Below are 121,038 nucleotides of genomic sequence, written 5' to 3'. Positions count from 1 at the left end.
TTCTCACTAGCACCGTTATTTACTAATCATTTATGATAATTATTGATGATAAATTAATGCAAAATACGTGCACCCGTTGGTTGTACCTGTTGAGTACCGTGGAGTTGGTCTTCGAGTAGGACATGGAGGTTATTTTGCATTTTTTTTATTTTTATTTTTTGTGTGTGCTGCACTCAAGGAGAAATGAAGTATCTCTTTGTTTGATTTTTTCCCTCTCTTGGGACTTACAGAGACAGAGTAGCTTACAGAGAAGCTCTCGGGACTCAGATACAATGAAGGCTCAAGAAGGCTCAAGAAAGCTCAAGAAGCCCAGAGTAAGCTCGAGAAGGCTCGAGAAGCGACGCCGTTGTCGGAAGAGAGAAGGTCTCTTACCGTCGCGTGAAGTTTCGGCGGTGCTGTTGGAATAGAGAAGGTTCGGAAGGCTTATTGTTGTCGCGTGAAGCTTTGACGGTGATGTCAGAATAGAGAAGGTTTGGGAGGCTTGTTGTCATCGCTCGGAGAAGGTTCAGGAGGCTTATTGTCGTCGCTTGAAGCTTCGACGGTGCTGTGAGAAACAGAAAAGGCTTTGGGCCTGAAATTGTCGCTGCGGGAAACAGAGAGAGACACTGTTGGACTCTCGTCACGCAGAGAAACAAAGCAATAGTAGTCGTGCCCACTTTGTATTGTGATTCCTCAAGTAATAAAATCCTCTACAGCTCCCGTGGATGTAGGCAATTTGCCGAACCACGTAAATATTTGTGTCATGTGTGATTACTTTATTATCATCGTTTTTCATAATAATTGGTATCAGAGTTAATGTTCGGGTCTGAGGGAAAATGATGGTTGGAGACGAAGTGAAGGTATCGGGGATCGAGAAGTTCGATGACACGGATTTTGGATACTGGAGGATGCAGATAGAGGACTACCTCTATGGAAAGAAACTCCATCTTAACTCCATCTTCCACTGTTGGGGAAGAAACAGGAAAAAATAGAGGAGGGTGATTAGAATCTGTTGGATCGACAGGTTCTGGGGATTATTTGGCTAACCCTGTCGAGATCTGTTACACACAAGGTATGTATGAAAAACCTTCAACGAATAACAAGGTATATTTGATGAAAATTTTATTCAATTTAAAGATGGCAGATGGTACGTTTGTTGCACAACATCTGAATGATTTCAATACTATCACAAATCAATTATCATCTGTTGAAATTTAATTTGATGATGAGATACATGCACTGATACTATTGGCCTCATTGCCAAATAGTTTGGAAACCATGAGAATGGCTGTCATTAATTCTGCTTGTAAATCAAAGTTGAAATATGATGATGTTCGTGATTTGATTCTAGTTGAGGAGGTACACAGGAGGGATTCAGACGTGACATCGGGTTCGAGTTCAGCATTGAATGTTGATTCTCAGGGGAGATCACATGACAGGAACTCAAACAGAGGCAGATAAAAATCAACGAACAAGGGCAAGAGCAAGTCAAAGCCTAAACAGCAGGCAACTTGCTAGAATTGTGGCAAAGCTGGCCACATAAAGAAGAACTGTAAAAACCCTAAGAAGACTGATAATAATAGTGCTAATGTGGTAACTAAAGAAGTACATGATACATTATTGCTTGCCGTTGTCGGAAGAGAGAAGGTCTCTTACCGTCGCGTGAAGTTTCGGCGGTGCTGTTGGAATAGAGAAGGTTCGAAAGGCTTATTGTTGTCGCGTGAAGCTTTGACGGTGATGTCGGAATAGAGAAGGTTTGGGAGGCTTGTTGTCATCGCTCGGAGAAGGTTCAGGAGGCTTATTGTCGTCGCTTGAAGCTTCGACGGTGCTGTGTGAAACAGAAAAGGCTTTGGGCCTGAAATTGTCGCTGCGGGAAACAGAGAGAGACACTGTTGGACTCTCGTCACGCAGAGAAACAAAGCAATAGTAGTCGTGCCCACTTTGTATTGTGATTCCTCAAGTAATAAAATCCTCTACAGCTCCCGTGGATGTAGGCAATTTGCCGAACCACGTAAATATTTGTGTCATGTGTGATTACTTTATTATCATCGTTTTTCATAATAATTGGTATCAGAGTTAATGTTCGGGTCTGAGGGAAAATGATGGTTGGAGACGAAGTGAAGGTATCGGGGATCGAGAAGTTCGATGACACAGATTTTGGATACTGGAGGATGCAGATAGAGGACTACCTCTATGGAAAGAAACTCCATCTTAACTCCATCTTCCACTGTTGGGGAAGAAACAGGAAAAAATAGAGGAGGGTGATTAGAATCTGTTGGATCGACAGGTTCTGGGGATTATTTGGCTAACCCTGTCGAGATCTGTTACACACAAGGTATGTATGAAAAACCTTCAACGAATAACAAGGTATATTTGATGAAAATTTTATTCAATTTAAAGATGGCAGATGGTACGTTTGTTGCACAACATCTGAATGATTTCAATACTATCACAAATCAATTATCGTCTGTTGAAATTTAATTTGATGATGAGATACATGCACTGATACTATTGGCCTCATTGCCAAATAGTTTGGAAACCATGAGAATGGCTGTCATTAATTCTGCTTGTAAATCAAAGTTGAAATATGATGATGTTCGTGATTTGATTCTAGTTGAGGAGGTACACAGGAGGGATTCAGACGTGACATCGGGTTCGAGTTCAGCATTGAATGTTGATTTTCAGGGGAGATCACATGACAGGAACACAAACAGAGGCAGATAAAAATCAACGAACAAGGGCAAGAGCAAGTCAAAGCCTGGACAGCAGGCAACTTGCTAGAATTGTGGCAAAGCTGGCCACATAAAGAAGAACTGTAAAAACCCTAAGAAGACTGATAATAATAGTGCTAATGTGGTAACTAAAGAAGTACATGATACATTATTGCTTGCAGTTCATAGTCCAATTGATAACTAGATACTGGATTCAGGGGCTTCCTTCCATACATCTTACCATCTGGAGATAATGCAAAACTATGTTGCAGGTGACTTTGGGAAAGTATATGATAGATGCCATATTCTGACATGAGAACTAGGTTAATTATAATAGAATAACCTTTATAATTGTGTTATAGGTGGTTATTTATCGGTTTTCAAATGAAACGTGTATTTATTGAATTTGGCATTAATCACTGTCTATATTGCATATTTTTCTCTCCTGAATTATATTTCATTGTTTTTAAGTTTTATTTCTTCCTGAAATACTTTTTATGGATTCAATTATGGAATTTCAGGAGAATTTTGGTGGAGAAGGAGATATTTACCAAAATGCCCTTAGTGAAATGGAGGTGATTTTTAGGGCAAATCGTTTTAAAACAAAGGAAAAATCGTATTAAAAGAAGAGAAAGAGGAGCGTCGAGGGGGAGAGGAGAGCGTCAAGAGAAAACAGAGAGGATCGACCAAAACAGAGCACGACCGTCGACCGGAAACAGGGGAAGACCCGAGAGGAGTTTCCCACAGTCGTTCGCCGCGCCCCCGTCGTCCACCGCCGTCCAACAACCGAGAACAAACCCGAGGAGAGCTTGAGAGAGTCTTCGTCTAGGTGAGTTCGACAGTGCTAGTTTCTGCTCGTCAGACCGGGAGGTGATCCGATAGGGCTTCTCCGGTGCCAATTCTGCATTCCAACCATCCTCCGGCGTCTATTACATATTTTGACCATTCCCAGAGTTATTCCGACTCCGACCGAGACTCGAGAGAGCCGGTTAGAGAACTTCAGCTCTGTTTTGTTCTTGGCCAGACGTTACCTCCGTCCGTCGGCTTCTAACCTTCGTCGTCGGCGTCTTCTCTACCTCCGGCCACTCACTCTTGCTACTCGAAGCCATTAATTTCAGGAAATTGCAGCACCTGTGAGAACGAGTTGCTGCCCGAGCGAGAGGAAGGAGAAGGGGAGTAATTCGTCATTTTGGAATTTTATTTTTTATATAGTTTGAACTTAGGTTTTGAATGTTTATTGAATCTGATTTGATAATTAATGTTTATTGAATATTTATTTTCCAGATATTTGATTAAATTAGCTAGTTAGGGTAGGAATATAATTTAGGTTGGATTTTGGTATTTTAATCTGATTTTTGTCTTTCACTCTATGCTCCCGAGAGGGTCTAGACGCAAGGATTGAGAAATCGGATCCGTGGTTACGTGGCGCTCGAGAGAGGCACGAATCACCGTAAAATCCAGAGTTGACGTTTTCTGTTGTGCAAGTAGTTAATTAGATGATTGCTTGATAATTTAGGATATAATTAGTGTTTAGTTCATATTAATTCATCATATTTGGTTAGGCTAGCTGACTAAAGAATATACAAAATTCAGTCCTTCCTGTGGATATGACCCTCGCTTCCCGCTAAATTACATGAACGATTTGTACGCTTGCGAGGTATAAAAACCGATGTAACTAAATTCTACATCAGTATACCTGGCTGATGGAGAGGTTTTGAATGTGGTGGGGATGGGAGATACACTCCCCAACAAGAACAAATGGACCTTGCAAAAGGTTAGGCACATTCCTGAGTAGAAGAAGAACCTCGTTTTTGTTGGGCAGCTTGATGATTGTGGCCATTCAGTGGTGTTCTCAAATAGCACCTGGAAGGTCACCAAAGGGGCATTGGTATTGGCTCGGGGTAAGAAAACCGGTACACTCTATTCAACTACTGGTTTGAATAATACTACTACTACTACCGTTGCAGAAAGCATAACAGATTTGTGGCATTGCAAGCTTGGCCATATGAGTCAAAAGGGCATGAAAGAACTTTTTTTCCAGAGGCAAGTTACTAGAATTGAAATCAGTTGATCTCAGTATGTGTGAGAGTTGCATTATGGGAAAACAAAAGAAGGTCAGTTTCTTGAAAAGTGGCAGAACACTAAAGATAGAAAAACTGGACCTTGTGTACACAGATGTGTGGGGACCTTCCCCAGTGGCATCCCTTGGAGGTTCTCGTGACTATGTCATGTTCATAGATGATCACAGCAGGAAGGTATGGGTTTATTTTTTGAATCATAAATCTGAAGTATTTAATGTGTTCAAAATTTGGAAGGCCATGGTTGAGATAGAGACATGCTTAAAACTAAAATGTTTGAGGTCTGATTATGGTGGTGAGTATACTGATGGCGGATTCAAGAAGTATTGTGCAACTCTGGGTATTAGAATGGAGAAGACCATTCCTGGGACACCACAACAAAATGGAGTTGTTAAACGTATGAACAGAACCATAAATGAGCGTACTAAAAGCATGCTGGATTACCACCTACTTTCTGGGCAGATGCAGTCAATACTGCAGTCTACTTGATAAACAGTGGGCTATTAGTTCCTTTGGATTGTGGATTACCTGTGGAAACCTGGAGCGGGAAAGAGGTCAAATTTTCTCACCTTAAAACTTTTGGTTGTCTTTCTTATGTTCTTGTTAATTCTGATGCTTGTAGTAAACAAGGCATTTGGCTATCGTTTTTGGGATAATTAGGGTCAGAAGATTATAAGTAGCAGGACTGTGATCTTCAATGAGAAGATTGTGTACAAGGACAAGTCCATTACAGTTGCTGAACCAGTTCCTCAGGAGTCCGAGTTCGTGAGATTGGATGACCTACCAGAGGGCACACAATGCAGTGCAGAGATGCGAGTGATGGGGAGAGTGGGTCCAGTGCACCCATTCCTATTATTCCACAGTCAGATCCAAAGTCGTCCACTCCTGTTGCTGCAGTTCGTAGGTCAGTTAGGACTATTCGGTCTCCACAATATTTTTCACCTACTTTGAATTATATTCTGTTGACAGATGGTGGAGAACCGTAGAGTTACGAAGAAACCTTGCAAGATGAAAATTCTAGCAAGTGGGAGGTGGCCATGAAGGATGAGATGGATTCCCTGTTAGGGAATCGGACATGGGAGTTGACAGAACTTCCACCACGGAAGAAAGCATTGCACAACAAGTGGGTGTACTGGGTGAAAACTGAGCATGATGACAGTAACAGGTACCAGGCTAGACTTGTTGTAAAAGGCTTTCAGTAGAAGCATGGTATTGATTACTCTGAGATTTTCTCTCCTATGGTGAAGATCACAACCATCCGGTTAGTACTGTCCATGGTTGCTACTGAAGATTTATTTCTTGAGCAGTTAGATGTGAAGACAACCTTTTTTCATGGAGACCTTGAAGAAGACATCTACATGCACCAACTTGAGGGGTTTGTAGTACAGGGAAAGGAAGGTTCAGTTTGCAAACTGAATAAGAGTTTGTATGGCCTGAAGCAAGCTCCTAGACAGTGGTACAAGAAATATGACAGCTTTATGTGCAGTGCAGGGTACATCAGATGTCAGGAAGATCATTGTTGTTATGTCAGGCATTTTGACAATTCTTACATTATTCTGTTATTGTATGTGGATGACATGCTTATTGCAGGGGTTAGTATTGATGAGATTAATAATCTGAAGAAACAGATGTTAGAGCACTTTGCAATGAAGGATTTGGGAGCTGCAAAACAAATCCTTGGTATGAGAATTGTTAGAGACAGAGTCAGAGGCACGTTGAGATTCTCGCAAACTGAGTATGTGAAAAGGGTACTCAGTAGATTCAATATGGACAAGGCCAAACTAGTTGGCACACCCTTGAGCAGTCACTTCAGACTTAGTAAAGATCAGTCAGCCAAGTAAGAGGAGGAACAAGAGTACATGAGTAAGGTTCCTTATGCCTCATCCATTGGTTCACTTATGTATGTTATGGTTTGCACTAGACCAGATATTGCCCATGCAGTGGGAGTTGTGAGTAGATAAATGAGTAACCCAGGAAAACAACATTGGGAAGCTGTGAAGTGGATTCTAAGGTACCTAAAAGGCTCCTCAGAAACGTGCTTGTGTTTCTCAGGAGAGCTCATAGGCGAGAGGCTATGTTGATGTTGATTTAGCTGAAGATATTGATAGCAGAAAAAGTACCACAGGGTTTGTTTATACTCTAGGTGGTATTGCAGTTTTGTGGGGTTCTAATCTACAAAAAACACTTTCTTTGTTTACTACAGAAGATGAGTACATTATAGTATCAGAAGTTGTAAAGGAGATGATCTGGCTACATCGTATTTTGGAGGAATTGGGCAAAAAGAATCAGAAGGGCACTCTCTACAGCGATAGTCAGAGTGCCATATTCTTTGTCAAGAACCCAACATTTCATTCCAGGACTAAGCACATTCAAATCATGTATCATTTTATACGATCATTGTTAGATGACGGACAATTGTTACTCGAGAAAATTTGTGGAAGTAAGAACGCTGCTGATATGTTGACAAAGGGTGTTACACTTGAGAAACTGAAGTTGTTCGCAACTTCAGGTCTTCTAGCATGAAGACAGGGGCAATGAGTTGCAGAGGTGGAAGATATCATATTTGAGGAAGAGGGCGACATAGTTGGTGTACCGGTCTCCAAGTGGGAGAATTGTTGAGTGCTGTGGAGTCTGGTCCACACCGTTCGAGCAGGACATGGAGGGCATTTTGAATTTCTTTTTTTTATTTTTGTGTGTGTTGCACTCAAGGAGAAATGAAGTATCTCTCTATTTTATTTTTTCCCTTTCTCGAGACTTACAAAGACATAGTAGCTTACAGAGAAGCTCTCGGGACTCAGACACAGTGAAGGCTCAAGAAGGCCAGAGTAAGCTCGAGAAGGCTCGAGAAGCGAAGTCGTTGCCGGAAGATAGAAGGCTCGAGAAACGACGTTGTTGCCTGAAGAGAGAAGGCTCAAGAAGCAACGTCGTTGCTGAAAGAGAGAAGGCTCTCTAACTGTCGGTGTTGTCGGAACAAAGAAGGTTCGGGAGGCTTATTTCTGTCACGTGAAGCTTCAACGGTGCTGTCAGAACAGATAAGGTTCGGGAGGCTTATTGCCGTTGCGTGAAGCTTCGATAGTGCTGTGAGAAACAGAGAAGGCTTCGGGTCTAAACTCAACGCTGCGGGAAATAGAGAGAGACACTGTTGGACTCTCGTCGCGCAGAGAAACAGAGCAATAATAGTCGTCTCCACTTTGTATTGTGATTCCTCAAGTAATAAAATTCTCTGCAGCTCCCGTGGATGTAGGCAATTTACCAAACCACGTAAATATTTGTGTCATGTGTGATTACTTTATTGTCATCGTTTTTCATAACAGTACCAGGTGCTAGCGACAGGCTGACATTATGGAAAGCTGATCTGGATGACGAAGGAAGCTTTGAGAAAGCCATCAATGGCAGCACTGGTGTTTTCCACGTTGCAGACACTATGGATTTCGAATCCACCAATCCTGAGGTGAGTTGTTCAACTTTAATCATCGATAATAAAAAAAAATCAGTAATATTGCTCGCCTTGCTCTGTAGGAATTCCTGCCAACTGGGAAGTGGAAATTATTTGTAAATTTTCTTTCTTTCTCTGATACTACATATACTAATTTGTTTCAAATGTTCATGTAGGTGGCCAAAGGAAGTGATCAAGCCCACGATGAATGGGGTTTTGAATGTAATGAGATCTTGCAAGAAAGCAGTCATGATGAGGTGGGTGATCCTCACCTCCTCTGCGGCAACCATCAATGTGGCGAAGCATCAGAAGCCCGTACTCAATGAAAGTTGTTGGAGTGAGTGGGGTGTGCAGAAGAGCACGATATTGACTTCATTAGCATCATTCGTCGCTTGTAGTCTGTCCTTTCATCATGAAGAGCATGCCACCATGATAACAACCCTCAATTTCCATAACAGTGATAATTGATTATGTTCCCTTCCGTTTAGGAGAGAAATGTCTGATGATTATATTTATCATTTCTAGTGTAAATTGTATATAAATACAACTTTTAATCAATGCAAAGTGTGGTTCAGTTCAACTTCTCATATGGTATTACAGCATATCGATTAATCCTCTGTATCTACCTTCTTCCAATTTTTTTTTTTTTTGAAATCTTCTCTTCCCGTCACTACCTCTTTGCAACGCTCTCTCTGGCAAAAACTCGCACCGGGCGAGTTTCCGTGCACCTCCAACAATTCAATCTAAGCCAACGGAAACGATTGATTGCATCCTCACCATCTCTTCCTTTCCCCTTTTTCCTATGCTCATGTGACACCTTTGATCCACGCTGCAATGACGATCTCGTCATACCCAAAATTGATCGCTTTGTCTTCCACGAGAACATGGGAAAGCGCAAGTAGATATACTCGCGTATCCGCCTCGCCACTCATTTGTTCGATTCCTCTCTTATCATCATCGCCTCCTTCCTGAGCTTGTATCTTCATCTTCCAATTATCCTCTTCCCATTGCTGACACCCAATTTATGTCGATGGTCGTTGTCCTTCAGACTACCCATCGACGATGCATCCCTCACAACCCTGCCAATCACTAGCACAACCTAAGTTGACTCCCTCCAGCCTCCATCATGCTGCAACCATCGATCAATCCCCACAAAAGCATCGTCGTTGTTGTAGAGGAAGTTCATAAGTGCCTTCACCGGAATCAAGCCTATGGGAGTCGCCGCATTGGTCTCCCCTTCTCCCTACTTCACATTTTATCTGTTTTGACCCTTGATTAATCAAAAAGTTTCTAATTAGTCGAAGAAAAAGAAGCCCACACACATGCGAACAATGCATGTGTAGCTTAAGTGGTTCACATGTGCGACAAAAGTTTTTTAAAATAAAATTCTTACTATCAACGACTTATTGCTCACTGCCTACTCAACCAGATCAATCACTATGTCCACTACAAAATGCTCCAATGTACTCAACGGTCCTCAACACCAACGAGTTTCACCTCATTACCATCAATATTTCTATACAAACTCCACTCAAACTCACCTCTACTAACTATCTCTCATGGAAGGTTTAGTTTGAAACTCTCTTCATTGATCTCCTTGGGTACATTGATGGTTTCAAACCCTGTCCACCAAAAACCCTCACTGTAAGCCTCTCCTTCTTGGCTCAAATTCGTCCTTACACCTCTCTCCCTTTTCCTCTTATTTCTCACATCTCTTTTAGAGCTAGACTTCCTTTTTCTCTCCTTCCCTTGAAATCTTGTGTTAATGTGTTGGTCCTAGAAATCAATAATTTTACAGTTTCAGTTGCTATGTGACAAGATAGGATAGACCTCTCCAACCGTGGCCTATCTTGAGGGGGCATGATAGGGATTATTTTCCCTTTGATTTAGGAGATAAGATCTCTAATTAGGGGTGGCTTCGAATCCAGCCGACTCGCGAGCGGTTCGATTCGGTATCTCTCAAGCTCGAGATCCGGAATCAGCTCGTTTAAATTAACGATCCGAGCTCGATCGAATCCATGTTCGGCTCGATGACTTGCAAGCCGACTTGTTAATGAGCTGAGTTGAGAGCGGGACCAGGAGCGGGGGGGGGAAGGGGATTTCTTCCTCCCCTCGTCACCGTCGAGCCCCTCCAGTCCGCTGTTGTGGTCGTCGATAGCTGCTCGTCGGTCGTTCAATTTCTTCTTCCCCTTGCCTCGCCTCTGTTTCAGTTACCGCCATTTCTGTCGTCGCAGCCATCATCCCCGACGACACCGACGCCGTAACCCCCTCCCCTCCACCGCGTGAAGATGATTTCACACGTGCGAGATCATAAAGTTAAAAAATAATAATTCCTTAAACTCTCCTTCCTCATGGCTCTTGAAGAAATTGAAAATACATTTTAGTAGAAATAAGATTCTAGGAACTAGTAGTGTCTCATGTTTTTTTTAAATATTTTTCTAATTGAAAATTCTTATTAAAAAATCATATCATTTTCTAAGTAAGATTTTCTGGCCAAGATGGGCTAGAAAACCGTATAGAAAATTTTTAAATAAGTATTTGACAATTGATATTGTAATACTTTTAGCATAAGGCTATTTTTATTGCAATTTTGTGTTTGACAATTTATTTGATTAAAAATTTATCTATAAGTATAATAATATATTAGATTGATTATTAATTTTTATTTATTTTCCTAGAAGAGGCAATAAGAGGTCCATTTAACTTTCCTAAGAAAATTTTAAAATATTTCTTGTAATTTTCTAATAAGTCACTAATAGTAATAGGATTTTATTTAAAGTTTTTTTTTGGAAATATGTATCATAGGAAAAATATTTCTAGTTTTTCCTAGAATATAAGTTTCAACCAGGGGCACTAAGGAGGCCATAGTAAATTTATGGCCAGATTCAAAAATTACAAAACAAGCTAGACAACATTTGGAGTAAAAAAGATTAATATTGGTGCATTTTAATCCATTATTGAAATTCAATCCTGAACCTCCCCTATCATTCTTTTTTTAAAATCTATGTAAAATTTTATATATAATTTATTTGACATATATTTTATATAGAGGATTAAATGTAGGTTAAACTCGAACTCGGGTAGAGCTCGAGCTCGAACTTAGTTAAAATTATTAGGCTCAAGTTTAATAACAATTTTAGGTTCGAGGCTAGGGTTGGCTCGAGCTCGAGTTCAAAATATTTAAATCAAACTCGACTTGAACAAAGTTCGGACTTAACTGGATTCAATGCCACCCTTAAGTCCAATTTTAAGTAGAGGTCATTCCTAATTTTATGTAAAATATATGCATAATTTTATATATAATTTATTTAATATATATTTTTTAAAAAGTTTTAAATATATGTTAAAGATTCGAACTCAATTAAAATTATTAGGTTCAAGCTCGATAACAATTTTAGGCTCGATAACAATTTTAGGAACTGAGTAACCTAACTAGGCATAGGCTATCTAATTTGGAGAAGAAACTAATCTCCTTCTCTGATCTCTTGAATCTTCTAGATTTCAAGGCATAGGGTAGAGTCTGGAAATGGTTCCGTTTTTTGTCCAAAGAAACTAACGGACATGGGATTCAAGTTTCCGTAGAATAGGACCCACATACTCTTGGGTCCAAAGAAATTAGTATACTTTTAATAATAAAAATAGTTAATAGGACCCACATATGTGATGGCCCCCTTCAATCCATGGCCGAAGACGACAAACATAACTGTAATTGCGTCGAAGATTGAGAGCTATTTCAGGGAAGTAGCTGAAGTTTGTATAAACCCTGAAATAATGGCCTGCTGAGCAGGCTACTCCATCCGGTTGCTATGGCAGCTCTCTCCTCCAACTGTTGTTCTCGCTCCGATGCCTCTGCCTCCTTCTCTGGCCACAAATTACCGCGGTTTACCTCTTTTTCTGTTCGATTTGAAAGCAGCCGTGCTTCTCTACATACGAAGTTCTCCATCCTTCATCGCCGGTTTTCGTGTCAGACCTCCCCGACCGCCACCTCCTTTTCATCTTCCGTCGAGGGGAAAGGTGGAAATCCGTATCTTTTTTTTTTCAATTTAAGCAAATGCTGTCCAATTTTTAAATGCATTCTGTTCTCTCATGTGTTTCTAAGTTGTCCTGTTCCTCTTTCCATAAAAAAGACTTGATTTAGTCGAATATCGAAGCCACATGCTGTCGTTCCTTCTGTATAACTTTCTGTTTGGTGCTATTTTACTTTTCAGCTCAGCATTGGCCATTGAGAACTGCTGCTCGGGTTGAGAGCAATTGCGGTTTGATCTATTTGAAACTCATGGTTCTCTGTATTATGAAACACTGTTTTAAATTTTAACAATAAATCATCTATCTTTCTACTCCATTTGGGTTCCTCTCTGTTTTTTTTTTCCTCAGAGATGTTGAAATTTGAAAGTATCATGTTTCAGTTGAATGGCGCTGATTGAACTGCTCAATCGGGCATTTGCACTTGAGATGCTTTTTGTTTTTGTCTGGGGGAGGCTTATTTCCTGTATTTTTACATTGTTCTTTCAAATGTCTTTGCTCAAGGCATGCTAGATTGAGATCATTGTTTAGACAGCTTTTGAAAAAAGAAAATGAATCTCCAGTTTTAGTCAAGTCATTTATTAGAATTTTTTTTTCTCAAGGTGCGTCCTTTTCACATTTTGTGCAATTAATTGACTATCTCGTATTGCGATCGGATGTTCACTTTATGTAAACTCTAAAATGCTGAAATTTGCTCTTTTGTGTGTGAGGCTCTGATGAGTCAAAAAAAATTCCAGACGATAGCCTGATAATTTCACTAGAAATAAATGTTGTAGAACAAATCTTATTCGGGTTGGGCATGTCATATTGAGCTTGTGTTTTGAAAAGTAAGACGTCTTCATAGAGTGCAGCTTATATTCTTTCATTTTCTTTGTAACAGTATGCATTTATTTCTTTGTCCATAAAAGTAAGTCGGATTTTTTTCTTTTTCCAGTTTGAAAGATGAACTTGATGTGCTGACCTTCTATTCTGAGCTGAAACTGATATTAGTGGATATGTTGTGGAAGTTTTAGTTTTAACATATTTCCTTCAGTTGAAATTTTATCTGCTTAATCGTTTTTTTTTTCTTTGTCCAGTTTGAAAGATGAGCTTGATGTGTTAACCCTCTATTTTGAGCTGAAACAGATATTAGTGGATATGTTGTGGAAGTTTTAGTTTTAACATATTTCCTTCAGTTGAAATTTTATCTGCTTTGTCGATTTTTTTTTCTGTCCAGTTTGAAAGATGAACTTGATGTGCTAACCATCTATTTTGTGCTGAACCAGAAATTAGTGGTATGTTGTTGAAGTTTTAGTTTTAACATATTTCCTTCAGTTGAAATTTTATCTGCTTTATCAATTTTTTTTTTCTTTGTCCAGTTTGAAAGATGAACTTGATGTGTTTATTTTGAGCTGAAACAGAAATTAGAGGATACGTCGTCAAAGTTTTAGTTTTAACATATTTCCTTCGTTTGAAATTTTATCTGCTTTAACTAACTTGTGGAAGGCCTGGGAGCATTTACTGATTCCAAAGTAAGCAGTGAAATAGTTTGGTGATGTGATGCTTCAGTAGCTCAAATTTGGAGGGCAGAGCTTACCTCTGTTGAAGTATTGTGTACCCCATAATGACTTTTTTGTTGCCTGTTTGCATCGTGAGGAGGGAGTTGGCTTTACATATTTGTAGGAAGATGAGTAACAGGATAGAATTTCATGGGCATTGCAATCGGTCTGTCTCTTAGAACCTGGTCAACAACCTGGTTGACATCTTCTGTTGTTTACAGCTGAACCAAAACAAAAAGATTTTCTGCACATCAGTGACTTTGACAAGGCAACTATAATGAAGATCTTGGATCGAGCTGCTGAAGTGAAGGCTTTGCTGAAGTCTGGGGATAGAACATTTGTCCCCTTTAAAGGAAAGACAATGGCAATGATATTTGCTAAGCCATCCATGAGAACTCGGGTTTCATTTGAGGCAGGGTTTTCTCTACTTGGTGGCCATGCCATCTATCTGGGCCCAGATGATATCCAGATGGGTAAGCGGGAAGAAACGTGTGATGTTGCTCGTGTGCTCTCTCGTTACAACGACATCATTATGGCTCGTGTATTTGGACACCAGGTAGGATGACATGCTTAAATGATTCTGGAGTCATTGTTGGTTTGAACCATTTTAATTGTCTGCAACCCGTATTGATATTTCTTCTTTCATCATTATGATTCTAGTCTCTCTACATGTTCCACAATGTCAAGGCTTAATAGTTCCTTGCTTTTGGTCATTGGCTACCCCACTGAGAGGGTCCTCTTCTTTGGATCATTATTTCCACTAAACACTACCAGTGGTGCAGGATATCCTTGATTTGGCAAAATATTCTTCAGTCCCAGTCATCAACGGTTTAACTGATTACAACCACCCCTGCCAAATCATGGCCGACGCACTTACAATAATTGAGCACATAGGTCAACTGGAAGGGACGAAGGTTAGTAGTACAAACTTGGTTCAGTCATTTGTCGTATGCGAACCATGAAGGTTTAAAAATCAGCAGTTGGTTTTACCCAATTTGGAACTATATGATTGTCTCAGTAAATCTTGATTTCTGACTTGAGTACAGGTGGTTTATGTGGGAGATGGAAATAATATAGTACATTCATGGCTGCTGCTGGCAGCTGTCGTCCCATTCCACTTTGTCTGTGTATGCCCTGAAGGCTTCGAACCGGATGGGAAGACTATTGAGAAAGCAAAAAGTGCTGGAATCAGCAAGATTGAAATTACAAATGACCCTAAGGAAGCTGTGAAGGGGGCAGATGTGGTCTATTCAGATGTCTGGGCAAGTATGGGCCAGAAGGAAGAGGCTGCCTATCGACGGCAAAGGTTTCAAGGATTTCAGGTAACAGCTCCCTGCCCCTTCTTCTCTGTTCAGCTTCAGCGCATTACTCAGGTCACTCACTTGGAAGGAAATTTTGTTAGGTGGATAAAGCTCTCATGGAACTAGCCGGTCCCAAAGCTTATTTCATGCATTGTCTTCCTGCGGAAAGGGGTACCGAAGTGACTGAAGAAGTTCTTGAAGCACCAAATTCCATCGTGTTTCCCCAAGCAGAGAACCGGATGCATGCCCAAAATGCCATTATGCTCCATCTTTTCGGTTTATAACGTGGTGTATCCCACTTCCTTAGGGTAATAATATTCCCTAGTTTTTTATATGCCTAAGACACGGGATCTCGCAGTACGAGGAATGGAGAGCAAACGAATACTGCAGTGTTTCTGTTTTCACTGAAACATTTAGATGATTTTCTACTAATTGAAGTACCCCTGTCTGATACACAGCTGATCTAAATCTACAAGTTCCTACAGATATGGACAACTTCACTCTTTTGTAGTCAAGAGCATTCCAGCAAATAAAAATAGTGAATACCTGCCAAAAAGGTGAACTACAGATACCACGAATTGCATGATCCAAGCTTCTATCATCGCTCTTCGGAGTTGAATCTGTTCCAGGCGTCCTGATTTTAAAAAAAGCACAGGAGCAGAATAAGTAGAAAATTCAATTTTCCACCATAAAAAGTCACCCTGAATTCCTACTGATATTTTATCTACGCCAATGGGACGACGATACGACAAAACCAGAAAACTTTTAGGCCTGAAAAAAATTACATTTGTCCGCAATAGTCCAGCAGATGAAAATACATGCATATATTTTTCATCTGGCCGATTACTTGCTTGGTTATGCAGAAGATTGTTTATAAAAGACACTAGAAAGTAATGAACAAGTAAGCTCTTGCACACCTTTAGCAGATCAAAAACTTTCTCACAAATATACTTCTGTTGAATGCTTGCACCTCTTTGCTGCACTTTATCAGGATGGACACAAAGTGTTGCTCTTCTGTAAGCTTTCTTAACAGCAACTGCTGTAATAACTTCAGTCAGTGGTATTGGCTGCCACCCACTCTCTGGTCCAAGGATCTGGCAAAAGGATATCCGACTACATCAAACTAATGCCAAAATGTACCCAAGCAGGAAAAGAAGATCAAAATCCCATGTTATCTTTCATTGTATTTGCTCTCCTATGAAAACAGAAATAGCTGCTGCAATTGCAAAAATGTGCAAATTCAGAAATAGAGGTATACAGGAAGAATCCCCATACATATTGCAGAGTTGAAAGCAATGCACGCAAGTTCCCTTCTTTTCCAATAGCCCACCTTCTGATATCAGCATTCAGATTTTGAGCTAACCGCTGCAAGCATAATCACACATTGAAGATCAGGAAGAAGGAAAGAGGGAAGAAAAAGAAATCACAGTATGTTCTCCAGATGGAAGCTTCAAAAGTTTGTGCAAAGTTGTTTTACATTTCTCTCTACTTGTTCTCTCTGAACAAGAACATCTTGCAACTTCTTCTCTGCTAGAGCTTTCGCCTGAAATCAATAAAGGGACACCAACTCATTCAGTTTTCTGTAACAAACTCATATCCCATATCAACAAAACCAACAGATAAAAGCACATCATGTGAAATATTAGATAAAATACTAGAAAAAAATGTATCTACCACAAGCAACATACCGCACGTTCAACTGTACGTTGATGCCTCTCTAACCTTGCTTTAGACCGTAGAGCTGACTCACCATGGGTTCCATGAAAATCTTGTAAATCCTACAAAGCTCGCTACAAAATTAGCAAGCTGAAGTAAACTAGCAGAAACTATTTCAAATCAGGAACTGGGGGGGGGGGGGGGGGGTAAATACTCACAGACACAGGGTTTTGCCTTGATGCATTGTCTGTCCTCTCTCTTTCAGCTGCACGTTCCCTAGCTTCAGCAGTTGCTCTTTCTACTGCAGCCCTCTCCGCCCTCAGTCTAGCAGCTTCACTAGATGCCTTCTCTGCTCTTTCACGAGCATCAGCAAGTGCTCTCTCCACAGCAGCTCTTTCTGCTCTTTCTAGTGCTTCAGTTGCCGCCCTTTCACGAGCTTCATGTGTGGCTCTTTCAACGGCAAGTCTGTCTTTTTCTCTTTCTCGCTCCCTCACTCTTTCTTCTTCTAATTTTCTCAATCGTTCTTTTTCCAACTCTCTTTCTCTCGACAACCTTTCCTCCTTTTCCCACTCTTCTCTATCATAGGTATTATCCATACTTTTTTTTTCTCTTTCTGTATTCTGAGGTAGTTGAGGTGTTCTAAATATTTTCTCTTCACCATTCATAGCACGATCAAATAGAATTGTTTCTTTCCTCCTATTCTCAGCCTCCTTGATGATCTCTCTGGCTGCTGTGAGTTGGTTACTGCCTTTTCTGTTGTCCAGGGGAGCCATACATTTATTGATACTATTTTCATCCTTCATGAACCCATTGCCCTCTTTTACCGCTTTCAGTTTGTCATCATTCTTCTCCTGCTTTATGGCTGCCTGACTTGTGTTTGGTTCTGCCTCATTATATGCTTGCCAATGGGCATCGTGAATCCCTTTTACTTTCCTTCCTTCACCTGGCCACAAGGGGATTGAATTGCCTTCGTCTAGATTCTCAACTTTTTCACAAGTCATTGTCTGTTTGTTCTCAGTCTCTTCCACCTCAAGGATCTTGTGAACTGCATTCAACATCGTTGCATTTCCATCACACCCACCACCCATTCTAGCTTCTTTTGATCTTCGTTCATTATCTTCATCCCCAAGTAGCCTAGAATCTACTTCCATCATCTTGCTCTTCTCATTATGATCAGTATCTTGAATTGCTCTCTGTTTCTCGTTACCTCTTCCTTTTTTATCATTTACCTCACAGCAACATTTGGTTTTAGCCATTTTGAGTAAATTCTTGTTTTCCTCTTGCTGTCTAACGGTTGCATGTTTCTTCTCATCCTCTTCACTCTCATGACCATTATGAAACAGTTTTAGCTTTGCTCCATTTTCTTCCCATTCATCAGGCTTTTCAATGACCTTCAAGTTTATTCTTTGTTTACGGGTACCTTTAGTTGCTTTTGAATTCTTATCATGGCCTTCAGTGTCACAGGCATCACAAACCCTCTTAGATTTGTTCTCTTCCTCTTCATGCTTATACTTTAGTCTCTCCTCACTTTGATTCTCTGTTTTTAATTTTTCACCATCCTCACGCTGAAGAGATGCTTTTACTGTCTCACTTTCCGGTCTCTTCTTTTCATCTTCAGTCTCACAAGCATATTTTTGTCTGTCTTCTTGACATTCATGGGTTTCTTTTGGTCCCTTCTCTTTCCGTACATGAACAAGTGCAGCATTGAATCTCTTCTCCTCTTTATGCACAAAAGCTGCTTCTAATCTCTTCTTCTCATCTTCAAGCTTGCAAGCGACCTTGAGTCTTCTGTCTTCCTCTTCAAGCTCATAGGCAGCTTTCAGCCTCTTCTCTTCTTCATCATGCTCACGAGCTACCTTTAGTCTCTTCTCTTCCTCTTCAAGCTCAGCTTTCAGCCTCGTCTCTTCTTCATCTTGCTCACGAACTACCTTTAGTCTCTTCTCTTCCTCTTCATGCTCACAAGCTGCCTTTAGCCTCTTCTCTTTCTCTTCTTGTTCACGAGCTCCTTTTAGTCTTCTCTTTTCTTCTTCATGCTCATGAGCTGTCTTAAGTTTCTTCTCTCTCTCTTCATGCGTATGAGCTGCCTCTAGTCCTTTCTCTTCCTCCTCATGCTCATTTGCTGCCTTTAGTCTTTTCACTTCTTGTTCATGCACACAAGTTGTCTTTAGTCTCTGCTTTTCTCCTTGACACATGTGAGCAACCTTTTGTCCATTTTCATTGTCCACACACTCATGAGTTGCTTCCCATCTCTTCTCCTCTTTTTCATGCTCAAACGCTAATTTCAGTCCTCTCCCAACCTCTTCATTCCCACAAGCTGCATTCAGACCAAATTCATTTTCATCATGTTCATACACCATGTTGTCTACTTTCAATCTCCAACCCTCCTGTTCAACAGTCTCTTGATCAGTTTGTAGGTTCTTGGCCTCCTTTAAGATCTCTCTGTCCAATATATATGGCCTTGCTTTCTTATCATTTTCCAATAGACAAGCCGTTTTACCAACTCTTGGTTTCTGGTCGCTGTCTCCTTGCAAATAAGACTCTTTAAGAGCCTTGAATGTCTTGTTCTTTTCGAGTATGCTTTCCTCTTTAACTGCTTTAGATGCTTTTAAATACTTCTCATAGTTTTCCTGATCGGCAGTAAGTCTGAAAGTCTTTTCATTGTTTAGTAGCTCATAATATTGTTTCTCAACTTTCCACTCACCAGCCTTCTCTTCATCAAGAGATCCTCTAAAGTTCTTTTCTTGCCATTCGGCCATGGAGGCAGTAGTTAGTTCTGTATCTCCCATCTTCCATTCATAATCTGAAGCCATATCCGCTGTACCCATCATCTTACATTTATCAAGCCTGGCAAAACCGTTAATCTGAGGGTTCTGTCTGTCGCAGGAATCCTGAGCTTCCTCATCCTTAAATGTGTGGCTTTCATGAGTACATCTACTCAACCTCTGTTCCTTGATATTTTTCTCTCCATTTAAGTTTAGCTCCATTCGGCCTTGATGACCATCCTTTTTTCTTTCCATCGATTCCTTTGCACTCTTCAACTTCGCTTGCGCTTTCTCCATGGCTTCGCTCATGGCTGCTGCAGATGCTGCAGCAGCCGAACTTGCATCAACCTCTACATCAAAGAAAGGTGGTGATGCATCATACTCTTGACGCGTACAGGTATCAAAAGCAGATCCAAAGTGGTAAGTTTCGGTGATTCTCATAGGCTTCCAACAATATAATTCATTCCGGTAAGCTTTCAGCTTCTTAGAGTTACCCAGTTTTGGTGGTAGCCTTGAAGGAGGTGGCAGCTGAGAGGGCTGAGTTCGAAGGTTGATGTCAGATATAGTTCGAAACACCACCTTTTCAGAAGGTCCATCCCCATCAGATGGAAGGCCAGCAATAGGATCGCATGAATTATGCAGGTCCTCTGCAGAAGCACCTTCAGGAGCAGTGGACTGCAGATGAATTTGTTTCAGGTTGGCCTTCTGGACTGATGGCATTTGATTACTGAAACAATGAATATCGGATTTACCACTTTCTAATACATCTTTCTTGCCAATCTGTTTACTGCACAGATATTTCTCATCTGTTATAATTTCATTTTCAGATGTATTTTCTACAAAATTAGAACCAAGGATGTGTGATGACATTTCTCTAAACTGGGTTTCTACCATTATTTCCCCATTGGAATCTCCTTTGAGGCTCAGATCCTTCTTTGGGACTACAGAATTATCATATTTGTTCTTGTTCGGAGGAGGCCCTGAATCATGCAGAACGGTAAATCCCGGAACATCATGGAGATGAGCTATGTGTGTTGTTCCACTTAGTGGCTCTCCTTTGCTTCCTTGATTAGACTTATTGTATGACACATTGAATTGCTTTGAGCCATCATAAATATGTTCAGATATTCCATTTGAGAAGCTTTGCTTCATGCTTGAACTCACAAACAAATCCTGATCATTGCTTTCCAAAGGAGCAGTAGAAACAACTTCTGGAGCTTGCTGTGTGGCCCTTTCACCCGGAGACCTACAGATGGAATAGCAAAAGGTAAACAAGGGAAACAAATCAAACTCCTAAATTTAATGGATTAAATTTGAATCTGACATGTTCTCATTCCAGAAATATACTCCTGGGCAGAAAGAGACTAAACCATGTAGAGCCACTACTAGTAGCTAAAGAGTTGCAAGAGGATTTCACAGTGTATTTGAGGACAGTACCATTCAGCTACCAAAGGAATAGTAACACTCAGAGTCATGCTACTCATGACCTAGAAATCATGTAAAGAAAGAGCACTATTCAAAATTAAATACTTTTATCTCCAAGAGTGTCGTGACTCACCCCTGTTTAAGAGCTTTCTTGTTCTTTTTGGTTTTCTTTGAATAAGCCCATATAATTTATATGCTGTAATGACAAGACATTACAGCGTTAGCTTGCTATTATAGAATTTCATCATGTAAACGTACTGCCAGCCCCAAAAAACATAGAATAAGATAGAGATTTTACAGTGACAACAACAAGTTCGAATTCACGAACAAATTTATATAACTATTTATTTTTTATTTTTAAAAATTATACAACTATGAGAAATAAAAGAAGCAAACATAAAGAAACTTGAAACCCAATCTCCCTATCATGAAACAAGCCGCATTTTATAGCCTCCCGGCTGAAACCAGAGAATGGCAGAAAACCATGCCATGGACAAAAAGTTTTTCTTTTTTCTCCCTCTGTAAAATGTTTAGGTGCATTTAAACGGAACAAAACAAACGAGAGATAAGGGGGCAGTGAGAAAAGAGAAAACATACCAAGAATTACTGGTAGGATTTTGGGGTCCTTGGCGCTCTAAAAACAGTTCCTCGTATGGAACAGCAAAATCTCCAGCATTGAAACCCCCAAAGATTTCCGTATAATCAAACTTGGTGATAGGAACATCCAAAGCGACTTGGTCTTCATCAAGGAGCGGAAAATCAAGAATAGGGATGGAGGAAGTCCTGGAAGCAAAGAAGTTGCCAAAAATCTCAGAGTAATCGTCCACACGAGAAGATAAAGTGGGAACAGAGTACTTGGGCGGACCACCGAAGACGTCGTCGTAGGCATTCCCGTAAGAAACCTTACGCTTTGTGAAGGGAGATTGCTGAAAGTCTGCCATGAAAGACTCACAGCAGAAGCTACACTATTTTCTTTCTCTTACTCTCTTTCTCGCTTCTACCTCTTCGGAGAGAAAGCGACTGAGAGAAAGAGAAGACAGCCAAAACCGGAACAGGGAAAATGCAGTGCCGGGGCAGTCCTTTTGTTATCTTTTTCCCTTTTTCTCCATTAACAGAAAACATAAAAATAATATTATAGTATATTTTAGCTTGGACTTGCCAATACTCCTCAGAATCGCCGACTTTTTGAAGAAAGTCGGCGACGAGAGCGAGAGCGACAGGCGCGAACCTTGAAATTGATTACATAGACCGAAATGACCCTTCATCTGGCCCCACCCATCTGCAACGGTCTTTATTCGGGTACAATCAGATGAATGAAATCAAATAGTGAATATAACAATCGAATCTCTAACTAATCATAACAAAAAATAATAATAATAATAATAATAAATAATAATAATAATAATAATAATTATTATTATTATTATTATTATTATTATTATAATAAGGGACGCTCTTCTTGTTCGGTAGCGATAGGGAAACTATGGTAGCTTACCTTCTTTTGCACAGAAAGAAAAAGCCAAACAGTCTGTCCATTTAGCTCAAAAGCGTCTACATCCATTTAAAACCTGAAAAACTACAGCATCCAAATGTCTACACTTGTTGATAATTGTACTACAACGTCGGGAGAAGTCTAATCAATTTAAAATACAGCATGAATAACGGCCACTAAATCCTACAGAAGCAGGACCACGCAGATGACTGCATGTTTTGCAAATCAGCAGCTGTAATCATATATCCATTGGGGCTGCTTCAGGACTTGTGTCCATCGTAGTGGTATCTGCTTCACCGGTATCTTCTTCCCCCGCATCTTCTTCTTTTATCTCAAGGGAATCAATCAACTGCTGGATGATTTGTTGATCAATTATGTGGAAGGGTTCGTTGATTCCAACTACAGCGACCGTGCAAATAGAGCTTGTAAGCTTCTCACCTTGTAGTGTTTCTTTGATGGCAAAAAGTGCGTCCTTAACAAGTTCCTCACTAGGACAGTCTGAATAAGTCTCAAACTTGCGCTCCAAGTAGGTTTTTGCAGCTTGGGAGCGAGATCCAATTGCAAAGGCCTGGTACTCGAAGTAGTTCCCACTAGGACAGTTGTAATAAAGGTGAGCTCCAGACTCGTCCAAACCGGCAACGAGAAGACCAACACCATAAGGTCTTTTCCAAGACCTCTGAGTGCAAACCTGCCAACAACCAAACATTTAAGTAAAGCATCACAAAAAAAAAAAAAAAAAAAAAATTAGATATAAGTATCAGTAGAAGCTGAAATTAAAACAAAGATTGTAGTGCATACGTAATACAACTACAGAATCGACCTGTAACCTTAAAATTTGAACACAAGGCATCACAATAGTCTTATTTGGGAAAAAGAAACTTCTTTGCTCAACTATATCAAAGTGACCCTTTTAGAATACTTTGGTTCACTTACTTTGACATACAGACATTTAGTCTATCTGATGTTAGGTAGAACTTATTAGACCCTGAAAGTTTAGTAATCTGGATGACACATGAAGTACCTTTGAGTGGCACCATGCTTTCAATGGGAAATACCAGTCTACAAGCAAATCTCTAGTTTATCCCCGTCTTAGTTGTTAATGTTGTGTATATGGTCCACACGATATCATTGGCATGGTCCACAGCTTCTATCACAAGGATCTCACTTATCGTGCTATAGGAGCCTCCTTCATTGCTCTCGAGCCTAAGAAGTCTGCTGTGTAATAACCGACAGACTATAGGCTTGTCAGCCTCCTCACAAGCCCCTACAAGATCATTGCATTACTTGTCGCTTCAAGGCTGCCCTTTCGATTATCAGCCATCAAGCACAAAGCGCCTTCATCAAGGGACACAATATCCTTAATTTTGCTATGGTGGCCCATGAGCTTATTGATTACTTTAAAAGATCAAGCAAAGCGAACATCATTCTCAAACTCGATCTTGAAAAAGCATTCGTCTAGGAAAATTCACACTTGCTGAAGAATATTTTCAGTCGTTCAGGTTTTGATAATCAATGACGTTTTAGGATTCATAGTTGCATTTCTTCGGAGCCCTATTCGGTCCTCATCAACGCCGCTGTTTGTGGCTATTTTCGGGGTTCTCACAGCATTAGGCAAGGGGATACTCTATCTACCCACCTATTCAATCTCGTTCCTAAATATCTCTCTTCCATGGTTTACTCGGCCAAAGACCTTGGATGGCTCTCTCTGGTGCCTACCAAAGCAGAATTGGATGTCCCTCTCCTGCAATATGCGGACAACTCCCTCTGGTTTTGTGAAGGTTCCTTTGAGCAGCTCAAACACATCGAAGTCCTCCTTGGCTCTTTGAAGTTACTTCTGCCCGCAAAATAAATTGGTCCAAGACCACCATCATGGGGTTCCATTTGGCTTTGGAAGCTCTTCATTTGATGGCTGAGTTCCTTGGTTACTCTATTGGCTCTCTCCTGCACATACTTGGGGGACTGCAGACCTCACAAGGGGCTTCGGGTGCCAATGATTTAGAGAAATGAGTGTCATCTGTCAACATGAAGAGGTTGCTTTCTCTCCAAAGCGGCAAGCCTCACCTTCCTGAATTCCAGTATCTCCAGGCTTCCAATCTATTACCTTTCCTTCCTCCCTTATCCTGCTGCCATTAGCTATCACATCAAGCGTCTGAAAACAAAGGTTTCTGAAGTGTGGTGCTGAGGATGGGTTCAAATATCATTTGGTTGGGTGGAAGGACGTCTGCAAACCGAAACATCTTGGTGGACTTGGTATTCGGCCTGTCAAAGACATGAATTTGACCCTCCTCCTTGAGTGGTTCTGGAGACATATGGTTGCTGCCAAGCTTCGCATCACCTCCAGGTGGACCTTGGATGAGCCTCGGAATCGACTCTCCCCTCTTTGGGGCTGCCTATTTCCTCTCTTCCCTACCTCCAATCTGTTGTCAGCCTCTTCATCGGCAACAGGCAGAATGTTGGTTTCTGGAATGACCGGTGGACAGGTTCGTGGAAAATCCGGGAGTCCTTCCCCTCCCTCTTTAGGCTCAATTGTTGTCCTTCTGCCTTGGTCACTGACTACCCCAACCCCCAGTGAGGTCTATCTGATTCGAAGTTTCTGGATGCGTCTTCTTGGTGATCTCAATGGTGTCAAGCTCCAAAGTCCTATTGTTGATCAGATGTTGTGCAGACCTGCCAACAATGGGACCTTCTCTGTCGACTGTGGGAATTGGTCTACTTTTCGGGAGATTAAAGACATTTCCTCCTTTTTTCCTGTTTTTGGGCTCATGTACCAACATCAGCCAATTCAGTGGCTGATTCTCTTGCTAAAAATGAGGTTTCCTTACAATCCCTTATTGTAACTGGATTGCTCCTTTGATTGTTTTTGTGCTTCTCAATAAAGCTCATTAGTTAAAAAAAAACATTGTTGCATATATGGTCTTGCTATTTGCAGCCGAGGCACAGCTCATTGGCTGCAAGGGAGTTACTTCTATGATTAAAATACTAATTGGTTATCCTCCTATTTGAAGAAGTCTGGTAGGAAAAGAAAAGAAAATCACCTCAAAAAGATTTAAGCTACAAGTCATAGATCTTTCAAATTTCCACATCTTGGTGGAACCTTTTTTTTTTTTTTTTTTGAAATGGACATCTTGGTGGAACCTTAAACCTACAATTTTGTAAACTGAAGGACTGTACTAGATTCTCACAACATATGATCTCACCAATTCCTATTTGTGAGATGGATAAGTCATCCAAGCCCAAGGAATAAATGGTAAGAAACCTGTAACTTTATAAAATATTTTAAATAATAATTAACTAATTTGACAACATTCTAGGCATTTGCCACACTAACAACAAATCCTACTCATACCAACGTTTTGAAAATGAAGCTTCATATTTTACTTGAAAACATGAAGATATAAAGAATTTGCAGTATCACATGTAGAATTGAGTGTGGTCAATTTCTCTGAAGTACTTGAATTATGATCTATTTTATATCCCAGTTTCTTATTTGTCAAAACTTATTTTTTATTTTGTAAAATATACATATCCTTGGGAAACTATTATAGAATAAACACTAAAGGGGTAGATTTCACAGAGAGAGGTCGTAGTGCACACAAGTTTTCCTTGGAAAGCCTACAATAAATTGACAGTAGCTAAACTAAACTACCTCTTCCAAAGGAAAAGTTTCTAAAGAGATTTCAAAAAGAGGTTTTCTATGAAAGATCTCTTTTAACATTGGAATCAAACACAGCCTAACATTATCTTTCAAAAGAAGCTCCAATGTGTGAGACAGTAAAAAATCTTACTCAGCAGATCAATTCATATCCAACTCTCCACCAACAGATTTAGATCCACAAAATCTCCAAAAGAGTTACTTGTAGTTCCTATTGATCTCAGGAATGTGGATAACTTGATAACTCTAATATATTTCCAAATTGAGCTTGCTAATAATATTGTGCCTGATATGAAGAATCATAGATGAAGACACCTAAAAGTCAAATTATGCAGCAAGGAGATCTGTTACATCTTATCCTTATCAATCCCAAAATTTCAATACATTTGAATGATAAGATAATTCTCTAAAAAAGTGTCCTTTCTCAAAATAATAATAATAATAATAATAAAGAAGAAGATAGGAACCCCCAATATAACTTTGAGCCAAAGGTCCAAATCTCTAAAGCTCGTAAAAAGAATTAGAATTCAATTTGCAACAAGAACAAGAGGTCATCTCAACCAAGAATGTCTGAGATGTCATATTTAAAGTCTAAATAGAACAGTTTTATGCAAAATCCTCAAATGTCCAGGCCAAATATTGAACCCATTGCTTCAAAAATTTAAAGCCAAAACCTGTTATGTATTATGGAACCCATTACTATAGCTTTTAGATTGAAATCAACCACAACACATCTGCCTTGGCTAACCAAAACAAGATGATAAATTAATAGATGAAAATTTCGATTTTCAATTTTTTTACATCCTGATAGCTAGAAATATCACCAACCATAAAAAATGTCTCTAACAGACGTGCCTATAGCTCAAGTGTAAATCCCCCTCTTTTTTTCTATGTCAATTTTCAATTTTTCACATCCTGATAGATAGAAATATCACAAACCATGATAATGTCTCTAACAGACTTGCCTATAGCTCCCACACAATGTAGCCTTAGATTCGCTACTTAAAAAATGTAAATCCTGCTCTTTTTTTCTATGTTCAGATGAAAAGGATTGCAATTCCTGACCCAAATATCTCTCCAGTGGCTGAAAACAAAACAAAATATGCCAGTTCTCCACAATGCAGGAGAGCTCAGCCACTCTAACTTGATCTTAGCTAAAACCACCAGTACAACAGTTTCCTACTATCTTTAGGGTAATTTTTCACAAATGAAAAATCCACAAAAAATTCTTCAGCTGTCAATATAAGGAGGGCAAGCAAAAACAGGAAAAAGAATCTGGCTTTTCAATGTCAAGAATTAGGGTCGGACTTGCATGCGTCAAGGGTTAATGAAGGTGAACTATGTCTGGACTTTAAAATCCCCTAAAACACAATGGAGGAGGTTTATTTATTTATTTATTTTGTGAGTTGGGGTGAGTTTTTTATTTTTTTATTTTTCAGGGTGGGGGTCAGTTACACAAAGAAGAGGATGGTGCACTTTGTCAATCAAAAGCGTATATGCAGTGCAGTGACAGGCCTCAAACTTTATCCTCTTTTTGTTATGGAAGAAAGAGAAGATTGGAAGGGGGAAGGGAGAGGCTTCTCCCCACCTGCTGCTTTCCCTTTCCGATCTCCTGCCCCTCCCCCACAAGTTTTTTTAAAAAAAAATTAAACTTTTTTAATTATTTTGCGAATTCCTATCTCATTCTCACCAACCATGGAATTTGAAATCCCGATTGCTGCAATATAACCTACAGAATGCATGGATTTACAAATCCAATCTCCATCAACCCCCAAATGTTTCTTGACATTAAAGATGGAAGCTTTCTTTGCTTTTCAGATACATATATCCAGGGAATCAACTTCAAAAAACTCGCTGTGTCAACAATGAGGACATAGAAGAACAGAACAGAAAATCTGCTATTAGCTCCGCATTTTTTAAGAATAAAAAGTTAGCTAATACCTCTTGTTCATTATCATGGCATGTGATTATCCCATGATAAAAAAGTGAATTTCAACAAAGAATATCTGAGAGCAATAGTAGCAAGTGGGATTAAACTCAGAATGGTAGGATCCTTACAAACATTTTTATGCTTTTAATACCTATTTAGCAATAATCTATCTTTTTATCCTCTAACAAAAAGCAGTAAATCTTTTTCAATGGCACTTAAGCAACACATTTTGAAGATCATCCAATATATGACAGAGTGTGATACAAAACTGACTCTCAACAAAGCCCAATGTTTTTTCTTGCCCAAAGCCCTTGAGCTCACTCTCACCAGCAACCCCTAGAACAATGACTCCATGGGATCCTCCTAGAACTTGTTTTTTTTAATGTTGATTACACTAGCACACCCACCCTCATCTCCTAGCGAGACTTGAACCCAAGTCCTATGAGAGACCTGAAGTTAAACATTGACAGCAGTTCTTTGGGCAATCCAGACACCGCATGCTTTGAGGGAATTATTTGGGAGCATGATGGCCAAATTCTTCTAACCTCCTCTGTTTCACTTGGGAGTGTATCACTGCACCAAAACAGAAGCTCAAACCTTATTGCAAGGAGTAAAGTTCTATTCTAAAAATCTCAGCTCCCTTGTAATAATTTAAGGAGATTCGACTAATGTAATTAACTGGATAAAAAAGAACTCCCCTCCTCCCTGGAGACATTGTGTTTGATGAAATAATTGATATATGTAACACTATGCCTGTCCAATGGCAGCACACCTTAAGAGCCACGAATAATATTTCCAATATATAAGCTAGAAGGGTGTAGGCACACTTTGATGGTTGGGGGCTCTTTGCTCGTTGTTGTAGAATGAGGATATTCATTTTCCTCTTTCTGTACTTCTGTTTTTCTTGCTATATTTAGCAAATAAAGATAAGCAATTCACCATTTAAAAAAAAGCACTTGGAATGAAATTTTCAATTTCAAAAGAACTGGGAGTAGAAACACATCATGTCTCAACAAAACAAAATCTGGTTTAGTGTTCAAGTGTTTTGAGTCAAGGATATAAGGAAGAAAGCACAGTATATATACAGATGGTGTAAGTTTCTGTATTTAATGCCAAAAAAGTAGATGAAGTGATCAAGAAATGGTTTTTGTATAAAATTCACAAAAACACCTCTTGCTAAAGAGGAGATCGCCCTCCAATCCCTTGTTGTAAGGGGGCCTTCCTCCTAGCCTTGTCTCTGCTGCTGTGTTAATAAATTGGCCTTCCCCCACACCGCCCACAAAAAAAAAAAAAAAAAAAATTCATAAAAAAAACAAAATAATCCAACTAGCAGCCCCTCTATTTCTTCCTTTCCTTCTCTAAAAACACCGAAATAAAACTTATTCCCATCACTTCTTGTGACCACACAGCTATTCCTCGCAGTCCAACAGAAATCCCTTAAACCTACTTTCATCCCTAAGAAAGCAGTAATAGAGTAGGTGAGAACATATTAACGATTCTAAACCCTAAAATTTATTCAGTAAACTCAGAACTACAAAGAATACTTATGATAATACTGAAAGCTAGGCATAACAACACCAACATTTTAAATCTCAAAACCTAGGCGTGATCATCTCAATCCACGTAATGGCGATTGATAAACTATGCAGAAAAAAAAAACAAGGATAAATATAACAGTAGAGCAAGGAAAATGAAGAAGTAACTTAAAAGGAATTGGCGAGGATCGAACCTGTGCCTTGTCAGCAAGCTGCACGACGAGTCTTCCCACAGGAAGCGGTGACTCATAGACAAAGCTATAGTTGATGCACTCAGAGCGGAGGTAGCGGGAAAGAACCCTACCGTCAGCTGTAAGACCGGCAATGGCGACACCGATGTGGTCATCGATCTTGAAGATCTTTTTCTGGTGCGAAGAGAGCTCGGAATTGGCCTTGTTGACGGTGGCGAGGACGACGTGGCTCTTGGATCGAAGGCCAATCGCCGCGGAACCTTGCTTCACGGCCTCCATAGCGTACTCTACCTGGAACAACCGCCCGGCAGGGCTCCATGTGGTCACATCTGTATCATACTGATTACGAAACATTTTCTTCTTGTCTTGTTAGTGAATTCTTCTAATTCCGGGTGCTTTTGTAGCTACTCTGTTTTCTGCTTCGCCTCAACGGAGTCCACGAGGCTACTTCGTCGTCAAGGCAAGGCAAAAAGGGCACGGCAAAAGGGCAAGGCAAGGCACTGTAATATACACCTTCTTTGTCATGGTTGTGTGAACCGAGTTGAATCGTTTGAGTCGGGTCACCCCTCTGTAGTTGGAGTTTCTTGGGGACTCGGGTCGAAGTTGTTTTAAAAACCCCGTAAACTCTCTTTACACCCATTTGGTGCAAATGTTTGTTTCACATTCGAACTGAATTAAATAGAGGAAACGCTCTGTATATTTAAGCGCTTGTTCACTACGGCGACTGCTATCTCATTCCCATTGTAATTTCTATTCTCATGTGTTCATTCCGATGAAGCCGTGTGAAACTTCTATCCAAAGGTAATAAAAACAGATAAAAAAGCCAGAATAATCGATTGATAGGTGGTATTTGCTGCGTAGTAGCTCTCAAAAACTGCAATCATAGTTACGTTGCTACCAACAAAGTTTCCCAAACCAAGCATGTATTGAACTGACAGAGCAAATACACCAACCAATTCAAATCAAGAGACCATGATAGCCATGATACTTTGACTTCCACTACCACTAAAAAACTAAGGATAAGCGTCGATGAGACAAAAAATTAAATTCTCTTCGGACATGTGATGACAGTCATCATCAATACTGAAAGAAACAGACATGAGATAGAAACAATGCGATGAACTACTTTCTGAATGGGCTCAGAATCTAAAAAAACTGAAACAGGGGTGAGGCAACACCACCTACGCTAAATGCAACCGTACTATCTCAACATTTCCGCCACCAGAGCCTATTTTACTGGGTTTATAGCTCCAATATGCAACGACTTATCTGCCCGAGTTTTCAATAATTCAGTTGCTTAAAGTCGGAAGTGGAAGACCCTTGGCCTGCATTTGCTTATACATCCATTGCCAGTTCTCTGGCATCACCTCTCCACCAAATGCCCGAATCACAGACCCACCACTGCATGCACCTACTTTACAACAATCTTCCAGAGAGAGCCCTTTTACCAATCCATACAGGAACCCACTTGCAAAGAGATCCCCAGCTCCAGTCGCATCTGTTGCTTGTGTTTCTCCTGTTGCTGGAACTTGAACAATCTGAAACACCAATGCTTTTGTCAAGTATCTATGGCAGATAATACAATAACCATAACATGAACTAACATATAGATCACATTAACCAGGAAGAAGAGCTTCTGAGTTACATCTCAAGGTTATTCAGCTCCGACATGAAATTCCAGTGTTTTATGGCACAACCTTCTGGCCCCATGATAACTTGCAAAGAGTGCTTCATGAATGTAGAATAAAGGTGAAAGCACGATTTTAAACTCAAGATATAAGGACAGACTTCAAAAACCACGGACTTAGTTTCCCAAAGACTTGATCAGGTAAGACAAATCTTCTCTGTATCATGAATATGCAGAAGTATCTTTACACTGAAATAACAAACAAAGCACTTCTACCAGTTTTAAATGGACTACAAAAACTTGGCAGCAAGATCCTAGTCCAAGATCTGTTTCAACCTTCAAGAGGTACAAAAAAATACTAGTAATCCAACCAAAACAGAAAAAATTTACAGTTTTTTAACAATGAAATTTATAAAATGGACGATGAATCGACATGTTTTCATTTACAACGCTTGAATATTTATTTAACCATCAGAAATCACACCAACCTCTTTACCATGCTTTGCAATGCATCCATTTGGACCAAGTGTCACAACAGCCCACTGGCAATGCTGGGATAAGAACCCTACAGCAGCCTCAGGATCGCTTTTCTGCTCACACCTAGAGAAGAAAATGTCAGGCAAGCAAACCAGAAAATCGATGCAATGTATATAGTGCAACCTGATCAATGCGTTCTGATTGGATAGTCTCACCATGACCAACAACAAGAAATTCTATAATTGACCAAGCATTGCCATTGTAACAAATGAAGCAGCTAGCATGAAAATCAGGGGTGGGCATAGGAGACCATGAAATATGATATGTATCGGCCAATACAATTCCTGTATTGGTTGTATGAGCATATCGACCAATACAATCCCTGTACTGGTTGTATGATATTGACCAATACAATCCTCATATCAGTCATATCCTCTAGGGCAAGCTGATACTTATCTGCCAATACGATCCCCATATCGGTTGTATCCACTAGGGAAAAATTGGCTACTTATCGGCCGATACGCGATATGAATCCAATATATGACCACTGAATACTCAAACAATCCCAACACAAAATATATTTGCTCCATAGATTAAAAGACAGAATTGAGCAATCACCCGAGCAGTTCTCTAGCTTCATCTTCATTGGCAAAACATAGATCAATATGCCCAGCCTCTAATAACTCTAAAAGGGGTGACCTGAAGTCACGAACCATCTGCCAAGGTTCACAAGAACGAAAAATGTTAAAAAAATTGAAGAAGATTCCCAGTTGTGTGTTTCCCTACACTGAAATTACAGAAAAAGAAAATATAACAAATGCTCCAACTCGTATACCTCAAAACTGGCTAAGTCCATGGACACCAACAGGCCCTCTTGTTTTGCAAGTCTTATTGCCATATGAATCAAATCTAGGTGGTAAAACCCAAACCTCATTGCCAGCCACTACATGGAAAAGATTTCTGGTGATGATTTGAAATACACATAGGAGCATTTTTTGATTGTCATTCCACAAATCTTGGATTGAGAGACAAATTACCTTTGAACCTTTAAAGTCATCTACAGATAGCTCATTATGCTGAAAAAGGAGAGAAAATACAACATAAATATAGAAAATGCATACAGAAACAGTAGTCTTAACTACTTACTTAAGCCGACCAACAAGCAGAAAGAATCACCTACTTGGAGCCTTACAGCACTTGATAGACAAGGTCTCATGGTACGGTTGCCAACAGCATCGACCAAACATGCACACTGTGATGGTTACATTAACAATAGTAAGAGATGTTCAAAGTAGTTTTCAGACGAGTCAGATAATTTCAGACAGGTATGTCAATTATCACTGGTGTTGTTCTTCACCTGAGCTGTGTGCCCCTTCTTCATCCTCAATCTTGAAAGGTTTACCCCATTAAGGCTCATGTTCTGGACAAACAAGCAGCCCTGCTCATCATCTCCACAAGCCCCAATCAGTCCACAAGGGACACCAAAACCTACAGACAAACCTCGAATGGTATTGGCAACACTACCCCCAGCTATTGTTCTTATAGGTGAGAAACCATCAAGCGACGGGAGAATGTGAATATTTACTTCACTAAGTATATGCTCCAGATCCTCTATTGCAACCTATTCGGTATTAATAAGTACCCCATGCATCAGGATATCAAACAACACAACTGTGATTTCACAATATTCTGAAAAATAAATCCACTAAAATGCAGGTAAAAATGTCACTGCTTAAAAAAGCAAGGGCTTGTTGGACATTCATCAAGATAACATGTAGAGTTGACAATAAATACTGCTTCACTAATATCAAGAGGTACGAACAGGAAATTCCAAAATTACATTTCACACTTTTCTTTTAAAGATAAAATGACAACCTCAAGTAAACCAATGTTCCTGAGACATGCAAGACAGATAATCTTTTTTGAATAATATGCGAGAAAGATAATTGATCTCATCATTTAATATTCACATTGATAATTTTGACTTACGTCAACTTAATCACTTAGAAAATTTGAATTCCCAAAGCAGATAAACATAAAGAAAATCACAAGTAGCCAGCACAAATCTAGTAACCAGAGACAAAAATCAAGCATATTGATGATTTTTAAATAACATTTCATTTCATAACTAGATATCCATCTATGTGTATAAACTTTACAAGCATCCAGGAGAGTCACTGAAATTCATAAAAATCCATCCGATAACCAAAAGAGCCCATCTTTATATGAAAGAACTGGGCAAAAAACAAAAAAGTTGATGGGTTTAGCATGTATGTGGTCAAGATGACAGAAACATATAGAAGATAACCCACAAAGATGTAAACCCTGAACCTTAAAAACATGAAGGCACAATGACACATATAATTTCAACAACCGAATTCATTTTTTTAAACAATTTTTTTACCAGAAAACAGATAAGAAAGAAGTGAATTTAACCATCAAAATTATATATATCAAAAGATAATAGAAATTTATGAGTTCCTTAGAAGTATATATACATTTAGATCAGTCAGTATCCAGATTTCCATGTAAGTACCCGTTCATGGACAATGAAATACACCAATTTAAAAAACACGACCATGCTAACATCGTCCAAACTCTTATTCGAGGATTATCCTAGCAAGTGGAAACTTGTTTATCTGAGCGGTAAAATGTAGACGGTTGATCAGCCACTTAAGACCCTTTCATTGGTTGTCTTACTTGCACTAGAAAGAGTTGCACTAAAACAAAAGCTCATGAAAACAAATAGGATAGCAACTGTACAGAAGAAGAGGAGGACAGGAAGGGGACCAAATCCTTTAAAAAAGAAAAAAATATCACACAACTGCTTGTCAACAGTACAAAACATATTGGACAAGAAAACGGTTGCAATAATTATAACGTTATAATGAAAAAGGATAATGAGCAAATTATAGTCAACACACACACAAAGAAAGGGGAACAGAAAAAAAATTCGGTTAGCAAAATACTGGAAAAGAGTAAAACACTCTACAGATGATATTGTACGAGTAACAAGGATTAATGGTTTTGTCATATTTTTGGGAACCCATCAGATCCTCAAAACTTATATAATGTAATATCAGGAAGTCCCGGCCAGTTAAGCAACAATGCCACTCAAAAAGTAACAAAAAAGAACCAAATAAAGTAAAAGAATAAAGGAAATGAAGATCAGATGGCACAAAAATCAAGTTGCAGTTAAATGCCGGTAACAAAAGCACGTGAAAGATAATAGTAACAGTGCGAGGCCGAGTATTTTAATGGGTAAAAAATCAGTAGCGGGAAATTATATAGAGATATATACCTGTTGAGAACCTCCTCTATCACCAGGAATTTGATCGAGCAAGGACCAATCTACTCGGGCAACATGATCGACAAGGGCGGAAGTTTGAAGTCCTAAGATGAGAGGCAGAGTGGGCGCAATCTTCTTGGATAAAAGTCCTTCGGCCCCCATATGCTCTGTCTTTCCCAGGTTGGGCTGGAATACAGTGAAGAGCAGGCCTCCCCTCTGCTCTGTCTTTCCCAGGTTGGGCTGGAATACAGTGAAGAGCAGGCCTCCCCTCTGCACCGCTGCCGGCTTTCAGATCTTTACTTACGGACGGTTAAATACCATCACTCAAGCTGCTGCAGGTTTGATTTTTTATACACAGACATCATGGATGGACTGAAATACCCCAATAGTTAATATAATCACAAGAATGCCACTGAAAGTCCTAATCGATTCAGTCTCTGATCATCCTCCACTTTTAAGTCTTTAAAAACTATTATAGTCGCTGTGCCACTATCAATGGCGAACGAGTGCAGCAGGCACGCCGACCCTGTTGTCTTATCTCTATTATGTCGCAGCTGATAGGATAAAAAAATCAATTATCTATCTCTTCTCCCTTGACAAACTAAATCATTTTAAGTTGCTCAGACGTGTGGAGTGGCATGATGGAAATGCGGCGAATGAATATTGATAAAGAAGAGAATCGTGAAAGTTGAAAACAGACCACCAGTTTTGGCCGCTCCGTAGGTTCAGTATTATTTCGCCTCATATCTGTGAAAAGCTTTCTGAAGGGTGACTATGGAAACCGTCAAAAACTGAAAAGAGTGACGTCGGAGGCTCACATGCTCACATTATACACTAATTTGAAAAATTGCCAGCATTTTGGTTCTGTCGCCCGTGAATGCGAAAAGAAGATCTCCCAGCCGGTGAGAAGTCAAATGTCCGTCAATTCTATATATGTTCGTGTCAAACATTAAACGTGAATCGGTGTCACTGGGAAATTTTTGCTTCCTGTATGGATCTGAGACTGATCTTTATCTTCTTCGGAGGATCGACGGAGGCGCTGAGTCGCCGGTGAGGGGCAGCATAAGTTTACAACGCTATCTACCCCTAGTATCCTGTGAAGATTCCGAGAGCAATTATTCTTCAATTAAAAACAATTACAGGAACGACGCCACCACTTGCCGGGTCCCACTAGCCGAAAGCAAAGGACGATTTTGTTATTTTCTTTCTGGTTTCTTCACTGATTGATGCTTATGAGCGAGGATAATTGAGGGTGGTACTAGGTGTTTCAATATTTGATTTAAACAAGTATTTTTAGCTGATCTATTTGATGCGAAACGCCTGAGAAAACCGTCAAACCATGATCAGAAACCATGATCAGATAGCTGAGATGGGTTGATCCAAAGACCAAATAATAACAGGAGGCCGAAAATGAAACTTAGCATAAAAACTACCATGCTGCATCATTTTTTTACGGGAAAGAAAGACATTTGATCCAGTCTTGGATAACAAAGCTGACAAGGAACAAACGCAGTTCATTAAGTATACAATTTGACCGATCCTAAAGCACGGTTCTCATGCCAAAAAATTATTTGGAAAGGGACCATTTGTAATTTCTGGCCTAAAAGCAGTACTCATGATATCCCCATGTAACCTCAACTCTCAATAAAGCTTATTTTAGGTAGCCTTCACTTGTTTTTCAGGTAGAACGTTATCCGGTAGGATGAGCTGCGGTGGCACTTCACGAACAATCCCGAGCATAGAATCGTAGTCTTCGTCTCTGCGAGCAAACTTCTTGCGAAGTACCTTTTCAAATTCAATCTCATCAAAGGTCTTAGCATTCTCTGCTGCATGAACCTGGGCTAAGTTGGAATAGTTTGCAGCTGACTGAGATATGAAAGCTATCTCTTCTTCAGTGAGCTTTCGCAGAAATTTTGCTGGGTTCCCTCCCCAGACCTGTTTTAAGAAACATTAAAAGCAGATCAGAATGCAACTTTTCCTTTTCTGAAGTAAAACCAAGAAGCAGGAATTTATCAGAAGATTACAGAAGAAATTACCTAAACCACTTTAGAAGGAATAATATACCCTTGTTTTTCATTCTCACTGACTAAATTCATCCAAACTTCAATGCCACAAGGACAAAGTTAGGACAACCAACAATATTTAGCGGTTATACTAGTTCTTTTTTTTTCTGAATGCAAGTAATACTGGTAATTGCAAGAAAAAGAACACAGACACTGCAATACCACAAAATTACAAGACTTGCAGACTATCGCACAAGTTGGATGGAAAAGTCGGTGGGGTCACTAAGGATAAGAGAATTAATGTAGGTTATTTTAAGATAAGCCGGATTTCATTAGTTGCTTTTGCTGGGAAAGTTCACAATATCTTTGTGAATAAGGAAACCAAAGTCTGTTTCAAAATATCCTTTCTAGCTTCTAGTCTAAGATAATAGGGTTCTTCCCACAGCTCAAAATTGTCAGTCCAGAACAATCTCTACGTTGTTTTTTAGCTTAATACCTGAAGCCAGTAATATCTGTTATGAAACAATTACAACACTGCAAAACTTGAACATAGGGTTTAAGAAAAGCCCAAAGTGAAAAAAATTTGGGCAAAAGTTTCACTTGTGGAACAATGGATGATTCTCATTAAAGTTTCATACATTTTGAGTATAGAGTATCAACTAGGAATGCATAAATACCAGTTCTTACAAGTTCAGAGGATCTAATCTTTGTTAACAACAATAATGGGCTAAGGAAACAACACTAAAAGTCAGAACATGGCAATCTTTCTCAGAGTTTGCCAAATGGGTCATACAACGGATATAGCATCCAAGTAGTATCAGATTTGGGAGTGGTCAATACTGGCCATATTGGACTAAATTGTGTGATTGTTTGCATTAACAATTGATAAGCAGAGCCATGGTCTCACCAGCTTTAAGAAGCCATGCGGGTAGCACTTGCCTTCAGATATTTAATAAATGCATAGTTAGCAAAATTCAAAACCTCTAACCCAAGCCAATCACAGAAGTTGAATCACATGGGCATCCATGATAACAGAGAAAGTACATTCATTTGATTAAGTGAGGTGATCTTTCATTCTAATTGGCAGATCATATTCAATTAACTTGTGCAACCAGTAGGTCTTCCAGTGGTTTTCATGGCATTAATAGAAGAAGGAAAGCTAAAGATCACCCAAACAAAAAATACATGCACATATACCAACCTCATTACTAATTGGAATTACTGCTAATTACAGCTTCAAGGATGACTTCATTAGTTTAGTAGTACCACACCACAGTCAGGGTCAGATACCGTCTACTCTACAGATCTCGCTCTAGAGTAGCAAGAATCCATGGTAAGAGAAAAAACACTACACACTGAAATATTGCAAACTTGCACTCACCTATATCAGTAAATACAATCACTCCACTGACTTTGAATTTTCATAACGCTCTGCACCTTTCCACTATTTTTTTTCTTTTTGTTCTTAAGAAAGCAAGAAGAGAGGAAAGATGCTCTTAAGCTTCTATTAAAACAAACATAAATGCGCTTGAGTTTTTATTTATTCCTGAATGGTGCTTATGCTTTAATTCAAAAAATTATTGTCTGAAAATATGGGGCCATCTTTTCCCTCTCCTCTCCAAATGATGGAAGAGAGGGAAGGAGGCAATGGGCCCTCTGTCCATTTACTTATTTCTTAATGGTCCTCAAGCTTTAATTCAAAAAATTGTTTTTAAAAACATTGGGGCCTATCTTTTCCCTCTTCTCTCCAAATGATGTAAGAGAGGGAAGGAGGCAATGGGCCTTCTGAGAGAAGGGGGTGGACTGGAGGGAGAGCCATGGATTTCCTCTCTTTTTGGTTACCTGGAAAGACAACAGAGTAGGCAAGTCTCCTTCTTATAAAAAAAAAAAAAAAAAAACTAGATAAAAAAATCGAAGTTTAAGACGTTTTTTGTCTTTTTTACAAATGAAAGAGAAATCATACAAGAGTAGTGAATTCAGTAATTAAGGATGGCCCAAGGGTTGAGTGTAAATTTGTAGTTATTGCACTACAAAGTAGATGAAACAAATAAACATAGTAAATGCACCAATATCAGGTCTAAAAGCTCATGGATATTTGATATACATCAAGGACCGATCAATATTGAATAGTACCATTTGAAGCAGTTCCCAGCAGAAGAGTATCTCCACAAGAATCTGTTCACCATATGTGTGGAACTGTGGATCTATTAAAAACATGTTATTGCTCTAGCTACAGCACACTGTCTTTCACTAACCCTTCATCATCTCAACCTTATCCCAACTTTGTTTCGGTGGTAAATGAATCAACACCCCTCCATTGTGCCCTACCAAAATCTGTTACTAAGCTACATTTTTCCAAGTACTTTCACCATCTCCCATCTATGTCATTTTCAGCCTACATGTATTTCAAGTTGGTCCATCAAATGATGACAATTCGCTCCTCACTAGTGCACTACTAAGTCTACTTCAAACATTCCTAAACCAAATCATATGTATATTAAGACACTCCTAATTTCCTTTAATATGTCAATTATTAATTTCTTTATTCCTAGTTTTTCCACACATACCTCTCAAGATCCACATCTCTACCACCTTTATTTTTTTGTTTTGCTTCTTCACTAGCCAATGTTGTAATTCATACATATCCAATTCCCTCTTGGGTGACCTACAGGAAAGAGTTCTAAGGACAGCCAAGAGTATCCTGATCCATTCAAATAGAAGAAACATGGTTGTCTTTAGGAACTTCTATTAAGGTAAGCTTTAACAGAACTTCTAGAGGCAACTCAGGTCTGATGCGCTGTGATACACGATGGATAGACATCCATATTTACTCCAGTTCCCTTCCCATAGTTGATTCTATGGAGGCAAAACAAAGCCACAGAGGGTTTTCAACAATAGACTCTATAGATCCTTGAGCTGAAGGGGACTTGATGACCATTAATAGATGATGCAAGAGAAATGTTGAATAGCATTGGAGATTATGGCATTTCTTTTAAGAAGTTCTTGACCTCCACAAGTTCTCCACAAATGTTGGAGTCACACCACCAGTCCACCAACTTTACTGCTGACAGCCTTGAAACAGAGGGTGGATAATCCACTCCTTGTTCATCCAATTCTTAGATGCTTGTATTCTTGTTTCTGCCAGCTTTAGTATAGCTGTTCTGTATCCCTATTGCAGTTCATTTCTTTTTTTGGTACAATCCCTATCATTCACAAAAAGAAACGAAAAGAAAATTCTGCAGCTTGGAAATGGGTATGCAGTAGTCATCTTTTTATATCTTGACCTAGCCATTTTTCTTGCTTGACAAATATACTTAATTTGTCACCGGATTTTTTCTTCGATTTTCTGGATTCTTTGTTCAGAATGGTTATACCATCAGCTAAGATAGTTTCCAAAACTTTGGATAGGCAAAGTTTCTCATTCTTTATGCTTTACCAGTTACACTGGAACTTGAGGAGCTTGTCATGATGCTATTTACATGCAGAAATGAATTAATAATGCAAATGGAAAGGAAAACAGACCTCTCCAGATGGGATCTTCGTATTCTGCCTCACAAGAGCTCCAGCAGCAACCATGGCATGTTTTTCCACAACCACACCATCAAGCAGGGTAGCACCCATTCCAACAAAGGCTTCATTCTCCACAGTGCATCCATGTAAAACAGCACTATGACCTGCAGTTCATCATACAGAATTCTATCATGAATTATTTTGAAAAAAAAGAGACTGTTCACAAAAGCCAGTATAATTACAGGTCCAAATACAATGATTTTTCTTTAGATTAAGCTCGACAGTAAAATTAACTAGGAATCAGAATCAGACTTTCTTTTTTCTGTTTCTGAGAATTGAATACAATATGATGATGAGACTTGAACCCAAGACCTCACATCAGCAAAATCAAATGTGACTATTGAGCTAAGCTATCAGCTCACAGATTTTCTATTTCCTCATCTAGGAATCAATTATAGCACTAGTTTATTTAAAACCTCCATAAAACCTCAAAATATGCACAAGCATAAGCATGTGGGAGACCTAGTTGTGAAATGTTATGGGTCACTTCCTATCTGTAAGGACCAACTAGGTCTGCAACTCATGCATCTAAAATCAAGGAAACAACTTCCATACCGACAGTAACATTGTCTCCAATAATAGTAGGTAAGACCTTCCCACTTAGATTAGATTTTGCCACATGAACAAGAGAATTGTCTTGAATATTCGTACTGGACCCAACACTGATGCTGTTCACATCACCTGCATGGAAAGGGAAATGCCTCAGCAAGATAAACTGCTAATATTTAACAGTATGGCAACTTTGGTAACCCCAGGAACCAGAAATAAGAAATAATAAGATACACCATATATAACATGAACATGCTGCTTAAGTTTTTACACACCATCAGCTCTTCCAGGAGTTAGATCAGCCAAATAACTCCTAATCTATCATTAAATGCCAAATTTTGAACCTAAAGCCCTTCAAGACAGAACTGATGGATCAAAAGCACTTTAGAACTTGTAATAACTGCCATAACGTCAGTCGTCATACCTCTCAAAACACATCCATACCAAATGGAGGATCCTCGTCCCACCTGAACATCACCAATGACAGAAGCACTCGGAGCCACAAAAGCATCCTTATCAACATTGGGGACTTTGTCAAATACATTCATGAGAGTACGATGCCTCGACACTGAAAAAAAAAAAAAAAAAAACAGGTTACAAGGGGATATGCACAAAACCCCAAACAATCTCAAATTTAACAAGAAGTTAGTATTTGGCTGCATATTCATGCACAAGACAAAACAAATCTTAAACATGGACCATCAGAAAGAAATAAAAGCATGAGATTGGATCTTGGTAATCTGAAATTATATCTAATAAAGAACAATGATATCAGGAAAAAATAACATCCATAAAATACCAAAAAATTATAAAAAAAGACATTGTCGTCAAACTCTAACCAAGACATGGTCAATAAACAAATAGCTCCACCCAATCAATCAAATGTAAAAAAGGAAGAGGAGAAACCAGTGATGTAATGCAGAAGAAGATTTTAATTAACAATTAAAATATGTCCACTTGAAAGGGAAGAAGCCATCACAAATGATTTTACTTCATTTATAGTATATATGGCATATGTGTTCTCCTGGTATAGATATCATTCTCCTACCAGTCACACAGAATTGAAAGAAGTGATCCTAATTACTTTAGGTAAAAAACCATACAGCAATGGAGTACAGCATGCCAACAGCATTATAACCTAACATATACTTTCGTTTCTGAAAATCTCTGTACACACCAACAATTGAGAAGTTATACACGACATAAATAAACTACGGAAAGAAGGAGAAGACAAGGTACTAAAGACTCGAGCAAAATCCAGAGATAAGATTTAAATAACATCTGATGGCAATAAGAACAGGCTTTTCTGTTTTTTCTTTTTCTGCTAATGGCAGAAAAAGGAACTGTTCAAGGTTCCAATTTATACAGAGTCATCTAAAAAGCGAGTAAGAGTGGGAACATCGTTCCTTCTCAAAATTGGGTGTGATCAATGAGGAAGGGAGGTCACGAAGCTTAGTATCTACGGTGTAAGGTTCGACTACCACTATCTTTTGACATGTTTATTTCAACACAAGAGAACTCTAGGAACTCTCCATGATTGGCTTAGGCAGTAAACTTATCAGTAAAGAATTAAGCCAACATTATCGGTATCAAGCATGAAAACATAGACCCAAAACTTATCCCAAGCTCGGTGATGGCAGTCTACACAATAAACTTAGCCCCTGAGAGTTGAATATAACAATATCATGTAATTTAAAAGGATTTTGCCACGAATTACTCTAAACAAGAGCACCAAATGCCCGGAAGAATTTCACCACGTTGCAGTACAGAGTAAATATGAAAATCGTATGGACTGATGCACAACGGAAAAGAACGGGAAGGGAAGAAGAGATGAATCGAAAGTACATTGCTCCTGGATGTAGTAATTGCCCTGCAGGCGACAGCCAAGGCGATCAAGGGCTTGCCCGGTCTCGCGAATCCAGAATCCAACAGTGTAGATCGTTTTCCCCAATGTCCCCATTTCTCTAGACAGTTGTACGTGTGACACAAAGAGAGCCGATGGCTAAGCTGTTGAACTTTTTTTCTCTCTTCTATCGAACAAGAGAACAGTAGCAGATGGAGAGAAGTAACGGGGGAGAAGATCCCAGAGGTAAGAGGAATGCGGCCGGAAAAGAGGTTTTTCAGCTGCGGATATGTCAAGTTACTAAAATAACCCTTATTTTAAGCTAATTGACGAGAAGGGTAACAGGTTAGTCAGCTGACCTTGACCACAGGGCCAAGAACGATGCAAACAACGGAGTTCATTGCGTCGACTGTCCATTTTATTTAATTATCCATTTATTATTTTGTCCGTTCCAATTTCCAATTATATTTAGGGGTAATATAATTTATTAAAATTAGAAATAAAATATGTATATGGTAAGTGTAACAAATATTAAGGTTGTGTTAAAATGAAAATACTTTCGCTAATGAAAAATAACCCAAAACTATTAGTATGCAAGACACTTTCACTCGTTCTTTAGAAAAACGAGTGAAAGTGAGATCACTCCCTAAGGTTAGTGAAGTCATTCTCACTCGCTCTCTCACTCTTGTTCTGTTCATTTTGTCATCTCACTTTTGCATTTTGATATAATAAAATTAAATATTTATATATTTAGTTAAATTTAAAACTCTTAATTTAAACAAGTTAACATTTATTAACATAATAATTAAATAAATTATAGTATAAAAATTAAATCATAAAAATCTATTTTTATTTATATAAATGTATAGTTTTAATATTATATTTGATTTCTAATTGAAGAGTGAGAATTTAGATATTAGAAAAGTAACAATTTGATAAGTATTTGAATGTTACAAAATTAAGCATTTTTTATCATTTTATTTTTATATATTTTTAATCATTTTGTGTTTGTTAATGCATTATGTGCTTTTTATTACATGATAAGATGAACTTGATCTCTTTTACAAATTAACTCCAAAGAGTAAGTACCAAGTACGCTTCAAGGAAACACACCTCTGTGCCCATTGCATAGCTACGAACCCTGTAGGGTTTTGTATCTTCCAAGTATGACTAGAAAACTCCATAATGGAATCATGTACCAGCATCCAAAAATGCTTCTTTCATAACAAAACAAGATATGTCACAAAGGTCCATTGCCAGCACAAATCCAAGTTACTGCCTCAAAGTGTCTATAATGTAAGCAACATATAGGTCCCTGCACCTAGAGAGCACTAGACTGATAATGTAAAGGTGATCATTGTTCAGTTGTTACTTACATAGAGTATTTGATAGCTTTCACAGCTTCTTCTGCATGAAGGAAGTCATCGACGACAACTTCTTTGTTCTCATTCTTCTTGTCTCCGTTGTTAATAAAGAGTCAAGGTTATATATAAAGTAATACTTGGTCTCAGATCCCAACTTTATGCAAATCATAAAGACCCTCCTTTATCTCGAGTAATTAAGTTGTTTGTCCTTGCCAGCTTAAACAGCAAAGGAAACATATGAAAGATCCTCCCAGCATCAATATGTAACAGACACGAACCAAATAAAAAATACATATGCATTATAGATAGTAGGATTGATAAAAGAAGGCTTTGCTTCAAATACACAAGGATACAATCTTCAAAGAAACGCCGGAATCTCAACTAGGCGGTGTGAAGGAAGCTCATTGATGTCCTGATAATGACCAAATTGAGGATCATCCGCACATACTGCAATTATCTTATCGTCCTTCTCCCCCTGGTGGGTTTAATCATACAACACAAAGAATTGTTAGATTAAATATCTATAGTTTGTAAAAGGTATATGGACCTGGTCAGAAGGCTCCTTTTTTTTTTCCCTTGGCTTGTTTCACATTTTTATAAGATTGTATTCTGCAGCCCCTTGCCGTTATAAATAGTAGATGAAATTGTAGAGTAGCAAGTATTATTTAGCGAGCAAAAGAAAGAACATGAGAATAACAAAAAATAAGAATAATAATCATTAAATTGAATCTGCTGACATCTAATGGATAGAGTATAATGTTATCGTATAATATTGTCATTTTTGTATCATGAAAGGGTATTATTGTAATTTCGTTATCTTATAACTTAACCTATGCATATCTATGTATCGAGAGTAAATAAACGTTATCGAAATCAATCGATTTCGATCTCTTGTTTCGGGAAATCAAAATAAGCTTCGAAAAATCTTGTCATGGTATCAGAGCTTTGTTTCGAGCCTTGAATTTTTGTTCGGAGCTTGTTCAGTGCCCTCAGCGGTCTCAGTTCGGCGTTGGAGGTTCTCGGCGACTGCTCCTTCGGGTGAGTTCTATTTCCCTCTTTCTCAGTTCGTGGTATCTTGGATCTAGGCCTTGATTTGGTTTCGATGGACTCTCACAAAGTCATTTGCGTCGTCGAGGAGGGTTTTGTGGTGTTCGATGGGAACATCCAGGTTTTGTGGTGTTCGATGGGAACATCCAAAGAGGGTTTCGGGTTCGAATTTTTGGTTTTGCCGAGCGGGCAGGAAGAGGAAGGCCAGCGGACTCATCTCGGGCTCGCAGTGAGAACCTGTAAGGTTCTTTAACGGAGCAGTTTAGGTGTTTGAAGAACTTCCTCACTGATTTTATCATGTCATCTGATTGGTTAGGTTCATTCCCTATCCGTTTCATGGGTAAAAATTACACTGCTTGGGAATTTCAATTTCGTTTATTTGTTATGGGAAAGGAGTTATGGGGTCATATAGATGAGATTGATCCCACACCTCGAGGGGCCGAGGCTTTGTCCAAGTGAATAGTCAAGGATGCTAGAATCATGACCTAGATCCTTGGCTCCATTGAGCCTCACTTTGTTATCAATCTACGGCCTTATAGAAATGCGGCTAACATGTGGAGTTACCTCGCCCAAGTTTACCATCAAGATAACACGGCTCGGTGTTTTCAATTGGAGTATGAGATGGCTCATTTCACACAAGGAAGTCTATCCATCGAGGAATATTTTTCTGGTTTTCAAAACCTTTGAGTTGACTATGTCGACATAGTTCATTCTACTGTTTTCATTACAGCTCTCTCTGCTATTCAAGCAATGCGTGAAACCAGCAAGAGAGATCAATTCTTGATGAAGCTCCGTTCCAATTTTGAAATTGCACGGTCTAATATGATGAATCGTCATCTTGTACCATCTCTAACTGCTTGTTTCAGTGAACTGCTCCGTGAGGAGCAACGTCTAGCAACTCAAGCTGGCATTGAACATCTGGCTAACGTTAGTGCTCCTGTCACTGTGGCTTATGCGACCCAGGGGAGGAATAAGGAACGAGACATGTGTGTTATTCAGTGCTATAGTTGTAAAGGTTTTGGTCATCTTTCTCGGGATTGCCCTAGAAAGTTCAGTAACTACTGCAAGAAACTAGGTCATATCATCTTTACTTGCCCCATTCGACCTGCAAGGAGGTCGGATACTACTTATCATGTTTACGTTGGTGCCTCTAGTTCTATTGCATTGCTTGCTGCCTCGCCGGTTGTTCCTGCTGTACCTACCGCTTCCGCCCTATCGACCATACTCACTCCTGAGATGGTACAACAGATGATCATTTCTGTTTTCTCTACTTTTGGGCTCTCAGGTAATCCTAAAGTTTCTTCTAAGCCATAGTATTTTAACTCTGGAGCTTCTAATCACATGACCAATACTGTTGTTTCTCTTTCCAATGTCCGAAATTATGATGGAAATCAGAAAATTAACACCGCTGATGGCAGTTCTTTGCCTATCAATGCTATTGGTGATCTTTCCTCTTGTTTAGCTGATGTTTTTGTGTCTCCTGACCTCTCTACAAATCTTATTTTTGTTGGTCAATTGGTCGATAATAATTGTAATATCCATTTCTCTCGATCTAGTTGTGTTGTGCAGGATCAAGTGTCCGGGACGATGATTGTGAAGGGGCCTAAAGTGGAATGACTCTTTCCTCTTTATGTTTTTCCTCCCACCATTAGTCCTAGTTTTCCTTTCCTTTCCTTTGCATGTAATGTTGTTAATTTTGGACCTAAGATGTGGCATAAGCCACCCCAACTCTGATGTACTTCAAAAATTATTTAATTCAGGTGTCTTGGGACATAAAATGTGTTCTTCTCTTGATCTTTCTTTTGAATGTCCATCATGCAAACTTGGCAAAAGTAAAGTTCTGCCTTTTTCTCATAATGCCTCTCATGCCTTACAATGTTTCGATCTTATTCATACTAATGTTTGGGGGATTGCTCTTGTTGTTTCTCATGCGCATTACAAGTACTTTGTCACCTTTATTGATGACTATAGTCGGTTTACTTGGGTTTACTTTCTACGGGCTACGACCGAAGTTTTTTTAGCATTCAAGAGTTTTCTTGCGCTTCTAGAGACTCAATTCTCTACTAGCATCAAGGTCTTACGCTCTGATTCTGGCGGCGAATATATGTCTCATGAGTTTCAGGACTTTCTTCAAAGCAAAGGGATCGTCTCTCAGCACTCTTGTCCTTCGACACCGCAATAAAATGGTGTTGCTGAGAGGAAAAATCGTCATCTTCTTGATGTTGTCAGAACCCTTTTACTTGAATCCTTTGTTCCTTCTCGTTTTTGGTGTGACGCGCATTCATTTGATCAATTATTTACCTTCTCCTACATTACATCATGTTTCTCCCTTCTTTAAGTTGTTTAACCATTCTCCTTCATATTTTGATCTTCAGACATTTGGTTGTGTGTGTTTTGTGCATCTCCCTGCTCATGAACGACATAAACTTACAACCCAATCAATTAAGTGTGTTTTTCTTGGTTATGTTATCCCTCAAAAAGGTTATGTTTGTTATGATCCACTTGCTCGTCGTATACGTGTTTCTCGGAATGTTGTTTTATTTGAAAATTAATATTTTTTTCCATCTCATGTTGAGTAGCCATTTGCCTTTTTATCTCTTCTACCTTGCTTTGATGATTCTCCGCCAATTGTGGAAAGGCACAAACCTGGTTTTGTGTATGGCAGACGTAGTGGCCCTGAGTTTGGTTCTACTTCCTCTGTGCCCCCTCACGTTCTTGTCCTGACACCTAATCCCACTCCTGCTCCAGCTTCCACCGCTCTTTGTCGGTCTACTCGCTCTTCTAGGCCTCCTCATCGATATGGTTTCCCCTCCATTGTCTCTCCTGTCGCTACTTTATCATCTATTTCCATTCCCACTTGTTACAAACAAGTCATGGCACATGAGTGTTGGCAGCATGCACTGTAAACAAAACTTCGAGTACTCGAGGAGAATCACACTTGGGATATTGTTCGTTGCCCTCCTCTCCTTAAGCCTCTTGGGAGTAAATGGGTTTTCTCTGTCAAATTTCGCTCTGATGACTCTTTGGATTGGTACAAAGCTCGCCTAGTAGCTCTGGGCAACAAATAGGAATATGGGATTGATTATGAGGAGACATTTGCGCCGGTTGCCAAGATGACTACGGTCCGTACTATATTCGCGATTGCAACCTCTCAGTCCTGGCCGCTGCATCAGATGGATGTGAACAATGTCTTTCTCCACAGTGACCTCCAGGAAGATGCATACATGAAGCTCCCCTCGGGTATGACTACCTCCTCTCCTGATCAGGTTTGAAAGCTCCGTCGTCCTCTGTATGGGCTTAAGCAAGCCCCCCAGGCTTGGTTTGAGAAATTTCGTGGCACCCTTATTCTCCACCGGTTTACACAGCGTCAGTATGATTCATCTCTTTTCTATCATAAGTCTGTCGCGGGCATGGTCATTCTCCTGGTTTATGTGGATGACATCATTATTACTGGCACTGACTCTGGACTGATTACCAAGCTGCAACAGGTGTTACATGCCACTTTCCATATGAAAGATCTTGGCCAGCTCACGTACTTCTTAGGCTTGGAAGTCCATCATCGGGCCAATGGTATTTTCTTAAACCAACATAAGTATCTTTAAGATATTATTACCTTGGCTGGTTTGGAGGACACTTCTGTAGATACTCCTATGAAGGTAAATGTAAAATATAGGAAAAATGAAGAGGACTTCTAGATGACCCTACTCTCTATCGACGCTTGGTTGGGAGTCTCATCTACTTGACCACTACTCGCCCCGAAATCTCCTATGCCGTTCATCAGATCAGTTAGTTTATGTCTTCTCCTCGTCATCTCCATATTGCTGCAGTTCGACGCATTATCCGCTATCTTCGAGGTTCTCCTACTCATAGATTATTCTTTCCTACAGGCTCCTCTCTTCAACTTATTGATAGTGATGCTGATTGGGCTAGGTGTCTGGATACCCGTCGCTCTACTACGGGTTTGTGTATGTTTTTAGGTGATGCCTTAATTTCTTGGAGATGTAAGAAACAAGATCGTGTTTCTAAATCGTCTACTGAAGCTGAGTATCGTGCCATGTCTACTGCTTGTTCTAAGATTGTATGGCTACGCGGTCTGCTTGCGGAGCTAGAGTTCTCTCAGACTACTTTTACCCCTCTTCATGCTGATAACACTAGTGCTATTCAGATTGCCACCAACCCTGTTTTCCATGAACACACCAAGCACATTGAGGTTGATTATCATTCTATCCGTGATACCTTGGATAGTCGGGTAATCTCTCTTCCTTACATTTCTTCGGATCTCCAAGTAGCCGATGTCTTCACCAAAGTAATGACTCGACAACGGCATCAATTTTTGGTTGGCAAATTGTTGTTGGTTGACTTACCCGCATCAATTTGAGGAAGGATGTTATCGTATATTATTGTCATTTCTGTATCATGAAAGGGTATTATTATAATTTATGTATCTTATAACTTAACCTATGTATATCTATGTATAGGGAGTAAATAAACATTATCGAAATCAATCGATTTCGATCTCTTGTTTCGGGAAATCAAAATAAGCTTCGAAAAATCTTGTCATATAACCTGATCAATCATGGGCATTAGTCCAATTGCATGAGCTCTGAGAAAGCACCCAGGCAGTACAGGCTCCTATGGGAAAGAGAGCAGAGAGATCACCAAACTTGGACCTACTAAATCTAGCTTCTGAACTAACTCGTTAATAAATATTTGACAAGGAAAACAATTCACCTGCATCAATATGAGCACATCCATAGGATCACTATCTTCACAGATTGTTCGAGGGATGAAGCCATAGGTGTGTGGATACACGACAGATGAGTAAAGGACACAATCAATCTGGTTCACAATCATAATACACAGATTTTAGTCTACTTGCTCATACTATTTTCCTTCCTTTTCATTGTACTCTCCTTTTAAGGCCAACAAGTTTGGACCACTCAGGATTAAAGGCTCAGATTTATATTTTTTTGGGAAAGATTAATGCTCAAAATTCAAGGTTACACACACTTCAAAGAAGATCACAACATCCGCGTTTGAACCCCACAAGCAGAAGGCACAGAAGGCCATGTATTCAGTAGGAAAATCAACTGACACAAGAATCCATAGATTGGCTGCCTAAACTGATAAAAAATAAACTAAATTTTCAAAAAAGCTACTCTGCAGTGCAAGTAACAGGAACACCAATATCCAACCACCGGAAAGAACATCATCAACATGGACCAGAAAATAGATTAGGAGGAAAAGAGATGGAGAAGTTTATACCTTTATAAGACTACTAGCCTTGTCCTACCCTTGCCAATCTCAACAACCTGCAGTAGGCAAATACCAGAGAACAAAGATGCATCAAAGAAAGCAACCATACAAAGAGCAATTGCCATAAGCACTGAAGAGATGATATCATAGAAATCAGACTAGCTAAAAAGTTTAACCTCCCTTCCAACAGCATTAGCATAGCTAATGAAATCAGGAAAATGAAAAGCTTGCTGACATGGTCTATCTTTAATCCAACTATTTAAGCCTAATGTATGTAGATAAACAAGTTTTGAGCACAGCCTAGAGTCTACTTGCCCCACTTCCTTGTACCCAACTTTGCATTTGTTTAAGTCAACATTATTCTTGATTAATCACTCTTTATGCTCCTCTCTGTTAGCCTGTCTCAAACTGTTCCTGTTAACCTTAAAATAGCTTCAAATGTTTTGAACTTTACCATCTGACGACGTGATTTTTGACAACATAGCTCAAGAAACATGTTAAGAAGGTGAAACCCTTCATAATACAATCTCAAGCTTAAGCCAATTTAAGAATGACTATCAATCAAAATCACCAAGAGCAGGTAAAAGACGAACTCATCCAGCAATCAACTGGCTAGATAAAGACAATACAATAGTTAATAGCTATCCAGAACAAGTCAAAGGAATAAAAATAATTAAAGGTGTTTTTATGTCTATTAGTGCTTCTTTTGGGTGACTAATCTAGCAAGACCATGCAAGGTGTGATCAATATGTATACTTCTTACCTCACACTCAGCCAAGTCAAAAGGCCAAATATGAGGTGTCCATCAAGATAGTGAATTTTGGCATCAGGTCACCCTTCAGAGCTAAAACAATTGAAAATATTTCAATGAAGGTTTCACATTCAAAATTGATCAAAACGGTTAACAGAAGATGCAAAGCAGGCATCTAAATGGAAGTGAGCTAAAAGATAAAAACATGTCCCACCAATCTCTAGATCATGCCAAGGATGGGCAGCAACAGATCTACGTGACATGGAAGACAGGATTCGCTCATTGAGAACAGAATGAGGAAAACTATAGCTTCCATTTCCTTGTCTGCCTGTGTCAGCCATATCTTTCTACAAAAGTAAATCAAATGCCATATAGTAATGCATTTGGTTTCTGAAGGCTATGTTTACTATAGTGAACGAGGATAAGATGGCCCAAAAAGAAGAATGAAAAATTAATCGGGTTATTGATAGCCAAAGCTGCACAAAATGTTGAGTACACGAAGCTAGTAAATCATTTTTCAGTGCGCCGTATTATTTTAAACAATAAGGGGGGGTTAGTGCACATTGTTAGTGCCAAGGGAAAGTGGAAGGGAAAGTGAAGTACTTTCCCTGGGGAAAGTGAGAGGGAATGTAAAGTACTTGTTTGTGTTAGTGTGCGCAATGAAAAGTGCAATGTAAAATACTTGTTTGTGTTAGTGTGCACAATGTAAAGTGCACTGTAAAGTACTTGTCTGTGTTAGTGTACACAATGGAAAGTGCAGTGTAAAGTGTAGATAAATTATTTATTAAATAAAATATTTTGTTATATTTGACTTTTAGAAAATTAAATTAATATTAGTTAATAAAGAAAGTATATTAAATATAACAATTAAACAAATGTTTAATTTTATATTATTAAAAGTGTAATCAAATTTTAATTTTATAATATCTAAATATGAAATAATTATGTAAAAAATATATTATAAAATAGTTATTAACTTAATAAATATTAGTAATATCAAAATAATATTAATTTATTAACATAATTTATAAAAAGTAAAATATTTACACAAATATCGTACTACGTAAATATCGTAATAATAATAATAATAAATGATACAAATATAACTCAATCACCTATTTAATATAAAAAAATTAAAAATGTACGTACAAAATACAACACAAAAAATATTTAAAACATAATAGTCAATAATTTTGCCACATCTGAATTGCTAATACATCTCGAAAATACGATGCTCTTGTAGATTGTACTGCAGACTCCCTTTGTACTTCTTTGAGTGTCCATATCATCCTTAACATCATCACCACTATCACTGTCTTCATTTTCATTATATGTACACTCATCTAGCCAAGTTCCAGAACTTCTCATGCTCCCGAACACATATAGGGCTTTGTCATAGAGCCTAGCTATACCATATGCCTTTATCATTACATTATATTCATCTAAATATTGCCTCGGTTTCAGACCAGAGGCCCCTCTCTGCATAGACATCCATGATTGCAACATAATTTTTTTATGAGATCCTTTCCCTAGTACAATGATTGTCAAAAAAGAGTTTTGTCTTCTACAACAACCCTTGTTAATGTACATATCCATAACAAGGGGCAACAATTGTTGGTCAACATCTATATGAGCTCTCTCTATTTCCTCTAATACATTATCCACTTCTTCAACCATCTTTCTCTTGCACAATATCTAGACTATTGTTCTATATGTAATGGTATCATGATAGAGACGAAACTCTTTGATCTTCCTATAACTTTTAAATACAGCTTCAATATCATCAATATCATTATATAAAGACAAGAAGATATTATAAGTTTTAGTGTCAGGTTTAAACACCTTCTCTTCCATTTATTGAGCAAAGACAATGATTCAGACAAATGTCCATGAGACCCACAAATATGGATCAAGGTGTAAAAAGTAATTGTATCAGGCTTTGGCCTTAACCTCAACATCTCTGCAAAAGCATCTTAAGCATCCTCCAGACGACCTGCCTTTCCATACAAGTCAATCAAAGTGTTGTAAGTTGCAACCATCTGAGGCTTTCGATTTGAACCTTGCTCATCAGAAGACAAAATTTTTGAAGGTGGAATGCGTCCACCAACCTTAAAAAACTCAGTAGACAAAAAATGTTTAAGACTCATTGGAGCCATAACTAAATCCAAATCAACAGACTCAAATTCAAGATTCTCCAGTTGAACTCGGCCCATACACTAGTCCTTATATCAAACTCACCAGCATCTTTTAGAACCTGGAGAAAAGTCTTCATAGTAACTTTGTCGGGGAAAACTCCCCTAATTTTCATATGTTTGACCCACAACAGTGATTCATGCAACAATCCCACTTTCCCATAAACATCAATTATCATTCCATAAGTGTTATTAGTGGGAAATACACGATCTCTTGCCATTTCAATCCAACAAAGACGAAGCTCATCCCACTACTGCGCCCTACCAAGAATCCGCAAAATGACATTATATTGAATTACATTTGACACATAATCCTTCTGAGACTTAATCCATCAAAAGATACGAACAACGCATCTCCAATCCTGTTGTTCCTTCGAGTTGCAGTAGGGCAGCGTCATGTGAAACCAAATAGAGAAGCACAACCAGCCGGTAGGAGAAAAACACTTACTTGAACTTGGAAGAGATGAAGAGGGAGGATTCAACGTTTTTCTATGGTCGATAGATACACAAAAAGAAGAAAACCTTTTCCAAGAAGAAGGGTTTACCAGTTTCTTTCGAATCAAGCCGGAGAAGTTGCATAGGGGGGGAGAGAAGTCGCTGAAGGTCATCGATGTTGGGGATGGCGAGAGGAAGAGAATCAGCGAGCGCTGGGGACAAGAGGAAAAGAATCAGCGTGCCGGGGAGAGGTTGCAAAGGGGGCGATTGAAATCGCCAAAGGTCGCGAGCGAGAGCACAAAATTTTTTTTTCCCCCAAAAATGTTTCGTTTGACGGCCCTCCTGACAACCCGATGTAATTGAGTGAGGGAAAGTGAATTCAAAGCTCGACCCCTCTGAATTCACTTTTCCTACCATTATGCCTAAAACGGGGGGAAGTGAAATACATTTTTATTTTACTTTCCCCCTGCACTTACGCGAGGCACTAACGGGTTTTAGCTCCGCATACAGTATGAAAGTATCTATTTTCCTGTAAATCCTAAGATTCAAAACCACACAAGGTTTAAAATGAGAAGAAATGCAACAAAAGAATGACAGATGAACATTAGAAAACAAAAAAGAACCCCCGAGTTGAAATAATTAATAATAAAAATATTAAAAATGAATTATGATCAGCCTACAGTAAGGGGGGATTAGTGCCCCAAATGGATTCTTGAAGATCAAGTTCATGTCCAACATGAAGATCATGTCAGTCATGTACATGAAGATCATCTTCGCATTTAGTGTTAGTGTTGACGACTTCATGTGCACTAGAAAAAAGTTTCCAGTGTTAGTGCCCCCATATGTGAAAAACATAAAAAACAAGAGAATCTCTAAACCTTTACATTGCACTTAATTACAACATAATCCTTAAACCCCAAATTAGGTAAAACATCTATTATTACTACATGAATAAGTTATTCAATGTATAATTAAATATATTAATATATTTATTAATTGAATTAGATATTTTATTGTGCATTAATATGGTAATTACATGAGCCAATGAAATACGTACATGATTAATTACAAATAATAAATAAATAACGTTATAAATAACAAAAACGAAAGTAATACGTTGAGTTATTAATTTATTAATAACATATGATATACTTTGACCTAAAAATGAATAATTTAAGAAAAAAAATTGATCTAATCATAACTTTAACACACTATATATTTGTACATAATATATTTTATGTATTATTAATTAATAATATATTATCACAAAATTTAAAATCATTGGTTTAATTAACTATAGCAATCGGATAATTATGCCAAAATAATTTATCAAATATTTATTTTAACAATATTTTAATTATGACTATTAAATCACTATTTTAATATAATAATTGTAAAATAAATATATTAAATAAATAAAAATATTTATTTTATAAATACAAATATTTATTTTATAAATAAAATTATAAATTAATGATTTTTATGAAGATAGTTTAATTTTTCCTAACTTAGGAAAAATTAAACCATCGTCGTCTTCGTCAACGGCGAGCCAGCGGGCAATGGCGACGGCGACGGGGACAGGGACGAGCTAGTAGGCAACAACGACGGCCGGCGGGCAACGCCGACAAAGGCGGCGCTCCGACGGTACGCCAAGAGGGAGAAGAGAGGGAGGCCGAGAAGCTCTGTAACAAATGTTTGACCTCCCGTGCTCTGCGACGGAGGTCGAGAGGGAGAGGAGAGGGGGGATGGCTGTTAAACCGAAGCCGATGGCTGAAATCAAAGCCGAATGGGGAAATCGATGACAAATCGAAGTAGAAATTAAAAAGATTGAAGCCCAAATGTCAAAATCGAGCAGGAGGTTCAGAGGGAGAGCGAGTCCGAGATGGAGAGAAGGACGCCGGAAGGACGTTCGTAGCGAGATGGATGCCGTAGAGGCGAAGACCAGAGAGGGAGACCGAAGACGAGAGAGGGAGTAGAGAACGAGAGAGGGCTGCGGGAACGAGAGAGGGTTGCGGGAAAGAAATGGCAGAGAGGGTGTGCGGCAGAGAGAGACCCGAGAGACAGCCCCGTGCGTGAGTCATGTAGATGATTCTCAAAATTGGCCGTTTACTCTTGGGACATGAACTCCTGAGTCATAGATGTTCAAGTACATGACATGAATTTCGGCGCTCCCTAACAACCTCATGATATGAACTGCATAATGCACATAAAGATTTATGTCCTGAGTCATGTGCACTGACCCCCCCTAAAGCTAAATAGAATGAGTTGAATGCGAGAATAACGCAAGCAGAAAAGAGTATACATTATGACAAGATCTTACTCGACTCAGAGAAGAAAAATGACTGTAGATAAAGGAGAGAAAACACAGGAGATTGTACTAATCGCAGTAAGCCCACAAATTATTTAGGTAATTCATTGAAGGGAACCTAATAGGAAATATATATATTTAAGGAAAATTGCTATTTCAAAGTCAAGTGGCCCGCCATGCGTAGCCACCTCTTATTTCCTTGGAAGGCAAATGGGGATCGGGGCATGGTTGTTCTAAGCTGTGATGGCTTTGCGCCCGTTTATTTGGACTGTTTTACCCTCGCTCTGAAGCAAATTATGCATCCCGTCGCGCAATTCTTCACAGAGAGCAATGGGGCTAAATTAGCAAATTCACTTTTGGAAATCCGTGCTTTCTGACCCCGTCTTGCCGTCTTGGTCTCTACCGCCCACGCAGAGAGCTCTTTCTTTTATCAGAAGCTGTTCGGTCTCCAATCTCCCTCTGCAGATAAATATCCGACTCCGTCTAGACAGAGGAAGTACGAGGATCGCTGCAGCAATTCTTTTTGTCGTTCCGTCGATTTTTTCGATGCCAATCCTGTAAACCATTTTGACTAGGTAATTTTTTTATCCATGATTGGAAATGACCTAATTCTATCTCCAATAGAGTAATTATCAGGGTTCACGTTTCATTGTGTTTATTTGTTTTAGCTTTCCCTCTGCCGGCGGGAAACCTTCCTTCGGTAAGTTTGCGTTGGGCGTTTCGGTTTATCGCCTTTCACGCATCACGCTGTTTATCGCCTTTCCAATTTTCGATTTGTTTTTTTACTTGTCTTGTTAGTTTGCTTCTTTTGCTTTACCGATATGCTGGTTATTTTGTTACTGGTATTCTGGATCTACATTTATTTGTTTACTTTGCCATCTAGATCTGCCTGCTATTACTTCCCCAATTTTCATTAACTCTGCAGTACAGCTGATCACTCATCGGCAGCGTGGTTAATCTTGATACTTCAGATTATCTTCCATTTTCGGCACTTTCTTTTTTTACTAGAGTTCTATATTTTGCGTTTTTGTGTTTAATTACTTTTTTTTTTTTTCTGTTTGTCATGTACCCCATTGTAGATCTTCTCCCCTCTTTAAACCTGATCGTTCATGGAGGGACTGGGGGACGGCGCCCAGGCTACGGTGCCTTTAGCGAAATTGAGGAGCGATTTGTCAAGAGCTTTCCAGTACTATCTTGACAGATCCACGCCCCATCCCGTTGGAAGATGGCTTGGAACACTTGCGGTGGCTTCTATTTATGTCTTGCGCGTGTATTATATTCAGGGGTTTTACATAATTTCATATGGATTGGGCATCTATGTCTTGAATCTCTTGATTGGGTTCCTATCTCCTAAAGTGGACCCGGAGCTGGAAGTAATGGACGGTGCTTCTCTCCCAACAAAGGGTTCGGACGAATTCAAGCCTTTCATCCGTCGTCTCCCAGAATTCAAATTTTGGTAATATTATCTTTTCTACTCTAATCTTTGAATATATTGGAAAAACGATGTGAAGAGCAAGGCTTCCTTGGGTATTAACTGTGAAAGTAGTTATGGTTCATTATCTTTCCCAGCTGTTAGAGCTGTCTGTTTTTCTCATAACTGGCTAAAAGCTTCTTGTCTGCCTTGATTTTCTCTCTTTGTACTTGTTTTCTTCTTAGTAGCATGCATTGAGCATGTTCTTTACTGTCTCAATGTAACAAGTTGTAGCTGCTGTTTCTGTATCTATTGTTCAACTCTCCTTACTTCTATGTTTAGAAATTTTCATGAACCATACTTGAACCTGCGTTTAATTTTTAATAAGTGTATAGTCTGCATAAGAAAATTTAACAACCACTACTGCTTTCTATGATTATTTTTATTTATTTTTGAATGTTGGAACCCCTTACCAGTTGAAACTGGAACTCGTACACCAGAAACCTTCTTGTGCGAGTGTCGAGCCAAAGGCCCAATTCACTCTGCTAATTTTCTATATTGTCCATTTGATGATGAACAATGATGCAACCTTTTCGACAGAATCTCTTTTATGTGGGAAAATATTTTCATCCTTCGGTATTGTGAGTCTTGTTCAGTACCAAAGGTGCCTTGTTTGCTTTGAAGGATCTTCTTCCTTTCAAAGTTTTGAAGTTTGTTTCTTCATAAAAAAATTTAAAGTAGCATTTTTTTTCCTGCTCCTTGTGTTCTTGAGGACAGAAAAGTTGTCCAAGGCGATTACTTAATTAAGTTGAGATTGTGAATGATATCAACTATATATATGAAGATAATTAAAACTTTGGAAAGTACTGAAGAAAAGCAAAGGTTGACCTAGTTGTGCTCAGACTGTTACTTATTCTGCCATTCCATCATCAGGAGAATACCATTTTATTATCACTATCATATGCCTTGCTACATCTGGTATTTTTGTTGATGAAACATAAGAAGTATATAATGAGAATCAAAAAGTATTTAGCCATACCCTTCCTGATCCTTGAATTTTAAAAAAAATTCAAGTTGTTGTTGTTGTTACAGCAAGCTCTTTCATTTGCCCTTAAAAACAAAGCCCTTTCAATTTTGGTGTACCAAATGGTTTGTTATGAAGAAGTAGAGAGATGTATATAAGAAATGGGCACTAGTAAGCATTACTAAAACGGTATTCAGTTTAGGTGATTAATTCTCCCCAACCTGCACTTGGCATGTTGGTGTCAGATCAGTGGCTCACCTCACAAAAGGAAAGTTTATGGTTTGCTTTTTGCTAGGAAGTGTCTCGTTATCACTCATTCCATCTAAGGTGAGGACTTTGAGCTGCTTGGACGTTTTATTCCAGTTGTCAATTGTAATGTCATGGATCAAAAGAGTTCACAATTTTGATGGGATGTTTTGCTGTTGAAACAATATTTCTGCTGACATTGGCTGGCAACATTGGATAGGTTGTTTGCTAGCAAGCTACACTGTGCCTCTTATTTCAGCTAGTTATCACTCTCCACCAACAGAAAAAAAAATGGCAACAATAAGCTCGTCATGGCTGAAAGAATCACATTCTGATTAACTAGTTTTCTAGCTGATGTCAGAGGGAAATTAGTCAACAAGTTGATAAGTTGCCTTTCAGTGACCTCAATTCAGCTCCAAAATGCATCAGAAATGAAAATGTTTGCAGATTTCTGGTTGGTGAAAAGAAAGGAAATAATTTTTTGATAATAATGAATAAGAAAGAAGCGGAACTATTGGATCTTTTATCTTGCTCCCAGCTATGTCTTCTTTGGACCGTTTGCCTGCCCACTGCGTTGTGGATTCCTATGTAGTGAAATATTATTCTGAGCTCTATGCTAATGGGTTATTGTGATCATTATGAAATCTTCATTAAAATTGTCGATGTTTTAATTTTTTTGAAGAAAGACAAAGTATGAGCTATTTAGCTATGATTTAGCTTCTATAGGGGAAGCTTGAATCAGGTTATTTGTTGGATGGGTCTTGAAATTGTGGGTTCTAGTGGTTTTGGAAGGGAAGGTGCAACTGATTCCTTTTCTACTTTATCTTCCGATAAAAGCCTTCGCTTAGTTGACCTCATGGTTTTTTTTGCTTTTTTGTTTTTGTTTTTGTGTGTGTGTGTGGTAATTCTTTGGGTATCCCGTCCTCAATTACCTCTTCCCCTGTATCAGTTAAATTGGACCTCCTTGTTCCGTTTCCTTGTCTCTAAACATACATGCTCTATTGCAAAATTTGGAATGTGAATATGTGTTTCTCATGTTCTGTTGGTTGAGTTTAGGATTGGAAACTGATTTAGGGTGTTTATGTCCTTTCTTCCTTTCTATTAAAGACTCTCTCTGTCTCTCTCTGTCTCTCTCTCTCTCTCTCTGTGGTGGTAACGGTTTCTAAGTTCGTCTAACCATAACTCCATCTTGAAAATGAATATGGCCTGTCTGCATTGGTAGATGACTGATATCAGTATATGTGAGTTTGAACTGACCATCTTTATGGAATGTTTTTTTTTCAGGTATGCCATTACAAAGGCCTTCCTTGTCGCTTTTGTGATGACCTTCTTTTCAGTGTTTGATGTTCCAGTCTTCTGGCCCATATTGCTCTGCTACTGGATTGTTCTTTTTGTCTTGACAATGAAGCGCCAGATTCTACATATGATCAAATACAAATATGTCCCATTCACCGTTGGGAAGCAGGTAAGCGCTCTTGATATTTTGGCATGTGGATGCTATGCTATTTTTTCCCCATATTTAATCTATCTTTGTGCCTAATTTTGTAACAGAAGTACACCGGAAAGAGATCGACTGCTAGTAGTAGCAGTGGTACGCCTAGGGACTGAGGATGGTGTCACGGATGTGTCAGGTGGCATTGGCGTTGTAGGTCCTTATCTCTTTAGGTTCTGAAACAAACATGTCAGTGTTGTTAGAAATATAAACATAAGCAAAATATGTAAGCCACTCCCCTACAGCTTGTCCTGTTTTGGGGCTTAACATATGGCGTACGTTACTTGAAAACTTTATTTGTGCATATATCATTCTTTCTTTTATTTGTTCTTCATTGATTCTCATTTGTGTGGTTTTCTTCCCTGGTCGTTTCTAATGAAAATCTTGGACACGCAATGTGCATTTTGATCAGCCAACGAAGCTTTTCATAAAGTACCAAGTGCACGGTGACTACTTTTCTCTAGAGAGCAATGTGTATGGTCACGTTCTCAGAGATCACGTCTTTTCTTGGAAGGATTTATTTATCTAGTGAAAAACTGAAAAGATCTTGCCAGTGGTGGTTTGATTGAAGACCTTTTTGCCAGCTTTGTAGCTTGGGAAGAAATCTCATTCGGGTATGAAATAACAGTGCTGTTCGGAACAATTATCATATACCAATATAGTACTCTTTAACTAATGTTTTAGTTGCAAATTTCCAACAGAAGCATCAATTGAGAAGCCAATGGGTTTCATGTCTCGGCAAGCAGCATCCTCCAGTTAAAGCCCATTTGAGTTCAGTGGGGATGCGATCTGTTAAGAGAACCGACGAAAACCACCGCTCCTCCTGTGAATACTTGTGAACTTCGCTAGAAACTCTGAGCGCACACCAAATACATGAGATGGATAAAATACATGGCCAGGAAGACGAAACAGTATTATAAAACATGTCCTGTACCTTCCAGCTTGAGTAGGGCACTTGCTCCGGGTGGAAGCCTTTTGTCCTGTCAGGAATCAGGGTGGAAAGTTTGTTTTTTGCCAGTATTCATTAAATGATAATCTAAATAAGAATAAAGAGAGAGGGTGAAGAACTGACATAGTAAGCATGCCAATAGTAGAGCTGCCTTTTCAAGCCGGCATCAACTCCCTTGAGAAACTGCTGCACAAGTTTCTGCAAACGGGACGTTCATCGTTCTTTTAGAGAGAAGGATAAGAACAAACCCCAATATCCGTCCAGAATTGAGTGATTTAACCTTGAAGATTACCTGAAGGATGAGTTTTGGTTGAACAAAGTCCACCAACAATTTTTGAAGCTTTGCTCGTGATAAAAACAATCTGCAAATTAAAAAAGTAATGTAGATGTTGCAAATGATGATTCATAAAAAAAAAAAAAAAAAGGATGAATTAGATGATACAAGCCTTTTGGGAGATGGATCAGCTAGAATTTCAGTGGCTATTTCCACGACAGCCTCTTCCCACCCAAGCTGAATAGGTTGTTCATCAGCAAATGGATAGCTGGAGAGAAGGGAAAGTTAGTCACAAAAGCATGTCTACAATGAAACCCCATTTAACGTTTCCTATTTCACCATGCTTACTGGTGTGCTTTGGATGCCTCAAGTGCCATAATTGCTTTTCTTAAATTCTGCTTCGACTTGGTTGCAATTTTAGCAGCAAAAGTCATAGGTAGCTCAAAGTTTTCCTTTCTTGCTATCTGAATCAGCACCTCCATGATCTGAAAATCACAAAGGAGGCAAACGGTAACCAGATACTAGTAAGCCCAACTTATTAGTTGATTAAATCTTAAAACTTCTTACTTCATGTGCAACAGGGGCATCCACAATAATCACTTTGCAGCGGCCTTTAATAGATTCGAGTAGATTAGTATCATCTTCACAGCAGAGTATGATCTTGCATGCGTCCGTATAACAGTCCATAATCCATTTAATCAAGTGTTGAATAGGCTCGGGGAGGTTGTCAACCTCATGGAGAACGATCACTGTAACAGAGTACAATGATCTCATTTTTTTAAGTTACGCAAAAGTAGGCTTCTGTATGTGGAGAAATGTGATCAGGTCAGGCTCCCAGTACCTTTGTAATCTGCTTTGTAACTAGCGTCACTGACTTCGGGAATAGATTCATGGTTGCTGGCTATTTCCTTCACGAGGGCCATCAATGCATATTTGGCATTCATTATGTCGCTCCGTAGATTAAGCTCCATATGATGGAGGCTGGAAGTTAATGGGAAAACCACTTCGATAAGCCTTTCCTGGACAGAGCATAAGGAACTTGGTAACTGAGCAGGAGAACTAGAATGGAAATTAGCTTCTTGTTCCTGTGCATCTTACCTCAACCTGTATGTATCTCAAATCATTTGTTACCTACAAAAAAAATTCGAAAATAGCTGGTTTAAGATCATCCTGAAAACATCATATCAGAAGTATTGAAAGAGAGAAGAACCTCTCCGTCAAAAAGGAAAAAAAAAAAAAAAGCAACTATATATCTGATACGTACTTTCAAAGCAGAGGAGCCATAGATTTCATGCAGTAACGCCATGCATAGTGCTCTTTTTCCCGATCCTGAAGGTCCTTTGAACAGAATGTGCGGGCAGTTGTTGTGGGATATCTAGTAAAAGTAAATGAAACAGAGAGAAATCAGGAAGAAGAAGATGGTCGAGGCCAAGGATCGTTAAATTATAAACTACCCGTATTGAGCAGTCATTGCTTATTTGAGATTAGGCGATGGAAAGTTTCCTTACCAGCTGCTTTAGTTGTTGTGCTTGTTGTTTGTGGCAAATGAAACCATTCAAAGATCCCGGCTGATGCTTGTCAGCCCAAAACTGTCTCAAATTTTCCACCACAAATGCTTTTTCAATGAACGAAGTTTCACCAAACTGTCTGTGTTCAGGCGATTTTGAGGTCCTGCAAGGGACCCTCACGCAGGGAAACCATGCATCGGGTAGTTTTTTCTGTCTACTGACGGTGAATTTTCTGAAACTCCCACTCTCCTGGCTGGTTTTTCCACCACTCTGCCGGCTTATACTAGTGCTCAAGCTCGTATTTGTTTTTGATGGCACAGTCCTGCTCATTGAGAAAGCTCGTACCTGATTTTCAGAACCTGTTCTGAATCCGCTCGTTTGTGGTGGAGCTACGTTATTTCTTCCAGGAGCCACTGTCGGCTCCGGCGCAAATTCTTTAGCACCAAATTTCTTTTGCGTCGCCATGTAATCTTGTGAGAAGAAAATATCACTCGGTGTTATTGATTCTATGCTTTGTGTCATCAGGTCATGGGTGGGGAAGCGACCATTTGACTGAAGTAATTTGGCAGTCGCGACTATTTCGTTGATTTCACCAGATGGGGTCTTGGGGTGGGAGATCTCTTTCTGCTTCTGGGTTAAGCTTCTCACCAATGGTGAGGGACTCCTGTGTCCTATTCTCGGTGTAGAGGCAGAAGTAATTTGCTGTTCCTTAGCTCTCAATCTTGGAGCTGACACCGCGTTTCGACAATAACTACTTCTCTCAGTCACTTTTGAGGCTCCCGGAAAATAGGACGCGCCATTTTTCTCCGCATCAATAAACTTGAGTGGCGTGCGATAGTCATATTTTCTGCTCGAGAAATTTGTTTCGTTAATGTCCTGGTCGCCTTCCTCCTTGGTGGACTTGTATGGCGAAACATGTCTCCTGCCCTGAGATGCAGCGAAAGGACTGATGTTTCTTCGCATTGGAGAAATAGGAGAAATATCCGTATCCTCATCTGCTTGTGGCTTGTAAGGAGATCGACTTCGAGTCTTTCTCGGTTCAGGCTTGGTATTTGAAATCTTGCTATTGCCAGAAACAGAAAAATCATAGTTGGAAGGATACCTTTGTCTACGGCTCAAAGAACTGATATTTCTGTCACGATTTGAAGGAAAGAATAAATCTCCATGCATTCTGCGATTATCCTCGTTTAAGTCGCCCCATGGGCTCTCCTGCCACTCGGTTTCCGTATCCGACGGCTCATACCCGCTTCGCCTCTGTTTTAAAGACGAACGAGAGTGGGTGTCCTTGCTGTGTCTGTAGGAATTCTCCATTTTCGACAAAGTGATCAGAGAGCGAGAGTAGCGTGGAGCCTCGTTGCTAAGAGATGGATGGGTAAAGAAGAACAAATTCCCTGGTTGTTGTCGGAGAGGGGAAGGGCGGCGTAGGATCTTCTACGGTGGATATGTTGAGGACGCGAGCTGGTCAAAGCAGCTCCATCGTACACGACGAAAGCAGCTCAACCTGTCAATCTCCAGAAAATTCAGAACCAAATAAACAAGATGCATCTTGTTCCTGAAATTCCTAAGCGATGCTCCAGCGAATCCCTTTTGTCCTTGTTATGCTCTCGTTGATGAACGATTAGTTGCTGCTCGGCTGCTCTTCTCTCGTCTCACAGAGAAGAGAACAGTTTCCAACTTTCTATAATTTATAGGGAATTTTACCAAAATTTAGTTATAAAACTATCCAAATTTGACCGGTCCACTTTATATGTGGACAGTCAAAGGCAATACGTAAATTTTGATTGCTTACGCATCGCCCCGTCATCAGAGTGATACTGTAGATGAACACAAAGGCTGCCACGTCATTATTATTAACACGTCATTTGCCACACATTACATGATAAAGTTTTGAATAAATTTTTAAAAAATTAAAAAATCAAATACACTTTTTATTACCTTATATCTAAAATAAAAAATTATTAAATTTTTAATAAACAATTAAAAAAATAACTCTTACTTATTTAACACCATTTAATATCAATTAAAATATTTATTAATTAAAAAAATTATCGTTACACTTTTTATTACTTTATATTTTTTAAAAAAAAAGTAAAATAATTAGATTTAAAATATTTATAAAGAAAATAAATCTTACTCTTAAGTCTTACCCACATATTATCGATTTAAAATATTTATAAATTAAAAAAAATATACAAAAAATTATTTTAGAGTTTAAAAATATATTTTAAATTTATTTGTAAATTGAAAATGACGTGTGAGATGACATGTGTGTAAAAATATTGAAGTGGCAGCCCATGTGTTCAACTACCATACCGTACTGATGAGGTGTTGACACGTAAGTGGTTAAAGCTTAGGTGTCGCATTTGACTGTCCACATGTTTAGTAGACCGGTCAAAGTTCGGTAGTTTTGCAAATAAGTTGAAATCGTCGTTGTTTTCATAAATAAATTTTTTTAAATTGGTATTTTGGTAAAATTCCCTTCTATAATTTATACTATTGCGAACACAACTGCATAAGGTCGTGAATTATCTAAGCTGAAAAAATATCTCATCCTTTTAAAAATCATATTATAATCGTTTAATTTAATCTCGATTTCTAAAGGTACTAACATGGTAAAATTGATGTATCTTCAATATTTTTAATTCTTAGAATTTTAAAAAAAATTATATGCATTTAAACAAATAACGTCAATTTATTTTTTAATAGTATACACAGTCATCTCTCCCTCTCTTCATGTCTTCCATATCATAAAGGAACCAACTCCTCAACTCTTCATCTCCCTCTAAAATGTAAAATGCCCCTCAATTTCTCGTAGAAATGAGAAACATGAGGAGTCTTTATGTGATCTTCCCGTCCATATTCTGTCTAAAAAATTCCAATACCAACCATCTCTACTCAAGAACACGAAATGGTAGGCATAAATTTGTCAGAATGATATAATTACAGGTTTTTCCAGGCCATCGTATAATAAAGAATGAAGCTACACGTAATCGGTAATCCTCTGTGCTAATCAACTTTGCGTAGGGGATGGTGCCATCGCCGGTGGTCTTGCAGCTGGTTTTTCTGTCAATCGATCCATCTCGGCGTTGCCCATCATTCTTCTTGCTTTTTGTTCACTTTCTTTCAGGTTTACTGATGAACGAAGATCACGAAATTCATCGTCACAACCAAACAATTACTTGCTAAACGATAAAAAACTGAAACTATGGGTTTCTCTATTCCATACCTTTGGATTCTAAATTTGACGGAGCCCCAGCGGACCAGGATACGAGCGTGGGGGTGATGATGGTCAGGAGAGCCCAGAAAAAGAAGATCAAAACAAATACTCTTCCTCTCATTTTTATGAATTACATTTCTAGGGAGAAGTTAGCTGAATCGCTTCCCCTTTTGAGGACGCCTATGGGGAAGACGTGAAAGGAGGAAGGTTATCAACCTGCACATACCAATCCAGCTGGATATGATTCGGAAGAGGATTTGAAGACCTGCTCCCTTTTAAACATTTCCCTTACGTTAAGTCAGTCAACTGGTTTTTTTATTTTATTTCAGATTCTCAAAGCAGTGGGTGAAGATTGAATTAAATGCAGTAGTTGCTTTGGGGTTGTTGTAAAGACTAGAAGAAGGGAGAGGAGAGAGAGGAGTAGTTATAGGTAGTGAACGTCGTTCAATCTCCGCCATCTCACAAGCATGACGCCGGTCGTCATCGGCCTCGTTCCCCTCGGCAGCTCGTCCTCTGCTCGACCTCTCCTATTGGGGAAAAAGTTTGAAAGAAATCCTCTTTAGGGGAGCTGCGCCAGAGACAAGAGCATAAATTTTTATAGGATGCTTACATGGGTGCATTAAATATTTAAAATGCAGATTTTAGAGGTAGTTGAGAAAACAAAACCAGTTGCTGGTCCATCAACATCTACTGAAATTTATGTTACGGGTCTAAGACACAAGACTCCTCCCAAGATAGAGAGAGACTCGTCTGCTTGATATGTAATATTGATTTCACCCAAGGCACGACTTCTCTATTTTAAGATATTAAATTAGCTGGTTAGATGTCCAATTCCTGTACTATGTCTTATGCCTTAACATGAGGAGGAGTTTTCCCTGTCTCGTCTGCTGGTATTGTTGCTTGTTTAATGGAAATTCAATTGGCTTGTCATTTTCTAGGCAATTATCGTCAGCTGATAAGAAGAACGTTCTTTATTACGACTTACTTATAATTCTTTTATTTTAATTCTCATTTAGGAATACGACTCTGCGGAGAATCTAGTAGAGTCTGATGATTCTCTCAAACATGATGTAGATGATGAAGCAAATCAACTCATGGAGCGATTGCAAACATCCTAGCGAAGAGCAGATTGCAAGCAAGTGATTTAGATAGGATGTATTTGCTGAAAAAGCTGAAGAGGAGATACTAGCTTATGCAAATCCCCCAAGTGATATTCATCGTCAGAGCTGGATGATAATGATCCTACGCAAAGAAAATACTCAAAAGAAAAAACAGACTTGAGCATACAATAAACTCCGAATCGTAGAAGCATAAAAGGATAAGTTTTAATTGATGGTCATTTACACTACTATCCCTACATCTAATAATGGGCTAGATAAACAGACATGTCTAACATTCTCCCACTTGCCTCATTCAATACTTAATATGTACCATTTAATATTGATACATCCTCAAGAACTAATTCATAGATATAATATCCTTATACCCAAACATAAGAATTTAACTTGCATATATCATAACGGTAAGTCCTTTAGAATAAGTATTACCTTCCATATATCACACACAACCTTCTCTTTTGAATGAGAACCATATATAACATATATATTTATGAATAGAGGTGGCATTGAACAGAGTCGGTTCACAAGCGGCTCAAACTTGACTCGTTTCTGGCTCGGTTTGATTCGATTTATCTCAATCTCGAACTGAATTCGAGATCGGATTCATTTAAGTTAATGATCCGAGCTCAAGCAAACCATAGTTCGGTTCAGAAGCTCGTGAACCGGCTCGTTAACTTAAAGAGGGCCCGAGCGGCTAGCGTTGCTTTTTCAACACTTCGTGTTTCATTCTTCCAATTAGTTGGGATTTGACAACGCAATAATGAGTTTATGAGCTAGAATGGGGATTTGGGGCTTGGGAAGATCGGAAGAAAATTGACTATTGGCGAGAAATATCGGAGTTCAATATGTTGCTTTAGGTATATTTTGGTTTTTTATTCGATTTCGCCTTCTTATTCTTCGTTGTTCTCTCTAACCTTCTTCCTGTTAAGATTCACTCTGAGATTTCTTCCCTTAAGGAGAAATCATGTAAATATTCTGTAAATCCGGTGATTGGGAATCCCGTTAATCACTCATAATTCTTCCATGTATATTCTGTAAAACGGCTATTTAAGCCGATGATGTGAATGAAAAATTAAGATAGTAATTGAAGTATTATATTTTACTTGGTATCAGAGCAGGAGAATCCTTCTCCTTCTCCTTCTCGTCGCCGAAGAACAAAGTGAAAGCTCTGTCCCGTCGTCTCTCCCGTACTTGAAGAACAGAGTTACAACTCTGTCGCTGAAAAATAAAAACAAAGCAGGTATGCTCCATGAATGAAGAAGATGTTGTTTGAGGATCTCTTCGGTCGTCATTGTAACACAAGACCGCCGCCACCTGAACTCCCGAAATCCGTCGCCGAACCACCTTCCAGCGATCGGCACCAGTGTCACCGACGCAGAAGACGAAGAGCCGCACCAATGTCTCAAGCTCGATTTATCTCCGTTGTCGCCCCCACTCCGGTGGACCGTCGGGATGACGCCGACGACTGAATCTGAGCCATCGCTCTGCATTCTAGCATACCGCCAGCCCGAACGTCGCCGACAACGAAGAAGCCGTACCGTTGACGAAGAAGACAAAGGTACGCAAAAAAAAAATCGCTTCCGTTAACTTAGGTCCCGCATTTTATTTTTCTGGCGGGTCGCAACAACTTCTTGAACAAGACTGGAAACAGATACCCGAACCACTTTTTGGACCGGACCGAAAACAGATACCCAACCCAAGTTTTCGGACCGGACCGGACCAAAAAAATTGATTCAGAAAGAGGACCGGACCACAATCGGAGACCCAAACCGGGTCAACCCAGCGAACAGAAAATGGACTGGACCAGTATTTTTGGGTGATCATCACCAATCTAGCGATCTTCTATTTCATCATGTTAAAGGAATCATCACCGATTATTCATGTGCAATCCGAAAACTCTGGTTTTACAACCAGCGTCACTCTTACCGTAGTCAACTATGATGTTTGGTCCCAGATCATGGAGATGCAAATTGCGGGACGAGAAAAGTTTGAATATATTATGGGAAAAACACCATTTCCACAAGAAACTGATGCCTCCTATGCGAAATGGTATGCTGAAAATCAAAAAGTCAAGGGGTGGTTATTAACCTCTATGTCACCAGATATTATGAAGCGCTATATTCGGCTGCGTACCGCACGCGAAATATGGAATGCTCTGGAAAAAGCTTTCTATGATGGGTCAGATGAATCACAATTATTTTAATTGAATCAGAGAGCTTTCTCCACCAAACAGAATGGTCGCCCTTTATCAACGTATTATGGTGATCTTGTGGAAAATTTTCAAGAACTTGATCATCGTGACAGGATTATAATGAAAGATCCTGATGATGTTATCGCTTATAGAAAATCCATTGAAATATTGCGTGTTCATATTTTCTTAAACAGATTGGATGCAGAATTCGAACAAGTCCGTGGTGAAATTCTCAAAAAAGACCCGATATTGGATCTTGAAGAAGCTTATGCTTATGTACGTCGTGACTCTGTTCGTAGAACCACTTTAAATAATGAAGTTGATCGTGTTGAGACATCTGCAATGGTAGCACGTCGAGGTAAGCCTAAAATAGCTCGACCAACTGGTCCTAACAGTGATCAAAATCGAACATCAGGATTTCATAATCGTAGCTATGAGGTTGGAACAACCAAACCAGAGCGCATTTGTACTCACTATGGTGAGACTGGGCATACAAAGTCACGATATTATGAACTTATCGGGTATCCAGAATGGTGGGATCCTACTAAAGCGCTTCGCAAACGGAACTCCAAATCAAATAATCATGCTTCTGTTGTAGTAGCAGAACCCTCCACCTCTCACACAACTGAGGATGTATCAGTCTTAATCGTTATATCTGGTAAGGTTCTTAATACTTTCGCTCCTAGTAGAAATAGTGAACGGATAATTGAATTGAATCTGGTGCTACTGATCATATGACCTTTGACAATCATCATGTTAAAAGTATGAAACCATCTACACAACATATCGTATCTACAACAAATGGTACTCCATCTCACATTATTGGAGAAGGTTCTATCACTCTCACTGAAAATTTGAGTCTTGATTCTGTATTAGTTGTTCCAACCCTCAATCATAGTCTATTATCAGTTGCTCAAATAACTCGTACTTTGCATTGTATTGTGGGTTTTTGGCCTAACATTTGTGTTTTGAAGGACATTCGAACTCAGAAGATAATTGTTATGGGCTGGTATGGGCTGGCCCATGCACGACCCTAGTATGGCCTAGGTAGTTATGGTCCTGGGTTAAGTACCTATGTCTTCCGCTCCTAATAGGCCGGTCTTTTGGGTAGTATTGGCTAGGTGCTTAATAATAATTGGGTATGGTACTAGAAGGGGGAAACTCTATTACCTTGATTTGCAGCTAGAGAGTTTTCATCAGTTAGCCCAAGCATTCTCAATGAAGAATAAATCTGCAAATTCTGACATTTAGTTATGGCATAACCGATTTGATCATTCATCCTTTGGTTATTTAAAGAAATTGTTTCCTACACTTTTTGCAAAATTATCTATTTCAGATTTTAAGTGTGATGTATGTGAATTGGCGAAAAACCATTGTGTTCCATTCCAAATAAGCATGAATAGGAGTGTAGCACCCTTTATGATTATTCACTCTGATGTGTGGGGTCCAACAAATATAGCCTCTCTGAGTGATAAACGGTGGTTTGTTTCTTTTATTGATGATCACACCAGTATGACTTGGATTTGTTTAATGAAGTCAAAAAGTGAAGTTAGTTCGTTGTTCAAACAATTTCACAGAATGATAGTCACTCAGTATCATTCTACAATACGAACTTTTTGAAGTGACAATGGTGGAGAATTTGTGAATCAAAGTTTTAAAGAATATTTAGATAATCATGGTATTACTCATCAAACTACTTGTCCGTACACCCCTCAGCAAAATGGGGTTGCAGAGCGAAAGAACCGCCACCTTCTTGAGGTTGTTCGTGCTTCCTTGTTTGAGGCTCATATGTCGGCTAGTTACTGGGGTGAAGCCATCACAACTACAACTTACCTTATCAATCGAATACCATCGAGTGTGTTACAATTTAAGACTCCCTTGAGTGTTCTTCATAAAACCATCAGTTCACCTGCTGTGCCGAATCTGCCACCTAAAGTTTTTGGGTGTGTAGCCTTTGTTCACCTCCATAAGTCATTGAGACATAAATTGGAACCCCGAGCTCTCAAGTGTGTTTTTGTTGGTTATGCTCAACATCAGAAAGGTTATCGTTGTTATCATCCTCTCTCTCGCAAATTATATGTCACTCTTGATGTGGTATTTCACGAAGAAAACATGTATTATTCTACTCCCGAGTCTTCAATACAGGGGGAGAAAATGATTGAATTGAAGACCCTTAATCATCATTTGGATATCTTGGATACTACAAGTGGTCAATATTCAGATTACAGCTGTGGACATCAAAATGATACAAATGAGCATGATTCACAGGATGGAGAAAGACAAAACCAGATGGAAGTAATGCAACCAAAGTCTCAGCCGCCATCTTCCCCCCCTTCATAATGTACCAATGGATCAATTGCCTTCTGAGTCTGAGTCCATGTCTGAGCCTCAGGTAAGTTCCGAAACTCAACTAAGAGTGCTACCTCATCGAACCACAAGAGGAAAACCTAGAGTCAATTATGAACCTCTTCTCACCTCTAAATCTCAGTATCCCATGCATAATTTTGTGTCTTATCATAGATTGTCAAAGGCAAATGAAGTATTTGTGAATCAATTATTTGATATATCTATTCCTAATAGTGTGCAGGAAGCCTTGAAAGATCCTAAATGGAAAGAAGCCATGAATGAAGAAATGAGGTCCCTCCAAAAGAATTCAACATGGGAAGTGGTTGACCTACCTGTAGGAAAGACACCAGTTGGATGCAGGTGGGTATTTACCATTAAATATAAAGCCGATGACACCATTGAAAGGTTCACAGCAAGGCTTGTCGCCAAAGGATATACTCAAACCTACGGGATCGATTATATGGAGACATTCGCACTAGTGGCCAAAATCAACACTGTTCAGATTCTACTATCTCTGGTTGTGAATCTTGACTGGCCCTTATATCAGTTTGATGTAAAAAATGCATTTTTGCACGAAGATCTCCAAGAAGAAGTATATATGGAATTACCTCTTGGATGTATTATGCAAAACAAAGGATGTAAATAAGTATGTAAACTGAGGAAATCCCTATATGGTTTGAAGCAGTCCCCGAGGGCGTGGTTTGGAAAGTTCACAAATTTTATGAAATCTATCGGATACAAGCAAAGCAACTCAGATCATACTCTCTTCCTGAAATATAACAAAGAGGCCATCACAACTCTTATTGTATATGTTGATGATATGATAGTAACTGGGAATGATCCAGAAGAAAAGAAATCATTGCAAAGTCGTTTTGTTAGAGAATTTGAAATGAATCTTGGCTACTCAAAATATTTTCTTGGTATTAAAGTATCTAGATCCAAGGAAGGAAATTTTCTATCTCAACGAAAATATGTTTTGGATTTATTGAAGGAAACTGGTATGACTGTATGTAGTTCAGTCAGTACTCCTATGGAAAAAATCTAAAACTGAGAACACATTCAGATCAAGTCCCTGCTAACAAGAAGCGTTATCAGACTAGTTGGGAGGTTAATGTATCTTGCACATACCAGACCAGACTTAGCTTATGTAATAAGTGTGGTTAGTCAATTTATGCACTCTCCAAGTGAAGAACATATGAATGCCAACAATCGTATCCTGCACTACTTGAAATCATCTCTAGGGAAAGGAATTTTATTTAAAAAGGGAGGTGACTTGAAAATTGAAGGTTATACCGATGCCGATTGGGCCGGGTCAATAGAAGATCGACGGTCTACATCTGGATACTTTACATTTGTAGGTGGAAATTTGGTCACTTGGAGAAGTAAGAAACAAGAGGTGGTGGCTAGATCGTCACCTGAAGCCGATTACAGGGGAATGGCCAAGGCAATATGTGCATTATTATGGATAAAAAATCTGATATAAGAACTACATATTGAGCAGACAAGTCCTATAAAATTATATTGTGACAATAAGGCAGCATGCAATATTGCCCACAACTAAGGGTGGCTTCGAACCGAGCCGGCTCGGTTTCGGCTCGGTTCGAAACGTTATATTTCGAGCTCGAGCCGAGCTCGAACTCAGGGATGGGCTCGTTTACATTAACGAGTCGAGCTCGAACAGAGCCCGGTTCGGCTCATCAGCTCACGAGCCAGCTCGTTAATATAACGAGCGATTCGGGATCGGGGATTGGGATACCTCTTCGATTCGAGAAATTTCTCTGCGAAACCCATACCTCCGTCTGCCATTTCCATGCCGTTTCAGCGTGATTTCTTGCAGAAATCGCTGTCCGTCGGCAGGTATTCAGGGGAAATGGGGGATTTGGTCATCAAATCCCTCGTTCTCCCTCTCCCTTTTCGATTCCTCGATTTATTCCTCTACGATTTCTGTCTTCCTTCCTCAAAGATTTCTTTCTCGTCTTCCTCTTCGATTTCTTCATCCAAGCTTTTCCTCGCCGACGAGACGAAATCGACGGTCCGACGGAAGGAGGTAAGATTTTTATTTAATCTTTCTGTTTTTTTTCGTCGCCGAGCTAATCTAAAAAATCTCTAACTCTCTCTTCGTTTCTCAGCTTCGTTTCTCGGCTTCGTTTCTGAGCTTCGTTTCTCAGCAGTGCTCCTTCATTATTGGAAAGTTTTTTTGGATATCCGAACGACACACTCTGTTTCTGTAAGCAAACTCAGCTCTGTTTTTTTTTTTTTCCGATATTTCCAGCTGACAGTTCAAATACACTCGGGAAGAAATCATTGTAAGAAAACTGGTATGAATTTTATTTCATGATTTTGAGTGTTGATACTGTTTGATTTTTTGAAATGGTGAGTTCTTGATTTAAGGGTAGAATGTAAGAAGATCATTTTATACAGATTGTATAAGGTTCACCTATTTTATTCTCTTAATTTATTTTTTTGCTTGAGTGTGCCATCAATTGCATTCTAGCTGGCTGAGAGCCAGGAAACTTCATACTGAGCTAACATTCAAGAAGGAAAGGAAGGGTGGGGGAGAAAAATCCCCCACTTTGTCATTTGTTATGTTTTTGTATATCTCAGAATGACTTACTAAGCTCAATTGCTATAATGTTTGGAAAATAGTTGGTTGGTTGTCAATGATTTTTTTTGCTCAAATTCCATTGTTCTTCATAAATGAAGTTATTATTCTAGACTTTCAAATATTTTTATGTTGTGGGATCTTGTTTCTTTTTTGCCTTCTTATTTTTAGGTGTCTGGCCTCTTATAAAATTTTGTATGTTTATCATATATTTCAGCAATAAACAGCAATGGTATTCAAATTGTTACTTGATATATTTTAGCAATGAAATTTTATTTCATGATTTTGAGTGTTAATAACATATTCTGTTCAATAATACTCTATGATAGTTAATGGAATCAGGAGCTTTCTTAATTGCATCCAACTTCTCTTTATTATAAAAAAGAATAAAAAAAGTTAGTTTTTGTCCTTCTTTCTTAATTCTCATTGAACTTATATCTACTGCTGTTCTTGGTATAGTGGGGTATTGAGGTTGCATTTCATTTTTTTTCATTTTTATCATTAATTTCTTGGTATTGAGGTTGAATTTCATCAGAATATTAGAAGAGAATGTTGGTGTGCTTATTTCCTTATCTTAGAAGTTTTTAAATTTATATATAAAAAAAGGATCGGTATATTGGACTGGAAACTATTGGGTGCAGGGCTACTGGCTCAAAGAGATCCCGCTGCATTGAAAGACAAGGGTCGTTCCCGATTGTCACAATGTCACGTACCTTCCTCTAAGAATAAAAAAGTATCTTAAATTATGTGTAGGATCTTTGTTGTTCGGATAACTTTCTTTTCTTTATGTTTTTAATTTGTAATTTTGTTTTTTTGTAGAAGTAAGAATATCAACACCTCCTCAATTGACATCAATAATTAACACTAGTTCTAGTGTAACTATAAATAGTGACTCAACTCCACCAGAGTCACTACCCTCTGTCATAGAAGTGGGCCCAGATGAAATTACTATAAATGAGGATGAAGGTGATTCTACTCATACCTCCAAAAGACAAAAAAAGTCTCATGTGTGGTTGGAATTCAAAGAAGTATCACTTAATGGTACAAAAAAGGCTCAGTGTGTTCATTGTAAAATCAATTTGAGTGTTATTAGTAGTGGAGTGACCACACATATGAGTCGATATTTGAAACGTTGCACTAGTAGAAAAGTGGCAATGAGAAAACAAAAAACCTTAAACTTTCAACCAGTGGGAGCGGGGTCTAATGTTGATCAGAGTCCATCTGGACTTCCTTTTATGGATTTTGGAGGAAATTATGATCAAGCTAAAATGAGAGTACTCATTGCTCATTGGATTCTTATGCATGAGCATCCATTCATGATAGTAGAAGAGGAGGGATTTAATTTTGTAATGAAGATGGCAAATATGAATTATGAGAAAATATCCCGGAAGACTATTAAGAAGGAGTGTATGGAGGTGTATGAGGCAGAGAAAAAGAAATTGAAAATTTTGTTAAAAGAGATTAACAAGATTAGTCTTACCACGGATCTTTGGAAGTCTCAAAATCAAAAAATTGAATACATGGTTATTACTGGGCATTTTATTGACAGTAATTGGAAGCTACAAAAACGAGTCTTGAGTTTTGTGCATGTTCCTCCTCCTCGTCGTGGCATTGATATAGCAGATGCTATTTACAAGTGTTTGAAAGAGTGGGGGATTGAAAATAAATTTTTTAGTATTTCAGTTGATAATGCTGCATATAATGATGTTTGTATCAGAGTTTTGAAACAAGATTTTTTAAGGAAAAAAAATTTGGTGTGTGGTAGAAAGTTGTTTCATGTGCGTTGTTGTGCTCATATTTTGAACTTATTAGTCCAAGATGGTCTTGTTTAGATTAAAGATATCATTGATAATGTGCGTGAAAGTGTCAAATTCATAAATCTGTCTGAGGCTAGACTTCACACTTTTTCTGAAATTGTACAACAATTAGAACTTGGTGAAAAGAGGTTGGTTATTGATTGTCCAACTCGTTGGAACTCTACTTATGACATGTTGTCTTCTGCATTAAAATTCAAAGATGCATTCTCTAGATTTAAAGTTAGAGAACCAACATATGATTGTTTGCCAAGTTTTGATGAATGGGAAAAAGTTGACATGGTGTGTGAGATTTTAGAAGTTTTTAATGCAGTTACAAATATAATTTCTGGGAGTGACTACCCTACTTCTAATTTGTACCTTAGTGAGGTATATAGGGTAAAAAAAGTTCTGGATTTTCATTCTACAAATGAAAATGTTTTCATTAGGACAATGGTTAGTAGAATGAAAGAGAAATTTGAGAAGTATTGGGGTGAATGCAATTTATTGATGGCTGTTGCTTCAGTTTTGGATCCAAGGGTCAAATTAAAGTTGATCGAAATGTGTTTTCCAGTGATATATTCTATGGAGGAAGCTACAATGAATATAAATTTAGTTCGACGCACCTTAAATGAGATCTACGATGAATATGTATCCTTATATAATGTGGATATTAGAAATGAAGAGATTGTTTCAAGTACTAGTAGCTCTATGGGTGTTTCCACAAGTCGTAGGTCTTCATCAAGTTCAGGTTGGTCAAAGTTGATGAGTTATATGAAACAAAAGGATGCAGTTAATTTACCAAGGTCAGAATTGGAAATTTATCTTGAAGAAGGTGTATATAGTTGTGAGGAAACTTCACAATATGATTTTGATGTTTTAGAATGGTGGAAAGTGAATCATATAAAATTTCGAGTATTATCTAAGATGGCAGCAGACATCCTTGTAATTCCCATATCCACAGTAGCTTCAGAGTCTACATTTAGAGCTGGTGGTAGAGTAATAGACTCATATCGTTCTTCCTTGGCACCAAGTACAGTTCAAGCTTTGATTTGTGGCAGTGATTGGATTCGGGTTCTTCACGGTGTAAAGAAAAATCAAAAGGTGAATTTCTTTGATCAATTCTTTATTATGATATTTTTTAGTTTTATTTATTAAAATTTTGTTTTATGATTACAGCCTGAGAAGAAGAGTGTAGAGATAATGTTATCAGTTACATGATTTTTCATGTTTCTCTCATCATGGTAATTTTAATATTTTTAACGACATTAAGTAACAAGTAATGGAAGAGTATTTTTTTATCTGACAATAACTAATTTTATTTTTTTGTTTTTGTCGTAGGTGGAGATTTTGCTCATGCAGGGATGTATATTATTTTCTAGCATTAAGAGAAACAATTATAGTTTGTAATTTTATAATGGATTTATAGTTTTTATTTGGGTGATTGTAAATTGATAGTGATATTTTATTTAATTTTGTTGTGTTTGATTATTGTATGAAGTTTATTTATAATATTATGCAGTGTATGAAATGTTTAGACTATTTTATGAAGTGTTTATGGAATGTATAGATAATTTTATGGAGTGTTTATGGAATATTTATGGAGTGTTTATGGAGTGTTTATGGAGTATTTATGGAGTGTTTATGCAGGTATTATGTATATTGATTATGTCCAATTTTAAGTAGAGGTCATGCCGAATTTTATACAGGTATTATATACATAGATTATATTCAATTTTAAGAAGAGGTTATGCCTCAATCTTATACATGTATTATATATATAGGTTATGCTTAATTTTTTGTAGAGGTCATGTCCAATTTTATGTAAAATGTATGTATAATTTTATATATAATTAATTTGATATATATTTTTTGAAAATTTTTAAATGTATGTAGAGTCTCGAGTTCGGCTCGAAGCTCGGCTCGAGCTCGGTTAAGATTTTTGGGCTCGAGCTCGATAACAATTTTAGGCTCGAGACGAGGCTCAGCTCGAAGCTCGGCTCGAACATAGGCAGGTTCGGGCTCGGCTCGGCTCGATGCCACCCCTACCCACAACCCAGTCCAGCATGATAGAACTAAACATGTTGAAGTTGATAGACACTTTATTAAAGAAAAGTTAGAAGCAAGAATCATTGAAGTCCCTCATGTTCGATTTGAGGATCAGCTTGCCGATGTGCTAACCAAAGCAGTATCTTACCGAGCTTTTAACAAATGTTTTGACAAGTTGGGCATGAGTGATATCTATGCACCAACTTGAGGGGGAGTGTTAAGATTCACTCTGAGATTTCTTCCCTTAAGGAGAAATCATGTAAATATTCTGTAAATTCGGTGATTGGGTAATCCCATTAATCACTCATAATTCTTCCATGTATATTCTGTAAAATAACTATTTAAGCCGATGATGTGAATGAGAAATTAAGATAGTAATTGAAGTATTATTTTTTACTCTCCACTTCGATTTCTTCCTCCGATCTTCTTCCTGGGCCGACGAAAGTGATGGAATAGAGGTAAGTTCTTTTATTCTTTATCTTTTATTTTTTTTTGCCGACGGAACATTGTTTTTTTTTGCATTTTAATCTACTCTGGATATATTGTAATCCATTATTTTTCTTTGGTCTCACATTAAAACTGCTATAAACCAACGCCTCATGTTGTGTCAAGAACTCCTTCCTACTCATTTCTTGGAGGTAATGACTCTTACCGTTCTGTTGATTTTTCTATTTTTCAGCTCCTACCGTTCTGTTGATTTTTCTGTTTTTCCATTGTATTGTTTTGTTTGTGTATACACGCCATTCACCCAAAATGGACGGGTTGGTTATTCTATTTTCATCATGGAATGATTATTTGATTCTTTTGACTATTTTTTTTTGTATTGTGTCCTATTATGAATTTTCACAGTGCTAGTATGAATTTTCACAATACTTAGAGAAATCTGCAGTGCTAATTTAAGAAAAATCAGCTCCACAATTCTCTTGAATGAGACACTTTCAAAGTAGGAATGTTGGACCTCTATCATAGTTTAACATTTTAATGAGTTGACAATGGCAGCTGGACATACAAAAACTACTCTTACTATATCATAATAATGAGACAGGCATGTGATCCTACTAGTGTTGACAATAGCAGTCGAACATACAAAAATTACTTTATGTATCATGATAATTAGACAGTGATGGGATCTTGGTCTTGTGTTTTCTATCTCTCTTGGATGCCTGCTCAATACTGTTATATTTTTAATAATTTTTTGTTGGTTAGAATGTTTTATGTATTTATTATTTATTTCTCTAAAGTAAGTTTTGGAATGTGTGGTCAGTGGATATTTATCTACATGGCCACTACTCTTTGCATGGTTATAACAATGAAACTTGTTGTGGAGATGTATGCATGTTATTAGTAATAAAATTAAGGTGAAAGGTGGGAAGTTGTTTGAGTCTTACAAAGTGATCACAAACCTGGGAAATGGGAGGGGAGAGAAAACGTGACGTGATTTGATTTTTGCATTGCATGTAATATGTTGTATGTTCATCTAAGGGCACTAGAAGCCTAAATAAAATTCTGCATGCAAGAGAAATAGGTAAAAGTGAAACATTTTCTCATAAAGTAATTTTCCATTTAAAAAGGTTAGTGGCTCTTTTTACCTGGTGGGAGGATGCTTGTTCTGATGTTTAAAATGACCAATTTGGCAAACTAAACGATTTTAGGGGCTTCATGTGAATTCAACTTGATTACTTGGAACCACTGGCTTCCAAGAGCTTCATTTTTCTATATACAAAAAGAAACACAATGTGTCATATAACCCATCATGCACACTATTTTGAATGTCTTGCTCCCCATGGAGAGGAGGTGTTGATGCCATTCATTAATTAACTGTATTTTTTGGGGAGTTAAGTACCCAGTTTATCAATAAGTTGGCGTATTGGAAGAAAGGTAGGCAACTTGATTGGCCATCATAATAAATTTAATTAAGAGACATTGTCCTCAATAGAAAATTTTGGAAATCAAAAATATTAGGTGAGACTAGACCAAGTAGCTTGTCTTCAAAAAATGCATGGTATGTTGGTTTATGGATTTTTTTTGTTTTGGTGGTGGTTTTTACCGTGGAGATATCGGGGTAGAAGGCGGAAGGTGGAAGTTTTAGTTTGCTTGAATTTGCTCGTTGAAGGTTCGAAGCTAGGTAATGTCTAACTTTTTAAAAGGATCCTCATTTAAGTGATCAAGAATCAATATTTAGGATAGTTTGCACTAAGGAATTTAAACTAGGAAGAATAACTAGCAGTTTTCAGTACTGATCATTTTTTTTGTTTGTATCCAGTTCAATTGGGGCTTAAACCTAGTTTACATGGAACTACTAATGTTGTTTGAATTTTTTTTTATGTTTTTAATTTATTATTTTTGTTGTAGAAGTAAGAATGTCAACACCTTCTACTCAATAGCCATTAGTAGTTAATACTAGTTTTAGTGTGGTCATAGATAATGACTCAACTCCACCAAAATCATATCCCTCTAGAACTACTAATGTAAAAAAAGTGAACCTAAATGAAGGTGCCCTAAATGAGGAAGAAGGTGACTCTATCCATAGTTCAAATTTGACAAAAAAGGTCTCATGTGTTTTTGGAATTCAAAGAAGTCTCACTTATAGATGGTACAAAAAATACTCAATGCATTTATTGTAAAACCAATTTGAGTATTATCAGTAGTGGAGTGACCACACATATGAGTCGATATTTGAAACGTCGTCCTAGTAGAAAAGTGGCAATGAAAAAAAAAACATAAACTTTCAACCAATGGTCTAATGTTGATTAGAGTTTATCTGGATTTCCTTTTATGGATTTTGGAGGCAAACATGATGAAGCTAAAATCAGAGTACTCATTGCTCATTGGATTCTTATGCATGAACATCCATTCATGATAGTAGAAGAGGGGGGATTTAATTTTGTAACGAAGATGAAAAATGTGAATTATGAAAAAATATCCCGTAAAATCATTAAGAAGGAGTATGGAGGTGTATGAGGCAGAGAAAAAAAAATAAAATTTTTATTAAAAGAAGTTAACAAGATTAGTCTTACCACATATCTTTGGAAGTCCACAAATCAAAAGATTGAATACATGGTTATTAATTGGCGTTTTATTGACAGTCATTGGAAGCTACAAAAATAAATCTTCAATTTTGTGCATGTTCCTCCTTCTCGAAGGGGTGTTGACACAACAAATGCTATTTACAAGTGTTTAAAAGATTGAGAAATAAAAAATAAAGTATTTAGTATCTGAGTTGATAATGTTGCATATAATGATGTTTATCTGAAAGTTCTGAAAGATGATTTTTTAAGAAATAAAAGAAGTTGGTTTCTGGTGGAAAGTTATTTCATGTGTGTTGTTGTGCTCATATTCTGAACTAATTAGTCCAAGATGGTCTTGTTCAAATTAAGGATATCGTTGAGAACGTGCGTGAGAGTGTCAAATTCATAAATTTGTCTGAGGCTAGACTTCACACTTTTTCTCTGAAATTGTACAACAGCTACAACTAGGTGAAAAAATGTTTGTTATTGATTATCCAACTCCTTGGAACTCTACTTTTTTTTCTGCATTAAATTTCAAAGATGCATTTCCTAGATTTAAAGATAGGAAACCAACTTATGATTATTTGCCAAGTTTTGATGAATAGGAAAAGGTAGAAATGGTTTGTGGGATTGTAGAAATTTTTATTGTAGACTAATATAATTTCTGGGAGTGACTACCCTACTTCTAATTTGTACCATAGTGAGGTATATAGGGTAAAGAAGTTCCGAATTTTCATTCAACAAATGAAATTATTTTCATTAAGACAATGGTTTGTAGAATGAAAGAGAATTTTGAGAAGTACTTGGGTGAATGCAATTTTTTTATGGTTATTGCTTCAATTTTGGATCTAATGGTTAAATTAAGGTTGTTCAAAATGTGTTTTCCAGATATATATTATGAGGAGGAAGCTACGATGAATATAATCTTAGTTTGACGGACCTTATATGAGATTTATGATGAATATGTATCCATATATAATGTGGAGATTAGTAATGAAGGGATTGCTTCAAGTATTAGCTCTATAGGTGTTGTCACAAGTCGTAGGTCACATTCTTCATCAAGTTCAGGTTGGTCAAAGTTAATGACTTATGTGAAACAAGTGGAAGTAGTGAATTCACCAAGGTTAGAAATTGAAAATTATCTTGAAGAAGGTGTGTATATTTGTGAAGAACCTTCATAATATGATTTTGATGTTTTAGAATAGTGGAAAGTGAATAATTTGAAAATTTGGGTATTATCTAAGATGGCAGCAGACATCCTTATAATTTCTATATCCATAGTAACTTTAGAGTTTATCTTTAGTGCTGGTAGTAGAGTAATAGATCCATATCATTCTTCCTTGGCACCAAATATAATTCATGCTTTGATTTGTGGTAGTGATTGGGTTCGAGCTCTTCACGGTATCAATAAAAATCAAAAGGTGAACTACTTTTGAATAATTATTTATTATGATATTTTTTAGTATATTTTTTAGTTTTTTTATTAACTTTTAATGTAATGATTACAGTCTGAGAAGAAGATTGTGGAGATAATGCTACCAGTTACTTGATTTTTCATCTTTTTTCACATCTTGGTAATTTTAATATTTTTCACTACATTACGTTATTAGTTATTCTTTTGTTTTTGTCAAAGATGAAGATTTTGCTCATGCAAACGGGGACTTCATCTATTGTTTTCTAGCACGAAGAGAGAGAGCTAGAGATTATAAATTTATACTGGATGTATAGTTTTTATTTGGGTGCTTACAAATTAATATTGATATTTCAATGATATTTTTGTGTTTGACTATTAAATAAGGCATAATTATGCAGCTTTTATGAACAATTTTATACATATAGTATAAATAATTTTATGTACGGTTAATGTACAGAGGTTATGCCCAATTTTAGGTAGAGGTCATGCCCAATTTTATGTAAAATGTATGCATAATTTTAAATACAATTTATTTGAAATATATTTTATGCAAAGTTTTAAATGTAGGTTAGAGCTCAAACTCGGTTAAAATTATTGGGCCCGAGCTCGATTACAATTTTAGGCTTGGGGTTGGGCTCGACTCGAGCTCGACTTCGAAATATTTAAATAAAGCCTAGCTCAAACATATGTGGGTTCGAGCTCAACTTGATTCGATGTAACTCCTATTTATGAACGAACTTCCAAATGTTTATATAGGATCACCAAACAAAATTTAAACATGAATTGTTATTCTCTAAATTTCAGGTATACAACTAAATAAGAGAAGTCAAATATAAAATTAATAGAATCTTTCAAATTGACAAAATGCGATACAAACATAAACAGGATCTCAATCACATAAAAAATAACATAGTAAAACTGAGTCTCATATGTTCAACATGTCCCTTATAAACAATAAGTGGTAGACTTTTTGTCAACGGATCAACGATCATCAATCTAGTACTAATGAATTCCACAACCACTTTGTTTTCTTTAACATGTTCTCGAATAGCTAGATACTTAATGTCAATTTGTTTACTATGGCTTCCGCTCTTACTGTTCTTGGCCAAAAACACTATTGTAGAATTATCGCAATATATTCTCAAAGGCTTGGAAATTGTGTCAATAATTTGTAACCCTTAAAAAAAATCCTCTAACATATAGCATGTGATGTTGTTTCAAAACATGACACAAACTCTGCTTCAATGGTAGAAGTAGCAATTAGAGATTGTTTTGCACTTCTCCAAGAAATTACCTTTCTAGCTAATAAGAAGACATATTTTGATGTTGGTTTTCTCGAGTCAAAGCAACCAGCAAAGTCAGAGTTTGAATATTCAATAACTTCTAGATGATCAGATCATCTATATGTAAATTTGTTGTATTTATTCCCTTGAAGGTATCACATGATTTTCTTTATAGCTTTCTAGTGGTTCAAACCTAGGTTATTGTGATAACTGTCCAATATTCCAACTGCATATGCAATGACTAGTCTTGTGTAAACCTAAGCATACATTAAACTCCCAATCGCAGAAGCATAAGGAATATTTTTCATTTGTTCCCTCTTTAAATAATTTCTAGGGATTTGTTCCAAACTGAACTTGTCACCTTTCACAATAGGTGCAACATTAAATGGACAATTCTTCAAACAAAATCTCTCTAAAAATTTATTGATATAGGTTTATTGAGATAATCCTAATGTCATTCGACATCTATCTCTCTCAATTTTTATGCTTATGATATAAGAATTTTCTCCCATATATTTCATGTCAAATTGCAACAAGAGAAATTGTTTAACATCATGAAGTCAACTCAAATCACTTGAGGCAAGTAGAATATCATCTACATATAGAACTAAGAAAATTATTTTTCACCTACTAATCTTATGTTATATACATTGATCAATGATATTCTCCACAAAACCAAATAAAAAAATAACATTATTGAAATTTTAAATACCATTGACGGGAGACCTTTTTCAACCCATAAAAGCAATTTTAGCCCAAAAATGTGCAGTACCGATAAGGTTATTAATCGTGTAAAATTGAAATCCAAACTTGGTAATTGTAATTGTTATATACTATTGGATGTCTATGGTAAAAAATTGTATGTAATTGATTGATATTATTCCATATAGTAAATCAATTACCTATTGGATGTGAATTCACAAATAGATTGTTCAATTAATTGAACCATTTGCTTTCGTAAAAAAATAATAATAATTGAACCATTTGCCAAAATGATGTGTAATTGACTACTAAAACTCTATTTGATTAGAGCCCAAAAGATAATTCAGCTAACCATTAGACTGCTAGTACTAAAAAAAAGAAGTAAATAAATGAATAAGACCTCTTATGTTCATTCAATTGAAGTTGAAGTTGATGTTAGACGTCAAATACAAGGCAATGATTTGATTCAACTTCAACTCTTCCTTTTAGGGGGTGTTAGTGCCCCAAAGTGGATTCTTGAAGATCAAGTCATGTCCAACATGAAGATCATGTCATGTCATGTACATGAAGATCAGGTAAGAATTTGTGTTAGTGTTGACGCCTTCATGTATAGGAAAACAGTTTCCAGTGAATAATGCCCACTAATTAGAAAAACATAAAAAACAAGAGAATCCCTAAACCTGTACAGTACACTTATAATTACAACATAATCCTCAAACCCCAAATTGGGTAAAACCATCATTATTACTACATGAGTAACTTATTTAATGTATAATTAAAATATATTAATATATTTATTAATTGAATTAAATATGTTATTGTGCATTAATACAGTAATTACGTGAAGCAATGAAATACGCATATGATTAATTATAATATAGCCTAAAAATGAATGTTTTAAGAGGAAAATTTGATTTAATCATAACTTTAATACACTATATATTTGTACGCAATATGACCACTATTAAATCACTAATATAATACAATGAATAAAAAATAAATATAATGAGTAAATAAAGAATTATTTTATTAAAAACGAAATATGCGTAGTATTAATTGATAATATATTTTCAAAAAATTAAAATTAATCAATTGATCAAATACATATTGTAATTATATTTTATTTATCAAACTTAAATATCTAGTTTAATATAGTAATAAAATTTAATAAATATAATATATAAATAAATATACAACTTTATTACTAATGTAATAGAGTTTTATTGTAATAAGCAGTTCGTGATTAGTATTAAAATCATCAAATTACAAGTTTAGTACATAAGAACAACACATGTTCAAATACAATAAAAGATACACTCATCAGTTATCATTCCACATACAAGTCGCTATGTCATCTCGAAATTGTGCGGCTCTTGTGGATTCTAATGCACGCTGCCTCCGAAAGCTTGTTACTTGGGTATCCTCTTCCACAAGACCATCGCTATCATCGCTGTCTGTATTGTCCGTTGCACGTAATTGAACCCCATCACCTATTCCACCAAACTCATCATCCGAATCATCATCTTCCAAATCAACAGGGTCTTCTTACTTGGCGTATTTATCCATTCAATAGCGTCATACTTCAGTGCCTCTGACAGGTCCGGAATTTCCATGAGGGCATTGACCCAAGGTTCTTCGACATCGCGTTCCTTATACTCCATAACACATTTCATAGCATCAACGATCTGGCCAACTACATCAATTAATTGTCTATTGTCTTCAGTGGGCAATTCGCTTCTCTTTCTATGACGACGTGAAGATGGCCCTTTAGTTCCACAAGATTGATCCACTGTCGAATCATTTCCACTATTGAATTGCGGTGGAGTTCCCATAACTATGTCAACATTGTCGAGCTCATCCATCGGGATAGTAGCTGACTCATCATGGATAATTTCATCACACAGATCTATAGGAGTTGTACTACCATTCCCTACGGCTATTGTGTTTCCGACTACAATAGCCAATTTGTCGTAAAGGGGGCAACCTTGTTGTTTATATTTCTCAGCCTCTTTATGCTCCTACAAGAATAAAACATCATTCTTAGTAATGCGAAACAATACAAACTGTTTTACAAGATATCATGATTTACTGACCTTAATGTAGTCTTGCCATACAGAATGACATGCAGTAACTCGTTGTGTGGTTGCATCCCAACCGAACCCACTAGTGTTGAGACAGCCCGTTACCGTTTGATATGTTTTCTTCCATGATCTTGTTTGATTCTTAAGCTGCTCAATAGTTTTTTTATTGACAGCGTCTTCATTGAACTTACTGACACATTCCGTATATACCTCGTGCTTCCAAACACCATTGGGCAACTTGTTCCCCATATATACCTGCTCGACTAAAAGATCGAGCATTTTGTTGTCTTCTTCAAAGCTCCAAAAGTCATATGGTCGACCACTTGGTTGTTTTCTTGCAGCCATTTTCAATCTAAATCCGAGATTGTCCTCATGGAAAAAACTTTATCAGACTACCATTACCCGTCACGAAACAAAAACCACAAATAAGAAAATACCATGTGGTGGATATTTATAACACCCGAATCTCCTCACCACATGGCAAAAACATTCCAAAGCACTTCAAAATATTTAAACAACATTCTAAAACAATCCAAAACTAATCAACTATTTCCATTGGAGATAGCAAAACAATGCAAACACACACACACACACACACACACACACATCAAGTCCAAATTCACCGAACACCCCTGGTAGAGCCCCATATGACTTCACAGTCACTACGAACTATACCTCATCAGTGATGGGGGTCGGGTTTCGTTGGCTAATGGACGCCCGTGTAGGCGACTCAACCTTGTTAGAATTGGACTAAACACCGTACACCGTAATTGAGAACCTTAAAAACCCTAGACCCTAAACCCTAACCCTAGACCTCATAGCTCCAAAACCTCCTAAACCCTAACCCTAGACCCCATAGCTCCAAAACCTCCTAAACCCTAACCCTAGACCCCATAGCTCCAAAACTTCCTAAACCCTAACCCCATACCTCCAAAACCCTAACCCTAGCCCCATCCCTCCTAAACCCTAACCCTAGACCCCATAACTCCAAAACCTCTAAACCCTATACCCCAAACCCTAATTCCAGAAGTTAAACAAAAAACCCTAGATCTTAACAACACTAAAAGCCCCAAACCCTAAACCCTATCACCCATTAAACCTTAGCTGAAAAAAATTGAAAAAAAAACCTAAACCCTAATTCCAGAACCTAAACCCTAACAATACCATAAATCCTTAACCCTAAAAATTTAACCCCTAAATACAAAGCACCAAACCCTAAAAACACTAAACCCTAACCCTAATAAAAATTTTAGACCCTAATCTGTAACACTAAATCCCACAATTATGCACAAATAACCCCAAATTAGACACTGGAACTAAAATTAAATCAAATACAACACTCATTTAATCAGAAAAAAATTAGGGTTTAGTCATACCTTCTGAAATTTGGGGAAAACCGAAGCCGACGACTGAAATCAAAGCCGAACTAGGAAAATCGATGCTGAATCGAAGTGGAAATTTAGAAATCGAAGCCTAATGTCAAAATCGAATAAAACCAAAACTGAATTAGGGGAAATCGCAGGAAATCGGAGGGAATTTTGGGGGAAAAGATATGAGCGAGAGGGAGTGAGATGCTGCAAGGGGGAGGGAGAAGAGACAGAGAGAAGAGAGGGAGGCCGAGAGGGATAAGAGAGAGGGAGAAACGAGCGAGAGGTTCAGAGGGAGAACGAGTTCGAGATGGAGAAGGATGCCGAAAGGACGCTCGCAGCGAGAGACGGAGGTAGCAGAGAGGGAGACCGGAGAGAGACGGCAGAGACGAGAGAGCGAGCAGAGAGCTCGGGCTTCACGGAGACGACAGAGGCTGTGGGAACGAGAGTGGCTGTGTGCAGGAATGAAACGATCGAAATGAAAAAAAAAACAGAGATGGTCGAGCCAGAGAGAGCCCGCGTGAGAGAGTCAAGTGGATGATTCTCAAAATCGGGCGGAAAGCACTTTCCGCCCGTTACTCTTGAGACATGAACTACTGGTTCATGTATATTCATGTACATGACATGAATTTTGGCGCCCCCTAACAACATCAGGACATGAACTGCATAATGTGCTTGAAGATCATGTCCTGAGTCATGTGCACTAACCCCCCCTTAATGTACACGAGTTCAAGTGCACTGGAAAAGAAATTCTAGTGTTAGCGCCCCAAAATGAAAAATATGATGTAAACAAGAGAATGAGTAACTTTTTATAATTTACATAAATAGAACATATACCTAAAGAGATAATTAACCAAAATAAACATGGTTACTACACTAATAAGTGATTTAATGTAGTATTAAAATATATTAATATGCTAAGTAATGAAATACTATATTATATTAATTAATGATTATAGTTTATTATAAAATAATTACATGTGATTGTAATAAATTATAAAAATAAATAAATAAAGTAAAAAATAATAGAGAAGATTATAATAAATAAATAAATTTATTTATTAATAACATAAGATATATTTTAACATTAAAAATCACTAATTTAATACAGTAACAAAAAATAAATAAATTATTTTATCAATAACACAATATATATTTTTATGTATTATTAATTAAAAATATATGGCCACAAAACTTAAAACCGTTGGTTTAATTAATAGTGGGATAGTTAAACCAAAATAATTGATCAAATTTTACTTTAACAATATTTTAATTACGACTATTAAATCATTAATTTAACACAGTAATTATAAATTAGATATACTGAATAAATAAAATCACTTATTTTATTAGTAACAGAAGATGGATTTCTTACATACTATTAATTAATAATATATTTTTATAAAATTAAAAATTATTAGTTTAATTAATTTTTAAAATGGGATAATTAAACCAAAATAATTGATCAAATGCACTTTTTGACAATATTTTATTTACCAAGATAGATTATAAATAACATATATTAAATATATTATTTTATTAATTAACTATGATAGATTATTAATAATATATATATATAATTAAAATTTTAAAAAAATGCTTGAAAATGAACCTAGTTACTTGTCATAGTCCACAATTTACAATATAAAAGCAAACATTTAAACCCTAACCCTAACCCTAACCCTAAAACCCAAAATTAAACCCTAAATCCCTTAAACCATAAAAATTGTACCCTACACCCTAAGTCCTCTAAACCCTGACCCTAACCCTAGAACCCAAAATTATACCTAAATCCCCTAAACCATAACTCTAAATCCCCTAAACCCTAACCCTAAATCCAGAAATTATATTGAAATTAAACAATCAATACAAATAAACCACACATAAATTAAATAAAACAATATCAAACAGTAAATTAAACTAAAAAAAATTAGGGTTAGGTTTATTTAGTACAATTTGGGGGAAATCGAAGCCAAATGGGGGAAGTTGAGGAAAATCGAAGAAGAATGGGAGAAATCAAAGCCAAAAATGGGGAAAATAGGTAGAAGTTAGGGCAATCGAACCCTAAATGGGGTAAACTGAGGAAAATCGAAGAAGAATGGGAGAAATCAAAGCCAAAAATGTGGAAAATATGTAGAAGTTAGAGCAATCGAACCCTAAATGGAGATATCGGAAGAAGTTTGAGACAAGAAAGGCGAGAGAGGGGAAACAGAGGGCGAGAGGTGAGAGAGAGGGTCGAGAGGTGAGGGGCACAGGGACAACAGAGAGGGCCAAAAGATTGTTTCTAGACGAAGAGGGATTACCGGAGGTGAAAGGGAACCTCAAGATGTGGAGACGAGAGAGAGGGCCAAGAGACGTAGAGAGGAAGAGAGGGAAGAGATACGAAGGCGATGAAGGAAGAAGAAGCCGAAGAGAGTACGAAGACGAGAGGAAGAAGAGAGCGGGAGAAAAAAAATTTGAGAGAGGAAGGCAGAGAGGGAGAAGAGAGCGCAAATGAGAGAGAAAAATTCGTCAGGGGAGGGAACAACGCGTCAAGTGAATGATTCTCAAAATTGGGCAAAATTACGATTCCATGATTTTAGCCTGAGATGGTTACTTGAATTTTTCAGATGATGTGGGCACTCATTCACCACTAACGGCCTAATCAAATAAACTACGTAATGCGTGTGAACTTTATTATTGACTAACCCCCCTTGACTTAATGATTGGATACGTAGTGGTTCAAAATGTTGATTGACCAATAATATCATATGAGTTAACTCAATCCACAGTTAGAATTTGAGTATATTAACTTATGATAAGTTCATAAATTATGTTTGAAATAAAAAGGAGGAAAAGGAGGATACAATTATCTTATAAAAGTATCTTAGGAATAATAAAAATTAAGAAATGCTAGAAAAAACCACCAGATAGTTCATATGGACGCCATCTTTTTTAATGAGGCAGCTTTTGCATCCAACGGTAGTCCGGTGCTATAAAAAGAAGGGACCCATGAGATTTCTGAGCCGTAGCTGGCCAGTATCGAACTTAATTTACTTTTTCATAAAAAAATTTTATTTAATTTTAAAGTCGATCTTAACTCCACGATGCACAGATGGCAATCAGAATGAAGTTAAGTCAACAATGTCGGCATTCTATATTTGAGAAATAAAGAAAACGAAGGAAGGTGGGAGCTTGTCATTCGAGTAACAGAGAGTAGAACGCGAGAAGAATAAACTAAACATCTATGAGCAGACTAAGTTAATATGATACCTGGATGCTTACACAGTTGAATAAAAGAGACGAAGAGGACAGGCAGGAATCGCAGAATATAGAATTTGTTTACTTGTTGGAGGTGGAAGGTTGACTGCGTTCTGGAACAAACTGGTCTAGGAAATCACCGACGGTGGTGTAGTTAACTTCCGGATAGAGATGGGAAGCCTCCACGCCAAAAGATGGTTCAATCGCAAAATTGGTTTGATCTCCTTTGACGAAAACAGAGTGGCCGGTTGCTAAGACGATGCCCATTGGAGTGGGAGATTCTGCAGTGAGAAGAAATTGACAGTCATACACCCAAAAGTTCTCGAGGCAATCTGCTTTGTCGAATTCAATGAATCACGAAGATTTAACCTTGGATGTCCTTGAGGAGTTTGTCCTCAGGGATGTAGATCTTCTGCAAAGTTTTTCCGATTTTGGTTTCCCAGAGAGAGGCGAGATCGTTGAAGGAGTAAACGTTGGCAGGGGGCCTGAGGTAGAGTATCTTGTTCAAGGTTCTTGAGTCATCCACGGCTTTAATGGTGTAGGTGGCAATATCTTCTTCTTTGACGAAGATGACTGCATCCATGGGCAAGGTGGAAGAGACATTCGAGAAAGCCACCATCAGAAGCCGACACTACTTTCAAACGTTTCGTTTGGAGTACTTTAGTAGGGGGCTACCTACCTTTAGGGTTGCCGTTGCCGAAGATGATGAATTTGTCGGTGGGAGGAGCGGCGGCTCCTAGCTGAGCCAGCGTCGGAAGGACGAGGCCAGCGAAAAAATTGGCGGATACGTAGGTGTAGGGGATTCCTTGGGCCTCCACGGCTCGCCTTATCCTAACCTTGGTCTGGACAACCGTTCTTGCTGGCTCAACTGCCTGCACTCTATCAACATCGTTTCCGAATTCCGACGGGAAGAACCTCTGTAAATAGGCACAGATCGTCATATCATTAAGAATCTTGTGAACTAACAATACTAAAATCATTAAGCAAGTAAGTTGTGTTGGTCGAGCTTGATGATGCAAGCTGCCAGCAGACAAGAAGATAATAACTGTGATGCTCTATACAGCTGGGGCTTACCTTGATGGTTCCAGCTTCTTTGATGGCATCAATGATTTTAGTTTGATCTGCTAGCTGCAAGAAACCTACAGTGGAGATGACTACATCCACTTGCTTCATTGCCTTCACCAAGCTCCCGTGTTCGTACATATCCCCCTGGCCACGCAACTCAAATTAGTGAGAATCGTGAGAACAGGGGAAGGAGGATCAGAAGTCACAGAGTTGACGGAAATTTTACGTAGAGGAGAGTGACGCCCATGCTGTTAAACTTGTCCAGAAGTGCCGCCTTACCGGAAAGGGTGCTTTCTCTGACGAGAAGGAAGTTGAGGTGTCCTGATTTGGCGCTCGCTTCGACAATGAATTTCCCAATATGGCCGGTTCCTCCTATGATCAAGATCTTGCTTCTATCTGCCATTGATGATTAACTCTAGAAGCCAAGTTTGCATAAGGAGAAGATTTGCCTGCAAAACAATGTTTGGAAATCGGAGATTTCGTTACCCGCCGCCTCCCTACTTTCTTTGTTATATTCCTCAATTCAGGTTTTCTGGAGCTGGCAAAGATGCCAAGCTTGTCTTCTTGTGGCAAATGAGACGATTCGGAATCAAAGGTGACCATACCAACATGATCGGCGGGGTCTGTCAATTTTCTACAAATTCTCTTAGAAAACTCATTTTTCCTAATTTGATTTGGGCAACATATTTATTATTTACTTATAATTATTATTTAATAAAATTGACCGAAATTAAGTGATCTAATTTTGTTAAGCTCATTAATGAATATGGGTCATTAATATGAGTCAATTGAGTAGATATTATAGGAAATTATGGGAACCCTATATAAGAGACACATTATGGTTATAGTCCCCAAGAGACTAAATCACACACATTTTCCCTTTCTCCCCATCTGGAAGATAGACGAAGGTCCCATTGAGGAAATATGGAGATTTAGTTGAGGAAGATTACAAAACCAATCATTCGTTCGTATCGATTGTCGCAGAATTCCGTAATAGTAGGTGATCGTTTGGAATGAATTCAGGTATTTATCCCGAATCCTAATATTCTGGCACGATGTAAATTCTGGATTAGGATTTAAGATTATTGTTAGATTATTAGGATTTCTAGACTAATTCCGTGGAGAGCGACGCACAAAGAGTCGACGTTGTGCAGAAAAGTTAACTTTTTCCACGGGGTTGTGCGTCGGCTGACAGGGGAAGCCAAAGAGTATCCGTCTCCCCCCCCTCTGTGCGCGTTGCAGTGTCCGTTGGGAAACGTTGCACTGACGTCCAGTGGGAAGGGGGGGCGACAGAAGAACCCGCCTTGTAGTGTCTGTTGGAAACGTTGTAGCGACGCCACCAGTGGAAACCGAAGCCCTCCCTCTAGGCATGGTTGGAGGTTGAAGATAACCTCCAGTATATGCAGGAAAGAATTTTTTTTTTTAAACTTAGGTTATATCTAATTTAAATTGCGTCGACTCGGACCAGTTGTGGAGGATTGGCATGGTTGAGACGAGTCGGTCAGGTTGGCTTGACTCGGACATTAAGGGTCGAATCGAGTGGTTCAGGTCGACTCAGAGAGGACCGAGTCGGCTCAGGTTCTCAAAATCCAATTTTTGCGCCCACAGGGATTCGAACCTACCCGAAAGTTTTTCAGTTTAGCGCAAATAACTTGTAAGCCAGCTCGCCTTTGTGTATTCTCTTTGGATAAAAAGGTTTATATATATGAAATTTCAAAAATTACAGAATTTTTTTTTATGTGCAATTTTCATTCATAAGAATATTTATGCATGTACATATAGTTGTATAATGTGCATATTTAAGTTGATTTTTCAATTGTGAAAATTCCTATTGTTGTTATGTAATTGGTCTAGTTTTTAATTAAATTGATTGAAGTTACATGTTGCCAAAGTAACCTCTGTAAAGTATATTAATTTAATTAAAAATACATAGATGTTTGTGCGGAGTTATTTATGCAAACTATGTTCAGCCCAAAGGAAGACACAGTTTGGCCAAATAAAAAACATGCCTATGTTGATAAATGTGTGATAATTATAAAGATTTTTCATGTGAACAATAGTCGGTCCAAAGAATAACATAACTGATTGTTAGTATTTGATCTTTGCACCGAGAGTACCTCTTACAGTTAATTTCTCTGTCCAAAGACTAGGAATTAATGTTGTACTAGGTATCTTGAGATGGGTCCCCAATTTAGATTGTTTGTACATGTCTTATTTTTCTTTATATGACATGCTAGTTAATGTGAGTATGCTTGTTTATTTTGTTCTATATACAGTTTCTATTGCTACTGCTACGAATGTTACTATTCAAATAAGCAACATTCTAAGGTTAAGCGGGACGAACTTTAAGGCTTGGAAAGATACCGTGGAAATAGTCCTCAGTTGTATGGATTTGGATCTTGCATTTCAAGCGGAGCAACCCACTTCTACTCCGAATAACCTCAATGAGGTTAAAATTGAGAAGTAGAATCGCTCCAACCGAATGTGCTTGATGATCATGAAACGCTCCATTCTGGAGGCGTTTCGGGGCTCTATGACTGAGAACAAGAGCACCAAGAAGTTCCTTGAGGAAATTGAGCAATATTTTGCCAAGAACAAAAATTCGGAGGCGAGTAGCCTTTTGGATAAACTAGTTTCGATGAAGTATAACGGCAATGAGAACATAAGGGAGTAAGTACATCATGGAGATGTCTCATCTCGCATCAAAACTCAAGTCATTTAAGATGGAGTTTTATGAGGACTTACTTGTTCACTTGGTTTTTATATTTCTTCCTGCACACTTTGGGCAATTCAAAGTGAGTTATAACACTCAGAAGAACAAATGGTCCCTAAATGAGCTTATATCTCACTATGTGCAAGAGGAAGAGAAGCAGCGACAAGATAAGACTGAAAGTGCTCACTTGGCCTCAAACTCTGAGAACAAGAAGAAGAAGAGAGGTAAGGATGTTGTAGTAGGATCTTCTCAGAATAAGAAACAGAAGAAGCAAGCTGAGGAGTTTACCTGCTACTTCTGCAAGAAGTCGGGACATATGAAGAAGGATTGTCCCAAGTACGTTGCCTGGCGTGTAAAGAAGGGTTCTAACTTTAGTTTATTTTGAAATTAATTTAGCTTTTGTACCTAAAGATACTTGGTGGGTGGATTCTGGTGCTACCACTCGCATAAGTATGTCTTTGCAGGGTTGCCTATGGAGCCGACCGCCAAGTGATGCTGAAAAGTTCATCTTTGTGGGTAACGGCAATAAAGTTGCAGTAGAGGCTATAATAACTTTCATATTACAATTAAACACTAGATTTTATTTGGATTTATTTGAGACATTTGTTGGACCGTCTTTTTAGGCGAAATTTAATTTCAATTTTTATTTTGGATAAATTAGGTTTTTCTTGTTCTTTTGGAAATAATAAAGTTAGTCTCTACCAAAATTCAAATTTTGTTGGTTCTGGTCCCTTAATTGATAATCTGTATATGCTTGATGTTGTTAGTTCCTATAGAGAAATACTGCAAATAAATTCACATGGCACGAAGCAAAAATTAAGTGAGAATTCCGCCACATTATGGCACAAACATTTAGGACACATATCTAAACAAAGAATTCAAAGGTTTGTGTCAAATGATATTTTTGAACACCTAGATACTACAAACTTCCAAGTTTGTGTTGAGTGCATCAAGGGGAAACAAACAAACGTTAGAAAATTAGGTACCAAAAGAGCTACATATGACTTAGAACTTATACATACAGATATCTATGATCCATTCCCTACAACTTTGTGGAATGGACAAAAGTACTTCATTACATTCATAGACAATTACTCTAGATTCGGTTACCTATATTTAATACATGAGAAATCACAATCCTTGGATTTCTTCAAGTCTTTCAAAGCTAAAGTTGAACATCAACTTGGAAAGAAATTAAAGGGTGTCAAATCCAACCGTAGTGCTTAATACTACGGAAGGTATAATGGATCAGGAAAACAATGACCAGGACCCTTCGCTATTTTCCTCAAAGAATGTAGAGTTGTTTTGCAATACACCATGCCGGGCAAACTCAACATGTACAATGTTGCAGAGTGACGAAACCAAACTCTTAAGGATATGGTAAGGAGTATGATCAGTCATTCCTCCTTGCCAGAGTCACTTTGGGGAGAAGTTTTAAAGACCGCAATGTACATCTTTAACAGGGTACGAATCAAAGCAGTTGCCAAAACCCCTATGAGCTTTGGACAGGTAAGAAGCCTAACATTAAATATTTGCACATTTAGGGTTGTCCTGCTGAGGCACGGCCTCATAGGACACATGAAAGAAAACTAGACGCAAGGATGGTTAGCTGTTATTTCGTTGGTTACGTTGAACGCCCTCAGGGCTATAAGTTTTACAATCCCACATTAAGATCCTTCTTTGAAACGGGAAATATGAGATTCCTTGAAGATATTGAGTTTGGAAGGGAAGAAAACATAAAAAATGTTGTATTTGAAAAAGAATCTGTTATTGATAGTGATCAAATCTCCATACCTATTGTTGTTCAAGACATAATTCAGGCACTAGAGGACAATGTTCAGGCTCCTATTCTTGACATTGTTCCAGATCAAGACAACAATGAGATTCCTCTAGCCCCACCTTTAGAACAAACTCAACAACATCAAGAAGTGTCATTAATAAGATCCACTAGGGAGAGGAGAAATGCGATTCTAAATGATTATATCATATTTTTCCAAGAACATGAGGATGACGTCGGATTGACAGAAGATTACCCGATTAGCTTTTGTTAAGCCTTGCGCAATTCTAACTCTCAAAAGTGGATTGATGTCATGAAGGATGAGCTGAAGTCTATGAATGATAATGACGTTTGGGATCTCATCGAGTTGCCTAAAGGTGCGAAGCCCATTGGTTGTAAATGGATATTTAAAACCAAAGAGGGATTCAAAGGGCAATGTCGAGAGATATAAAGCCCGTCTAGTCGCTAAAGGTTTTACTCAAAGAGAAAATATAGACTATAAAGAGACTTTTTCTCTTGTATATTCGACAAACTCTTTTAGAACAATAATGATACTAGTGGCATCAGATGGATGTCAAAATTGTATTTATCAATGGAGACATTGATAAGACGATTTATATGGTACAACCAGAAAACTTTGTATCTGGTGATCCAAATTTTATGGTCTTGAAGAAATCCATCTATGGTCTCAAACAGGCTTCCTGTCAATGGTATCACAAGTTCCATCAAGTTATCACATCATACTGTTTTGAGGCGAATGTTGTTGATGACTGTGTATATCATAAGTTCAATGAGAGTAAATACAACGTCCTGATATTAAATGTCGATGACATTTTGCTCGCTAGTAGGGATAGAGGATTGCTGCACGAAACCAAGAAATTTCTGACAAAGAAATTCGAGATGAAAGATCTTGGTGATGCCTCTTTAGTATTAGGTATATAGATACTTAGAAATCGTTCTCAAGGTATCCTTAGGTTGTCACAAAAGAGCTATATCGATAAGGTTTTGAGTAGATTCGATATAAAAGATAGTAAACCAGGAGGCAATCCCATCACTAAAGGAGACAAGTTTAGTCTCTAACAATTTCCTGATAATGATCTTGAAAGAAAAGATATGCAGAAAATTTTATATGTATTAGTAGTAGGGAGTCTAATGTATGCTCAAGTTTGTACTTGTCCCAACATAGCATTTATAGTAGGAATTCCGGGTAGATATTTAAGCGATCTGGGTATGCAACATTGGATGGCAGCCACACGCGTGATGCGTTATTTGAGGGGAACAAAAGATTACATGCTCACTTATCGGAGATCAGATAGTTTAGAGATCATTGGGTTCTTTGACTCCGACTTTGTTGGATGCCAAGATAGTAGATGCTCTACATCAGGCTACATCTTTATGTTGGGTGAAGGAGTTATCTCATGGAAGTCAGCTAAACAGACTCTCATATATTCTTCAACCATGGCAGTGGAGTTCATTGCTTGTTTTGAGGTATCCAACTAAGGAATATGGTTGTGAAACTTTGTCACTGGGCTGCGAGTGGTAGATGGCATTGACAATAACTTAGCAGTACTTTATTCCAACAACAACAGGAGCTCGACGAAGTTGAAAGTATATCGACATCAAGTTTCTAGTTGTTAAGGAGAGAGTTCAAGATAAACAGATTTCTATAGAACATATAGGGACAAACTCTATGCTAGCAAACCCATTAACCAAGGGTTTAACGCTTAAGGTCTTTCATGAGCACACTGATCATATGGGCGATATTTTTTAGGATACCTTGGTTTAGTGGGAGTCATTTCTGTATTATATGTTTGCTTTAGATATTGAGTTATTCGATTTTTAACATAATAAAATTGATTCTTTATTATTCTATTTCTGAACTTGCTTGTGTTTTTTATGTACAATATTCGTATTGCATTAAGGACTTTGGAAAGATCTCACTAAAGACAAAAGAAGGACCAATTGGAAATAAACATGTCTGATATCACATTACATGTAATTTCCATGTTACTCATCGATATTTGATCTATGTCATTGATTGTATTAGTATGGTGATCATCGTTGTTTAGTCACGACTGTATTGTGATGAAAGTCGCGGTGGTTCCATTATTAATATATAAGATGATTCCATTATTAATAGTATACAGATGCTCACCTAAAGAATTTGTGATATAATTGTTTCAGGAATGATATGTAACCCAAGTCGGAGATTGTTAGGAAACTCACGTTTCCTATTATAATTTGGGCAATATATTTATTATTTAATTATATTTTCTATTTAATGGAATGGGCCAAAATTAAGTGATCTAATTTTGTTAAGCCCATTAAGGAATATGGGTCATGAATATGAGCAAATTGAGTAGATACCATAGGGAATTATGGGAACCCTATATAAGGAGACACATTATAGTTATGGTCCCCAAGACACTAAATTACACACAGTTTTCTTTCTCCCCATCCAGAAGAGAGACGAATGTCCTATTGAAGAACTAAGGAGATTTAGTTGAGGAAGATTATAAAACCAATCATTCGTTCGTATCGATAGCCACAGAATTCCACAACAGTAGTGATCGTTTGGAATGGATCTAGGTATTTATCCCGAATCCAAATATTCTAGCATGATGTAAATTCTGGATTAAGATTTAAGATTATGGTTTTCTAACAAATTCAACACCGTTTCACATAATTATTAACTGATCTTAACCTTCATGAAATATAAGTCTTATTTGTTTATTTACCTTTTAATTATAAGGTCGCATAAAGAAAAGGATTAGTAAGTGATTGTGCTTGAAAATGAACCATTTACAAGACGGTATTCAAAATTTTCTGAAACAGCAAGGCAGAACACCAGTTCTCTCCATGAATGTTTATTCATAATAAAAGGATTATACCCTAAAGAACAAGACCGCAGGCAACCATACAAGAGAAAGAAGAATTAGAAAAAAAAAAACGGCACTCAGAATGCAACGAAACAGTAAGCGACACTTGGTTTTTGCCCTCAAACGAACTGACTCAGATACTCGTCAACTGTAGTGTATTTGACATCAGGATAGAGCTGAGAAGCCTCCACTCCAAATGATGGCTCGATCTCAAAGTTTGTTTGGTCTCCCTTCACATAAACAGAGTGAGAGATTGATAAAATGACATTCAGCGGGATTGGCGACTCTGCAAAACGAAATATTCAGAGTGAGAAACCGCACAAAGAAAGCCTTCTTTCTCAGTAAAAGTCGAATTTTTATGCAGTTCAATTAAAATTCAAGGTGGCTGATAAAGACCTTCGATGTTCTTCAGGACTTGCTCCTCTGGCACGTAAATTCTCTCAAGTTTCTTCCCGATTTTCGTCTCCCACAGAGAAACAATTTCATTGAAAGAGTAGATGTTGGCAGGAGTTCTGACGTAGAGGATCTTGTTCAACGTTCTTGGGTCATCGACCGCTTTTATGGTGTACGCGCCAATATCTTCTTTCCTTGACGAGGACAACTGAAGAGCAGATCCATGCGAATAAGAGAGTTAAAAGAGAAAAAAAAAATCAATTACAGTGAGTAGCAGAAAATCATGAATGGCATCAGATAGTGTGAAAAGGGATCGACAAACAAATAATTGATCGTCACCTTTAGCTTCCCATCGCCCAGGATGACAACCTTGTCTCTAGGAGGAGCTGATGCTCCAGGCTGACCCAGTGTGGGGATGAAATAACCCGCAAACAAGTTGGAGGAAACAGCGGTGAATGGGATGCCTTCAGTCTCGAGAGTTCGCCGAATCTGAGCTTTAGCTGCAAAAATTGAGTTTGCTGGTTCCACTGCATGAGCACGGTCCGCGTCGTTGCCAAACTCGGATGGGAGGAATCTCTGCTACCACAGGGGACAGGAGTCAGAAGATTAGCTCACTTTGTATAAATCACAAGTCACCAGACAACAGAATAAGACCGGGGGAAGAGGAATTGAAGGATTACTTTGACGTTCCCTGCTTCCTTAATTGCTGCAATAATCTTCAACTGCTCCAGTTCTTGCATGGTACCAACAGTAGAAATGACGACATCAACTTGCTTAATGGCCTCCACCAAGCTCTCGTGATTGTTAAGATCTCCCTGTTCACCACACAAATACGCCCAACTATATTCAAACGCGTACCGGCTGGCCAGACATAAAAAGAAAGCAGAAACAGGAAGTAGAGCCGGAAGGGCCAGGGTACCTTGAGGAGTGTGACGCCGGCGTTCTCGAAGCTGTCAAGGATTTTAGCCTTCTGGGGATCGGTAGGTGCGGTATCTCTGACAAGAGCGAAAGTGGGATTGCCGGCTTCAGCGCTAGCTCGGACGATGAATTGTCCAATGTAGCCGGTGCCTCCGATGATCAAAATCTTGCTCTTTTCTGCCATTGGAAGGATTTCGAATTCGAAAGAGGGTTTTTTAATTCTTGGACGAGTAGATTAAACTTGAAGACGAAGGAGAGGAGAGACGTTCTTTTATAGGCTAAAATTCTGGTACCTACCTGTGACTCCATAACATCCCAATTTACAGGCAGAGGATCTGACAAAGGCAAGGTCAATACACTCTTCCTATTCCTCCGCAGCCTGTGGGTGCGATCTAGAAATCTTTTAAAAAAAAAGAGTAGACCGACCATCAAATACGACCACAACCATGGTTGAAGCACGAACAACCCGATTTGCTTTCTAACATTAAGTTAAACAGCTATGGGTATCGAAATGATTCACGTAAATAAAATAAAAAAACAGGTAGCGATCAAGGGAAAGAGGCAGAGCCGCGTTCTGTCGCTCTCCATCTTTGACCTGCAAGAGGGAGGTGTTTGCCTTGTCCGTCGTCAATGACATTCTTTCACATTGTTCCGTCGTCAATGACATTCTTTCACATTGTTAAAGAAACCCTCGTTCTACTCTTCTGAAAGAAAGGTCTCTCACTAAGTTTGAGTTTAGGCTCGAACCTACAAAACTTTTTTCTGCATAAAATTATACTTAAAACTGTGTTCAACAATCAAACACAAAAAATTAAATGAAATGACAATATCAAATTTATGATCATCCTAACAAAAAACTATAAGTCTTAGTATAAAATTTTAAACACCAAAGCTTTCTTTTTGTGCTATAAAACAATATGTTGTCCTTGTTCACACGAGCAAAATCACCACTTATGACAAAAATAAAAGAATAAAATTTATTATTATTTGATTAAAAAAACTTTCACTACTAATTACTTAATGTAATGGAAAATATGAAAATTATCAAAATAAGAAAAATATGAAAAATAAAAAAACTAGTAGCATTATCTCCAAGGGTTTTTTCTCAAGCTTCAATCATCAAACAAAATTTTTAAAAGTAACACTAAAAATATCATAATAAATAATTATAAAAAAATAGTACATTTTTTAATTTTTCTTAACACCGTTAAGAGCTCGAATCCAATCAATGTCAAGAATCAAAGCTTGAACTGTATTTGGTGCCAAAGAAAAACAATAACGGTCTATTACTCTACCACCAGCACAAAAAGTAGACTTTGAGGTTATTATAGAATTGAGAATTTTAAGAATGTCAATTGCTATCTTAGATAATACCCAAAATTTTAAGTTATTCACTTTCTACCATTCTAAAACATCAAAATCATATTGTGAAGCTTCCTCACAAATATAGACACATTCATCAAGATAATTAGCCAATTCCAACTTTATTGAATTTACTATTTCCATTTGTTTCACATAAGTCATTAACTTTAACCAACCTAAACTTGATGAAGAATGTGACCTACAACTTGTGGAAACACCCGTAGAGCAAATGCTTGAAACAATTCATTTATTATTTTCACATAACACATGGCTACATATTCATCATAAATCTCAAATAAGGTTCGTCAAACTAAGTTTATATTAATTTTATCTTCCACCTCATAATATATCTCTAGAAAAAACATTTAAGTGAATCTTAATTTGACCATTGGATCCAAAACTAAAGCAATAACCATCAACAAATTGCATTCACCCTAATACTTTTGAAATTTTTCTTTCATTTTACTAACCACCGTCTTAATGAAAATTCAAAACATTTTTTTTCCAATATACCTGACAAAAGGTACAAATTAGAAGTTTGGTAATCACTCCCATAAATGATGTTAGTGACTGCATTATAAATTTCTAGAATCTTACATACCATTTTAACATTGTCTTATTCATCAAGACTTAGCAAACAAACATAAGTTAGCCCTCTATCTTGAAATCTAGAAAATACATATTTGAACTCTAATGTAGAAGACAACAAGTCATAAGTACAGTTCCAACAAATTGGACAATCAATAACCAACATTTTTTACACCTAGTTGTAGTTGTTGTACAATTTTAGAAAAACTATGAAGTCTTACTTCAGACCGATTAATAAATTCAACAATTTTGTGCACATTCTCAATGATATCCTTAAGTTCAAGAAAACCAACTTAGACTAATAAGTTTAGAATATAAGCACAACAATACACATGAAATAACTTTCCACCCCAAAGCAATTTCTTATTTGTTGAAAAATCATTTTTCAAAACTCTCAAACAAACATCATTATATGTAACATTTCTAACCGATACTACATAATTTATTTTTGATTTCTCAATCTTTAAAACACTTGTAAATAACATTTGCTATGTCAACACCAATGTAAGGATGAGGAGCATACACAAACTCAAGACTCATTTTTGTAGCTTCCAATTACTATCAATGAAATGCCCAATACTAACCATGTATTCGATTTTTTATTTTGAGACTTCCAAATATCCATGGTAAGATTAATCTAGTTAATCTCTTTTAATTAAGTTTTCAATTTCTTTTTCTATACCTCATACACATCCATACACTCCTTAATAGTCTTACGAGATATTTTTCCATAATTTATATATGCTAGCTTCATTACAAAATTAAACCTCTCCTCTTCTACTATCATGCATAATAATCCAATGAACAATGAGTACATTCATTCTAGTTTGATCATATTTGACTCTAAAATCCTTAAAATGAAGGTCATATGGACTTTGATCAAAATTAGACCCCATTGGTTGGAAGTTTATGCTTTTTTCTTTTCTTATTACTACTTTTCTATTAAGATAACGTTTCACATGTTGACTCATATGTGAAGTCACTCCACTACTAATAATACTCAACTTGGTTTTACAATGAACACATTGAGCCATTTTTGTACCATCTATAAGTGAGATTTCTCTGCATTCCAACCACACATGAAACTTTTTGTCTTTTTGTACTCTAGATAGTCATCTTCTTCCTCATTTGGGGTACGTTTATCTAAACTAACTTCCATTGATTAGTAGTTTTAGGGGGAGATTGCTCTCGTAGAGTTATATCATTATCTATGGTTACACTAGAATTAGTGTTAGCTATTGATATCAAATGACCATACTTCTACAAAAAAAATACAAATTCAAAACATAAAGATTGTTGGAAGGATTGAAAAAGGAAAGTCCCCAAAAAAATGTGAAAGATTGTTGGTTACTATTGAGGGAAGATCAGATTGCAGAGGCGGAGAGGTGGAGTTGTGGTCTTGCTACCATGTTCTCTTGTCGCGATGAAACACCTCTTCAAGATATGCCCGAAGGCCAAATAAATTGCCCCTCCTGTAAACGAGTCGACCATGAGCTCAAGTTGTCCTCATTTGCTTAAACGAACCTAAAACCTAATTTTGAATTTGATTGAAGATCAGAATAATTCGAACCGACTCGGCTTGATGCCACTACCCCTATTGGTGAGGAGAGAAAAAATGTCTTTGAAGAATTGGGAATTAACTGCCTCGAGGAAAATATTAATTTTTAAAAGAGATCAAGTTCAAGGGGAAAACGTAGAAAAAGCAAAATTTGATGGCTGTAGGAGAGAATGGCAAGTAAATAGCCCCCTATACCATCATTGCTCTAAAGCTTACTCTCACTTATTTGAATTCCATGAACGATTCGCTTATCACAATCGAAGGACGTGACAGGGGGAATGCTGGAGGGGGTGGTGGGAGCATACTACATTCCTTCACGACTGTCAAAACAGTTTTGAAATGCTTCAGATATATGAAAGCGATGCGTGGATATACTTTTAGAGGAGGAAACGGACGCAGCAAGTCTATCAACAGGCTGCGTTTTGTATTGTTTTGCTAGGCAGCATTTCACGATAATACTTTTAGAAGAAAGTATCAGCCCTAGATTAAGTTAAGTTATGGATAGGGAGAAATTATTTCTTAAACATGCAAATGGTGGTGTAAAAAAATACAAGGTCTTTCTTTATTCTTTATTGAGGTAATCAAATCTACCATTCTAGCTGATTTTTAACTTATTATATAACCATATTTATTTACAAGATATGCCACTGTAAGCGATTTTGTTTGAAAATGCTATATATCGCTGAAGTTCCTATCAAAATATACAGTAAACAGGAAAACAGAAAACCAGTTTTTGCCATCAACATTCATTCATAACTGCAGCAAAAAAGTTTACAGCGCACTCTTTCCTAGTATTACTCAATCTCTTTGTAGTACTAGTAATCACACAAAAGAAAGGCACTGGAATGCGATCGATGCAAAGCCAGATCAGTTGGCTGCCATCACACGAACTGATTCAGATACTCGTCCACAGTGGTGTATTTGACATCAGGATAGAGCTCAGAAGCCTCCACTCCAAACGATGGCTCGATCTCAAAGTTTGTGTGGTCTCCCTTCACGAAAGCAGAGTGATTGATTGATAAAATGACATTCTGCGGGATTGGCGACTCTGCAAAACCAAATATTCCATAGTAAGAAACCGCACAAGGAAAAGCCTCTCCTCTCTCAGTACTAAGTCGAAATTTTTATGCAATTCAATTGAAATTCGAGGTGACTAATACAGACCTTCGATGTTCTTCAGGACTTGCTCCTCTGGAACATAAATCTTTTCAAGTGTCTTCCCAATTTTTTTCTCCCACAGAGAAACAAGATCATTGAAAGAGTAGATGTTGCCAGGAGGTCTGACGTAGAGGATCTTGTTCAACGTTCTTGGGTCATCAACTGCTTTTACAGTGAACGCGCCAGTGTCATCTTCCTTGACGAAGACAGCTGAAGAGCAGGACATGCAAAGTTAGAGAAGAAAAAAAAAAAAACCACCAATTACGGTGAGTAATACACAATCATGAATTGAGATCATCGCGTTCCAATACCAAGAAAAGGAGTGATTATTACCTTTGGGGTTCCCATCACCTAAGATGACAACTTTGTCTCTAGGAGGAGCCGATGCTCCTGGCTGGGCCAATGTAGCGAGGAAATACCCTGCAAAGAAATTAGAGGACACAAAGGTGAAGGGGATGCCTTCAGCCTCAACGGCTCGACGAATCTGAGCTTTAGATGCAAATAAAGACTTTGCTGGCTCCACAGAATGGACACGATCCACATCGTTGCCAAACTCTGATGGTAGGAATCTCTGCAAACCGTAGCAAATTGGCCCCAAGTTAGCTTAAAGAGTACTTATCTTGAAGAAGATTGGGTTATATTATAAAAGTTTCCAGGCGATTTGGACATATCAGTCCAGGAATCAGAGTCTAGGGATGGGCATCGATTTTTTAGATTCGGGAATGATGCATAATACAAAATTTTCTAATGTTTTACTATTAGTAAATTTAACAGTCTGGATCAGATCCCTCTAATGTTCTTCGGGACTTGCAGCAAAACATGAGGTTCATCTGAAATATTTCTCCAGAACAAAGGAATTATGTAATTATCCTTCCTCAAGTCAGCAAATGGAGCGAGATGAGCACTTTTTCCACCCATAAACGAAAATATTCCACAACGAACAACATGGATAGAAATTTCTTCAACTTAAATATGTCACAGAACATAGATCGATTGTCTGGAAGTACGAGTATCCTGCGGCAACTAAAGTTCAAAATTTCAAGGATATACTTCAGCGAACTTTCAGAAGCGACTTCTGGTCGCTTCTATGCAACAGGTCAGGTAAGGAGCAAGACTCGTAATTCTTTCGAAGAATCGTCATCAAATCAACAGATGGAAGGACATTTTGAGACGATAAAAAACAAAGTTCTTCTGGAAGGTTAAATTTGTAAGGAATAGAACACAGAACTGAACCTACAACATTTAAACGATCAAAATCTTAAGACTAGAAGAACAGGGTTCCAGATTTACCTTGATGTTTCCTGCTTCTTTAATAGCCGCAATAATCTTCACCTGATCTGGTATTTGTGAGGTACTCACAGTAGAGATAACGACATCAACCTGCTTAAAGGCCTCAACCAAACTCTGATGATCGTAGAGATCTCCCTGCACAGCAAACGAATGGACCCGATCAAATTCTTACGCCTATACGTGATCAATAGAAAGCAAAAACAGGAAGCCTCAAGAAGAAAACATGTGAAAACAAGCACAGCGGCCAGGGTACCTTGACCAAAGTGACGCCGGCGTTTTTGAATCTGTCAAGGCGTTGGGCCTTTTGAGGATCCGAGGGCGCGGTGTCCCTGACAAGTGCGAAGGTTGGGTTGCCAGCTTTGGCACCGGCTAGGACAATGAATTTTCCAAGGTATCCGGTGCCTCCGATGACCAAGATCTTGCTCTTTTCTGCCATAACGAGACGATAGGGATTCTTCAAGGGTAACAAAACCAGACCAAGGGCGACCTTCGACGACAGAGAACCGATAGAAATGGAGAGAGTTTTTTAGGTAGTATATATCTCCCACTTGATTCCAATTTATACGTAGAGGAGTTGATTCGAAAGGGCAGGGAAATGACTGTGGCGCCCCTTACTTAACATGTCTAAAGGGCGTGCACGGCCTGTAGAAGTCCCGATACTCAGGCTTGGGAATTAAGAATTCGCAATTGGCTATGCGCCTATATTATTGGGAGTGGAGATATTTTTTTATCCTTTTGCCACACTCTATAACATTGTTTTCTCAAAAAAAGCTAGATTTTTCTTTTTCATATTTTTGGTCTTTCCATTGTCCTTTTTGGCTTACAACTTCTAGTGTGGAGTATTGGTTGGAGGATCCGAAGTACAAAAAGGCTGACTAGTTATTGGGAAGGACTAGGTCGCACGGGTAGATATTCCGTTTAGCTAGACGGACTTAGCCTAAATCTAACCGTGTGACAACTGGTATTAGAGCAGCATTCCATCTATGGCGTTCACAAGTGGTGATGTAGCAACAAGAGGTAAAGAGTCACTCTTTGAAAACGATTTGCGTTTTGGTGATTTCGAGTCCATGCTTGTTAGCATGGAATATCAATTTTCAAGACTGGAGGAGTTCATAAGTGACATTGCGCATGGCCAACAACTTGTCCCTGATTGCTTCCAAGGGTTTGAGGACGATGTACATAGTATCATGACCGTGATGCAAGCTGAAATCCAAAGAGTGGACGGAGATGTTAAGACCATCACGGAAGAAGTTCGGGAGAGACTTACCCTATGCGAGAGAGCCCTTGCGAATGGAGGAGGTTCGCAAGGAGGTGCCAAGATCAGGATCCCGGAGCCAAAACCCTTCACTAGAAAACGTGACCCAAAGGTAATAGACAACTTCCTTTGGCAAATAGAGCAGTATTTCAATGCATTTAAGTTGACTATTGAAGAAGCCAAAGTCAGTACTGCAATGATGTTCCTTGTAGAAGATGCAGTGCTGCTAGTGGAAGCAGTAGAAAGGTGCCAGGTCCGGTGCTGCTAGGAGAGGCAGCAAAGAGGCGCCAGTTCCGATGTTGCTGGGAGAGACAACAGAGAAGCGCCAGTTCCGGTGCTGCTGAAAGAGGCAATAGAGGGGCGCCAGTTCCGGTGCTTCTAGGAGAGACAGCACAAAGGTGCTAGTTCTGGTACTGCTGGGAGTGACAGCAGGGAGGCATTAGTTCCGGTGCTGCTAGGAGAGACAGCACAAAGGCGCCAGATCTAGTGTTGCTTTCCAGGAACTGTAGGCAGAGGTAGCAAGGAGGTCACATTTGGATGGATGTGTCAAAGCTGCAAGCCAACCATGAATGGGTGGCGTATGTTGATGGCGTGCAGACGAGGACGTCTGCATTATGGCGGTGGGAGTATGAGACAAGAAGATTTTGGCTTGACGACGGATTGCTCAAGACCAAAGGCGACTTTATGTGCCTAAGCACGATAACCTACGGCGTCACCTCTTGAGAGAATGTCATGATACCTTGTGGGCAGGACATCCAAGTCAAAGAAGGACCTTGGCCTTGCTCTCTGGCCAGTATTATTGGTCTGACATAGAGAGTGATGTAGAGGAATTTGCTTGCTCATGTCTTATCTGTCAACAGGATAAGATTAAACAAAGAAAGCCCAGAAACTTGTTACAACCTTTGCCCATTCCAAAACAGATGTGGGAGTCTATTTCAATGGACTTCATTTCTCGTTTGCGCAAGAAAGACGGGCTAGGGTCTATCATGGTGGTGGTGGACCGGTTTACGAAGTACGGAACATTCGTAACAGTACCAAGTGATTGTACAATAAATGAGGTTGCTCGAGCATTCATGGCACAGGTGGTGAAGAACTGGGGCATGCCCACAACGATCATCAGTGATCATGACCCCAGATTCACAGGGAAATTCTGGACTGAGTTATTCAAACTATTGTGAACTACTCTAAATTTTTCCACTAGTTTTCATCCTCAGACTGACGCCCAAACGGAGCGTATAAAGTTCGAGAGGAGTGCCAAAGGGGCAAGCCCCGGAGGACGCAATATTTGGCAAAGTGGCAGGGTCAACCAGAAAGCGAGGCAACATGGCAAGACGTTGCCGAGTTGTAGCAGTTCGTGAAGGAGGTGGCCCACTATCGCCAGGGGATGCAGACGATGGCGTCTGCCTTATGGCGGTGGGAGTATGAGACAGAGGATGAAGCCATGGTGTGACTAGACACCAAGGCCGAAGACTGAGTAAGTCTAGTGCATAGCAATAGCAGCGACGACCAAGGCCAAGTGCAATGGCATGGCCCAGAGGGGCCCACGCATATGGCCGGCCCGGCTTCAGCTGCAGCGGAAGAAGACATACTTGAGCCTTGGCAACATGACAAAACGTTGCCGAGTTGTGGCAGTTCGTGAAGGAGGTGACCCACTATCGCCAGGGGATGCAAACGAGAGCATTTGCCTTATGGTGATGGGAGTATGAGACGGAGGATGAAGCCATGGTGTGGCTAGACACCAAGGTCGAAAACTGTGCAAGTCCAGTGCATAGCAATAGTGGTGACGGCCAAGGCCAAGTGCAATGGCACGGCCCAAAGGGGCGCACACATATGGGTGGATGGCCAAGCAGCAAGGCGCGCAACAACCCCAACAATTGGCCGAGACACAAGGTAGCACGCCAACAGACACGCAGAGGTGGGTCGAAATGGGGTTGCAGCCAGCAGGCGCGCAACGGATCGAAATGGGGTTGCACGCGACCAGGACTCCAGACGAACCGAAATGGGGTTGCGCGCGACTAGGACTCCAGGCGGATCGAAATGGGGTTGCGCACGGCCAGGACTCCAAGCGCGCGAGCGACCAGGACTCCAGGCGCATGTTAGCATTTTTCTTCCATATCTTTGGTCTCTCTGTCGTTCTTTTGGCTTGCAGCATCGAGTGTGGAGGTTAGGTAGAAGATCTGTGAGACAAGGAGGTTGACTAGTTCTTGGGAAGAGCTAGGCTGCATGGGGTAGATATTCCGCTGGGCTAGACGGACTTAGCCCAAATCTAAGTCCGTGTCACCAATGTTTAAGTCATGAATCAGAAAATCATCTCCAAGGTCTAATTTCGAGAATCTAGATTCAGCAGATGAAGCTAGCGCAGCGTTTCGAACCCTCATCGATTTTTTTTTCAGTCTCTCTCCTGCTCCCTCGCTCTCTCTATCTCCTCCTTCCCTCGTCTCTTCTTCCTCTGAATTTTTTTTTCTCTCTGGCGGCCTCCATCTCCCTTCTCCCTCTTGTCGTCGGTGCCCCTTCTGCCGCCGCCGCACCTAATATTTTCGCCTGTGCATCGCCTTCGACTCCCGTAGTGTCGCCCTGGCCTTGTTGTACCCCAGCCCTTTCCCGTCGTCGTCACCCCCTACCACCGCCTGCTGCCGCCGTCAAATCAGTCGGCCACCACTCTCACCGGTGAAGCACAGAACCCCTTGGATACCTAAGTTCGAATACCTAAGTGAGGGGGAAAATTATTTTCCAGCCTCAATGCCCCGTCCCGCACAGCGTGCGAACTCGCACATGCAGTTCACACTTGCGAGTTCCACATGTGCGATTTTTAAACAAAAAAAAAAACTTGCAAATCTTATTCTCAGCCTATTTTTCCTCTCGACGATGCAATTTAGTCTACCCCAACTGCCTCTAGTACCGCTTTTCCTTCGGACGATGCAATAATACGTAAAAATATATAGTGTGTTAAAGTTAGCATTTGATCAAATTTTCCTGTTTATTTATTTATTTTTTATAATTAATCATGTGCACAGTTAATTGGCTCATGTAATTATTGTATTAATGTACAATAATTAGTGAAGGTCAAACATGAATATATTAGCTTGATTTGAATACTTGAAACTCCAACTTTAGTTATATCACAACCTCAAACCTAAAACTGGAATTTGAGCTCAAGTTCAAAAATTTTAACCAAGTTTGAGCTCAGGCTTAAACCTACTAAACTTTTTTCTGCATAAAATATACTTAAACTTTGTTCAACAATCAAACACAAAAAATTAAACAAAATGACAACAACTATAAATCTAGTATAGATTTTTAAACTCCAAAGCTTTCTTTTCGTGCTAGAAAACAAAATGTTATCCTTGTTCACATGAGTAAAATCACCACCTATGACAAAAATAAAAGAATAAAATTATTATTATTTGATGAAAAAAACTTTCACTGCTAATTAGTTAATGTGATGAAAAATATTAAAATGATCAAAATCAGAAAAAGATGAAAAATCAAGAAACTAGTAGCATTATCTCCACTGGCTGCAATCATCAAACAATTTTTTTAAAAACAACACTAAAAATATCATAATAAATAATTATTCAAAATTAGTACATTTTTTTTATTTTTCTTAACATTGTTAAGAGTTCGAATCCAATCACTGTCACAAAACAAAGTTTGAACTGTATTTGGTGCCAAAGAGTAATGATAAGGGTTTATTACTCTACTACCAACACTAAAAGTAAACTTTGAGGTTATTATAGAATTGAGAATTTCAAGAATGTCTATTGCTATCGTAGATAATACCCAAAATTTTAAGTGATTCGTTTTCTACCATTCTAAAACATCAAAATCCTATTTTGAAGTTTCCTCATAAATATAGACACATTCATCAAGATAATTATCCAATTCCAACTTTAGTGAATTTACTATTTCCACTTGTTTCACATAAGTCATTATTTTTTACCAACCTGAACTTGATGAAGAATGCCACCTACAACTAGTGGAAACACCAATAGAGCTAATACTTGAAGCAATCCATTCATTATTTTCACATTACACAAGGTTACATATTCATCATAAATATCAAATAAGGTTCATCAAACTAAGTTTATATTCATTTTATCTTCCACCTCAGAATATATCTCTAGAAAACATATTTCAATGAATCTTAATTTGACCATTGGATCCAAAACTGAAGCAATAACCATCAACAAATTGCATTCACCCTAACACTTCTCAAATTTCACTTTCATTTTACTAACCACAGTCTTAAAGAAATTCAAAACATTTATTTTCCTATATACATCACAAATGTAATCACTCCCATAAATGATGTGATTGAATGCATTATAAACTTCTAGAATCTCACACACCATTTTAACAATTTCTTATTCATCGAGACTTGGTAAACAAACATAAGTTGGCCCGCTATCTTGAAATCTAGGAAATACATATTTGAACTTTAATACAAAAGACAACAAATCATAAGTAGAGTTCCAACGAGTTTGATAATCAATAACCAAGTTTTTTTACACCAAATTGTAGTTGTTGCACAATTTTAGAAAAAGTTCAAAGTCTAACCTCAGACCGATTAAAAAATTTGACAATCTTATGCACATTGTCAATGATATCCTTAATTTTAAAAAGACCATCTTCGACTAATAATTTTAGAATATAAGCACTACAATACACATGAAATAATTTCCCACCCTAATGCAATTTCCTATTTATTGAAAAATCATCTTTCAAAACTCTCAAACAAATATCATTATATGTGACATTTCCAACTGATACTACATACTTCATTTTCAATTCCCAATCTTTAAAAATCTCTTTTAATTAAGTTTTCAATTTCTTTTTCTATACCTCAAACACATCCATACACTCCTTAATAGTCTTACGAGATATTTTTCCATAATTTATATTTGCTATCTTCATTACCAAATTATACCTCTCCTCTTCTACTATCATGCATAATAATCCAATGAACAATGAGTAATTCAATTCTAGTTTGATCATATTTGCCTCTAAAATCCTTAAAATGAAGGTTATATGGACTTTGATCAAAATTAGACCCCACTAGTTGAATGTTTATGCTTTTTTGTTTTTTTATTGCCACTTTTCTATTAGGATAAAGTTTCATATGATAACTCATATGTGAAGTCACTCCACTATAGATAATACTTAAATTGGTTTTACAATTAACACATTAAGTCTTTTTTGTACCATCAATAAGTGAGATTTCTTTGCATTCCAACCACACATGAATTTTTTTTTGTCTTTTTGTACTCTAGATAGAGTTATCTTCTTACTCATTTAGGATACCTTTATCTAGGCTCACTTCCATTGATTAGTAGTTTTAAGGGAAGATTGCTCTAGTAGAGTTATATCATTATCTATGGTCACACTAGAATTAGTTTTAGTTATTGATGTCAAATGACCATAAGGTACATTCTAACTTCTACAAAAAAAGCAAATTCAAAACATAAAGATTGCTGGAAGGATTGAAAAAGGAAACTCCCTAAAAATTAGGGAAGATTGCTGGTTACTATTGAGGGAAGATCGGATTGAGGGGGCGGAGAGGTGGAGTTGTGGACTTGCTGCCATGTTCTCTTGTCGTGATGAAACACCTCTTCAAGATACGCCCGAAGGCCAAATAAATTGCCCCTCCTATAAACGAGTCGGCCACAAACTCATCAGAATAATTCGAACCAAACTGTTCGCGGACTGGCTCAGCTTGATGCTACCCCTATTGGCGAGGAGAGAAAAATGTCTTTAAAAAATTGGGGATTAACTGCCCCAAGGAAAATATTATTTTTTAAAACAGATCAAGTTAAGGGAAAAACGTAGAAAAAACGCTAAATTTGATGGCTGTAGGAGAGAATGACAAGTAAATAGCCACCTATACCATCATTGCTCTAAAGCTTACTCTCAGTTATTTGAATTCCATGAACGATTCGCTGATAATAATCGAAGGAGGTGACAGGGGAATGCTGGAGGGGGTGGTGGGAGCATACTACATATCTTCACGACTGTCAAAACAGTTTTGAAATGCTTCAGATATATGAAAGCGATGCGTGGATATACTTTTAGAGGAGGAAACGGACGCAGCAAGTCTACCAACAGGCTGCGTTTTGTATTGTTTTGCTAGGCAGCATTTCACGATAATACTTTTAGAAAAAAGTATCATCTCTAGATTAGTTTAAGCTATGGATAGAGAGAGATTATTTCTTAAACTTGCAAATGGTGGTATAAAATATTACAAGGGCATTCTTTAATCTTTATTGAGGTAATCAATCATCTCTAGATTAAGTTTAGTTATGGATAGAGAGAAATTATTTCTTAAACTTGCAAATGGTGGTATAAAAAAATACAAGGTCTTTCTTTATTCTTTATTGAGGTAATCAGGTAATCAAATCTACCATTCCCGCTCAAGATATTTTTAACTTATTATTTAGCCATATTTATTTACAAGATATGCCACTGTAAGCGATTTTGTTTGAAAATGCTATATATTGCAGAAGATCCTATCAAAATATACAGTGAACAGGAAAGCAGAAAACCAGTTTTTGCCATCAACATTTATTCATAACTGCAGCAAAAAAGTTTACCGCGCACTCTTTCCTAGTATTACTCAATCTCTTTGTAGTACTAGAAATCACACATAAGAAAGCCACTGGAATGTTATCGATGCAAAGCCAGATCAGTTTGCTGCCATCAAACGAACTGATTCAGATACTCGTCCACAGTGGTGTATTTGACATCAGGATAGAGCTCAGAAGCCTCCACTCCAAACGATGGCTCGATCTCAAAGTTTGTGTGGTCTCCCTTCACGAAAACAGAGTGACTGATTGATAAAATGACATTCAGCGGGATTGGCGACTCTGCAAAACCAAATATTCAAGAGTGAGAAACCGCACAAGGAAAAGCCTCCTCTCTCAGTACTAAGTCGAAATTTTTATGCAATTCAATTGTAATTCGAGGTGGCTAATACAGACCTTCGATGTTCTTCAGGACTTGCTCCTCTGGAACATAAATCCTTTCAAGTGTCTTCCCAATTTTTTTCTCCCACAGAGAAACAAGATCATTGAAAGAGTAGATGTTGCCTGGAGGTCTGATGTAGAGGATCTTGTTCAACGTTCTTGGGTCATCAACTGCTTTTACAGTGAACGCGCCAATGTCATCTTCCTTGACGAAGACAGCTGAAGAGCAGGACACGCAAAGTTAGAGGGGGAAACAAAAAAAAAAAAAAAAACAATTACGGTGAGTAATACATAATCATGAATTCAGATCATCGCGTTCCAATACCAACAAGAGGAGTGATTATTACCTTTGGGGTTCCCATCACCTAAGATGACAACTTTGTCTCTAGGAGGGGCCGATGCTCCTGGCTGGACCAATGTAGGTAGGAAATACCCTGCAAAGAAATTAGAGGACACAAAGGTGAAGGGGATGCCTTCAGCCTCAACGGCTCGACGAATCTGAGCTTTAGATGCAAATAAAGACTTTGCTGGCTCCACAGAATGGACACGATCCACATCGTTGCCAAACTCTGATGGTAGGAATCTCTGCAAACCATAGCAAATTGGCCCCAAGTTAGCTTAAAGAGTACTTATCTTGAAGAAGATAGGGTTATATTATAAAAGTTTCCAGGCGATTTGGACATATTAGTCCAGGAATCAGAGTCTAGGGATGGACATCGATTTTTTAGATTCGGGAATGATGCATAATAAAAAAAATTCTAATGTTTTACTAGTAGTAAATTTAACAGTCTGGATCAGATCCCTCTAATGTTCTTCGGGACATGCAGCAAAACATGAGGTTCATCTGAAATATTTCTCCAGAACAAAGGAATGATGTAATTATCCTTCCTCAAGTCAGCAAATGGAGAGGGATGGGCACTTTTTCCACCCATAAACGAAAATATTCCACAACGAACAACATGGATAGAAATTTCTTCAACTTGAATACGTCACAGAACATAGATCGATTGTCTGGAAGTACGAGTATCCTGCGGCAACTAAAGTCCAAAATTTCAAGGATATACTTCAGCAAACTTCCAGAAGCGACTTCTGGTCGCTTCTATGTAACAGGTCAGGGAAGGAACAAGACTCGTAATTCTTTCAAAGAATCGTCATAAAATCAACAGATGGAAGGACATTTTGAGACGATAAAAAACAAAATTCTTCTGGAAGGTTAAATCTGTAAGCAATAGAACACAGAACTTAACCTATAACATTTAAACGAGCAAAATCTTAAGACCAGAAGAACAGGAATACAGATTTACCTTGATGTTTCCTGCTTCTTTAATAGCCGCAATAATCTTCACCTGATCTGGTATTTGTAAGGTACTCACAGTAGAGATAACGACATCAACCTGCTTAAAGGCCTCAACCAAACTCTGATGATCGTAGAGATCTCCCTGCACACCAAACGAATGGACCCGATCAAATTCATACGCCTATAGGTCATCAATAGAAAGCAAAAACAGGAAGCCTCAAGAAGAAAACATGTGAAAACAAGCACAGCGGCCAGGGTACCTTGACCAAAGTGACGCCGGCGTTCTTGAAGCTGTCAAGGAGTTGGGCCTTTTGGGGATCCGAGGGCGCGGTATCCCTGACAAGTGCGAAGGTTGGGTTGCCAGCTTTGGCACCGGCTAGGACTATGAATTTTCCAAGGTATCCGGTGCCTCCGATGACCAAGATCTTGCTCTTTTCTGCCATAACGAGACGATAGGGATTCTTCAAGGGCAACAAAACCAGAACAAGGGCGACCTTCGACGACAGAGAACCGATAGAAATGGAGAGAGTTTTTTAGGTAGTATGCATCTCCCACTTGATTTCAATTTATACGCAGAGGAATTGATTCGAAAGGCCAAGGAAATTACTGTAGCGCCCCTGACCAAACATGTCTAAAGGACGTCCCGATACTCGAGGGTTGGCTATGCGCCTATATTCGTCTCGTAATGTACCTGGGCCCTTTCTCGCGTCAGGTTCTAAATGGAATCCTTTCACAAGCAGTGGGAAATTGGAAAGTGGTGAGTTGGCGTAGTTACTGTATTCAGACGGTAAACGCGTAGAAATAACTAAGAGGACTCACTCAACTCAAGGGGCTCAAAGTCTGTTTGGCGATGATTCCGATATCCCACCGACTGGAATACTTAAAGGATGAGCAACCTACCCCGAGGTAGATTGATGATGAGCTCTTGGCCAAACTTGTGACTTTTTTGTTTGTATTGATGGGATTCAGAAGAATAAAATTATTGCTATTCTTCAGCCAATATGCTGCCGAGTGAGATGGAGAGCATTTATTAATGCCAGAGTATTATATTGGTCGTTCACCTTCAATTCTCTTCACAATTTACCCCTCATCCTATTCAAAGAAATTCAAAGATAAGGATATAACATTACAATATGAATCGGATAAACTCCCTTATAGAGATATATATCCTGATTTGTATCACTTCGTAAAAGAATAAGTTACCTATCGATCCTGAAAAACAATTCTCATTGCTTCTGACTCTAGTGATGACATAGACTGTCCTTCTCTCTCCGTAATGTCGATCAAATCTACGGAGGCGACAGGCTACCTCTGCCTCTGGCGACGATTCCGTCTATGTCTAAAAGCTCTCAGCTGTTTTTTTCTCTTCTCGAACTCGCCATTCAATGGCCTCTCTGTGCCTTTCGATGATCCCGTTCGGGAATTTGAAATACCCTGGTACCCACACCGAGGCATTCACTCACATGCTATATTTTGAGCCGAGTTTCGAGCGAAACCTTATCTCAAGCCTAAAATTGTTATCGAACTCTAGCTCACCGAGTTTGAGTCGAGCTTTAAGCCAAACTCGAGCTTCATCATACATTTAAAATTTTTCAAAAAATATATACTAAATAAAATATATATAAAATTATATATATATTTTACATAAAATTGGGTATAACCTATATATATATAATAGATATATAAGATTGGGCACAACCTCTACTTCAAATTAAGCATAATCTATATATATATAATACCTGTTTAAAATTCGACATGACCTCTATTTAAAATTAGGCATAATCAACATACATAATACTCTATAAAATTATTTATATATTCGATAAATACTCCAATAAATTATTTATACATTCCATAAAATAGTCTAAACACTCCACACACTGCGTAATATTATAAATAAATTACATACAATAATCAAACACAACAAAATTAAATGAAATATCACTATCAATTTATAATCACCCAAATAAAAACTATAAATCCATTATAAATTTACAAACTATAGTTATTTCTCTTTATGCTAGAAAATAATATACATCCTTGTTTGAGCAAAATCTCCACCTATGACAAAAACAAAAAAATAAAATTAGTTATTGTCAGATAAAAAAATACTCTTCCACTAGTAGTTACTTAATGTCATTAAAAATATTAAAATTACCATGATGAGAAAAACATGAAAAATCATATAGCTGGTAGCATTATCTTTGCACTCTTCTTCTCAGGCTGTAATCATAAAACAAAATTTTAATAAATAAATAAAAAATATCGTAATAAATAATTAGTCAAATAAATTCACCTTTTGATTTTTCTTTATACCATGAGGAGTCCGAACCCAACCAGTACTACAAATCAAAGTTTGAAATGTATTTGGTACTAAGGAAGAACGATACGAGTCTATTACTCTACTACCAGTACTAAATAATGATTCCGAAGCTACTGTGGATATGAGAATTATAAGGGGGGTTAGTCAACAAACTTAAAATTTGAAGTTCATCTTTATCTCCTGCTTCAAATTCATTTAATTCCTCTACATGAAATTCAATTTCAAACTTGGTGTTAGTGTGGACGAGTTCATATACATTGGAAAACAGTTTCCAGTGTTAGTGCCCCAAAATAAGAAAAATATAAAAAACAAGAAAATGAGTAACTTATAATAGTATACTTAATCAAAACATAATATTTAAACCCCAAATTATGTAAAACAAACATGATTACAACACAAATAAGTAATTTAATGTATAATTAAAATAAATTAATATATTAATTAATTAAATTAGATATTATATTCTTTAATGATTGCATTTTATTATACATTAATACAATAATTACGTGAGCCAATTAACTATGTACATGATTAATTATAAAAAATAAAAAAATAAAAAAATAAACTGGAAAATTTGATCAAATGCTAACTTTAACACACTATATTTTTACATATTATTACATCGTCCAAAGGAAAAAGAGGCTGAGAATAAGATTTGCAAGTTTTTTTTTTTTTATAAAAACCACACGTGTGAAACTCGCATGTGTGAACTACACGTGCGAGTTCGCACGTTGTGCGAGACGGAGCGTCGAGGGGGGAAAATAATCTCCCCCCCTCAACTTAGGTGTCCAAACTTTAGGTATCCGGGGGTTCCCATTGCGGCGAGAGCGGTGGTCGGCTGATTTGACGGCGTCAGCAGGCGGTGGTAGGGGGGTGACAACGACGGGAGAGGGTGATGCTACGGGAGTCGACGGCAACAACGATGAGAAGCAGAGAAGGCGATGAGCGGGGGGAAGGATTAGGACCAGCGGCGGCGGAAGGGGCACCGACGGCGAGAGGGAGAAGGGAGATGGAGACCGTGAGAGGGAATTTCGAAGGAAGAAGAGAGAAGGGAAGGAGGAGACGAAGAGAGCGAGTGCGAGAGAGAGACCAAAAAAAAATTCGGGAGAGAAGAGAGCGAGTGCGGGAGAGAGATTAACGAGTCGGCTCACGAGCCGAGGAGCCGAACCTGGCTCTGCTCGAGCTCGGCTCGTTAACCTAAACGAGCCCATTTCTGAGTTCGAGTTCGGCTCGAGCTCGATATATAACTAATCAAGCGGCTCAGTTCAAAGCCACCCCTACCTTTACTATACCAGAGCAATTAAGGGATCCAACTTTCTCATGTTGAAGTGACTCTATAGTCACAACCTCACCAATCGTTTGCCTCCAACATGGTTAATACATCTGGTACCCCTTATGAACTCTCTAAAGTTCTTTCTTATCTCCGGTTATCCACCTCTCATAATTTTTTTTTCCAATTCATTAGTTATTACCAAAGAACCAATTAGTTTTTTTATGGGCTATGAGGGATCCTAAATAGTGTCAAGCCATGCATGATGAAATTCAAACAATACAAGTTAACCACACATGGACACTCATCTCTCTTCTAAATGGTAAGAAACCCATTGAATGTAAATGGGTATACAAAGTAAAACTCAAATCTGATGGCACCATTGAGCGTTACAAAACTCGCTTAGTCGCCAAAGGATACAACAAGGTTGAATGACTCGATTATCAAGAGATGTTTGCCCCTGTTGCCAAACTGGTTACTGTACATGTTCTACTGAGT

General features: G+C 38.1%; 12 protein-coding genes and 2 pseudogenes across 14 annotated transcripts; 3 read left to right on the top strand and 11 right to left on the bottom strand.

Moving 5' to 3' along the window:
• The first annotated feature begins 11,979 nt into the window (after positions 1 to 11,979).
• LOC137937801 (ornithine carbamoyltransferase, chloroplastic-like) lies at positions 11,980 to 15,398 on the top strand. Its single transcript, XM_068782978.1, has 5 exons — positions 11,980 to 12,218; positions 13,987 to 14,321; positions 14,548 to 14,679; positions 14,812 to 15,087; positions 15,168 to 15,398. The coding sequence occupies exons 1-5, from the start codon at positions 12,011 to 12,013 to the stop codon at positions 15,348 to 15,350; spliced, it is 1,134 nt and encodes a 377-aa protein (XP_068639079.1). The 5' UTR covers positions 11,980 to 12,010; the 3' UTR covers positions 15,351 to 15,398.
• Positions 15,399 to 15,485: 87 nt separating this feature from the next.
• Positions 15,486 to 21,912, bottom strand: LOC137937800 (auxilin-like protein 1). Its single transcript, XM_068782977.1, has 7 exons — positions 21,507 to 21,912; positions 16,941 to 20,730; positions 16,755 to 16,844; positions 16,544 to 16,609; positions 16,342 to 16,431; positions 15,984 to 16,160; positions 15,486 to 15,700 (listed from the first exon to the last, which is right to left on the bottom strand). Exons 1-7 carry the CDS (start codon positions 21,848 to 21,850, stop codon positions 15,665 to 15,667), a joined length of 4,593 nt encoding a protein of 1,530 aa, XP_068639078.1. The 5' UTR covers positions 21,851 to 21,912; the 3' UTR covers positions 15,486 to 15,664.
• Positions 21,913 to 22,421: 509 nt separating this feature from the next.
• Positions 22,422 to 30,177, bottom strand: LOC137936368 (proteasome subunit alpha type-1-A-like). Its single transcript, XM_068780979.1, has 2 exons — positions 29,713 to 30,177; positions 22,422 to 23,089 (listed from the first exon to the last, which is right to left on the bottom strand). Exons 1-2 carry the CDS (start codon positions 30,061 to 30,063, stop codon positions 22,640 to 22,642), a joined length of 801 nt encoding a protein of 266 aa, XP_068637080.1. The 5' UTR covers positions 30,064 to 30,177; the 3' UTR covers positions 22,422 to 22,639.
• Positions 30,178 to 30,612: 435 nt separating this feature from the next.
• Positions 30,613 to 35,396, bottom strand: LOC137936508 (uncharacterized). Of its 2 annotated transcripts, none has more exons than XM_068781227.1 (8): positions 35,115 to 35,396; positions 33,171 to 33,434; positions 32,994 to 33,065; positions 32,851 to 32,889; positions 32,649 to 32,756; positions 32,432 to 32,529; positions 31,825 to 31,936; positions 30,613 to 31,247 (listed from the first exon to the last, which is right to left on the bottom strand). In XM_068781227.1, the coding sequence occupies exons 1-8, from the start codon at positions 35,262 to 35,264 to the stop codon at positions 30,999 to 31,001; spliced, it is 1,092 nt and encodes a 363-aa protein (XP_068637328.1). In that variant the 5' UTR covers positions 35,265 to 35,396; the 3' UTR covers positions 30,613 to 30,998. The 2 variants fall into 2 exon arrangements, with proteins under 2 accessions (XP_068637328.1, XP_068637330.1); XM_068781229.1 differs by having other exon boundaries at positions 33,171 to 33,251.
• Positions 35,397 to 36,504: 1,108 nt separating this feature from the next.
• LOC137936307 (gamma carbonic anhydrase 1, mitochondrial) lies at positions 36,505 to 43,331 on the bottom strand. The gene is made up of 5 exons (XM_068780891.1): positions 43,070 to 43,331; positions 41,649 to 41,792; positions 41,231 to 41,356; positions 40,628 to 40,779; positions 36,505 to 37,037 (listed from the first exon to the last, which is right to left on the bottom strand). The coding sequence occupies exons 1-5, from the start codon at positions 43,182 to 43,184 to the stop codon at positions 36,759 to 36,761; spliced, it is 816 nt and encodes a 271-aa protein (XP_068636992.1). The 5' UTR covers positions 43,185 to 43,331; the 3' UTR covers positions 36,505 to 36,758.
• Positions 43,332 to 44,339: 1,008 nt separating this feature from the next.
• Positions 44,340 to 51,826, bottom strand: LOC137937378 (soluble inorganic pyrophosphatase 1-like; annotated as a pseudogene).
• An 829-nt stretch (positions 51,827 to 52,655) lies between these two features.
• On the bottom strand, positions 52,656 to 54,075 carry LOC137937377 (pentatricopeptide repeat-containing protein At1g73710-like; annotated as a pseudogene).
• A 2,668-nt stretch (positions 54,076 to 56,743) lies between these two features.
• Positions 56,744 to 60,984, top strand: LOC137937070 (protein RER1B-like). Its single transcript, XM_068782112.1, has 4 exons — positions 56,744 to 56,995; positions 57,500 to 57,876; positions 60,386 to 60,566; positions 60,653 to 60,984. Exons 2-4 carry the CDS (start codon positions 57,530 to 57,532, stop codon positions 60,707 to 60,709), a joined length of 585 nt encoding a protein of 194 aa, XP_068638213.1. The 5' UTR covers positions 56,744 to 56,995; positions 57,500 to 57,529; the 3' UTR covers positions 60,710 to 60,984.
• Positions 60,985 to 61,385: 401 nt separating this feature from the next.
• On the bottom strand, positions 61,386 to 64,635 carry LOC137937376 (uncharacterized). Its single transcript, XM_068782442.1, has 10 exons — positions 63,325 to 64,635; positions 63,081 to 63,191; positions 62,658 to 62,862; positions 62,384 to 62,565; positions 62,165 to 62,301; positions 61,989 to 62,084; positions 61,835 to 61,904; positions 61,666 to 61,740; positions 61,528 to 61,573; positions 61,386 to 61,447 (listed from the first exon to the last, which is right to left on the bottom strand). Exons 1-10 carry the CDS (start codon positions 64,633 to 64,635, stop codon positions 61,386 to 61,388), a joined length of 2,295 nt encoding a protein of 764 aa, XP_068638543.1.
• Positions 64,636 to 69,616: 4,981 nt separating this feature from the next.
• On the top strand, positions 69,617 to 70,588 carry LOC137937375 (uncharacterized). The gene is made up of 2 exons (XM_068782441.1): positions 69,617 to 69,837; positions 69,964 to 70,588. Exons 1-2 carry the CDS (start codon positions 69,617 to 69,619, stop codon positions 70,586 to 70,588), a joined length of 846 nt encoding a protein of 281 aa, XP_068638542.1.
• Positions 70,589 to 91,790: 21,202 nt separating this feature from the next.
• Positions 91,791 to 93,203, bottom strand: LOC137936830 (phenylcoumaran benzylic ether reductase Betv6-like). The gene is made up of 5 exons (XM_068781733.1): positions 93,027 to 93,203; positions 92,810 to 92,944; positions 92,415 to 92,652; positions 92,105 to 92,308; positions 91,791 to 92,016 (listed from the first exon to the last, which is right to left on the bottom strand). Exons 1-5 carry the CDS (start codon positions 93,201 to 93,203, stop codon positions 91,817 to 91,819), a joined length of 954 nt encoding a protein of 317 aa, XP_068637834.1. The 3' UTR covers positions 91,791 to 91,816.
• Positions 93,204 to 100,288: 7,085 nt separating this feature from the next.
• Positions 100,289 to 101,664, bottom strand: LOC137936913 (phenylcoumaran benzylic ether reductase Betv6-like). Of its 2 annotated transcripts, none has more exons than XM_068781879.1 (5): positions 101,482 to 101,664; positions 101,243 to 101,377; positions 100,885 to 101,138; positions 100,566 to 100,756; positions 100,289 to 100,455 (listed from the first exon to the last, which is right to left on the bottom strand). In XM_068781879.1, exons 1-5 carry the CDS (start codon positions 101,662 to 101,664, stop codon positions 100,289 to 100,291), a joined length of 930 nt encoding a protein of 309 aa, XP_068637980.1. The 2 variants fall into 2 exon arrangements, with proteins under 2 accessions (XP_068637980.1, XP_068637981.1); XM_068781880.1 differs by having other exon boundaries at positions 100,566 to 100,770; positions 100,902 to 101,138.
• Positions 101,665 to 105,705: 4,041 nt separating this feature from the next.
• LOC137936469 (phenylcoumaran benzylic ether reductase Betv6-like) lies at positions 105,706 to 107,968 on the bottom strand. The gene is made up of 5 exons (XM_068781172.1): positions 107,690 to 107,968; positions 107,437 to 107,571; positions 106,480 to 106,717; positions 106,153 to 106,356; positions 105,706 to 106,036 (listed from the first exon to the last, which is right to left on the bottom strand). The coding sequence occupies exons 1-5, from the start codon at positions 107,870 to 107,872 to the stop codon at positions 105,870 to 105,872; spliced, it is 927 nt and encodes a 308-aa protein (XP_068637273.1). The 5' UTR covers positions 107,873 to 107,968; the 3' UTR covers positions 105,706 to 105,869.
• A 7,241-nt stretch (positions 107,969 to 115,209) lies between these two features.
• LOC137936022 (phenylcoumaran benzylic ether reductase Betv6-like) lies at positions 115,210 to 117,493 on the bottom strand. Its single transcript, XM_068780513.1, has 5 exons — positions 117,208 to 117,493; positions 116,955 to 117,089; positions 115,998 to 116,235; positions 115,666 to 115,869; positions 115,210 to 115,551 (listed from the first exon to the last, which is right to left on the bottom strand). The coding sequence occupies exons 1-5, from the start codon at positions 117,388 to 117,390 to the stop codon at positions 115,385 to 115,387; spliced, it is 927 nt and encodes a 308-aa protein (XP_068636614.1). The 5' UTR covers positions 117,391 to 117,493; the 3' UTR covers positions 115,210 to 115,384.
• Positions 117,494 to 121,038: the final 3,545 nt, after the last annotated feature.

This window comes from Aristolochia californica, unplaced genomic scaffold (genome assembly GCF_029961685.1).
Source record: "Aristolochia californica isolate CCGP_79_NKW_82.1479 unplaced genomic scaffold, dmAriCali1.0.hap1 SCAF_7, whole genome shotgun sequence".
In the NCBI taxonomy this organism is placed as follows: Eukaryota; Viridiplantae; Streptophyta; class Magnoliopsida; order Piperales; family Aristolochiaceae; genus Aristolochia; species Aristolochia californica.
Note: the sequence above shows the minus strand (reverse complement) of the source record. Positions and strands in the feature narration are given on the sequence as shown.

What these genes read in the sequence shown, in the direction of transcription:
- LOC137937801 (XM_068782978.1), top strand. Translation starts at nt 12,011, where the DNA reads ATGGCAGCTCTCTCCTCCAACTGTTGTTCTCGCTCCGATGCCTCTGCC. An exon ending in ATCTTCCGTCGAGGGGAAAG is followed by an intron (nt 12,219 to 13,986) that starts GTGGAAATCCGT and finishes TGTTGTTTACAG; the next exon opens with CTGAACCAAAACAAAAAGAT. An exon ending in AAAGGTTTCAAGGATTTCAG is followed by an intron (nt 15,088 to 15,167) that starts GTAACAGCTCCC and finishes AAATTTTGTTAG; the next exon opens with GTGGATAAAGCTCTCATGGA.
- LOC137937800 (XM_068782977.1), bottom strand. Translation starts at nt 21,850, where the DNA reads ATGGCAGACTTTCAGCAATCTCCCTTCACAAAGCGTAAGGTTTCTTAC. An exon ending in AATCCTACCAGTAATTCTTG is followed by an intron (nt 20,731 to 21,506) that starts GTATGTTTTCTC and finishes TTCCATCTGTAG; the next exon opens with GTCTCCGGGTGAAAGGGCCA. An exon ending in CAAGGCAAAACCCTGTGTCT is followed by an intron (nt 16,845 to 16,940) that starts GTGAGTATTTAC and finishes CGAGCTTTGTAG; the next exon opens with GATTTACAAGATTTTCATGG.
- LOC137936368 (XM_068780979.1), bottom strand. Translation starts at nt 30,063, where the DNA reads ATGTTTCGTAATCAGTATGATACAGATGTGACCACATGGAGCCCTGCC. An exon ending in AGCTTGCTGACAAGGCACAG is followed by an intron (nt 23,090 to 29,712) that starts GTTCGATCCTCG and finishes GGTTGTTGGCAG; the next exon opens with GTTTGCACTCAGAGGTCTTG.
- LOC137936508 (XM_068781227.1), bottom strand. Translation starts at nt 35,264, where the DNA reads ATGGGGGCCGAAGGACTTTTATCCAAGAAGATTGCGCCCACTCTGCCT. An exon ending in ATGACTTTAAAGGTTCAAAG is followed by an intron (nt 32,757 to 32,850) that starts GTAATTTGTCTC and finishes TTTTCCATGTAG; the next exon opens with TGGCTGGCAATGAGGTTTGG. An exon ending in GAAGCTAGAGAACTGCTCGG is followed by an intron (nt 31,937 to 32,431) that starts GTGATTGCTCAA and finishes TTTCTTCTCTAG; the next exon opens with GTGTGAGCAGAAAAGCGATC.
- LOC137936307 (XM_068780891.1), bottom strand. Translation starts at nt 43,184, where the DNA reads ATGGGGACATTGGGGAAAACGATCTACACTGTTGGATTCTGGATTCGC. An exon ending in GTATGGATGTGTTTTGAGAG is followed by an intron (nt 41,357 to 41,648) that starts GTATGACGACTG and finishes CTTTCCATGCAG; the next exon opens with GTGATGTGAACAGCATCAGT. An exon ending in CGAAGATCCCATCTGGAGAG is followed by an intron (nt 37,038 to 40,627) that starts GTCTGTTTTCCT and finishes TTCTTAAAACAG; the next exon opens with GTCTGGGGAGGGAACCCAGC.
- LOC137937070 (XM_068782112.1), top strand. Translation starts at nt 57,530, where the DNA reads ATGGAGGGACTGGGGGACGGCGCCCAGGCTACGGTGCCTTTAGCGAAA. An exon ending in CTCCCAGAATTCAAATTTTG is followed by an intron (nt 57,877 to 60,385) that starts GTAATATTATCT and finishes TTTTTTTTTCAG; the next exon opens with GTATGCCATTACAAAGGCCT. An exon ending in CATTCACCGTTGGGAAGCAG is followed by an intron (nt 60,567 to 60,652) that starts GTAAGCGCTCTT and finishes ATTTTGTAACAG; the next exon opens with AAGTACACCGGAAAGAGATC.
- LOC137937376 (XM_068782442.1), bottom strand. Translation starts at nt 64,635, where the DNA reads ATGGAGAATTCCTACAGACACAGCAAGGACACCCACTCTCGTTCGTCT. An exon ending in GCTGATCCATCTCCCAAAAG is followed by an intron (nt 61,905 to 61,988) that starts GCTTGTATCATC and finishes TTTAATTTGCAG; the next exon opens with ATTGTTTTTATCACGAGCAA. An exon ending in ACTATTGGCATGCTTACTAT is followed by an intron (nt 61,574 to 61,665) that starts GTCAGTTCTTCA and finishes GATTCCTGACAG; the next exon opens with GACAAAAGGCTTCCACCCGG.
- LOC137937375 (XM_068782441.1), top strand. Translation starts at nt 69,617, where the DNA reads ATGGAGATGCAAATTGCGGGACGAGAAAAGTTTGAATATATTATGGGA. An exon ending in GAAAAAGCTTTCTATGATGG is followed by an intron (nt 69,838 to 69,963) that starts GTCAGATGAATC and finishes TCATCGTGACAG; the next exon opens with GATTATAATGAAAGATCCTG.
- LOC137936830 (XM_068781733.1), bottom strand. Translation starts at nt 93,203, where the DNA reads ATGGCAGATAGAAGCAAGATCTTGATCATAGGAGGAACCGGCCATATT. An exon ending in TGGGCGTCACTCTCCTCTAC is followed by an intron (nt 92,945 to 93,026) that starts GTAAAATTTCCG and finishes TTGCGTGGCCAG; the next exon opens with GGGGATATGTACGAACACGG. An exon ending in CGGCAACGGCAACCCTAAAG is followed by an intron (nt 92,309 to 92,414) that starts GTAGGTAGCCCC and finishes CCATGGATGCAG; the next exon opens with TCATCTTCGTCAAAGAAGAA.
- LOC137936913 (XM_068781879.1), bottom strand. Translation starts at nt 101,664, where the DNA reads ATGGCAGAAAAGAGCAAGATTTTGATCATCGGAGGCACCGGCTACATT. An exon ending in CCGGCGTCACACTCCTCAAG is followed by an intron (nt 101,378 to 101,481) that starts GTACCCTGGCCC and finishes TGTGGTGAACAG; the next exon opens with GGAGATCTTAACAATCACGA. An exon ending in AGTCCTGAAGAACATCGAAG is followed by an intron (nt 100,456 to 100,565) that starts GTCTTTATCAGC and finishes TTCGTTTTGCAG; the next exon opens with AGTCGCCAATCCCGCTGAAT.
- LOC137936469 (XM_068781172.1), bottom strand. Translation starts at nt 107,872, where the DNA reads ATGGCAGAAAAGAGCAAGATCTTGGTCATCGGAGGCACCGGATACCTT. An exon ending in AGGTGATGGGAACCCCAAAG is followed by an intron (nt 106,357 to 106,479) that starts GTAATAATCACT and finishes CCTGCTCTTCAG; the next exon opens with CTGTCTTCGTCAAGGAAGAT. An exon ending in AGTCCTGAAGAACATCGAAG is followed by an intron (nt 106,037 to 106,152) that starts GTCTGTATTAGT and finishes TTGGTTTTGCAG; the next exon opens with AGTCGCCAATCCCGCAGAAT.
- LOC137936022 (XM_068780513.1), bottom strand. Translation starts at nt 117,390, where the DNA reads ATGGCAGAAAAGAGCAAGATCTTGGTCATCGGAGGCACCGGATACCTT. An exon ending in CCGGCGTCACTTTGGTCAAG is followed by an intron (nt 117,090 to 117,207) that starts GTACCCTGGCCG and finishes TTTGGTGTGCAG; the next exon opens with GGAGATCTCTACGATCATCA. An exon ending in AAGAAGCAGGAAACATCAAG is followed by an intron (nt 116,236 to 116,954) that starts GTAAATCTGTAT and finishes TATGGTTTGCAG; the next exon opens with AGATTCCTACCATCAGAGTT.